The sequence below is a fragment of the Hyperolius riggenbachi genome, chromosome 3 (assembly GCF_040937935.1).
Source record: "Hyperolius riggenbachi isolate aHypRig1 chromosome 3, aHypRig1.pri, whole genome shotgun sequence".
In the NCBI taxonomy this organism is placed as follows: domain Eukaryota; kingdom Metazoa; phylum Chordata; class Amphibia; order Anura; family Hyperoliidae; genus Hyperolius; species Hyperolius riggenbachi.
This window is the reverse complement of record NC_090648.1, coordinates 312,307,967-312,435,280: the sequence shown is the minus strand read 5'-3', so window position 1 is coordinate 312,435,280 and position 127,314 is coordinate 312,307,967. Positions and strand designations below refer to the sequence as shown.

Below are 127,314 nucleotides of genomic sequence, written 5' to 3'. Positions count from 1 at the left end.
AACATGACTTTTACACCAGGCATAATTCAATAAGTCAAATATTTTAAAAATTGGTACTCGTATCTGGGGAAAAATGAGGCCACCCCTCTGAATACAGGATCGAAAATAAACAAAACACAAATTGAGGGTTTCACGGCCTAGTAATCTTATGCATAAAACATAACTTTTAATAGTAATGCCAATAAATAGTCATACAAGTGATATAGCATAAAAAAGTCCTTAATACACGTTTGTAATAATGTCAATAGCCTAATGCACTTTTCGCGACCAAGGACCAGGTTGCCTCTTCTGAGGCAGAGGTTTTTTCCTGAGTTCATGGTTCATGAATACAGGATGGTTTATAAAAGCATAAGAAAAAAGCACATATATACAGCCACATCCAGGTACTGTATGTAACATGTTTTTATTGTCCTGTCAACCAAACACATGGCCAATTATAATTGCGTCAAATAGTCAATCTTTGCAAACCAGCATAACATAGAAGACTGAGGTCCAGTGATTGCACTGCTGGAATGTAATCCTTTTAGATGCAGCCAGGGAGGGCACAGCAGTACCTCTGTGAAGCACTAATGATTCAAAAAGGATTGGCAGGCAGGATTGGCTGTTTTGCAAAGATTGACTATTGGATGCAATTATAATTGGCCATGTGTTAGGCTGACAGGACGATAAAAACTGGCGATACATAGCTGGATGTGGCTGTAAATATGTTCTTTTTTCTTATGCTTTTACAAACCGTCCTGTATTCATGAACCATGAACTCAGAAAAAAACCTCTGCCTCTGAAGAAGCGCGTGGTCCTTGGTCAAGAAACATGCGTTAGGCTATTGGCATTATGACTAACGTGTATTAAGGACTTTTTTTATGCTATATCACTTGTATGACTATTTATTGGCATTACTATTAAAAGTTATGTTTTATGCATAAGATTACTAGGTCTTGAAACCCTCAATTTATAATTAAAATATGCCATAAAAATGATGCTACTATGACATGTCCGATGTGAACATGTATTTACGTGCTGTGGACAGTTATAATGTATACACTATCACCGTCCACGGCACTGCACTGAGTGGTGTGGACTGAGCCTACTGTACTGTCCAATTTGTACAATAAAAAACGCCAGTTATAGGCAGTGTTTACAAACAAAAAACATGGCCGCTAACCAAGAAGTGATGTTTGTGTATTTATATATCATGTTACAGTATACTACAAGTTTTTATTACACAGTGAACTCCAATCAGGGATTCTCACAGTTTCTCAGGTTTCTCAGCATGGGCAGCTCCCTTCCCCCTCAGATAAACTGAAATTGAGAGCAGAGAGCTGTCTGTGACTAATAAACAAAGAACACGCACAGAGCGTGGAGGGGGAGTGCATAACATCTCCCTATCACAGCAGAGGCAGTGCATTCCTCTCTGGCTCAACAAAGCTTGACAAAGAAAAGAAGATTAGATATATTACAGAGACAGTGCAACTAGAAAAGGCTGCAGTAAGTTAGACCACATTAGAACAGGTATAGGAACTTATAGGATAGAAGAAATAAGGCTGAAAATGTTGTTACAGAGTCTCTTTAAAGGGACACTTAAGGCAACCCAAACAAATGAGTTTTACTCACCTGGGGCTTCTACCACCCCCTGCAGCTGTCCGGTGCCCACGCAGTCTCGCTACGATGCTCCTGTCCCCGCCAGCAGCCATTTCCATTTTCGGTGACAGGCGCAGACAGGCCTGGGAACACGAGTGATTCTTCGCATTCCTGGCCGCAATAGCGCCCTCTATACTGCTATTGCGGCCAGGAACGCGAAGAATCACTCGCGCCCCAGGCCTGTCGACGCAAAAGGAAGTAGCTGCCAGTGAGGGACAGGAGCATTGGAGCGAGATTGCGTGGGCACCGGACAGCTGCAGGGGGCTAGTAGAAGCCCCAGGTGAGTAAAACCCATGTTTTTGGGTTGTCTTAAGTGTCCCTCTAAGGTGGCCATACACTAATAGATGGCCAACAGATCGACCAACAGATAGATCCTTTCAGCGTCCTGTGATTAGGAGAAGTTCATACAGTAGAGGGCGCTCTACTGTTTGAACTTCGGCTAGTCACAGGACGTGACAGGAAGTGAAGAGGAGAATGAGAATAAAGTTAGACAGCATGGACCCCGGGGACTTGTGCCGGCCGGACAGGTGATGTCATTGCTGAATCGAACGCCGCTAGCGAAGCGCACCTGACCCGCCAATGATCAAGCAAAATTTTCCGCCGGGACCGATCGATTGAATTGACTGATATTGGATGGCAATTGGTCGTTCGGTCAGCGTTTGTGTTAATGATTTCACAGCAGATTCAATCACAGTGATCGACGAACAATTGACCCTTAGTATCTCTTTCTTGCTCTCAGAAGCCATTTTCTGCTAGGAAAGTGTTTTATAGTTGGAATTTCTTATCAGTGAGGGTCACACTGTAGTCACTTCCTGTCTGAGTCAGGACTGAGTCAGCTACTTATCCTGGGCATACACGGCTCATTTATGTACTGGTATCGAGCCAGCGGCTCGATGCCGGCACGTCACCGCTCGTCCGCGTGTGCACGCAGATCGATTTCCGCTCGTCCCCGTGGGCGCTTCTTATCGGTGCTTCGTTTTTTTCTATTGTCCGCCCGCGGGGATTGAGCATGGTATCGATCCGCCGCGGTGATCGGAGAGGTTGGATCTTATCAATCGAGCCATTAGCGGCTCGATTGATAAGAACTATCTAACCGTGTATGCCCAGTATTACATACCTGATCTTTAACTCTTTCAGGCATAGAAAGAAAAAAAGGAACACAGCATAGTTATTTGTGTGCTAGGCACTGTACGTCTATCTCATCATGTCACATGTCACTTCGGGTATCCTTTAAAGACCCTGATCAATTACAAGAGGATGCATACATTTTCACATGCGTTATCGAGAAACAGCGTATTATGCTAATGGAATCCTTTGTGACGCAGAGATGTAAACTTTTCTATTGAGATATACAGACAGTGTGTTTGCATGCACCAACATTTTGCACTATTGTACCACATACATAACTTGACTAAGGCCTTAGGCCTCGTTCACATCTGGGACGTTTCTGTGCACTTTTCACAGCGCATTGCCCTGTGCGTTCTGCCAGGTATTGGTTTTCCCATGTAATTAAATGTGCCTGATTCACATCTATGCGTTGTGCTGAGCAGTGTTACAAAAATGTAGGGTTGCATGCATTTCTGTGCATTGAGCTGTAAAGGGCACATCAATGCAAGTGAATGGATGCGCTTTTTTAGAGCACAGAAGCGCATACAAGCGCGTAGAAAGGCATGCGTTTTTTACCCCTAATTGGAAAAAGAGTACATTTACATATGAAAACAAAGCTTTATTGACAACTGCTACAATAGGCAAAACGTGCTTAACCACTCAACGACCGCCTAACGCCGATAGGCAGCGGCTGGTTGTTAGTGGTTTTACATGGAGGGTGTCTCCGTGAACAGTCTGTGAGCCACCGATCGCAGCTCGCAGGCTAAATGTAAACACGCGGGGAAGAAATCCCCGCTGTTTACATCATACGGCGCTGCAGCAGCACCGTAAAGGAGATCGGTGATCCCCGGCCTCTGATTGGCCAGGGATCGCCGGCATCTGAAAGGCTGAAGCCTATCCTAGACGGCGCAGGATGGATATCCGTCCTGCGCAGCCCATAGCCTGCGGGAGAAGCAGGTAAGGGCAAAGAGGGCGGAAATCGCTGCGGAAGGGGGCTTTGAGGAGCCCCCCCCCCCACAAATCACAGGCAGCCGGCGGCGATCAGACCCCCCCAGAAGGACATCCCCCTAGTGGGGAAAAAAGGGGGGGGGGGGGGAAGTCTGATCGCCATGCTGCAAACCTGATCTGTGCTGTGGGCTGGAGAGCTCCCGCTGCCCCCCCCCCCCCCCCCCTCGGTCAGTGAATGGGAATATAATTCCCATTCACCGATCTAAGTCCCCGGCAGAAATACCGACGCTTTCTCATCAGAGAGCGCAGTATTTCTGCCCCCAGGAAACATCACCTTCTTCTTTTAGTTCCTGGATGCGAGATCGTTCGCATCCAGGAATTTTTTGAATGTGGCCAAATAGTAAACTGCACCCACATACCTTTATTAAATAAACAAATACATTATATTACATCTAAAATTAGCTATTTACCTAACAAACTAAAATTACCCAAATACATTTTTGTATAAAAAATAAAATAAAAAAAATTACAATTTAAAAAAAAAAAAACTACATAAATAGTTACCTAAGGGTCTAAACTTTTTAAATATACATGTCAAGAGAGTATCTTATTACATTTTTTAAAATATAAGCTTGTAAATAGTGATGGACGCAAATTGAAAAAATGCACCTTTGTTTCTAAATAAAATATCGGTGCCATAAATTCTGATAGGGACGTAATTTAAATGGTGTAATAAGAGGGACAAATGGGCACATAAAATACATGGGTTTTAAATTACTGTAGCATGTATTAATTTTAAACTATAATGGCCAAAAACTGAGAAATAATGATTTTTTTCCATTTCTATCTTAATTTTCCTGTTAAGATGGATTAAAAAAAAAATAATTCTTAGCAAAATGTACTACCCAAAGAAAGCCTAATTAGTGGCGGAAAAAACAAGATATAGATCAATTAATTTTGATAAGTAGCGATAAAGTTATTAGTGAATGAATGGGAGGTGAACATTGCTCGGATGCATGAGATTTTCAAAGCTGTGGGCTGAAGTGGTTAAGTGGTTATAGGATACCCGAACTGACATGTGACATGATGAGATAGACATGTGTATGTACAGTGCCTAGCACACAAATAACTATGCTGTGCTCCTTTTTTTCTTTCTCTGCCTGAAACAGTTAAATATCAGGTATGTAAGTGGCTGACTCAGTCCTGACTCAGACAGGAAGTGACTACAGTGTGACCCTTACTGATAAAAAAAATTCCCCTTTTTACCTCTTTCTTGCTCTCAGAAGCCATTGTCGGCTATGAACGTGTTTTATAGTTGGAATTTCTTATTAGTAAGGGTCACACTGTAGTCACTTCCTGTCTGAGTCAGCCACTTACATACCTGATATTTAACTCTTTCAGGCAGAGAAAGAAAAAAAGCATAGTTATTTGTGTGCTAGGCACTGTACATACACATGTCTATCTCATCATGTCACATGTCAGTTCGGGTATCCTTTAAATTATGTGTGAGTTGCAACTGAAGATTTATATATTGCGATATACACGTGCCATAATACAATGTGCATAGTTTGAACAGGGCCAGGTTTCTGTAAAGGCCACATAGGCCTGGGCCTAGGATGGCTGCAGCACAAGGGGGCGGATAGACATGGAAGAGTAATTCCTGCAAGTGGGGGGCAACACATGGAAGAGGGTTGCAGCTGCCTAAAAGACGTGGTGCATGAAGGAGAGGCAACTGCTGTACATGGATGTCAGCAACCAAAAAGGGGGCTGCAAGTGGAATGGAAATGCGGCTGGTGCACATGGAAAGGAGGCCATAAGAAAGTTGACCTAAGGGCAGAAAAAGTATATATTTGGCATGGTTCACACTGGCTCTAAAAAGCGGTCCGGTCGCAAATCGAAACAGAAAGGATCATAACAGATGCAAACGGATCCAATGTTAACCTATGGATCCGCTCAAACAGATCTGTTCCGCACGCTCCACTGAACGGACCGCAAGTTTGGTGCTGCATCGATTTTTCCGGACTGTGAAGCCCAGCAGAACAGAAATGGACACTGAAGCACTGCATTGGGGCAATGAGAAATGGATCCTAAAAACTCACCAGCTAGAAAATAGACCATTCCAGTCAGCAAAAATCTACTTTGGTGATGGGGTCTAGGGGGATATGGGGAAACGGAACTGAACCAGCTGAAAGTAAACGGAGCATAAACAGATCCGTTCGAACGGAAATCTGATCCGTTTTCATGGATCCGTTTCTCTGAAAGTGCCTAAATAAAGCCAATGTTCAGGTACCTGCAGCCAACCACTGTACACATGGAGAGAGTGGTTTGTTTGTTTTTTTATTACTTCATGCTTCTCCTGTATAGTGCTCCATTTACAGACACACTGGTGCAGATTTCTCAAAATTACTGCAAGAAAACCTCGAACAAACGTGCAGCAGTTGCACAGAGCAAACAAATGCTTGACCTAAAATTTGTTCCGCCTTTGCTCCAATTTTCCCCACACTGGTTTTGATACATATTACCACATGGGTTTCATTTACATAAGCAAAAAAGTGAAAATGTTATGACCTGATTTATGTTTAACAAGCAAGTGACCCTTTTAATCTATAGTGATGAATGTTATCAATTGCCTCTCATACCTAGAAAGGAAAGCTCTTGGTCTTGGGGGAAGCAATTTGTCCATGCACCTGCTGTTTCCTGTGTCACATCTTACTCAGGAAGTGAGGAATGAAATGGAAGCAGAGTCTGCAGGGCATATATCCTAACTTTTCGGAAGGTATGGACATTTACTTCATTTTAAAAGTAAATAATCTTTTGATTTAGTGGAGAAAAGTAATGTTAATACACTGGTGTTGGTACAGAACACATTTTAGGCACAGTTGGAGTAGTTGGGTAATGATGGGAAGGCAGTTGTGCTTGAGGATGGAGTGCCATGATCCAGGCAGGCAGCCTAGCCTCTGAGCTGAGAGAACATGAAGCATCAGTACAGGAGAACTAGCTCTACATGACATCTTTCATAGACACCGAGCTCAGCTTCCTCCCCTCCGGCCTGCTGGGATCATGTGAGGGAAGCCGCCAAAACAGCAGCAGCAGCAGCAGCAGCTGCAGCTTCCTCCCCCTCTGCTCCCCCCGCCGCGCGCACACAGAGGGGAGGGAGAAGCCCGGCCTGAGCACCGGAGAGGAGGAGGAGGCGCCTTACCCGCACTAGCAGGCCGCTTCCTGGTTACCAGCTGCCGTCGTCAGGGAGGAAGGCGAAGCAGAGAGCGGGTCACGGCGGAGGGTGAAAGGGGAAAGGTCAGCCACCCAGCATCCTCCGGGTTGGAAACACAGCCATCTTGCTTCTGCGAGACAAGAAAATTCATGCGGTGAGTGTTTTTATTAGCTTGAGCCATGGCTCAGAATGCTCTCCCCGGCTCCCTGGCTGGCTTCCCTGCCAGGAAAGGCCGCAGAGAGGGAAACTGGGAGGCCCGGGGGGGAGGCAGGGCCGCACGGCTGCGGCGGCTTTTGTCTGGCCCTGGCCGGGGAGGGTTAATCTGCTATAGGTTAGAGGGGAGGAGGGATGTGCTATGTGTGGCCGGTGATACGGGGCGGCTCGGTGCAGGCCTCCGGTGACGGACCGCATCCCTGCTAAGCCCCGGCTCTGGCCTATAGGCCTCTCCTGTACACATCCCTGGCAGCAGGGGGCTTTATGTGTTATTACTGATTATCCCTGCAGCTGTCACTTCCTGCGATATGCCCTGTGCAGGCCTTCTCCATCCCCCATCCATTCCCTGCCACCCCGTATTGTTCCAGTCCATCTCCCCAGGCACACATCATCTTCCACACTGCTCTGGGCCTGTGGCCTGGAGAATGGTTTGAAGCCAAATGAACTGGAGGAACAGTGCAGTATTGTCATAAAGCTGATTATCATTTTAAGTTGTGAATGGTGATACTGGAGCTAATTTTTCAAGAACACTGCTAATAAAACTAGAGCAAAAGTAGATAAGCTGCCCAGAGCAATAGTCATTGATTAAATTCCCTATTCTAACAGCAAACTAGTTGCAATGGGCAAATTGCCCCATTTCTGTTACAGTTATCAGTTTACTTTGTATTGGTAAATCAGGGAGCGATTTCTAATCGCTAGTGATTTGAAAAAGCTCTTGCTAATGCAATGCTATGGGGGATTTTTATAAAATCGCATCGCTCAAGTGGGATCACACCCATAGCATTACATTAGCAAGAGTTTTTCAAATCGCAAAACGCTCAGAAAATCGCTCCTAGTGGGTTCCTGGCCTAAATGCTGAAACACTGGGGCTGGGTTCACACTTCACTGGATTAGCAATGTGCATGGTTACAGCGGGTGCAATGTACTTTTAAATCAGATTTGCAGTGCCTGTGCATGCATGTTTTTGGGAGTACATTTGAAATCGGCGCCGGTAGACTTGGGCGCAGGATACAGCGGTATATGGCTGATCCTGCTTCTTGCACAAGTCCGGGCCGTGTTAATTACTATTCCCCCTCAAGGCCGCCATGGATAGTGGGGGAATGAAATAATGTATTGTGTTTTTTAAGCAATTTCGGCTCCGTCTTCTGACGGAGCCGACGTTACTCACTGAGCGCCGCTATAGACTGATTGCCATTATAGTCAATGGCGGCGCTGGCTGCGCCCAAATCTAGCAGCGCTGAAAAGCACTGCTCTGTGTTTTTGGTATCTGCTGTAGCAAGCATTTGTGTTTTTTAAAAGCATGGTAGACTAAGGGGGGGGGGGAGGGATATTTTTTTTCCCTTTCCTTGTGGCAAAGTATGTATATGCTTTGCTTATGATGTAGTGTGATCAGGACTTTGTATTCCAATACCTCAGTAGAGACAATGGATGCATTGGAACATGGGACTGAATGGGTCCTGTAGACATATCCATTTATGCATTGGTCTATGTTGGTGAAACGGTCCAATTTTATGTCTAGTGTGAACCTATGTCTCTGGTAGAGAGAGAGAGAGAGAGAGAGATGGTCAATGAGACGCAAAGAATTCCAGCTTGAATGCAGATTTCATACAAAATTGCGTTTCATTGACCATCTCTGCCTATCAATTTTCTACCAGATGTTTTTGACTACCTTCACATTGGCATTTGTCCATTGCAATGCCAAACAATATAATCACATTGTGAACGTGATGCCATTATATTGTAATGGGACGTCCACATCAGCGTGTCAGCTGTGAAATGCGCCAGAATAACGTAAGGTTTGGTACTGTATGCATCATATCTCATGCATTGCTTTGCATTGCATCACTTGTAAAAACAGGATGGCAACAATTGTGATCCTGTTTTTACCAGGGCTGTGGAGTCGGTACAAAAATCTTCCGACTCCTCAGTTTCTGAAACCACGACTCCGACTCCGGGTACTCAAAATTGCTCAGACTTCGACTCCTCGACTCCGACTCCTTAGTCTAATATTTAACAAGGCTGTGGATTTTGTACAAAAATCATGCGACTCCGACTCCTCAGTTTCTGAAACCACGACTCCGGGTGCCCAAAATTGCTCCGACTCCTCGCCTCCGACTCCAACTCTGACTCCACAGCCCTGTTTTTTACAGGTGATTCAATGCAAGGCCCCAGTTTGAAACTAACCTGATTCTCATCTAAATATCTACTAGTGTGTTGCAAAAATGGTCTATTAGACCTTCTTCAAAAATTGCCTTACAGTTACAGAGCTTATTAAGTATTTGTTCATGCTTATATATACATCAGCATCACTAAGTGGCACTTTTAGTGCCTTATAAATGGTGAATGCTCTTATTAGGCTTAAATTCTTAATGCACTTATAATGATAAATACCATATTATTTTGAACTACACAAAACAATATTGAAGTGAATTTAATAACAGGTTTGATACTAACCTCGGTAGTGGGAATCCTCTGTATAGTCCTATCGATCTAGCACTGGGTTTTGGGTAATACCTTTTTGACCCGATTGGTTGAAAAGATTTTTACTGGCTGGGAGTGGGGCTGAGTACATGCACAACTGCAGTGAGCTTGTGTGCGTATGATCTGCAAATGCCCAGTAGAGGGTGTTGCCAGCTGGTACCCTCTACTTCCTCCCTTACATTCCTATCCATGTACAAGTGGGGCCACACTACACAGGTGCAAGGATGACCTGCGCATGCAGAGTAGCACTGAGCCATTTATGCATGGAGGAAAAAGCCGTGCACAGGTGGCTCTGTGCTACTGCACAGTCGAGGGCCATATTTGCACTTGCGCAGTGTGCCTGTGCTCGTTCACAGACAGGAGTGCAGCTGCAAGAACCTATTTGTCAAGCCCTTGTCGAATATGTTCAGAGGGTTTAGCCCTGGATCAGTGGGTTCCAAGAGGATTATCCAGGGGCTTTCCACTACCGAGGTAAATAGTCTATTTTTTTTTTTTTTTGCTTCAGGTACACTCTAAGCCAATTTAACACTTTTTTTGTGTATGTGTGTGTTGCGATGCTCCTGCCGCATCCTACCACAACGCAGGAAGTACACCACTGGGAATCCCATCGGTCCGCATATGTGTGCCGCAACGCACCACGTTCTGTCGTTTACCTATGGGATGTGTTGCACGACTCGCTACTGCACTTCTTCCTTCCGGCTTGAAGGCGGTAGTGTGGTAGCGAATCATGGAACGCGCCCCATACCTCGTGTACGAGTGGATAGCGTTCTGCGCCTGTGCGGTACTACTTTACAGGACGCTCCCAGCCACAGAGGCGTGAAGCGCAGTTGCACTGTGTCTGCATTGACTGGCCCCGACTGGAGGACTTTTTTCGGGGCCAGCTTCAGGAGATCCAGGAGGAGGACGGCGAGGCAGCAATAAGCCTTGAGGGGCCTGCAGAAAGCCCTAGGTATGTATAAATCCCCCCCCCCCCCCCCCCCACACACACACATCTCAGGTACACATTAATCTTATTTTAATTACACTAGTTTAAGGCTTAAATGATAACTAAAATGTAGGCACTTTAGAAGACGTTGATGTGCTCAAGTATTGGGTTCATATTGCACAAAAACATTGCACTAAAACACGTGTAAACCGTCAAAAACTGACCTGTAGGGCCATCTCACACAGGTACTCTTCCAGGGTTAAATGACAGCCTTTACTTACTTTATTGTCATTTGCGCAAACCCCACATTTCGATCCAGATTTTTCCCGTTGCTTGCCTGGCGCTTAGACGATCCTTCTAGGATCTCTAAGCTAATGCTTCCGTGTCCCCCTGCGGGGATCAAAAATAACGAATGCTGGGAAGCACCATTTAAAGGTGCCAAATGCTTTTCTGCTCACTAGCAGAAAGGATTTGAGTGGGACGCCTGACTGAACTGGGCTTTAGGCCTCGTACGCACACTAGAGGAAACAGCCTCTACCGAAAATCTAGCATATGGACCATGGACCGCTGATCTCACCTGACTCAGCCGAGCACTGGCCAAGACCAGTGTTCTCTCCACTCACCCAGCCTTCCACGTGACGTGTCTTGCATGCTGTTTCATTGCTTCGCCTCCCCCCTGCATAGCATCGAAACCTGCATACTAGCAACATCTGTGTACAACCCTGTAATGTCACCTAAGGAGTCCCATTTGCTGACAGGTAACATGCCTGTTACATGTGTACAAGCTATTATGCTCCGTTCGCACTGGAGTGTTGTGGTGCGTTGCATCAGGTGATATAATCGCATTGCTATAGTGTAATGGTATGATCACAGTGGCGTGTTGCAGTGCAACTGGTGGCCTAATTCCGATGTTTTAAAAATAACTTCAGCTTTGTTGGTGTCGAAGTTGCACTCTGCATCCTGGTATAGCCGTAATTCCTATTGGGGTCTATGGTGGCAACAGCTGTGCCCAAATCTCCTGCGCTGTAATCCACGTGTTCGATTTTGGGGCTGTTTTTAAATCAGCTAGTGATTTCAATGAGAAACCGCATTGCATTGTGCAGAAAAGTAGTGCAGGTATTTTTTTTTTTTTTTTAGTGCATTACCTCCTGAAAACACAGCAGCTCCATAGACAATAATTGCATGTGTTTTCCCAATGCAGCAAAACGCTGCAGTTTTTTTCTACAAGTGTGACCCTTGCCTAGTGTTCTTGTGAGTCACTCTGGAGATAGGTTTGGAGAAGGTACTGTATTTGCGGTAATTCAGCTGTAAGTGAGCAACTGTGATTTCCCATGATGCATCACTCTTGAATGTGCAAATCATCTCTTTCTGCCTCTAAAAGCAAGGCTGCATATCCAGAACTACTGGTGTATAGTGAGCCTGTGACTAATATATTTTACAGAGCCATATCAATCCAACTTTTAGGCTGTTTCACAGTGGGACGTTAAAGGGAACCAGAGAGGAATGATTAGTAAAAATAGAAAAAGCTTTTATACATACCTGGGGCTTCTTCCAGCCCCCATAAGCCTGGATCGCTCCCACGCCGCCATCCTCCGCTTCCTCTATCGTCGATAACGGGTCCCGTCACTTCCGGCGGACGTGACCAATTGTCCGCATCACAGGGGCTCCCTCCATACCATTACGCAATGTGGCTGCGCAGTAGGCAGCCGCACGCGAAAGTATATGGAGGGAGCCCCTGTGATGCGGACAATTGGCCGCGGCCGACTGGCGGAAATGACGGGACCCGGTGGCGGCGGATCCAGGCAGCGGAGGATGGCGGCGTGGGATCGATCCGTGTGTATGGGGCTGGAGGAAGCCCCAGGTATGAATAAAAGCTTTAGTTTAGATCATCTATGGTTCTCTTTAAAGTCCCACGTTACAGCCAGGGCTGTGGAGTCGGGCAATTTTGGTGCCTGGAGTCGGAGTCGGGAAAAATGCACCGACTCCTAATGAATTTGTAACTGTAATTAAAATAGAAAATATGATAAAATGTTCTATTTCTCAGATAATAGTCATTAAAAATGTGTATATATACAGTATATATACAGTAATAGCTGTGCTTAGTCCACAAAAATGAAATAAACCAATCAAAATTAGTTACTTGTGCTGCTTCAATAAAGCAGTCCCCGTATTTTTAAGGTCAGATATACATATCTAATTGTGACTGTATATATGATGTGTACACAGGAATCTTATATATACTAAATAACATCTATGCTGTAAGAATAATTCCTGATGTGTAGCTGTGTCACTAAGGCCCAGGTTAACATTGGCGGTCGCCATCCGGAATCGCCGAGCCGGACCGCATGCGGAACGGACGCACGGCACAGCAATGAAAGTCTATGCGTCCGTTCACATGCATCCGTTCCGTCCGGACCGGATCCGGACTCCGGCGTAAGATCCAACATGCGCTATTTTTTGGTCCGGCTCCTCCGGCAGTCGTATCCGGAGCGGAGCCGGACTGTTGCATCCGGCCAATACAAACCAATGAGAACCGGAGAGCGCACAACACACTGGCCGTAAAAAACGGACGCTCCACCCCACCTCCCATGCTTCCTGCATGCTACAGCGGCCATCCTGGACGGGGACACATGGGCCCAGCGCCCACAGAGTGGAGCAGCAGCGACCTCACGCTGTAGCTCCCCGGCAGCAACATGTCCGATACGTCTGATAACGAGGAGGTGAGGCCCTACAACGACCCCAGAGCTTCTGCCGACCTCCCAGACCCCAGGTATTATTATACAGCTTATTATCTCAAACGGATCCGGACCGCAACCGTGTTCATACCGCACGGAAAATGGATGCAAACGGACGGATCCGGATAGGAACCGTACGGATCAGGTCCAGTCCGGATCCGGTGCGGTCCGGACATCCGTTCCGGTTTTTAAAAAACCGCAAGTGTGAACGGGGCCTAATACAGATGGTCAATGAGATGGAAATAATTCTGCATTGATGCTGATTTATGCAAATGTATGCACTCCCTTTGCTGATGAAATGAAATAATTTGATATGTTGTTAAAATTTGGTTTAGTGACTGCAAATTAAAGGGTAACTGAGACGGATGAAAAGTAAAGTTTTATACATACCTGGGGCTTCCTCCAGCCCCCTTCAGGCTAATCAGTCCCTCGCTGTCCTCCACCACCTGGATCTTCTGCTATGAGTCCTGGTAATTCAGCCAGTCAGCGCTGTCCGGCCGCATGCCGCTCCCACAGCCAGGAACATTCTGCACCTGCGCAATAGTGCTGCACAGGTGTAGTATGCTCCTGGCGGTGGAGTGTGCATGCGCACTACGCCCGACTGGCTCAAGTACCTGGACTCATAGCAGAAGATCCAGGTGGTGGAGGAGGACAACGAGGGACGGATTATCCTGAAGGCGGCTGGAGGAAGCCCCAGGTATGTATAAAACTTTAATTTCATCAGTCTCAGGTTTACTTTGTTACACAGTAGTACTATACTCTACATATGCACTCCCCACAGAGCTGCAGGGAATCCACTGAGAATGCTGTGCACATTGAACACAGAGGTGTTGTCTGTTTACAATCTCCTTATTCCCCTGCAGAGTACCTGCACATCATTCTTACATGTTCCCACACTTATATTTACTAGGGCCTGATAGATGTTCTTTGTTCCGGTTTGTACCTTTTACAAGTACTCTTACCAAGGACTAGTTTTAGTCTAAAGGGAATAAATATAGTAGTCTACATATCCTTCTCACTTCAGTTGTCTTGTAAAATTCCTAAGCGTTGGCAGTTAAGAGACGAATTTCACGTTACATACTTTTAATCAACAAAATTGTAATATGCAAATTAGAGGAGTCGGTGGAATCCTAAACTGAGTCGGAGTCGGTGGATTTTTGGACCGACTCCACAGCCCTGGTTACAGCAGCCAGTAACACAGCCTAACTCACAGCACTGTAAAATCAATGTGCTCTTCACAGTGCACATGTTGCGTTACATAGTAACGCAGCACGTTTAAACAAAGTGCTGCATGCTGTACGTTATACTGGGCTAAGGCATGTTAGACTGTTTGCACATGCTCAGTAATGTTGGAGGAGGAGGTCTCCCCTCCTCCTCCGAGGCCAGTCACATGGCTAATTAATATTCACTGCACTGTGGTGACTCATGGTGGGACTGTAGTGTTGTCCAGATCATGAACCGGATCTTTTTTGTGAGTCGAATCATCCGGATCATCACAATGAAAGTTTCGGTTCACAGTGGATGTCTGTCTGGAAGAAACGGGAACATACAGAATGTACAGTGCAGGGAAAGTCCTGTCCTGCTAATCATTTCACCCAGTCTGCTTCCCTAGTAAAATGATTCAAATGATTCGGTTCAAAGATCCGGATCTTTTCAATGATCCGATTCAAATGATCCGAATCCTTAAAAAGATCCGGACTTCCTATCACTAACCTGGAGCGGCTGCTTTGAGAGCTGCATAACGCAGCTCAATCTGACGTCCAACTTCAACACCACCATGCGTTGGTTTAGGGACACGTTATGCGACCATAACGTCCCCTAAAACGCAACGTCTTGGTGGGAAAGTAGCCTTAAGAAGGCAAAATTACATTTAAAAAGGACAGGTCCGAGGAGAGAAAAAAAAAATCTACTTGGGGCTTCCTCCAGCCCCTGGCAGCCTATCTGCCTCTCGCCGCAGTTCCGGTGTCTCCCCCCTCCCCCCCCCCCCCCCCCCCCTGGGGACCCCAGACTACTGGAGCTGTGGCGAGGGCGAGGGACAGATAGGCTGCCAGGGGCTGGAGGAAGTCCCAGGTAAGTACAGTAGATCTTGTTTTTTTTTTTCTGTTTTTCTCCTCGGATGCGCTCTTTAACTTTGCTTTTTTTTTGATAGAGCGCTTTTTGGTCTCTTTTAGCCCTTTATACCTTCCAAGTGGTTCTGGCTCACCATGAGCTGTCCATTGTCCATTGTTTAATTTGAAATCCGAATGCTGTCAGAGCACAGTTTGGGACCTGGTGTAATGATGTTTTACTACATATATTTGCATCCCTAGTTAAAATGCAACTCAATGAACAGATATGACTTGAATACGCCCTTAGGCTAGGTCCACACTAGCCACGGTTGCAGATCGCAGTCCGCGGTCCGTGCTCCGTGTAAACAAAAAACGGAACGCAAACGGATCCGTTTGTAGAAAAAATGCAATCAGTTTCCGTTCCGTTTTTCAACCCAAAAACGTGGACAACTCTGACCTGCACCATTGCAATTGTTTTTGACCAATAGGATAGCAGTGGGAGGGTCTGTGCTGATACTATTTACCCGTCTCACACCTCATGACCTCTAGGAAGCCAGTGGGAGGGGCTATCTTTAGAAAAAACAGTGTTTTGGCCATTTAAAAGCATATTAAATGTCCTGGGGAGGTGTTTGTGAGTGCCTGTACCAATGGCAAGTGATTGGGAGTGGTTTTGCTGTACAGGGAGTGGTTAGGTTACTGTTTGTACCATGTTTTTGAAGCACTCTTGAGAATACAGCAGGCGACGGCCATTATTAGGTCCTCCACGTTTATAAACCTCCGGGTGGCCATGATGGCTGCTCTCGTCTCTTTCAGCTTGTTGACAGGAAGCTGTCAGAGATGACGTTGAGAAGAGGAGAGGGAAGTTCTGGCCATTCGTGTTGGCATACGTTTTGTGTGAAATTTTCTTTGTGAAGAGGGAGGTCCGTTTTGTCATAGGCTTTCATTATCCTCCATGTATCCGGGTCAGGGAAAAATGCAGCAAGCCCGGACTCTGCGTTCAGTTTCTGAGTACGGCTGCCACGGATCGCCCGCGGATCCGTTTTTTTGGGGAGTGTGGACAGACGCTATTTTTAACATTGGTATCCGTGGCTCCGTTTTTCATACGGGAGAAAAAACGTAGCTACGTATACGTTTTTAAAGCAAGTGTGAACTAGCCCTTACTGTGTTCTTTTGATTCTTGTATTGTGTGGCTTTAGTGACTGCTGAATGGCAGTAGCTGTAACAGTTGTGCCCTCTTTTCAATCTGGGGGAAGGAAGTGAGTGGCACATACTCTAAGACCCTTCCCTGTGTAACAGCCGGAGGCTGGGCCGCTGTGATGACACTATCTGGTAGCCTCTGCATGACATTGTCATTAGAAGTTTGGAGATGATTGTTTAATGGAAGTGGTGTCCAATTTAGACCTCGTTTCCATGTATGCGCTGTGGGCGACTGGTGGCACTGCATTGCTTTGTGATTTTCCTTGATGCAGTTGTGATACCTTTCATTTGTAATGGATGGAATCGCACCAGGAATGCACAGTAATGCATACAGCCATGCGTTGTGATATCACAGTCTATGCACTTTCTGATATCCCTGCAAAACACATCACCAGACATTGACAAAAAAGGCAGCCGTAATTGTGTAAGTGGAAATCTGAGGTCCCTGTGTTGGGGCTTAAAGAGAACCCGAGGTGTGTTTAAAGAATGTTATCTGCATACAGAGGCTGGATCTGCCTATACAGCCCAGCCTCTGTTGCTATCCCAAACCCCACTAAGGTCCCCCTACACTCTGCAATCCCTCATAAATCACAGCCATGCTGTGAGGCTGTGTTTACATCTGTAGTGTCAGTCTCAGCTGCTCCCCCGCCTCCTGCATAGCTCCGGTCCCTGCCCCCATCCCTTCCCTCCAATCAGCAGAGAGGGAAGGGATGCAGGCGGGGACTGGAGTTCTGTAGGAGGCGGGGAGAGCAGCAGACTGACACTATAGAGATAAACACAGCCAGTTCTGACAAGCTGTTTGTCAGCAGCGTGGCTGTGATTTATGAGGGATTGCAGAGTGCAGGGGGACCTTAGAGGGGTTTGGGATAGCAACAGAGGCTGGGCTGTATAGGCAGATCCAGCCTCTGTATGCAGATAATATTCTTCAAACCCACCTCGGGTTCTCTTTAAGTCAGGGGTCAACTTGCTTAAACCACGTCCATTTTTCTGTACCATACAAACACGCGTTTTCCCGCTGTGAGAACAAAATACGGACGCTGCTTGTCTCCCTCAACATGCGCCATTCCCTATTGAGAGCAGCTTTGTCCGAGATTCATCCGAGGAAAAAGGCATCTGTTTTTTTCACGGACTCGAGTGTGACCGCAGTCTTGAAAGTGAAATTCCGCTTTTACTGATAGAAAAGCAACGTCTTTGGTTCATGTCTTTATAGTATATGCTTTTTGGCCAACGTTGCTTCATTGCCTTGCTTTGGTTTATGAGCTGAAATTAAAGTTTGTACCAAACATGTACAATTGTGCCGTCCTACCATCCCTGCATCCACCTCTTTATACCTGACACTCCATGTTTATGCTGATGTGTATCTAAATGGCTGTATCCTTGAGCAATAAACCAGCAGTGAGACAGTACCCAGTCTGTGTCTCTGTGTACTAAAAGTTTGTACTGCCAGCACAGTGGCAAGTGGATGTGTAAAGTGTGTATTCCTGCAGGTGATAACTCCTTCAGAGCTGCAGCGCATGGTCTCCTGTGCTGCTAATTACCCATTCAGGCATAGAAGTTACTGGGGTATTAGGCTTGGTTCCCATGTCCGTCTTTGATTACTGATAATCTCGTGTCCCCCAGTTCCGCCGTGGTGACTCCTCTGTAGCTCACAGACCAGGGGTTGTCAGGAGCAGGGTTCTCCCCATTTTATTATATTAGACCAAATCTCCCTAGCAACAGGGAGGATTTTGATTGGTCTACCATGATGCAATAAGAAATTGCAATCCAGTGGAGATGCCCATGCTTATGCCCGGCACCAATCTGTTTTACCTTCAGGACCGAGCAGCGGAACCGGGGGACACAAGAGCATCGGCAGTTGACACAGCAGACAGAGCGGAACGCGGCAACCAGTGTAGTGAGAACAGACACTGTCCATTTTCATTGCGACTGTGCCCCTGGCGTGTGGCAGTTTGGGACTCTGCATTCCATTTGCCACATTGCGTTTTTGTTATTTTTTTTTTGCGTTTTTTTTTTTAGTGGAAGCGGATCCTATTTTAACAATAGGATCCGCTTCCTGCGTTTAGCGGAGGTGCAGAAGACGTACTATATAAGTGTTTTCTGCACAAGTGGTCCACCAAGCCTTACTGGGAGCTTATGTAGCCGTTTAAAAAAATTAATTCGTTATTTTTTAACGTTTATATTGCAGAATGATTTTTTGGCAGACCAGCTAATGATGAAATTTATAGTTTGTAAAGTTTTTTAAGCACACATCTTGTCTAGTGTAAATTGTAAGTATTGCTTTAGCTACTGCTTTTTCAAGTTTAGGCATTTGTTGTGTTTTATAGCTGTGCTTACCTGCAACTTAAAGTGTAACTGTTTGGGCATAAAATCAATTTATTTTTATCGGGTAAACCAGTAATAAGGATGCTAACCAGGTGATCCAAAAGTTAAAATCACTATTACTTTTCTTGTTTATAAATGATCGTTTACCTGATTTGGTACACACAAAATTTGGTACACAAAGAGGAAGTTACAGGGCATGCTGGGTTGTCCTTTTTTGCTTCTTTATTTCCCCTCAGACTTAACTAATGCAGCCTGATTGGCTGGGGCCTCTTTCACTCCTGTTTTACCCTCCCACACCTCTGTTCCTCTCTGATTGGCCAAAATTTCTTATGCTCTATCAGGCAGAGTAAGGGAGGAAATTACATCAGGATTGGCTTCAAAATAGCCACACTTAAAGTGAACCAGAGACGAAGCACCATCATGTATTTTACCATATATATTAGTGGGAACATTAGAGAAAACACCTACCCTGCTTTCTGTTTCATTCTGCACTGCACAGATTGCTTCTTATCAACCCCGATAAAATCCCCAACTGAGCATTCAGTCTGGCTTTGCTCAGTAATATTTATAGCTCAGTCTGTCTTCTCTCATGTCTTTTCAAGCCCAAGCCTGTCACCTTCTTGCTCTGCTATAATGACTCTATGATTCCAGAGCAAAGCCAGACTGAATGCTCAGTCTGGGATTTTATCAGGGTTGATCAGAAGCAAGCTGTGCAGTGCAGAATTAAACAGAAAGAAGGGTAGGCGTTTTCTCTAATGTTACCACTGATATATATGGTAAAATACGTGAGGGTGCTTTGTATCTGGTTCACTTTAAAATGGTAAATACTAAGGATTTTTTTTTTTTTACTGTAGAAAAATCGCTAAGTTCAAACCATGGACAGTGCAATACATATGTTATGTAAGTAGAACAAGTATTTATCTACTTGTATATGTTTTGTTTTTTTTCTGAGATGGTATGGCTGACATCTCCTCCTTAAAGGGAATAAAAAATCCAGTTTTACTTGCCTGGGGCTTCAATAGCGTTGATGCACGTGAAATCCCACGGGGGGGGGGGTGGGGGGGGGGGGGGCTGGCAATCAATGTGCGGCAATACACAGTCATTCAGTGAAAAATGAAACACAATAACACTCCTGGATACCAGTCATATACAGCGGGAAAGCCTGTTTCGTCTGCTGAATCCCCACCGCTCAGCTGGCTCCGACTCCTACTCCTTAGTCTAATACTTACCAGGGTTGTGTATTTCGTACAAAAATCATCCAACTCCTATTCCTCAGTTTATGAAACCTCCGACTCCAGGTACCCAAAATTGCTCCGACGGGATTGTGACAAGGTAGCGTGCTTGGCTGGGCTACGCATGCGCATCTTGGTCAGGCTTTCACGAGGTACTGAGTGCCCTCTAGAGGGCTTAACCCCTTCCCGGCCGCTTAAACGTCGATAGGCGTCGGGAAGGTGGCAGCCTCAGTCCTGAGACTGGGTTTTGCAGGGGGAATCGGGCGCACAATGCGCGCGCATCGCCACTGAGTGACGGAGCTGAGCTCCGTGATCTTGTAGGCTGTTAAATGTGAAAAAGAAAGAAAAAAGGTGTACATTTCTACAGCGCTGCAATCTAGCACAACGCTGTACAGGGGACAATTAGCTGTCCCTTCGAGTGTCCCCCTGAGCCGGGAAAAACTTCCGCTCACCGCCTGGGGTCAAATTAGGGAAGGGTGGAGATAGGGTTTTTTTTTTTTTTTTTTTTAGGCTCTTTTTTCACGTGTGTGTGTATATATATATATATATATATATATATATATATATATATATATATATATATATATATATATATATATATATATATATATATATATATATATATATATATATATATATATATATATATATATATACATATACATATACATATACATATACATATACATATACATATACACACATTCGCAGCAGTGATCAGAGCCAACCTACAGAAAGCTCTGTTGTGTGGCTCTGCAGCGAGCCATTAGGGTAGGAACACACTAGGTAGGATCGCATATGCGGTTTCCACTATGTGCTATGGAAAACACACATGCGATTCTGCCTAGTGTGTTCCTGCCTTTAAAGCTGCAAAGCTCTAATTTGTGAAAAATCGTCTGGTCACTAGGGGGGTGTAAGCCTTTGGTCCTTCAGTGGTTATGGAAGCCCTAGGTAAGTATGGTACCTTGGATGTCTTTCATCTTAGGTACACTTTAAAGCAAACCTGTGAGGGGATGGGGGGGGGGCGGGGGCTAAAATGTAGATACGGTATATACCTCAGTAGTGGAAATGGTCCAGAGGCTTCCATATCCTCTTTGAACCCACCGTTCTTGCATAGGACCCTCTTCTTCTGGCTGTGCTCCTGGCTGTGGATTAGTGCATCCAGACTGGGCATGTGCCTAGGAAAAAACCCATGCATGAGCGGCTTTATTGTACTGGACATGCATGGATCTTACTTGTGCATGCGCACTTTAGATGTGCTCATACACTTTTGGAGAGCAGCCATTAGATACATAAATCAAGGATTGAACTTCATCCCTATCAGTAGCTGACTCCCCCTTTCCCATGAAAAATCTTTACCTTTTCTCAAATAAATCTTGGGGGGGGGGGGGGGGGGGGGGCTGTACGGCTGATATTGTGGTGAACTCCCCTCCCACAGAGTGATGTAGTTCCCTGTCTGAGTCTTGTTGCGTTGTGGAAAATAACGTCTTCTTCAAACTGCCAAATAACCAGTATCTCCCTCTGTGCATACGTATATCTATTACCGTAAAAAAAACCAAAAAAAACCTTTTAGCCTTTCTCAATGTACGGTTGGTGTTGTGGTTTTTTTTTTTTTTTTTTCCCCATTTCATCAAGCAGTAAAGATGATTACGTGCAGGCAGGATTCTGGATCATAAAATTGAACAAATGACATGGCAACTTTCAATCATTTCTTGATCTCTCTTCTATTTTCTAACTTTGTAATTTTATTGATTAATTTTTCCCCCTTTTCGCTACAGTTCCTCTTTAAATAAACCTCTGAATACATTCCTGTTTTGCATACTTGCATCACTTGTACCTCGTATTGTAGCTCTGTTCTTTATCAAGTGACTGGAGCCATGGATGTTAAATTAGTATTTTCTTCCCTTACATATTAATATTTTAGGATAACACAACTGAGCATAGATGGATATCCCCTTAGTAAAAGATCAAACTTAATCACCCATGCTAGGTATTTGTGCCTTGAGTTAGTGCAGACTAAGTAGATAGATTTCGGTATGTAGATCACTCTGAATGCTTTTTTCATATTAGGAGATGTTTTACAACATTCCTGTAGTGTTTGGAACTCTGTCCACTCCACATATTGAGACTAAACAGTGTCCCTTACAGTGTTGTGGGAAATTCCTTTATTTACAGCATGGAAGGATCCCATATAGTGGTTTCTTTAAAGGCATAACGAAATACTGGTTTCATCTGTATAATGTTGCTTTGATATGTTTCCACCAGTAAAGCAGACGTTGGCGTTTCTTCCAGTGGCAGAAATTTGATCACTGCAGCTTGTCTTTTCATGTTTGGAAAAGTCTGGGAGCTTAATGTCTGTTTCATGGGATTTATGCAACACTGAACCAATGTTTTTCACTTAAAGGGACACTTAAGTCAAAAATAAATAAATGAGTTTTACTCACCTGGGGCTTCCAATAGCCCCCTGCAGCTGTCCGGTGCCCTCGCCGTCTCCCTCCGCTCCTCCTGGCCCCGCCGGCAGCCACTTCCTGTTTCGGTGACAGGAGCTGACAGGCTGGGGACGCGAGTGATTCTTCGCGTTCCTGGCCACAATAGCGCCATCTATGCTGCTATAGCATATATCATATACCATATAGCAGCATAGAGGGTGCTAATGTGTCTGAGAACGCGAAGAATCACTCGCGTCCCCAGCCTGTCAGCTCCTGTCACCGAAACAGGAAGTGGCTGCCGGCGGGGCCAGGAGGATTGGAGGAGATGGCGAGGGCACCGGACAGCTGCAGGGGGCTATTAGAAGCCCTAGGTGAGTAAAACTCATTTTTTTTGTTTGACTTAAGTGTCCCTTTAAAATGAAGACCTATGCTTATACTTATGCACACCAATGTAAGGGCATCCTATGCAATAATGATGATGCTGTATACTAGCTATTTTAGCTGCCTGTGGATCTAATTTTTAATGTACAGTTATATCTCTTAATTCACAGTTTTAAAATGATCATAGGCAGACTCGGTGTTGATTATTTCAGTGGATGCAGGAGCCACAAAGTAAGTGATTATGTAGTTATAAGTGCATAAGGATATCCAATACAAGCTGAAATTTTCTAGGATTTATCTGGCTTATGGGATTTGTCTAGACTTGCATAATAGGGAAATTTAACAGATGAACTACTTATAAAATATACTCGCATCACCCTCAGATTGCCTTGGAACCTTTTCCCACCTGTCTGCATCTGCAGATATTCCTCTAGGAGCTGGTCTGCTTTTCATTTACAAACCCCTGGCTGCTTTATTTTCAGTGCAGTACTGAAAAGAATGGAGAGGCCATTTACTGCATAACTAGCGGTGCCTAGTCCTGGTTCTTACAGGTGGGAGTAGGTGTAGGCGTGTACCAGGCATTATGTTCAATCCCTCTTCTGCTTTCACCAAATTAATCAAAGGTCTGTGTGTACTTCATACATCCTAAAGGTCTGCTTATTTCATTGTCCTCAGCCAGTGCTCAGATGTGGTGTTCTCATTTGTCTCACCTGCAAATTCCTCGAGTTCTAAAAATGGGTACCAATCAGGTACCAAACGGATTCTGCATTTTGAATTGCTGCTCTTTTCCCTCCTCAGTTTTGGCTCATTTGATCATGTGACTCCGTCAACAGTCAGTAGGTTTCTCTTACAAAAGTTTATATAAGGATTTTAATTTAACTCCATTCAGCTTCAGTGGATGGAGCATTGTATAAAATAAAGCATTTGTATTTTTTTTCCATCACTTTTTTTTTTTAGACTAAGTTCACACTAGGGGACATATGCAATTCACTTTTTCACCTGAGTTTTATCCTATGTCATGTTTACACATGTAAATAAAATGCCTTTTACACCCCCAGCAAGCAAGAAAATACTAAAAATAATTGTATTAGTACTTTTCACTTACTTTTTGGTACTTTTTCCATTGCAAAATGCTAAAAAAGTTGATTTATATTGGAATTGTAGAATTATCTCCTAGGAGAAAACTTAGGAGAAAAAGTGAATTGCATATGGGCCTATGTACGTTGTGTAACACCCACTCTACAATGTGGACAAAGCACAAAGCTCATGTTTGCACAGTTGTATTTCATAACTTTTCTAACTAGCACTTTTGTAATGGGCATTTGCTGCCTTTTATGCAACTTTAAGTTGGCCATACATCTAGCGATTTTGCGGCTTGATCGACCATCTGATTCTGTAATTTTATTGAATTTGATGAAAATCGAAGCCACATCATGTCGGCTTGATCGATGATTCGATTGATATTGGGCCGAAATCAGTTGTAATTGAACATGCAGGAAAATCTTGATGGGAAACTGCTTGATCGGGTGCACAATGGTCGATATCGTGATGACCAACGGACCCAGATTTAGCACCTTTACTTAAAGAGGCACTATTAGCAATAACATGCCCACTAAAGAAAACACATATGTAAGTAGATAAACACTTCCTCTACTTACATAACAGATGTATTGCACTGTCCTCGGTTTCCTTCCATATCATTTTATATTATAAATATGTGGTCATTCTCTTCATGGCAGGGGCCATCTTGCTTCCTCCGGGTATATTCTTACTCCCCCCCCCCCCCCCCCCCCGCACTCCCCTCCTCCCTGCACTTATCCTCAGCACAGCGGGGAGGAAAAGCTGCAGCTGGCAAAGACTCACGTAAAATAGATCCAAGCGCTGCAGTTCCCCCCTATACTCTCTGCACTACCACCGGCGGCAATGCAGAGAGTATGGGGGGAGCTGCAGCGCCTGGGAACATTATTCCTGGAGTCTGTGCGCTGCCTTTATCCTTCCCCAAAGATCTGTGCGGGGAAGAAGGAGAATGCGGCGGGCGGCAGAAGGGCAGAAGGGGGGGGGGGGCGCGGACATCACACTGGAGGAGGGGGGCAGAGGACAGTGACAGGCGATAGCCTCTGGCCCCCCTCCGTGCGCTCTTACAGCGGCTACAACCACCGCAGACAAGGGGAGAGCAGGCCGGCCAATCGCAGAGCAGAGAGATGATTGACAGAGGCTTTAGCCAATCAGCCTGCCTGTCATTTCTGTTCTGCGGCCTTGCGTCCTGCAGGCATGGGGAGAGAAAAACCTCCTAGGGAAAAAAGTAAGAAGGATTTTAACTATTTGCATTGCCTTATTAGCAACCTTTTTGTGTATGTAATAGGCTAAAATCGAAAATGTATTTCACATATAATGCCTAACAGTTACTCTTTAATATTGCTGCATTTTTATCTTTATCATTTTCGGGGGAGGGGAGGGGGGGTGTCTATTTTTACTTTTTATCTCTTCAGCTTATTTACCATTTATCAATGCAGATTAATATTATTGCTTCAGGTTTATACTCTTTAGTCCTGTGCAAGGGCTGTGGAGTCGGTACAAAAATCATCCAACTCCTCAGTTTATGAAACCACCGACTCCAGCTTCGACTCCGGGTGCCCAGAATTGCTCCGACTTCTTAGTCCAATATTTACCAGGGTGGTGAATTTTGTACAAAAATCATCCGACCCCCAACTCCTCAGTTTAGGAAACCACTGACTCTAGGTACCCAAAATTGCTCTGATTTCTCGGCTCCACAGCCCTGTCCTGCACAGACAGTGGATATTTTGTTCAGCGTAACAATCGTGATGATCGTTGGCAGACATTGTATAAACCGGCAATAAAAGCACATGCATGTTTGGCTTGGCCAAGCTTCATGCATTTACCTATGGAGCGTGGTGAGGGACGAGAGGTAGAAGACTTCCTGCAGTGCAGCAGGGACAAACCACACAATGGAAGAATTCCTTGGTAGCCAGTGGCTCGTTGCCCATGTTTTATCAGGTGCATCAAAATGATTGGTAAAATTACCATTTAGCAATCAAAATTTCATGTGTGTAGATCTCTGTACTCAGCACACCTGACGTGAGAGGGATATGGAGGCTGGCATATTTATTTACTTGGTAACAATGCAAATTGCCTGGCTGTCCTGCTGATCCTCAGCCTCTAGTGCCTGGTACACACCATGCAATTTCCCGTCAGATCAACTGTTCAAATTTATTTCTGACAAATCCGATCTAATTTTTCTGATTGATTTTCCAACCGCTTCTGTGCAAGATAGATTGGAAAAATGATAGGAAATCCGCTCGGACCTGTCAGAAATAATGGATTCGACCCATCTAGCTGTCAGGAAATTGCATGGTGTGTACCAGGCATTAGGCCGCACTTCCACTAGGATATTAAATTTCACTTGCGTTTTCTGTAGGTGAATTTTTGGCACAAAAGCGCTCACAAGAACTGCAGCAAGCAGTTATTTCTGGACATGGCCCACCACCATTGCCTGAAATGTGATAACAAAGGCAGTAGTGTGCTCCTATGCTCGGTCTACACGCCGCGATGTGTCTTATCAATCGAGCCGCTGATGCGGCTCGATTGATAAGTTCCGACAGGTCCGATCTCGCTGCCGCCGATTCCCTGCTCGTTCCCCACGAGTGGACAATGGCAGGAAATCGAGCAGAAGATAAGCGGCGGGGGCGAGGGGGGATCGAATCTAACGAGCAGGTACGCGCGGGGATGCGGCAGAGGCGATCCGGCGGCTAATTGAGCCGCCAGATCGCTCCGTCTAGAGCCAGCTTTATAGTTCAATGAGAATGATAGTAACTTCAGCTATACTTGTTTACACCATCGCCTCTGCTCATTATATTACTATGCTAAAATAAAGTTAGCTTATGTTATTCCAGGGCTGAAATACAGTGAAAACTAGTTTGGGATGAAGATGACCTTTTTTATGCTAATAAAGCACTTTGCAATGAATGGGTATCTGATCGCTCTAAGTTGCTGATTGTGTTGCAAAAATATTTGGCTATGACTGTTCCTGACCAGCTGGCTCTTTTAGCTCATTGTTGTGAGAAGAGTGGGAGTTCCTTCACTAGCACATAACCAATCGCCTCACCCTGCTCACACACCACACCTCATACAACCTGGTATTATTCTTTGTAATATAGATATGCAGTAAGGCTTGGTTCTCACTTGCTGCTGGGTCACGAGCAGACAGTGTAGTAGTGTCTGCCGTGGTCCAGCTGTACTGCAGGACAGATGCGTTACCTGCAAAGGCTGTATGGGGGAACGCATCCACCTGCCCAGGATTATTACTCACTGCACAGAAGTGCGGCCTGCTTACTGCAACATCCACACATCCATTGCAGAGTGACAAGTGCGAACGACTCCTATGTATGTGAGTTGTCGGGGGAAAATGAGTTTAACTCACCCGGGGCTTCTAATGGTCCCCCGCAGGCATCCTGTGCCCGCGCCACCGCTCACTGATGCTCCGGCCCCGCCTCAGGTTCACTTCTGGAATTTCAGACTTTAAAGTTTGAAAACCACTGCGCCTGTGTTGCCGTGTCCTCGCTTCCGCTGATGTCACCAGGAGCGTACTGCGCAGGCACAGACCATACTGGACATGCGCAGTACGCTCCTGGTTACATCAGCAGAAGCGAGGACACGGCAATGCAAGGCGCAGTGGTTTTCAAACTTTAAAGTCTGAAATTCCAGAAGTGAACCTGAGACGGGGCCGGAGCATCGGTGAGTGGCTGCGCGGGCACAGGATGTCTGAGGGGGACCATTAGAAGCACCAGGTAAGTTCAACTCATTCTCCCTGACCCCCCCCCCCCCCCCCCCCCTTACAGTATTCCTTTAAGAGCGCTTTGCAAGACCAGCAAAAATGTTGCTTGAAGAGGGTCCCTGCAGTGGAACAGTGGGCTCTATTACAATTCGTTATACAAAAGAAAAGTACCCAAAAATGCAGCACCAAACCACTCCTGATAATTGCCAAAAAATTACAAACTTTATTGGAAATAGGTTAACAATATTAAAATATTTAAAAATCACCATAGGTGATGGCAGCGGTGTACAAAATACTCAATATAGCAAGATAATAAAATAATCACAAATCCTAACAACCACCTCTAATAAGTATAAATAATGCAAAAATTGAATAGGTCAAAAAAGCGCATGATTCTCTAATAAAACCAGTGTAGTGCAGAATATTATAGTAAAATGTGAAAAGGCTGCACAATATGAGAAAGATCAAAGGGGATAAATGAAAGAAGGTGCAAGCAATGATCCCTGAGGTTTCCAATGACAATAAAGTGTAATGTCCAGTGAGACCAAATAATAAAAAAACAAAGGCGTGCAGCGGTGATACGTGTTCCTCCCTCTCCCACCTCGTAAGTCTTGCGCCGTTTCTTCTTTCCTGTGCACGGGCTCCTCTTTTTTATTATTTGGTCTCACTGGACATTACACTTTATTGTCATTGGAAACCTCAGGGATCATTGCTTGCACCTTCTTTCATTTATCCCCTTTGATCTTTCTCATATTGTGCAGCCTTTTCACATTTTACTATAATATTCTGCACTACACTGGTTTTATTAGAGAATCATGCGCTTTTTTGACCTATTCAATTTTTGCATTATTTATACTTATTAGAGGTGGTTGTTAGGATTTGTGATTATTTTATTATCTTGCTATATTGAGTATTTTGTACACCGCTGCCATGACCTTTGGTGATTTTTAAATATTTTAATATTGTTAACCTATTTCCAATAAAGTTTGTAATTTTTTGGCAATTATCAGGAATGGTTTGGTGCTGCATATTTGGGTACTTTTCTTTTGTTTATGTTATCCTCTAATTGCCCAATTAGCACATTCCCTAAGCCTACTTATTTAAAATGATATTGGATGGTGCTTGTCCATAACTGTTGTTTGTATCTATTAGAATTGGAACCATCTAGAGGCTTCCAACTGCCGAGGTAAGTATCTGTCCTTCCCCTCTCCCCACATGTTGACTTTGAATAATTTTAAGTGGGAAAGCATACACCTGGTTGGTGTGGGCAGTAGCCATGTATTAGCTACACATTTTATAAATCAGTACTGTGTTCCAGTGCAGTACTAGGCGCACTATAGTCAGCCTCTCAATTTCCATTAAAGAGGAGCTGTCAGCTATACTAGCTCAGAAAAAAAAACTAATATATACAGTGGTTTGCAAAAGTATTCAGCCCCCTTGAAGTTTTCCACATTTTGTCACATTACTGCCACAAACATGAATCAATTTTATTGGAATTCCACGTGAAAGACCAATACAACGTGGTGTACACGTGAGAAGTGGAACGAAAATCATACATGATTCCAAACCTTTTTTTTTTTTTTTACAAATAAATAACTGCAAAGTGGGGTGTGCATAATTATTCAGCCCTCTTTGGTTTGAGTGCAGTCAGTTGCCCATAAACATTGCCTGATGGGTGCTAATGACTAGAGTGCACCTGTGTGTAATCTGTCAGTACAAATACAGCTGCTCTGTGACAGCCTCAGAGGTTGTCTAAGAGAATAATGGGAGCAACAACACCGTGAAGTCCAAAAAACACCAGACAGGTCAGGGATAAAGTTATTGAGAAATTTAAAGCAGGCTTAGGCTGGGGGGGGGGGGGGGGGGGCGTGGCTTGCCATGGTGGAGAGAGGACGCAGCTGAGAGAGCTCCTCCGTGAAACACGCTACCGCAAAACTTCAGAAGCAAAATAAGGGAGATTAAGAACCTGCCACAAAGGGTCATGACATCCAAGAAGGGAAGAGGAGGCAAGAGAGGTGATAAAGCGGCCCCAGACACTCACCACATCCGCCGATACTTCCAGGACGGCAGGCCAGAACGCGCCATGCTGTCCAAGATGGCGCAGGGCAGAGACGCTCAGCATTCAGGACGGGAAGAAGACTCCCCGGAGATAGAAGGACCCCGGCTATCTCAAGTACGCACAAGAGGCCAGAGCAGTAAAAAGCAACTTTACCAAACGGACTCGGAAGGAGAAGGCTCAGATCTCCATTCAGAGGTGAGTGAACGTGCATATGGCAGCAAGCAAGCAATACGCCAGTCAGCTTCTCCGCACCACACTAAAGGCCCCTATATGGATGTAGAGCTAAGGGAATACATCCTAGGCCTCCCCACTCTGAAAGACCTTGATTCTTTCGCAGCACGGCTCGAGAAATCTTTCCGCCGTGAGTTTGATGACCTGCATAAGGACATGGTCGGCATAGGTCAGAGAGTAGCCGCCATGGAGGAAAGGGAAGACACCTCCCTAACAGCAATGGCGGCGATACGCGATCGTACTAAGGCACAAGACCTAGACCTAGAAACACTGAAAACACAACTAGACGATTATGAAAACAGAGCTCGCAGGAAAAATATAAGAATCAGGGGCCTGCCAGAAGCATCAGGACAAGAAGAACTACGACCGACAGTGACAGACATATTTAACATCATCCTAGAACAACCTGCACAGACTCCTATAGAAATAGAAAGAGTACACAGAGCACTTCTCCCTAAGAACATAGACCCTCAGAAGCCGAGAGACATCATATGCAAGCTCCTGCGCTTCATGGATGTTGAAAACATATTCAAGAAAATGAGGGACACAGATGAGCTGGACTTTGACGGGGCAAAGATTACTCTCTTCCCCGACCTCTCGAAACGTACACTGCTCCAAAGAAAAGCTGTTAAACCACTACTGGAAGAGATCAAGAAGGCTGGAGGCTCGTATAAGTGGGGTCACCCCTTTGCTTTAATAGCGCGAGTTGGAGAGAAATCGGCAACTTTACGCACTAAACAAGATTTAGACGAATTTATTCAAAAACTGGGTCTGCCAGAAACAGACTTTGAGGACTGGCGTGATATCACAAAGCTCCCTCCGCTACCCCAAAGAGAGAAATGGCAGACACCATCTTCCCAGAAGAGAAAAGGCACCCCAGCACAGACTCCGCGCTAAGGTGCACACCCATCTCTGAAAACACCCGGGGTAACTGACAGAGACGTGACCTGTCTTACCTATAATCAGGCACCTCTATTAGACCCAGGGACTACAGTTTAGTGATACAGAAAAGAAACACAGTCTCACTCCTCATAAGGAGGGTAACTCTGATCGTTTTTATTAATGTCAATGACTAACTGTGATTCTCCCTAGGACACTACAATTGCGTGTGTTAAAATGCTCCCAAGGTTGTGAGCTGGCTGTCTGCCATGCGGCACAAAACCCCCAATAGGGTTTCCCTAGTCAAGAGGGAAATTTTGAGCTATAAGCTCACCGGTTGCCACAGGGTTGTTATTTGTTCCAATGTTTTATTAGTTATGTACATTAGTCGATATCAGATACTTGACATCTTTTCATCTGTTCTAAATGTTAAAAGGTAAACTAAAAATACTGTCCTATAACGTCAGAGGTTTAGGGTCACCTTCAAAGAGAAGTAAATTATGGCTAGAACTAAAACGTATACGCCCCCAAGTAGTCATGCTACAGGAAACTTATTTTAAAAAAGACTACACCCCACGACTCCCACTGACTCAATTTGATAGATGGTTTCTAGGGCACTCCCCAATCAGGAGAGCGAAAAGAGTTGCCATTGCACTAAGCAAAGACTGTCCCATTAAAATCATAGATACCCTTATTGATGACATGGGGAGATACGTGATGCTCAAAGGGGAACATGCTGGGAAGAAATACACCTTTGTTAATATTTACGCCCCCAATGTCAGGCAAGCAGCCTTCCTTTCAAAAGTGATTAACAAACTGTCCGCTTTCAGGGAGGGCTGCTTGGTTATAGGGGGAGACCACAACTTAGTGAGCAACCCAGCAATAGACACTTCCTCAGGAAAAACGACAACACAAAGGTCACTGATCACTAGATATATACAACTACTCCGGTGTGCTCATCTTATAGATAGTTGGAGATATCTCCACCCACTGGAAAGAAATTATTCATATTATTCACAAGTTCACAAACTTTATACCAGAATAGACAGGATATATATTGATCAATATTATCTAAGCTCCCTTAAGTCAGCAAAAATTGAGCCTATAACCATATCCGACCACTCTGCAGTGTGGATATCAGTAGATCTAGGAAATGTCCCGAGCTCTCAGTGGCACTGGAGACTAAATGAAGCTTTACTTGAGGACAAAGAAGTTTCCCAAAAAATAACTAATACATTAAAACATTTCTTTAAGGAAAACTGTACAGAGGGAATGCAAGACGGCATCATATGGGAAAGCCATAAATCAGTCATCAGAGGGGAGCTGATAGCAATAGGATCTCGGAAAAAGAGGGAAGAAATGGCGTGGATTCAACGCCTACTGGATAATTTAGAAACAGTGGAGCTAGAACACAAAAAACAGAGCTCAGAAGAGAAAGCCAAATTAATAACAGAGGCCAAAATAAAACTCTTAAAAGCAATGGAAAATAAGGTCAAAAGACAACAGTGACTTTGGATCGCTAAGGCATTTGAATATGGGAATAAAAGTGGGAAACAACTGGCGAGGGCAATAGCAAAAAAAAAGGGAGAGAACTTTTGTGCATCAAGTAAGAGATGTAAATGGACAATTAGAAATGCAATCCCAAAAGATAGCAGAAATCTTCCGAATGTACTATGCCAAGTTATATAATATTAAAGATCAACCATCTCAGTCTGACACAGATTCTCTTCAAGCTAAAATAAAACAATACTTGAATAGAGTACACATGCCCCACTTATCAGAAGAAATCTGTACTATGTTAGACCAATCTATCACTACAGAAGAAGTTGGCGAGGTCCTAAACGCATTACCAAATGGCAAAAGCCCTGGCCCAGATGGGCTAACGAAAAAATACTACAAAATGTTCTCACATCTCTTGCTTGGTCCCCTTACAAAGTTCCTAAACAACTTAGCGGAAGATGAAACTTTTCCTACTCAAAGCTTAGAGGCACATATTTCAGTCCTACCGAAGGAAGGAAAAGACCCTGCCTGGTGCCAAAGTTACCGCCCTATATCTCTCATAAACCTTGACGTAAAAATCTTCTCTAAAGTTATTGCTAACAGATTAAGAGATCATATCCCAAATCTAGTAGATGTTGACCAAGCAGGCTTTGTGAGGGGTAGAGAGGCAAGAGACAACACGAGTAAGGCCCTAAATCTCATACACTGGGCCCATAAGACCAGTTCACCCTTGATGCTACTATCCACAGATGCTGAAAAAGCATTTGATAGGGTGAACTGGTCTCTACTCAAAGGGGTCATACACCACATTGGTCTCCAAAACAATATGGTAAAATGGATCATGTCTCTCTACTCCTCCCCCAGGGCCAGGGTCAGGGTGAATGGTATTCTTTCCAACTCCTTAACAATTGGAAATGGCACCAGGCAGGGTTGCCCACTTTCACCCCTCTTGTTTATTTTGACACTTGAACCACTGCTACGGAGTATACGAAGCAACCAAGACATAAAAGGGGCATGGGTTGGTGAAAGGGAATACAAATTATCGGCATTTGCAGATGACGTTCTTCTGTATATCTCAGAACCCCATATTTCCCTACCAAATCTACTTAGAGAATTTCAGATCTATGGCTCCCTATCGAACTTTAAAATAAACCCTTCCAAATCCGAGTTCATATCAATCAATATTCCAAAGGAAAAAATCCTACAAATACAACATAATTTCCCTTTCCCATACAGAGAACAAGCATTAAAATACTTGGGAATTATGTTACCTAAAGATTTGAAAGTCCTGTATAGCCTCAACTTCCAACCTATGCTGGAAACTAGGGAAAGATTTACAAAGATGGGATAGAGATCAATTCACATGGTTTGGGCGCGTAAGCATTTTAAAAATGAATGTGATGCCAAGGATTCTCTTTCTTCTGAACACTATTCCTATACCGTTACCAAAATATTTTTTTAATAAATTATTAAAGACTCTGTTTATACAGTATGTCTGGAGGAAACGCCCACCTAGACTGGCATACTCAATCCTAATTAGGAACAAAAGCTCAGGAGGCCTTGGTCTCCCAGACCCAAAGACCTATTACAAAGCGATAGCTTTTAACAGGTTGTTAGACTGGACTTACGAACTCAAAACAAAAAGATGGATACTCCTAGAGAAAACTTTAGCAGATAGAGACTTAGCTAAAGCCCAATGGGTACCAAGTAATAAAAGAGGCTTATCCGATCTTTGCCCTATATGGGTTACACATTCATTGAAAATGATAGATATAACAAATAAGAAAACAAAATGGTTTACACCAATATCCCTCATGTCCCCGCTAGAAGGTTACCCCTTGTTCCCACCGGGCTTAGAAAAGGGCTTCTTTGGGCTACGGAAAAGGGAAGGTTTAGTGGTACTAGGTCAACTATGGCAAGGGAGCAAGCTTTTAACAATACAGGAGCTTAGGACAATACATGGTAGCTACCCCATGGACTTCTGGAGGCTGAGGCAAATTAACACCTGGTGTCAATCAAATAATCTCAAATGTAATGATAACCTACAAGCAGGGAAATGGGTGGCGCTCTTTATTAAAAAATCTAAAATAGAACATGCAGTATCTGCCCTGTATAAACTGATAAGGGAGGAAGAGGACTCAGCACCCTTATTATATCTAAGAGCGTGGGAGAGAGAAATAGGGGAGTTATTGGAGGACCACCAAAAAACCACTATAGTTAGCAACGCACACGTATCATCCATAAGCACCAGAATCCAGGAAAATAACTTCAAAATTCTGTCTAGGTGGTATAAAACCCCAGATAGATTAGCCCTTATATATAAATCTACAGACGATAAATGCTGGAGAGGATGTGGAGAGAGGGGAACGCTATTACACTTACTTTGGTCATGTCCCAAGATAAGAAGCTATTGGAGGACAATCTTAGACATAAGTAGGAGGGTGTCTACCCAGAAGGTAGAGGAGAATCCTTGGCATGCTCTTATGCACCTAAACTCGAATAGAGGCTACAAAAGATCATTACTACCCCGTCTCCTTAACGCAGCTAAATCTCTCATCCCATTAAAATGGAAATCAGAAACGAGCCCTTCTGTCAAGGAATGGGTCAAAAAGGTGAACGAGGCCCAAGAAATTGAGGAAACAGTAATGACAAGTAGAGACCAATATGACAAACATTATGCGACTTGGGCGCTTTGGTTGGACTTTAAAGAGTCACAAGAATATGGCGACATAATGACGGATAGGACCTGACTCTACCATTTCCTTTTAAACAACTTCTAGATATAAGCTAAATGACAGATGATGTCGACTTAGGTATAGTAACTATGTTGTTCGGGTTTTGTTATCTTATTTTATTGAAGAAGAAATATTACAAGTATCTCTTACCTTGATGATTTCCATAAGGAGCTAACCATAAGTTATTAGAACTGTTGTTAGTTACGCTGCCTATGGGTAAGCCGTTGTAGTTTTCAGAGATCTTCTTGGTCAAAACAAAACATGTTTTCTACCATATATTAAGATATACCTTTACTGTATGATAACGGAAAAGATCCTACAAATAGTATAAATTGTGTTTAAGTGATAACATGTCATTTTGGTGAGATAATTCTGTATCAAGCTTTTGATGTTCTATAAGCAAACCCTTAATATTTGACATGTAATGTAAACGCTCTACTCTTTATCATCTTCAATAAAATTTGATTATGTTAAAAAAAAAAAGCAGGCTTAGGCTACAAAAAGATTTCCAAAGCCTTGAACATCCCATGGAGCACTGTTCAAGTGATCATTCAGAAATGGAAGGAGTATGGCACAATTGTAAACCTACCAAGACAAGGCCGTCCACCTAAACTCACAGGCTGAACAAGGAGAGCGCTGATCAGAAATACAGTGAAGAGGCCCATGGTGACTCTGGACGAGCTGCAGAGATCTACAGCTCAGGTGGGGGAATCTGTCCATAGGACAACTATTATGCTGGGAATACACGGTTCGATCCAGCGGCCGATTAGCCGCCGGATCGACCCCAGCTGCGTCCCAGCTCTTCCGCGCGGATCAATTACCGCTTGTCCCCGCTGGCGCTCCTTATCAGCCGCTCGATTCCCTGCCATTGTCCGCTGGCGGGCATCGAGCGAGCGGGGGTCGAGCAGCGTGATCGGACCAGCTGAATATTATCAGCTGGCCGGATCAGCTGCTCGATACACGGTACAGAAACGTACCGTGTATCCCCAGCATTAGTCGTGCACTGCACAAAGTTGGCCTTTATGGAAGGGTAGCAAGAAGAAAGCCATTGTTAACAGAAAAGCATAAGAAGTCCCGTTTGCAGTTTGCCACAAGCCATGTGGGGGACACAGCAACCATGTGGAAGAAGGTGCTCTGGTCAGATGAGACCAAAATGGAACTTTTTGGCCAAAATGCAAAACGCTATGTGTGGTGGAAAACTAACAGTGCACATCACTCTGAACACACCATCCCCACTGTCAAATATGGTGGTTGCAGCATCAAGCTCTGGGGGTGCTTCTCTTCAGCAGGGACAGGGAAGCTGGTCAGAGTTGATGGTAAGATGTATGGAGCCAACTACAGGGTAATCTTGGAAGAAAACCTCTTGGAGTCTGCAAAAGACTTGAGACTGGGGTGGAGGTTCACCTTCCAGCAGGACAATGACCCGAAACATAAAGCCAGGGCAACAATGGAATGGTTTAAAACAAAAACATATCCATGTGTTAGAATGGCCCAGTCAAAGTCCAGATCTAAATCCAATCGAGAATCTGTGGCAAGATCTGAAAAATGCTGTTCACAAACGCTGTCCATCTAATCTGACTGAGCTGCAGCTGTTTTGCAAAGAAGAATGGGCAAGGATTTCAGTCTCTAGATGTGCAAAGCTGGTAGAGACATACCCTAAAAGACTGGCAGCTGTAATTGCAGCAAAAGTGGTTCTACAAAGTATTGACTCCGGGCTGAATAATTATGCACACCTCATTTTACAGTTATTTTTTTTTCTTCTCACGTGTACACCACTTTGTATTGGTTTTTCATGTGGAATTCCAATAAAATTGATTCATGTTTGTGGCAGTAATATGACAAAATGTGGAAAACTTCAAGGGGGCCGAATACTTTGCAAACCACTGTAAGTAGATAAATAAATTCTCTACTTACATAACCTGTATTGCACTGTTCATTTTTTGATTTTAGTGGTTTTTCTACAGTAAAAAAAGCGAAAATCCTTCTTCGCATTTCCCATTTTAACCGTGGCTATTTTTAAGCCAATCCTGATGTAATTTCTTCCCTTATGCTGCGAATACACGGGTCGATCCGACGGCCGATTAGCCGCCGGATCGACCCCAGCCGCATCCCCGCAGATCGATTGCCGTTCGTCCCTGCTGGCGCTTCCTTATCAGCGCTCAATTCCCTGCCATTGTCCGCCGGCGGGGATCGAGCGGCATGATCGGGCCAGCTGAATATTATCAGCTGACCGGATCAGCTGGTCGATACACGGTACAGAAACGTACCGTGTATCCCCAGCATTACTCTCCTCTGTGTGAGTGTGTATGCATTGCCCGCCCTTCACTATAGAAAGTGCATTGTCTCAGCATGAGAAACATTGGCCAATCAGAGAGGAACAGAGGTGTGAGAGGGGAAAACAGGAGGGAAAGACGCTTCAGCCAATCAGGCTGCATTAGTTAAGTCTGAGGGGAAGTAGAGAAGCAAAAAAGGACAACCCAGCATGCCCTGCAACTTCCTTTTTGTGTATCAAATTTTGTGTGTACCAAATAAGTCGGGTAAACTGGGGAATGATAATTTATACACAAGAAAAGTAATAGTAATTTTAATGTTTGGATTGCCTGGTTAGCATCCTTTTTACATGTTTACCAGATAAAAATAATTGATTTTTGATTTTATGCCCGACAGTTACACTTTAAAGGGATCTGAGCATTAATTTATTTATTAATTGTGCAGCCTTTATTAGTGGAGCAGGCATTTACTTTCCTAGGGGAGCTGCTCTGAAGCCCCTGTGTCCATATAGAAGCCTCCATCTTCTTTTTCCCTTTCTGCAGAATCTGTAGGTTCCCACTGGTTATTCATATGTCTCCAGCAACGATGCATGCTGAGAAATGTAGTTCCCATTCATGCGGTTACATCATAAAACCACATCAATGGGAACTACATTTCCCGGCATGCATTGCATGGCTTGGGACTTATGAAAACACTGCAGGAATCTGTGGCGAAGGATAGAGAAGATGGAGGCTTCCGTATGGACATGGGGTGGCTACGGAGCAGACCCCTGAGGTAAGTAAATGCTTACTCCACCACTAAGGGTCCGTTCTCATTTGAGCAGGAATCGCGCGATTACCGCTCAAGGGAAACCGCTAGCGGTTTTTAAAAACCGCTAGCACATGTAACACTATGACAGTGTTCTCACTGCTGCGTTTGTGGTTAGCATTAACCGCAAACGTGTTACATGCAGTGGTTTGCCGTCGATTCGCATGCATAGCAATGCTAATCGTGATCGCTCCCAAACCATTACAGTGTCCAGTGATTTTTTTTTTTCTGCTTTAATCGCAGAAAAATCACTCCTGAAAATGCTAGCGGTAATCGCCGGCATTTTGCTTTTTTTTTAGATGTGAACGGAGCCTAAAGGTTGCACAATTAACAAACCTCCCAAAGTAGGATATTCATTTTTAAAAAAATTCTAAATTTGATGCTCGATCCGTTCAAGTTATAAAGGAACTATCGCGAAAATCTTAAAATTTAAAACACATACAAATAAGAAGTGCTTTTTTTTTGAGTAAAATTAGCCATAAATTACTTCTCTCCTATGTTGCTGGCATTTACAGTAAGTAGTAGAAATCTGACATTACCAACAGGTTTTGGGTTAGTCCATCTCTCCATAGGGGATTCTCAGCATGGCCTTTATTCTTTATAAAGACACTCCCTGAAAAAGATTTATACAATGATGCTAACCAGCCTAACTGCTCACCGTGCACTTTTTTGGCAGTTGGATGAAGCAACTGCCATTCACTAAGTCCTTTTGCAAATAAAGAAATCCCTGTGAAACCCCCCATGAGGAGATGGGCTAGTCCAAAACCTGTCGGTTCTGGCAGATTTCTACTACCTACTATAAGTGACAGCAACATAGGAAAAAAGTAATTTCTGGCTCATTTTACTCTGGAAGAAACTTACTTCTTAATTGTATAATTGTATATGTTTACATATATTTAAAATTTTACGATTTTTGCAACAAAGGTCCTTTAAGGATTGTGCATTCACTACTCGCGTACAATAGGCTCTCTAGAATTTAAATGTCATAGAAATTGTATGTATGGGCGTAGATTTAAAAGAAATGGCTTTTATTTGAGTGAGAAACTACAGCAAAATGGCAATTGAGTGTCTGGAACAAGACAATGGCCTCGATTCATAAAAGTTCTGTCGGTAAATTAAATCTGTGCTGGAAAACACCGCTGTCAGTATTTCAGCCTTCTGGGTGGTCATTCATAAAAATGTTGCCTGTTGCGATAGGAGTGCGGAGATTTTCCGCTCCAGGCTGTCGGTAGGCATGCGGAAACGGGAGAAGCTGACCGAGTCCCTCCGTGCGGTGTTCTCTCTGCTGCTGCTTGGGAGGTCTGTCCCATTGACTTATATGTACTCCGCACGCTTATCGCTACATCCGAGCAAGCGGTATTTCCCGTCTGCATACCGCTTGCTCTCATTTTTATGAATGGACATTTTGTTACATTTCCGCCTAGAATCGCTGCATAAGGCGGTGATTTATCGCTCTGCTCCGGAATGTCAGCTCCGCATGCGGAAACAGCCGTTATGAATACACATTTTGTTCAGTGTTCGGTAAAGTCGGCTGTTTTCAGCATTTCCGCATGCGGGAATGCTTTATGAATCGAGGCCTTAGTTGTTCAACCAGTAATGTGTTTGATGATCAGCTTTCTGCTTGTTAAATATCCACACAGCTCTTTCCCCCTGTGTTTCTGTGCTTTGCCATTATGTGCTTTGATGCAATGTATGAACTGTAGACCTTTTTCCGGTGAACATTTTCTGCACAAAGATCCTGGTATGTGCTAGTAGTTTTTGCTTAGAGTGTCTGTTAGAAATGGCCATTTTGTTTCGCACATTTAGTTTACAATTTTATGCTTGTTTTAAACTTACAAATGCTTCTGCTGTAAATGAGTGAAAAACAAGGCACAGATGTGTTGTACACAGGACATTGCCATTGCTCGTCTGTAGGAATGGGTACATTCCAGTTGTTTATATAGTGATAGCAGAGGGGGATGGCAACTGGTTTGCACGAATACCATAATAATGGAAACTCTTGCTTCGGTAGCACCCCACATGTGTGCATGCTTTTATTGGTTACTACTTTGATTATGGTTGTAACCGTATCGGTCAATGTGCAACATATTGTTCACACTTAGCAGTAAGCTGGAAAGTTCTGGTTGGGCTAAAAGTACCTATACATGCATCAATTTACCCTCAATGCGGCAAACTGATTGATAAATTACTTTTTGATCAGATTGTGATTGATTCCTACCGCACATCAATTCTCAATAGATTTCCTGTTAAAATAATTTTAGTGTTCACAGTTTGATGCAGTGCGAACCTATGGCCCATTATTGACCACAGCTCCTACCCTACTCCATTATCGGAAAAAAATAAGTTTCATACTTGCCTAAGAAGAGGGAAGCCTCTGGAGGCTCCCCCACCACTGTGGCCCGGTTTTTCAGCTTCGTGCATGAGTGCGTCCATACTGCGCCTGCGTGACAACGCCCATTGCTGTGCAGTAGCAGAGAGCTTCTCATGAATACGCAGCTACGGCTTACTGCAAAGCCATCCTTTTTTTTTTTTTTTTTTTTTTTTTTTTTCCCCTGCCTTTGGTTCCTTTTAAGGCTGAAATGAATCAAATTTCGATCGGACATGTTAATGCAATAGATTTCTGGTAGATTCAGATTGACCAAATCTACCAGGAATCAAATGACAAAATTGATACGTGTATGGTCTTCTGCATAAAAGTACCTGCCAGAAACATAGATGCCACACCCAGTTCCTCCTCTCCTCCCACAGGCTCCTATTACAGCTCACAGTGCTTCTAATATTTATGCTAGTACACCTGAGAATGTTTTAGAGATTGCATTTCCTATTTGGGTAAACTTGCCAGGAACACAGCAGGCCCACCCAGTTTCTCCTAGTTATCCTCCCACAGGCATCCCCTCTGTAAGCAAGCTAAAATATGACTGAAGTTCTAGAGCAGGGGTGTCAAACTCAAATACAAAGTGGGCCGAAATGGTACAATGGGACCAAGTCGCGGGCCAACCTCAATGTCTACTGACCACCTTCCTCCCTTATAAAGTTCCCTCCAACCCCTATACAGTTCCTTGGTGTCTAGTTGACCTACCTTCCCTATACAGTTTTCTGGTGTCTCGCGACCCTCTCTCCCCTATACAGTTCCCTGGTGTCTAGTGGCCCCAATCCCTCCCTTATACAGTTCCCTGGTGTCTAGTGGCACTCTCCCACCCCTATACAGTTCCCTAATGTTTAGTGCTTTCCCCTTACCTCCCCCATATGGCTTCCCTGGTGGTCTAGGGCTTCACATCCAATGCTGTATTGGATGTGAAGCCCTAGACCACCAGGGAAGCCATATCTCTGGTGGTTTAGAGTGGGCCAAGCATAATGCAAAGTGGGGAAACCACTGGAGGGCCAAATTTTAAGGCTCTGGGGGCCAGATATGGCCCAGCGGGCCGGAATTTGACATATATGGTTTAGAGGGAGTGAGAGAAGGCGTTGACTTGAACAGGAGGAGATTCTGATTCACTGGCAGATGTTGTAGGTGGTAGTAACCTTTTGGCATCATCCCAACTATGCTACAAAGGAAAAGGAGAGTTCCAGCACAAAACTGTTATAAAGGGACTTTTTCTTGAGCATTTTAATGGACTTGCACAATTCAAGGTGGATAGGAATTTTATATAATGGATGGCACTGTGCAGGGCTCCTTCAGCTCTTCTGTACACTGTTCTCAGACTAGAACGCTCATATTGTGCGGACTACCTATCTGTAATCTGCAGGTACATTATTTACTGGCCCTTCAGGTACTGTGATATTTGGTCTTTGTGGACTGCATTAATGTCGTCTTTTCTTACTCCGACTGCATTGTATAAAAGCTGCCTATCTCCAGTAGATATTTGTAGTAACGTTTTGAGTTTGTTCACATGGGACCACCCACGAGAACTAGCTCTGGTGTCACCATAGATTTCTATAGAAAACTTTTTTTCCATATGTTTATTTGGATGTTTGAAGCCTAGTTCACTGTATTTGTGGTAAACCGTTTTCTGTTTGGGCTGTTTTTTGCAGATGCGTATGTTGAAACACATAAAGCCATGATGCAAAACATGGGGGTTTCTAAAGAGTTAAATGAGAACGATGCCTAAACCAGCCAGAAGAGAAAGCTAGGGAAATTACCATGTGAATTGTCTCTAGAAGCAGCTGAGAACAGAGATGCATTGCTGATCTTATGTGAGGGCTCGTTTCCACTATTGCGGTGCGGAATTGCCTGGATTCCACCGCTGATGAAATCGCATGCAGGTGTGTTTTTTACGCGTTATTTTACGCGATTTCGCATAGGTTAGGCTATATGCGTTTTTAACCATGTCCCTGCCTGTGTTAATTTACTTTGGTTCCTATGCGGAATCGCACGCGTAATCGCGTAAAAAAAAACACGTAAGAAAAACGCATGCAATTTCCCTATTAAATACATTGCATGCGATTCGCATACATTCCACTCGCAGGCGAATTCTGTGGCTCTTTTGTGCGTTTTTTCACCGCTGAAAAAAATGCACCTCAACAACGCTACAGTGGAAACAGGCCCATCCACTTGCATTACATATGCGGATACGCGATAGTGGAAATGAGCCCTCAAGCATGCTGAGCAGTCAGCTGATCTGGTCTGGCTCTACTGGGGACAGTCCATACTGGAAAAGGTAGAGCATGAAGTAGGGGGGGTGTTATACGCCTCCCCTTTTGCCCAGAGCTGCTTTGCCATATTATTATTTGCACCTTATTTTAGTAGCTTTGGCACAGTCACACCTCAAATGTCCGTTCCTGTGCGGTTCTTCTGCAACCGCCCTGCAACAGTCCCAAAAGGTCGCACTGCATGTAACTATCCATTGAGGTATACTCTTCAATGAAAGTATGCCTCACTTCCAGGTGAAACATGGACAATGCACTGCAGCTCTTGGTGACCTGCTGCTCTGCGATCACCCCATAGGGCTATAACTGCTTCTGCAATAGGATGCAGCAGTTTTAAGTAACATGACAGACTGCGGTAACTAGTGTGAAAGGGCCTTAAGTGTTAATAAATGATATGTCTTTCTTGCAGTGGTGTCGCAATAGGGGATGCAGAGGTTGCGACCGCACTGGGGCCCTGCACCAGAGGGGTCCTCCTTCCTAACTTATCAGCTTTCATCGGTGCTATGCTGGTAATGAACACCTCTATATAAGCACTGAATAGTAGTAATTAACTTTTTCGTTTTAGGGCTGTTGGGCCCTATATAAAAATGGGGCTTCAAGCTCCTCAAATACGCCACTGCTTTCTTGTATGATTTTAGTAGTTGAATTTACAAAATGGTTATAAACTGTGGGTTGGGGCCTGGTAGTAATGGCGGGATCAGTGAGAACAGAAATTTTGTTAGAATAAGGGATGGGTGTTAAAAGATTAAAAAAAAAAACTCTGCAGGAGTATGTAGAGATGACTGGGAAGATGCACTTAGATGTATGTACACTGGACTGAATTGCAGCCCGGGTGGTGTGAAAGCCCTCTGAACAGAAGAGGGAATCTATGCACTCCAAGGAAGAGGTAGTGCAAAGCGTTGAACCTCAATTATTATTAGTATTTTGGATTTGTATAACGCCAGCATTTCCTGTGCTGCTTAACCTCACATTACACCACTTTTTGTGGGAATGGACCCTGCAGAATGGAATTCAAGTTCTCAGCCTTTTATGCTTGGCCAAGCACTGTTTTATTATTACTTTTCCATTGGAAAGTATAGTTGTTAGGTCTTGTTGTCATCTAGAAAGATGTTTAGCCGTGATTTGGACATGAATTTAATGCTATGTCTGGTTTTGTAGCGTTTGGCGTGAGCAGTGTACCATAGAAATGAAATAAGCAGAGCGCTGTGTTACTTGACTCTCTTCTCTAAACAAAAAGTATCTTTGAAATTTTACCTTCCTTTTCCTCATGTTCGACCATATACATTTGTTTTCCTGTAATGTGTTCCATGGTACGTTCATTATGACCAGCGGTGGTTTTAGGTTGCAGTTTTATGAATAGACGCGTGATATATTTGCAGTAGCCTCACAGAAATATAGGCTTCTGAGTGCCCAGTGTTTGCTGTTTAATACTTTTTTCCGTTTTATGTTGCTAGAATGTTTGCTTATCAAACATCGTAACTGAACCTGAGAGGTTTTATTGTTCAGGTCATGGTGAGTTTTTGCTTTAAGCATGTCAAAAATCTTATATCTGCCTCTTCATAGTTATTTTAATTGGTTTTCTGCTCAAGAATAGTGGGAAATCGCTATCTACTTAAGAGGCTGAAACTTGACATTGAAAACTCTTCTACCTGTTGCTAGTTACGGCCTGGGACCCACTAGCACCACTTTCTAAGCGCTTGTGATTCATAAAGCTCTTTCCATTGTAATCTTATTGGTGTTTTTTTTTTTTTTCCTTAATCCCATCCCTCAAGTGGGATCACACACACACACACATCATTACATTAGTAAGAGCTTTTCAAATCACAAGTACTTAGAAAAGTGCTGCTGGTGAATGCCAGGACTATACTAGTATTAGTTTAATATAGTTTCTCACCAGATGCCTTGATTGGTAGGGCAGCTATCTAAGTAGCTAGTTACCAGTTTGGTGGCTGGAACGGGAGGGATTACTGGAATTCTTGGTTTTGGTCTTGGTCTTGGTTTATGATGATATAAAAGACTGGTGCACTTTGTATATTCATCATTTTCTTGTTGCAGCATCTTTGGCTTGCATATTAGAGGGGCTTGTTATGGGTTGATATATAAAAAGCAGTTCTTCTTGGACTGCTGTTTCCTTTTATGTGCAGCCAATTTGTCTAGGAGTAAGAAAGTGAGAACACAGAAATGTGCAAAGCTGAGATTAGAAGCTTGCACAGGAATGATGGGTAGTGTACTCAAGAGACCAGAGACTGAATGTTGAATGTGTAAGCCTACAGTGGCATAGCACCTGCCTTCCTGGTTTGCTGAATGCACCATTTTGTTTGTGATGGAGCAGAGTGGTCTGTACTCACAGATAGGCATCCAGTATAGCAGGTTAGAACCAATTTACTGAAGAAAAATGTGCAGAGATAAAACACACACCACTATCAGGTAATACAGCTTACTTAGAACAGAGAGGAACACAGAATGACTACAGGAAGTCACAATACTGTAGAGATCTTCACATCATTCTACAGCCAGTGACATCTTGTGGTTACTTTACTATACTGCAGTGTAAAGTAATTTTGTTGATATTGCCAACAGTTTGTGGCAGCTCCTTAGTTTATTTTTAACTTGATGGGTAAGATCTCAGGAATGAAGATATTGAAGTGATATTTGAGGGTTTTTTGTGTTTACTTGTGGCTTGCTATACTCTAGTGGTACATGAGTAGTTTTGCGTATCTTTGTACTTCATTGAGCAGTACATAGTTAGTATCTGTGTGATTCATATTAAAATTTCTGATTAAATCTTCTCTAATATGTACTGGTGCAAAGTGGTAGACCAGGTAACCGATCTGTATCTGGTAGACTTTGATCACTTACCTGACTTGCCACAGATTGTATAGTGTTCGCTTGGCATAAAAATGACTAGCAGACAAATCAGCAGGGAATGATCGCGCATGCGTGCTTGCGGTCCCTGCTAAACTGCAGCTCCAGGACTACTTGACGCCAATCTGTGTTAGGCAGTCCTGGGACTGCCGCTGCGTTCACGACCATTGGCGTGACGCAGTCGTTAGATAAGATAAATGGTATCATCCTGATTCAAAACTTCTTAATTTACATTACCAATATTGTACTGTACACTACTCAACACATATTCTCACTTGAACCCTCCCCTCTGCTTGCCTAAGCACTTAATGTCTAAACCGAATACCTCCCTCCCTAGTGCCTAAAATGAACCTCCCCACTTAATCCTCTCCTTTCCCATGAGTGCATTAACCAAACCTCCTAAACCCCTCTCCTAAACGATCGCTAGTTGTAGTAGATGGTAGTCTATGGTCATCAATTCCTATGTAGTAGCTACTAACCACATCTGATGGCTGACTCACCGCTTGGGACCCTGATTACCTGCCAGACCCTCGCACAATTGACCTGATCCGCTTCTAGGACCCTAAAGTTTTGACTTAAGATATGGAAGTCCAGCCATTGCCCCACTGCATCATTCGCAAACTGTTGACAAATGTAAAAGCTGGTGTATGACCAAGGTTTGAACTCCTTTGAATAGTAGCAGTATAGTTTTGGACCCAATGAGCCTCACTGGAGCCTTTTTTTTTTTTTTATTTATAAAAAAAAAAAAAAAGTATTACAGTTCTGTGTCTATAAACTATGGCGTTGGGCCTAAATCCACGAATGAGATTAACCACTCAAGATCAAGAGCTTAAACTCCTTGATAACATCTGCTTTATTTGCATTCCAAGTTAAAATTAGGCATTTGTCTACAGGGAATTTGGTCTTTTTTTATTAGAGTAGTTGTTTTAGAGTGAACCTGTTTTTACAAAACAGTGGTGCTGCATTACAAAAGACATACTTTTTATGATTTCTCTCTATGCCTGCACTATTATACTGCTGTCCCTGAAAGCTATAATGTAAATTGTAACCCTTGTTTTGGTTACTGTATTTCCATAATCAAGAGGCACTGGTGCGCTCTAATGCTTAATTATTTTTCTGTTTTTGCGTAAGGGTGTGTGTTGGGTGACTAGTGTGCTAGCTAGACCATTGTTTCTCCAAATTTTATTGGTATGTACCCCTTTTAAAACCCTTTGCTCACCAAGTACCCCCTGGCATAGTAAACATTATCACAAGTACCCCTTGACAAATACAGTATACATTTAATCGTAGTACATGATAATTGGTTCTAAAGCATTTCCAAGCGTTTTCTATTGCTTTTACTTAGCTAAAACACTAATTGGGTGTTTAAATAAGTATTATTTTCTAAAACTAAATTTGCTCTAATTTGTTAAGGATATCAAGCCCACGTACCCCCTGGGGTATGCGTACCACATGTTGAGAACCTAGGTGCTAGACTACTAGGAAGTCCATGTTTCTAAGGTTACTGGTACTTTATGGTGTGAAGGGTTGTAAACCAGCGCTACAATTGTTACCTGTACAAATTAGGACTCGATCCCCAGGGCAACAGTTCTGGTCACAAGCTCATTCACACTCCTCCCACAGATAAAGCGTTACTGCTGCTATGGAGAGGGGAGGTAGAGGACATTCCTGTACAGGAAGAAGCAGTTTCAGGCGGTTTGCCCAATCTAACCGGCAGATCAACTCGCATGTCTGTTGGGCTGATGTTGTGCAGTTGGCCACGTGTACAAATCGTTTGTACTTGTTTTGAATGCGGCCATATCATGCAATGCATCGTTCCGCTTGCGGAGTTGATCGTTTAGTTGCCTTGGCTGTGGGAAAATACAGTTCCTGTCAACGGGTTGTTGTGCGGTTGGTCATGTCGTCAGGTTGGTCGTGCACTTTGGGCATGCACACAAGCTTTTACACGATAAATGAGGTCACGTTTCCCCATTACCCAGAGAGCATTTCAAGAAACCAAAGTGATTGTAATCTCTACACACTGCATCCACAGGCCTTTCATGCCCAGCTTTGCAAAAGTGCGTTTGCACTCTATTTGTTTTATTTTTTATTATACTTGTCACAAACTTGCTCAATCCAAAGAAGGCTTTTACTGAAAAACAAGTAATCAGATGTTACCTGCAGTGAAAACTATGCACGTTAGTTCACAGTATTCAGTTGCCTTGCAGAATAATTCTGTATGTCAACTCACTGCCCATACAATTCTGTGGGTCTGTTCACAGTACTGCGTTGTAAGGGATCATGTTACTCTAATGCTAGGTACACACCATACAATTTTGTGTTAGATAGATGGTTCGATAGATAAATTCCAACGTCCGATTTTATTCCCGATCGTTTTTCTGATCGATTTCTAATAGGAGTGAATGGAAATAGATAAAAGATAAAAGAATTTTATCGGAAACCGATCGGAAAATCGAATCTGAAATCGATTGGACAGAAAATCGAAAAAACGCATTGTGTATCCAGCATTTAGGGTATGCACATACCATACAAATGAATTAAGACAGAAGATTGCAGTGTGCAGTTTTGAGAGACAATTTGCACCAGCAACAATTGTGCATATGTGACAACAGAAGCAGTCTGCCACGGACTTGTAAAGCAATCATCATCATCTGCTTCCAAGCTGTCACAAGCTGTCCGTCTTTAAAGCGGATCCGAGATGAAAAACCCAACTATAACAAGTAATTTGTCTATATATCTTATATAAAGTTTAGATAGTTTACACAGCATATCTAGCTGCAAACCGCTTCAAAAGTTAATGATTATTTATTCCTGTGATACGAGGGCAGCCATTTTCTGTTTGTCACAGGCTGGAGATGCTATCAGCTTGCCTGTGTGTTAATTCAGTTCACAGCCGAATCTCTCTCACCGTGCCATGCACAGCTATAGGGGTTTGGATGCGCTGTGTGAGAAAATATCACTACCGTATAATTATAATTTTATAGTGGGTTTATTAATCGACACTATAGTGAAGCTCTGCAGCTACACTCGCTCTACTTTCATTTAAATCAAGATTTTAGCACCTCAGAAAATGGAGAGGGTTTTGACATGGAATGAGGTAACCTCTAGTTGTCTTCTCCTTATGTAACCACCTTCTATTCTTGAGGTTTGTAACGGGACTGCTTATTGTAGCTCACTGAAAAATAGATGGAAGCCAGCCAGGCTGTGTGGATGGGTGTCTGAGCTTGCAGTAAAAAGCTGTACTTTATTTGCATTTATGTTTATTTTAAATGCAGTATGCCCTTTTGAATGGTTTTTACCTCCTCCTGTTAAATGAATTACCATGTTATAGTACTAACAACTGTCGGAGTAGCTTTGTTACTACCAATGTCTTTTGGAGCATGTTGTATAATGCTGGGAATGCACGGTTCGTTTTTGAGCCATTTAGATGGCTTGATAGATAATTTCCGACACGTCCGATCTCCTGCCAAATTGTTTCGCCGCTCAATTCCGCATTCGAATGAGTGGGAGAATCGAGCGGCAGAATTTGTTTGCCCAGCATTAGATGTGTAATTCATGTCTAATAAAACTTAATTCCAACTCCGATTCCCTAAATTATTCCTGTACATTGTAAGTTTTTATGAAAATGCACAGATCACTTGTATATTAACATTTATAGATTCAGCTTTTGACTATAGGAAGGGATTTTGCAGGTGACCTTACTTGCTTGTACCTTTGTACCAACATTGGTGAGATCCACGTACAATGTAACAGCAGCACAACACACTATAGTGTCTATGCAAAGTGTTGTAGTGCGCTCTCTAATATGCAGGAGTGATCACTGATAAATTTCCCTTTTTTCTGTAAAGTGGAAGTGCAGATGTTCGAGTATCTGTTTATGGCCAATTTTTGTTGCAGTTGTGTACTTGGCCTTGACCATGCCACAGCTTAAAGTGGAATTAAGCTCAATATTACATTTTTGTTCTAAAACCTTAAACACAGTAAAAAAAAGAATGAGACACTATATTAATGACCTAATGTCATTTGAATGCACATTTACATCTCACTGAAGTTAATATTTTGCAGTCTTCTGGACAAATTATCAGACAGACTTGTAATTAGAGAGCAAATAAGGAGAGAAAGTTCTCTAGTTCCCCCCCTGAATACTACAGACATGTTTGTGCCTTGTTTACAGGGCTTAGAGACCCCGAGCCGAAGCTCTGGTTCAAAAACTGATACCATGAAGAGAGGGAAGCCTCGGGATCCTATTGAGGCTTCCCTCAGCTGTCTGGTGTCCCCATTGGCGAGCGTGGACCCCCTCCACATCATGGCCTCGTGGCTCCTTTTCCACATTCCTTGCTGCTCAGTAGAAGCTTGAGTCTGCCTGCCCTACAGCTCAGTCGCCTACTGCGCAGCCATGAATGCGGAACTGCGCAACACGGGTTTTGTGAAATCCCCTATAGATTATTAGGCTCCGGTGGGGTGTGGTAAATTTACAGCGTCGCCTCAGTGTGAAAGGGCCCTTCGAGTTAGTGGCATAGATTAAATTTTTAATGTTTCATCCCACTGTAAAATGTACCTGAAGGGGGGAAAAATGTGCCCCTAGGGGGTATTTATCTAGGGAGGGTAAAGCCTCTGGATCCTAAAGAGGCTTACCTCGTCCTCCTCAGCAGAGGCAATACAGTGGGCAGCACGGTGGCATAGTGGTTAGCGCTGGCGCCTTGCAGCGATAGGTCCCCGGTTCGAATCCCAGCCAGGTCAAATTTAAGGAGTTCTCCGGTAGGCCTGAAAGATAAGATAAGATAAGAAATTGCGAGTAAGAGAGGCCTTTTGGATTTTACAGATGGGAACCAGGGAACCGCAAGGCTTAAATGCCAGGTGGGATATTAACTTTATATATTGATATCGTTTTAATTAATTTTGCTATGTTGTACAATTCTGTATTTTTGTACTTTTGCATTTTAGCTGCTGTATTTCTTACTAATTTATGTATAGAAATTTTGTGATGGTGGACATATATACGTTTTTGCAGACTGTGTTCCTGCACCTTTAAATCTTAACTAAGGTTGATCTTGTATGATCCTAAGAGTGCACGCCCTTTTGGGCGGTTTTTGTAGTATATATGGCCCACCAAGATGTCAGTATGTTTAGGCTATGAGTAAGGATATGATCCGAAACATGTCAGCCATTTATTGTTTTGTGAGTTGGATTTGAATTAATAAAAACCCTTGGACCTTACCTGCGGGTGTGCGGATTTCATCTTCTTTGCATCTTGATCTGCCGCCTGGTTTCCAGCAACCTGCATACGGTAATAGAGGTAGAGCGGTCTTTCTACTAAAAAAGAATTTAAACCAAAATCGCGATCACCAAGATCACAATTTTAGAATCGTCAAAGTGGCGATTATCGCGATCGCATCATTTCCACATGGGGAAATTCAAAGAAGCGGCTTCAAACTTCCACAAAGTACCGGTGCTTGCGCCCCGGCATTGGACATACCTTCCGCACGAGTCCAACGATGTCCTCGCCATCTGCCGGCTCTTGTGCTTGACAAAACTCCGTCACTTGACATACAGGAAGTATTCCGTGCATTCGAGCCTGCAGGAGGCGAAGTGGATAAACGGGCATCGCTAGACTTGTGCTTGAAGCTATGTCCAGAACTGATGCAGCTTGGGGGACAGAGTGGGCACAGAGACACACAGGAGACACAGAGAGTGACAGAGAGAGAAATAGAGCGGGAACAGAGACACAAAGGGGGCAAGAGAGAGACCCAGAGGAGGTATAAAGAGGCAAAGGGGGCACAAAGATAGACAGGGGGACAGAGGAAGAACAAACAGGCACAGAGGGGGAACAAAGCTTGATTTGAAGGAAATCGTGAATCAAATCGAAATCGCAATTTCGGACAGAAATCGCTCAATAAAATGTTTTCCTAAAATCGTTCAGGCCTATTCTCCGGTTTCCTCCCACATCCCAAAAACATACAGATAAGTTAATTGGCTTGCCCTTAAATTGGCCCTAGACTAGGAAACCTGCACCACACGATAGATACATAGACATATTACTAGGGTAGGAACAGTTAGTGACAAGATAATATATATGCTGTACAGCACTGTATAATATGTCGGCGCTATATAAATACTTAAAGTGCTGGGACCCCCGAAAGTCTGTTGTCTGCAGGTGTGCAGGGAGCCTAATACAGATTCATGCATATTTTACAATCTGTAGCATGCCTGTTGTATTTTTTTTTTTTTCTGCAACCCTGCAGTTTTGTTGTGCTGTGATAAGTTATGGTGATTCCAAGTAACGTTGGCTTGCCACTGATTGGCTAAAGCCTTCCAACATGCTAAAATAATTCATTTGCTTATGTTCCATGACTCTTGCGCCATTCAAACAGCAAAACTGATTGACCTTTTATACTTGTATTTAGCTGTTCATTGTGTAAGTATAATCTGTCTGTTATGAAAGTCTAATATCTGCAATGTGTCATTTTTAGGTGACATACAGCATGTTTGGTGCTTCAAGAAAGAAGTTTGTAGAAGGAGTCGAAAGTGACTACCATGACGAGAATATGTATTATAGCCAGTCCTCGATGTTTCCGCATCGGTCGGAAAAAGATGTATGTTATTGATTTTATCCCTTTCCTGTTCTTCCAATGTCTTTTTGCCCCCCCCCCCCAATTTCTTAGTAGATAGTTGTATGCTTACCAGAATATCATAAACTGTCTTAATTCTTTATATTTTAGAAGGAATTAAAGGTAATTGATTTTATATGATCTTTCTTTGTAGATGCTGGCATCTCCATCACCATCCGCATCGGGTCAGCTGTCCCAATTTGGGGCTAGTTTATACGGGCAACAAAGTAAGACCTTTGTGTGTTATTTTTCTTATTTGCTTCATGGTATTTGATATATGCATGTTGGATATCACTTATTTTGAGTGATGTATTTATTCTGGTACATTCACAGAGGGTGTTGTGAGCCACACACTGATGCAATGCCATAAGGAGACACACATTTCCCACTCTAATGATCTGTTTGTTCAGTCCTCATTACTACTGATTAGTGGTTCCAGTACTTTGGAATATCTAAGTAAATCTGCATTAATGTTCATAACCCAGATGTTAATGACAGTGCTGTAGCATGTGATTTTCTGCCCATTGTGATCTCTTCAGTAAAACTCATCTATAACCTTAAAATCTATGACAGTTGTAATGACTGTTTAACTTTTTAGGGCCAAATTTTTTCTGCCACTGGGAAAGTGTGCCTTCCCCAGACTCGCAGGCTATGCAGAGTGGCGCAGGGAGCGTTTTTATATTTACCTGGCTGGATTGGCTTCTTCTCTTCCTTTACCCATGGCAGTACAATCCCGGCATCCTCTTCTGAGTTCCAATCACAGGGTATTACAGTGGACCGGATTGGAATTTCAGCATTGCCGCGCCACCTGGTGGTGGAAGAGGGGTGATGGAAAAGTCTCTTCCATCACCCCTCTTCCACCACCGGGTGGGGCTGCACCGCTGACGCTTTATAGCCCCAATCGCATGTAAAGACGTGTTTGGAAGTCAGATATTGGGAGTGTATCGCCTCGGATAGAGGAGAGAAGAAGCTGATCCAGCCATCTGGCCAGGTAGTTATAATAACGCTTCCTGCATCGCTCTGCATAGCTGCACTAGGCAGCAAAACTATTTATGTCGGCTCCAGATGCCTTGCCACGTGTTGTCTAAAATCAGACAACTCGACAAGGCTGCTGAAAAGTTAAGATTGATTGTGTCACTACATTGGTAGGGGTGGGACATATGCATTTAATAATTATTGGCTTTACTTATTTTATAATATACACAAAACAAAACATGAGGAGAATATACTTTTCAGTATATAAAGCCACATAGTGAGAAAATAGTAGCCATTCTCCATTCCCCCATCCTTTTATTTAGAGACATTTGCAAATTACAGTTTACCTTTTACAACGTCTATGTTTTGTAAAGCCTTCTCTGTGGAGCATTATATTTGTAGTCTTGAGAGGGCAGGTCCACTAGATACATTTCTTACACATAATTGTTAAAAATTAGACAAGCGGTAATTCGTCCCTTTGCCAGCGTTGGCACCCCAAATAAAAGCAAATTTGGCTTTATTAGAATCTTCCAAGGTTCCATCCTAATGTAAAAGTCTGGCTGATTGATGCAAAATGGAGGGCAGAGCATCTCTAGAAACTTACCTGAGGAAGTTTACTTGTAAGCTCCCCATGACTGCCGTGAAATAAACAACTGGTCGGCCGCGAATAATTTCTTTAAAAAAACTGTCCTAATGACTGTAAAAGACAGCAGTTATTGGCTTATCCACCCTAGCAGATCGGTTCATATGATAATGTGCATTTAAGATGCAGGTAATTCAATAGGTTGAAAGGACCTCTTGAGCTCAGAGAAGTACACCTTTCCTTTAAGGGTACCTGAGCTGACCTGTAACTAGACTAGCTAAATATGCTGTTTTTTGTCATTAACCTATTCGCTAAACTTTTAGTCTTGCTTCTTTTTCCCCCAAGCCCGCCCCCACTTTTCCTGACATCATTGTGGGAATGTTTGTAGATAAATGGGGCAGTCTGGCAGAGAAATGCACAAGAATAAGACAAGACAAATAACATTTATATCATGCTTTTCTCCTGGCGGACTCAAAGCGCCAGAGCTGCAGCCTCTAGGACGCGCTCTATAGGCAGTAGCAGTGTTAGGGAGTGTTAAGGTCTCCTACTGAATAGGTGCTGGCTTACTGAACAGGCAGAGCCGAGATTCGAACCCTGGTCTCCTGCGTCAGAGGCAGAGCCCTTAACTATTACACCATCCAGCCACTACGGAGTGGATGGACCTTTGGCTCAATAAAGGACAGCAGTTTGGCAGTGGATGGGGGAGTGTACCCAGACTGTATAACTGTTACTATTTAATGTACTTTACAAAAAAAAGCCCTTTCTGAGACTGATTAGGTAGACTGTAGTAACTATTTAATGTACTTTACAAAAAAAAGCCCTTTCTGAGACTGATTAGGTAGACTGTAGTAGTGGAAAATCGCATTTCGAAAGCTGTAAAATTTGCTCAGGACTTTAGCTAAAGGTGTTAGAAAGGCACTGGAGCCGAAGAGGTTAATGCATTAGGACTTCTCGTTTCCCTGCACCTGCTGTCATGTAGTCTGAGAATGGTGTGAAGCTTCAGGAAGGGGGCTGGCTTTGCTTCACAGCAGATGCATGCAGTATTATCTGTTGTCATGGAGGAACATGTGCTACCACTAACATGGCTGAAATCATGTGTAATAACCTCTTTTTATCCATATGTACTGTAGGGTTTCTTTTTAAGCCTGACACTTTTTAATACATATTAGATGTTACCTACATTTGTAGTGAAGAGTGACATACGTAGTTTGAACATGCATTGTATAAATGTTATGTATGAATAGTATATACTCCTATACAATCTTTTTGTAGGTCATCTCCTCAGGTGATTATGTTAAAGTACCCTTAGTTTTCAGATTGTTGTATGGTTTTGGTTTGCTTGATGAGGTCTGGAAAGTTGCTCTGTACAAAGCTAGAAATCAAATGTATTATTGCTGTAGCAGCTCTCCAGCTTGTGTGTTTTACAGCAGTAACACATTCATTCCACATGGAGGAGGGATGCTAACTGCATACTGTCTGTTGGGGTTAATCACTCCCATTTCAGTAGCAATGCAGACAGACATGCAAGGTAGCTATCACAATAAAACGTGCAGAGCTTGAGAGTAGTGGTCTGCACACACACCAGAGTAATTGCAGGTATGTCTGTTTAATACATCTTGTACCTGAAGTGAGATAAACATAGGTACATATAGTACTTGTCCTAGTAAGAAGTTGTCTGAAGTCCCTTTCTGTTTTCTCGTACAGCAAGTGTTTAAAAAAAAAAGAAATTACTAGACAAATGAGCTCCTCAACAGCTTTTGAAATCGGGTTGCTGGCCTGAAAAGTGAAAAGGCAACACCACCTTATCTGAAAAGATGTGTGATAAAGTTTCAGTGCTGGACAGTTGATGACAGGTTTACTTTAAAATGTTTAAAATATACAGATTGTTGCGAACACCTATTTCTCAGTGTGTGTTGAAAAGCCGTTAATAGGTGAACTGTTGATACATTAAGAAAGCCAAAGCCTGCAGCTGCTGTGTGCTTTTGTACAGCTTCCCTTTCACTGAGCTGTGTATGTTTATTATTTTACAGGTGCACTAGGCCTTCCAATGAGGGGAATGAGCAACAATACGCCTCAGCTAAATCGCAGCTTATCACAAGGCACTCAGTTACCAAATCACGTAACACCAACCACAGGGGTACCAACAATGTCACTTCATACACCACCATCTCCGAGCAGGTACTGGGTGATTTCAGGACTCCTGTCTATATCTATGCATTTACTATTATACTATGGTGCTTTCATAGGCTTGTGCAGTGGGGCTGTTCTGCCTAGACTATCCAAGTTGGAGGACAGTGTAAGAACATAAGTGATCCAGAAAACTTAGCATGGGTTTAAATAATGTACTGCTATGAGATGTGAAAAATTTGCTACCCTTGTATTGGGTCCTAGAGGTAAGTGAAGCAGCAGTTGCACTATACTGCAGTTTTATAAAACCGTTCTCACTAACTCCACAAGCAGCGTTATGGTTTGCAGTGACCGAGATAAGGGTTGCAGACTTATGCCACTTACTAGCAGACATTTTAATAAACCAAACCTCAGGTTGCTGGATCCCTTAGGTTCTTCAGCATTGAAGAATCTTAGTAAATGGAGTGTGTACATGAACAATTTCCTGACACTATTGTACTCCTAGCTGAATAAGGTATATTCTCATGTAAATGCCTCTGAGTTATATTATTAGGGTTGGTGAATTCTATATATGCATTGAGAGTGAAAAAGACAAGTTCTCCGAAACCAAGCTGCACCTGTCTTGCATGTGGCTGCAGGAAAGGGCAATTGTGCCAAAGAAAGGTCACACACTGTGCAATTACATCTGCAGCACACATGCACAGGAGTGGAAAACTAAATATCAGTTCCACATATTGCAATACATGTTAGCCTGCAGACGCCTCCCTGCTATCTCGTATCCCCACCCTAACCTCTTTCAGGAGTGCTGCCCAGCATTGGGAACAGGTATGTAGTAATGCTTTGGTTTCAGTGTCTCCTCCCTCCCCCCCCCCCTTTTTTTTTCCAGGTAAGTAGTTTTTCGTTGCATTTTTTTGTGCCTCACTGGCTAAAAAGCCTTAGGCACTGCAATGTCTTTCTACTGCCCCTCTTTATTTTTGGTTATTGCCTCTCTTTATTCCTGGTAAGCTAGCTCCCAGGCCCTCATGCACACCGTGTTTTCAATTGGCTGAAGAAGCCTTATGTAAAAGGCAGGTGCAGCCTTGTTTCAGAGCTCTTCCATTCTAATCTACATGCAATCATTTGGTGAATTCTATAGGCCCATATACACGTTGGATTTCCGTGAACGACGGGTCGTTTTAACGTCCCGTCGTTCGCCTAAATCGGGCGTGTGTACAGACTGTCGTTCGCTTGATAAGAGTAAGTTTGAGCGATCCGCCGGGCGGATCGCTCAAACTCGCTCTTATCAAGTGAACGACAGTCTGTACACACGCCCGATTTAGCGGGCAAACGACAGGACGTTCAAACGACCCATCGTTCACTGAAATCCGTTGTGTGTATGGGCCTTATGTCACTGGTAGATTGAGCGTTTTTTAATTTTGACTCCAGCACTGCATTATATACTTTCAAGCCTCCCCTCCACTAGATCCGCGATACCACCTTGCGGGCAATTTGCTTCTTGTGCAGTACACTGAATTAAATAAGGCAGTTGTAAAGAATGTGCGAACTTTCTCTTGATTTTAAGCCATTAAAATTGCTTGTGTAGTCCAGTCCTTCAACACTGCCCATTGTAATCTGTGAACTGTTGTTTTCCAGGGGCATTTTGCCGATGAATCCCAGGAATATGATGAACCACTCCCAGGTTGGACAGGGAATTGGAATGCCAAGCAGGACAAACAATATGAGCAGTTCAGGGTTAGGTAGTCCAAATAGAAGCTCACCCAGCATAATATGTATGCCAAAGCAACCGCCATCCAGACAACCGTTTACTGTGAACAGGTAAGCATTTTTGAACAGTTTGTATTGGCAGAGAATGCAAACTTTCTTAATTTTGCAAGTGGAGGAAGCTTACACATGCTTTTGGCAAACTATACTGCAAAGTTTTTGGTGCGTTCTATTTAGGGCTCGTTTCCACTGTTGCGGTGCGGAATCACCTGGATTCCACCGCAGAAGAAATCACATGCAGCTGCGTTTCTGCATGCGGATTTAGCTGCGATTTCGCATGCGATTTCACATGGCAAGGAGCCAGGCGAATTTAACCATGTCATTGCCTGAGTAAAGCTCCATAGCAAACCATGCGAAATCGCACGCAAAATTGCGGGGAAATCCGCATGACAAAGCCGCATGCGATTTCCCTATTAAATGCATTAGCTGCGATTCGCCCGCATTCCTCCCGCACGCGAAATCTGCCGTCTCTGCCGTGCAGATTTCTGCCGCACTGAAAAATGCTCCCGCCGCCGCACGAGTGGAAACAGCCCCATCCACTTACATTGACTATGCGAATCCGCATGCAGTGCCCGCATGCGGATTCGCTATAGTGGAAACGAGCCCTAAAAGGCCAATAAATTAATTTAACTAGTATATACTTTGGAATTTGTATAGTTGTTAAATAACCAAAGAGAGAATTACTTTTCCTGTGCATTTCCACTGCAGTTAGGCTAAGTGATAAAGTACCCCTGAACTGGGTGGTGGATTTACATGCTTTTAATGTTTTATGTCACAGCACCATCCTCAGTCCAGCACAGTCCATTTTTCACCAAAAGCCAGCCTTATTTGGGCACATTCAATTTTGATTGGACAATTGTATCACTCCCATGGAAATGTGGAACTCCGCTCAATACCTCCGTCTATCGACAGTGCAGAAAACAGGCTGCCAAGACCTCAGATCCAAGGATGTAGAAAGTGAAGTCCGCACGATGTCGATGAAATCACTATGGCTTTATTCAATAGTTACACATACAAGCTAAGAACCAGCACCACATGCTGACATGTTTCGGGCGTTACACGCCCTTAATCATAGCATGATAACGCCCGAAACATGTCAGCATGTGGTGCTGGTTCTTAGCTTGTATGTGTAACTATTGAATAAGGCCATAGTGATTTCATCGACATCGTGCGGACTTCACTTTCTACATCCTTGTATCACTCCCATGTAGTATAAGGACCAACAGATTTTGAATGCTATGAACATATTGTGTAGGCAAGCACTCATACTACATGGAGGTGATAGTTATCCAGTCATTGGCCAATCAAAATTGGATGTGTGTATGCACCCTTAAACTGTTGAACCAAGATTTGCGTATTAGATTTGTTTTGCCAATAACTAATTCCTCACTAGCAATGAGCAGAAATTTTGCTAACATGCACATTTTCACTGAGGTTTGCATATATTAATACACTTTTTTTACTTGTCCTCCAACAATATGTGTAAGTAGTGTGTACCAATGCATGTGCTGACCTCAGGTTTGCACACAGCTGGACATGCTGAGTTGGATTCTTGCAAACAATGATTTCACATCCCAGTGACTTTGCAGCTACATATGATCTCCAGCCTGCCACTGACATTTAATTAGCAAAGTGTATCAGGCTACAACATGACAGACTTCAGTGGTTCATGCATGCAGCATGATGGTAGCTGGTAATTTTTGCAAGCAGATTCAACATTTTAATTCTGGTCTGCATACAGACAGATGTGTTGGAGATCAACTTGATGTATATCTGTATATACAAGTGAAGTTGTCAAGGTCTACCTGCAATGGTACACTGTGTCTTATACTTACGTGGGGCTTCCTTCAGCCCCATGAGGACCGTGGGCTCCCTCGCCGTCCTCCCCACTCGTTGTCCCGTGGTCACCTTTGGTATCTTCTTCAGTTGGGGCATGTAGTGGAGTTCTGTGCATGTGCAGCGGCTGAGAGCATTCTGCGCCTGCGCAGTAGTACTGAGAGTGTGTCGCTCAGGAGCATGACTGGGAGTGCGCATACTGAGAGCACCATGACTGAAGGAGATACCGTAGATTACCCTAGGACAATAGAGCGGCCGGGGAGGACAGTGATCGAGCCCATGGTCCTCATGGGGGAGGAAGCCCCAGGTAAGTATAAATTAGGCACAATTAAACTTCTCAGGTTCTCTTTAATAATTTTTATTTGGTAAATGTGTTTTTTGTTTAGTAAGTGTGTGTGTGTTTTAATTTAAATATTTACTTTACTGTCTTTGCATTATCATTTTATGACTGACCTATGTTTGTTTTACTACACAGTATGTCTGGGTTTGGTATGAACAGAAATCAGGCATTTGGTTTAAACAATTCCTTATCGAGTAACATTTTTAATGGAACAGGTAAGATTTGTTTTTTCATGCTGTTTATTAAAACCATATATCTTTTAAACCATAAATATTCTAGTGTACATTAAGCTAGCAATAGCTTCTGATGAGATTAAATGTATCCTTCCTCTTGGGTAGCAACTGATTTAATTATAGTCATAATTTGTCTAGGGTTGTTAAGAAGCTAAATAAAAATCAATCAATCTCTAGTGAATTGCTTGGTAAGTGCCTCATCGGTTATTAAAAGGCTTAACAGTTTATATGCCCAGACTAACGTGCTATTGAAATATTTCCAGGATTTATTATTCATATTGTTGCAAGAAAGCATTAATATTGTCATCCAACATAGCAGCAAATAAATTGTGGGTAAGAGGGAAATATTTATACCAGTGGTGGTGTTTTCCTTTTGTCTTTTTCATAAATGTGTAAGTTGAATGCATAATGTGGCACAGTGTAATTAGATTAATTGGGTTTCTGCTTGCCCCCTCTATACTACTTGTTCACTCTTTTTTTTTTTTTTTTTTGATCTTTTAAGTGTTTACAATGGAACCTCTTTTTCCTGCATTAGAGTATTTCTGCTGCTTCCTTTCTCCACATTTCTGGCCTAGCTTAGCAGCCAAAGGCTTCTATTCACAAAGCATTAATGCACAAAATGTCTGATTTTACCGAACATTTATGCAAAATGTCAATTCATAAAGGCTGTCACCACATGGCAAGCAAAAATTGCCAACCAGTGAGGTAAATGTCTGACTTGTGCAGGAAATAACTCGACACGTCAGTAAATGTCAATTTATGAAGATTAGGACATGGTGTAAAGCCAAGTAACGTGCAGTGATTAACTTCCATTTCTGATGTGTTGGAAAGCATGTGGTAGCCTATGACTCACAGAAGCAGAGAGGGATAACCCATGGCTGACAGAAGCGGAGAGCCAATAGGAATAGCCTCCCTCTCCTGCAAGTCCCTCTGATTTGCTCCGATACCTCCTAGGGAGGGTCAAGCTTCTCTACTCCCCAGGCAGCAGAGGAGAGAGTCGGCACAAAAGAGATTTCACCTGCAGCCCTTCAGACATTTAACCCTTTACGGATACTGGGATGCCTTTTACTATTAACCTACCTGGCTTTAGGCTTATTTCCAGATTTTAGGGTCTTAAAGTGGTACAATTGTTTTATAAGCTTTTATGCTGGGCATACACTGGGCGATCCGATCGACTCCCGCCTCGCCTGCGCGTGCGCCCGGATCGATTCCCGCTCGTCCCCGCCGGCGCTTCTTATCTTCCGCTCGATTCGCTGCTATTGTCCGCCCCCGGGTATTGAGCGCGGAATCGATCCCCGCGGTCATCGGACACGACGGATATTATCAATTGAGCCATCAGCGGCTCGATTGATAAGCCTGCGTTGAGCCGTGTATGCCCAGAATTAGACCCTAAAAATCATACGACTAGATAGATCTTTGGTAGCACTGTTTCACCACTTAACGACCGCCTAACGCCGATAGGCGTCGGGCATGGAAACTGCCGCTCGATTGAGCGGCCTTTCCATGCCAGTTCACGGAGGCTGTCTCCGTGAACAGGCGGAGAGCCGCCGATCGCGGCTTGCCAGCGAACTGTAAACAGGCGGGGAAGAAATTCCCGCTGTTTACATTACATTGTGGATGTGCATAAAATAAACTAAACTTTATGACTAGAATCACTCAGGTCCAAAACCTACAAAAATGCCCCAAGCATTACCAAATATATCAACATGGCATCATGCCATCGTCCTCATCATTTGAAACAAGACTTCAATGGTTAAATGCAAGGTTTCACTCTGTTGCTTGGTTAATAGGCAATACCAAAAGTTCTGATTGATTTTTACACTTGTTGTCAACATTTCATGGGACATATGTTAGTGCCTTACTTTGCTTATCCAGTTGGCCTGAAGGCTAGGCTAGGGAACCATTGGGCTGTCTCTTGGCAACATTGCATTTTCCCTTAGGAAATAACAAACATTGCAGTTGAACATGTCGGTAACAGTGTTTGGCCCTGGTATACTCAGTTTTTACCCTGTGAGGAACTTCCTGCCTCTCCTAACCTTTTTTTATAGGAAGGTACTTATTAATTGTTAGATCTGAATAAGCATACACAGTCACTGTCTGCAGGGTGGACTATCAGCTGAAACCATCACCAAGCATAGTTTCTGCTGTGAAGTATGTTTATACAGAACTTAGTCAGAATATATCACTAGCAGAGTTTTGTCTGTGTGTTTGTTTTAATTTTGTTTTCTAATCCTACGTTTACCATTTTGTGTAATAGATGGAAGTGAAAATGTGACAGGATTGGACCTTTCAGATTTCCCAGCACTAGCAGATAGAAATAGAAGGGAAGGAAGTGGTAACCCTACTCCTTTAATAAATCCGTTGGCTGGAAGAGCTCCGTATGGTAAGCTGGTTATATTACACAGTTATTTGTGTGTTGTGGACTATAGTGGGTAGAATTGGGAGGTTCTTGAAATTATGAATTTATTATGATGGTCACTCCAGGTAACTTTCTATTTGTATGAATAACCATATCCTGGTTTCTTCTGATGTCCTGACAATGATAATTGAGCAGCATCTGTAATAAGTCACTGAAAGTAGCCTAGTATACAACTTTAGTGGTCGTGTATTTGTACAAGTTTAGTGATGGCGTATTTGTACTTAAGTATAACTTAAAATTAGGCGCTCAGTACTTGTATTACTGATTTTGCTTTTCTTCTTAAAGGAAATTGTAAGTGAAATTTAAAGTGGCCAGTAACTTACCTTGGGCTTCTTTCAGGCCCCTGAAGTCCTGCTGGTCCCTTGCTGTCATTCTGCGATTCCGTGTTCTTATGTCCCCCCTTTGAACGCTGCATGCGCAGAGCCGTGCGACTCCATAGCGCTCCCCTGACCAGGAGTGTTCTGTGTTCGCGCAGCAAGTAAAAACTGCTACAGTACTGCGCAAATGCGAAGTGGCTGGCGACTTGCCAAGTCGTCCAGCTTATGGATTGAGACACTCGGGGAACGGATCAACCTGGAATGATGGCAAGGGACCAGGAGGACTTCAGGGAGCTGGAAGAAGCCCCAGGTAAGTAACTAGCTACTTTACTTTTCAATTTTCATTCCCTTTAAAGAGGAACTCTATTGAAAATAAAATAATGAAAAACGTGTGCTTAATTTGTACAGAAATTAAGTATAAATGATTTAGCCAGTGTTTGCCCATTGTAAAATCTTTCCCCTCCCTGATTTACATTCTGACATTTATCACATAGCGACATTTTAACTGCTGGCAAGTGATGTCTGTGGAAGGAGATACTGCTTGCTTTTTTGGCAGTTGGAAACGGCTGTTATTTCCCACAATGCAACAAGGCTCCCACAGTGTGATGTCAGTACTTCAGTGTTGTGAGGCGCTGGCATCACACTGTGGGAGGGGTTTCACCACAAAATCAGCCATACAGAGCCCCCTGATGATCCATTTGAGAAAAGGGATAGATTTACAGTTAGTTTCTCTTTAACCACTTAAGTACCGCTGTTAAACACCTCGAGTGACCTGGCCTTTTTTCACTAAATAGGCCACTGCAGCTTTAAGGCCTCCCTGCAGGGCCGCACAACTCAGCACACAAGTGATCTCCCCTCCCCCCGCTTTCTCCCCACCAACAGAGTTTTCTGTTGGTGGGGTCAGATCGCACCCAGGTGTGTTTGTTTATTTTTTGTAAAAAAAAAATATATATATATATATAATTTTTTTTTTTTTTTTTTTTTTTTTAATTAAAGTTTGCTATTTTTCTTTATTAATTTAATTCCCCTCCCTCCCCCTGTCTGCCTATCACAGCGATTAGCTGGGGGGCAGCCGTGTCTTGCGGCTGTACCCAGTACAGTGCTGCCTTAGGTCGCATCGCTGTACATAGGTATTAGACGGCAAAACCGTTGTTTCGCTGTCTAACAGTCTCCGAGTGGCGATCGCCACCGATGGGAGACTGGAGGCGGAGCTCCGTCATCAGAGCGGAGATGAGTGCGCACGCTCTCCTGAAAAGCCCATTCCCAGCAGTTCACGCCAATCGGCGTGGAGCGGTCCTGGGGCTGCCGCACTGCTCACGCCAATTGGCATTGAGCAGTCAGCAAGAGGTTAAATGTAACCTTCCAGTATTTTTCTGAATTAGTTATACTAAATACAAGTATGTGTACACTAACACTAAAAGCTTTTAAATCAGCACAGCACTGACTCTATAAAGTGATTGTTTCACTTTAATTGTATTTGAAATGCATTGTAAGATTCAGAAATGCTTCATGCCTCTTTCACAAACACTGCCCACAGGCTTTGGATCCTTTGTCTGTCAGCTGCTCACGTGAACTCGCTGGGTGCTAGCAAGTCCTCGACATAGGCAGTGGCATGGCAAACGCACCTAAATGTGTGATGAGGTGATTTTCTAATGCCATGTAACCACACAGTGTGAGCTTCTGACACGCTTGGCTACAAACTCTGCCATTTGGCAGTATTAAATTGCAGACTGAAGGCACTTGTTGGCCAGCAGATTGGAAGCTGAACTGCATAAAGGACACAATTATGATGTGTCCTTAAAGAGAATTTGAAGTTGTGCTTTTTTTTTTTTTTTTTTTTTTTTTTTTTTTTTTTTTTTTACACTACCTACCTAATGAGAGGGAAGGCTCTGGGTCCTAATGAGCCTCCCCTTTCCTCTCATGGTCCCCATATTCCAGCGCTGGCTCCTCCTCTTCCTTCAAATCTCCCACTGCGGGAGGCTTCTGAATTCTTTGAGAGCCCGAGTGCTCCTGAAGATGGACATCTCTGTACTGTGCATGCGCGAGTGCACAAGAGAGCATGCTTGCGTGTATGCAGTACTGAGTGGCCCTGAAGGCAGCGGCAGAGAGCCAGAGGTGGAATACGGGGACCAGGATAGGAAAAGGAAGGCTCTATAGGACCCAGAGCCTTCCCTCCTCTTAGTAAAGTAAAAAATAAATTCACTCTCTCTTTTTAACCTCCCTTATGATTATTTCTAGATTTATGGTCTATTTATGGACTATTTTTTTCACAAGCTTTTAGACTCTAAAAATAAGGATAAAGCAGACAAAAGAAAACATACCAGAGAGATCTGCAGCAGCTCCTGCATATAATGCTCTCAGGCTCAGGATTACCGCTCTGAGCTGCAGATTTCCATGCCGAGCCTGACTGGGGGTTACCTGCTTAGGACAGTGATCTGCAAACTTGGCTCTCCAGCTGTTAAGAAACTACAAGTTCCACAATGCATTTGCCTTTATAAATCATGACTGTGGCAGTCAGACTCTTGCAATGCATTGTGGGACTCGTAGTTCCTTAACAGCTGGAGAGCCAAGTTTGCAGATCAGTGGCCTGGGAGGTTAAAGAGGACCTTCAACCCAGGATTAAACTTCATCCCAATCAGTAGCCAATGCCTCCTTTCCCACAAGAAATTCTTTCATGTCTGCCAGCAATAAAGATGATGATCTTTCATGTGCATATTATGTTACGAGATGGGAACTATGAGATAAAAACCACCCAAAGTATTTTTAATGTTGTTTCTATGTACATTAGCCCTATGTTGGAAGGAGGTAGAGTAAAGCCTAATGCTTTCAGCATGCCAAGTGTACTGATAGTGGAACAAGTGCCCCAAATGAGTATTTGCTTAGGTAGTGGGAAGCCTCTGGATATTCCCCCTCCTCCTCTTCACTGCTTCAGTGCTGGGACCCCCTGAAGCCCAGCAACAAAGGCTTGTCAGCTTAGCTTGGCTGCACTATGCAGACAACACATGGGTGCGCACTAGCATGGAACCAAATGGGCTTGTTTTTGGGGTTTTTTTGCGCTGAGCAGCTGAAATGTGCTACTGTGCAGGTACACTTTAATTCTGCATCTCTGCAGTCAATCATTTTCACCAGTACTGTAAGTGTCCTTTAAATAAAGTCCTTATTCTGTTACCTAAACTTGTGGCATACATTTTTGGCACTGTGTATTATTTGGGATCTGTGTAGCGCCAGCATCTTTTAAAGGGAACCAGAGAGGTTGGGGGGAAGGTTTAATACATACCTGGGGCTTCCTCCAGCCCCATAGGCACGGATCGCTCCCACGCCGCCGTCCTCTGCTGCCTGGATCCGCCGGTACCGGGTCCCGTCATTGCCGCTAGTCGGCCAGTCGGCCGGCGGACGCGGCCGATTCGTCGCATCACACGGAGCTCCTTCTATACAAGTACGCATGAGGCTGCCTGCTGTGCAGCCGCATGCGTACATGTATGGAGGGAGCCCCTGTGATGCGGACAATTGGCCGCGTCCGCCGGAAGTGACGGGCCCGGTAACGGCGGTTCCAGGAAGCGGAGGATGGCGGCGTGGGAGCGATCCAGGCTTATGGGGCTGGAAGAAGCCCCAGGTATGTATAAAGGCTTGTTCTTTTTTTTCAGCCCGTTCCTCTCTGGTTCCCTTTAAGTTACTGTGCAGCAGAGAATACAAAATATAGACAGTAACAAAACAGCAGGGTTGTGTTTTGTTTTGGTTTTTTTAAACCTGAAAACTTTGTTTAGACAACGGAGTCTAATGTAAAGCTTGCCCTTGGTTATACCTATGCAACTGTTTTATTATGTGGAAATTGAACTTAAAAACAAGACAGCTGGAAGAGCCTCCTGTAACCAGCTGTGACTTGCTTTGGGCAAAGTCCTGCCTTCCATAGAAGCCATCCTTCCCAACTGAATGAGGGTGAAGGATGTGTTTAAAGCGGAATATAACCCTGCATTTCAACTTTGCTCTAATACATTATTTACAGTATATTATATGCAACCAGCATTTTTTTTTTTACTAGACCAGCATTGGAAGGGTTACACAGGGCTTTAAAGTCCCTAGAGATTTCTGCAGACGAATCCGAACTTGAGTTAGATACTTTTTGTTTACAAATATGTGTTTATTATGACTCATCTCTCTCACTGAGAAGGAGCTTGGAGGACAGCCAAAGAGATGTATCTATTGATAAACAGTTACACACTAACTAAATAGAATGTAACCATCTGAATGTCTGCACGGAACTTAAAACCTCTGTGTTTAACCCTTCCAATGCTGGTCTAGTAAAAAAAAAATGCCTTTTGCATATAATATGCTGTAAATAATGTTTTAGAGCAAAGTTGAAATGCAGGGTTATATTCCGCTTGCCTCTGGCTCATTTTTCAGCAGAAAGATATGGTAACATCTAAATAATTAGTTGTACTTTGGATGTGCAAAGTATTGTACCCAAGTAAGTATTTGTTAATTTGTCTAGTCATATGGGGATGTTGCATATAATTAAGCTACTTGTGTTTAAAATTTATTTTGAAGATTTTACTTGCATGTATCTGGGTTGAGTTTTGCCCTATTAAAGATAAAAGCTTTGGTTTACAGTACATATAGGCTGATTTGTATGAGTTAATAAAACTTAACTTTTCTCCTTTTTCTAGTCGGTATGGTGACAAAACCAGCAAGTGAGCAGTCCCAGGACTTCTCAATACACAACGAAGATTTCCCTGCATTACCAGGCTCCAGCTATAAAGATCCCACATCAAGCAATGATGACAGCAAATCTGTGAGTAGTTTTACTTTCACAATCTTCTGTAGATGTATGTACTGTAGTAGGCAAATATTCCTGTTAGGAATGTTATTTTAGAATAGCCGCACAGCATCTCTGTAATGAAGCATCATTTAATGTAGACATTAAATAGAAGTTGCAAATGTTATTCAAACATTTGTGTTATTCAAGATTCAGATCAGCTGCAAAACTGTCGACATTAGTCTAACTCAAGCCGCGTCCACAGGTCTCCCCAGTCTAAAATGTTGGCAGCTGAGCTTAAGCTAAAAACACTGCACGACTGGGGGGTACACATTTTAGATAGAGGAGACTGGTTGGCAGTATGTTTGTCTGGAAATCGAATGCCGCTACCACTGCACACCCAATTGCCCCTTTCAGGAGAGATCTTTGCAGGAGCATAAAGGCATATGTTTAAAAGCTTTTAAAGCAGATAAGTAAGTCAAAATACATTCAAAAAGAATTGCAATGATTTCAAGGGATAGTTTTATTCCACACATTCAGGAGTTCTCATTTAATGTTATGACTTTTTACTTGAGTTTAGTGAATTAACGATACCCAAGTGTAGAACTGTATATACATAATACTACATCTGTTGAGATTGTCGTCAGGTGTTTTTATTGACTTCTAAATCTGGAGTCCAAAGAAATTCTACAATACGTTCTACTGCAAGTAGTATTTCCAATATAAAACTTGGTACAGAGATTAGGTGGTTGTGAACTATGTAAAAATGATACTTGTATGCTTAGAGGAACTTGGTGCTCCCATTAAATCCCCCCCACACATTCCTGACCCTGCTCTGATTAGTAGGTTCATGTAAAAACTTATAAATAAATAAGATTGCAGATACAGCAGCATAGTTTATTAAAAAAAAGTGAAATCATGCACAGCCTACTGGGAAGGGATTCATTCTTCTTCCTTCGTGAACTGCATGTTAGACACATCCCATGCTCCCCATTGGTTACTGGTTCTGTAAAACACTGGTAATTGTAAGTAAGTGTGATGCACACCTTCAGTTGCCAAAGGGATGTGCCAAGGCTCAGTCCAGCAGTACTCCAGACAATTCAAACTGTGAAAGTAGAGAAGCCGGCACCATCCAACGTAATTTTCATGCTCTTTTATTTTTCAATTCATCACAGCAAATATATAGCGACGTTTCGAGGATAACCTCTTTCTCAAGCTCTTGCTGCAAATGATGTACATACAAACAAACATATGACTTCCCTATATACTCTCCATGGAGTGCACCCAACCAATAGACTGCAAGTTTCATTACTACCAATCATAATGGTCCTTATATATAGCGGACCTGATGGGGAACTATCTTATCCTTAGCTCATAGGTGCATTTGAATGTGGGTCCCTCCCACTCCCACACACCCCCACCTTGGATTGACACAATCCAAGGTGGGGGTGTGTGGGAGTGGGAGGGACCCACATTTATCATTTGCAGCAAGAGCTTGAGAAAGAGGTTATCCTCGAAACGTCGCTATATATTTGCTGTGATGAATTGAAAAATAAAAGAGCATGAAAATTACGTTGGATGGTGCCGGCATCTCTACTTTCATGGTTCTGTAAAACAGAAATTTGCCGTCTTAAAATTGAAGGTATTTGCAATTATTTAAGTTTGAGTGTGCTACTGAGATATCCCACAGTGCATCACTGCTGAATATGCAAATTAGTCCTTTTTGTCCCTTGAAAGCTAAACACGCCTCCTGAAATGCTGAAATGCAATGATGTGTCAGCTTGTTAATTGTACAGAGCCACACTAGTCCAGCAGGCATACATAATGTTTTGGACTGGTTGACCATCAGTGCATGGCATGGATGAATGTACAGTAACTCTCTGAGGTTGGACGTAATCGCCCTGTCAGACTCTTTTCACACTACAACTTGTGAAAGTCTGACAACCAGAGCAGACAATACATCAGATGCAGGATGCTTCTCTGATGGCATACACACACCGTATGGAGATCGAGGCGTTCCATAAGCTATAGTCTGTAAAAGACACATCCGCACCAGAAGATTATCATGCAGGTAGAGATTTTGTGTTGCAGTCCCTTCTGGACTATTTGAATGGCATTAACGTATCTGCTACTGAAGGACATATGTGAATAAAACCTGTTTAGTTTAACATGGGATCCCTTACCATCTCTGTTTCTGCATTGGCTCCAGTCCGGGAAACCAAAACGTGTCCATTTTGTGTTTTAATGTGAACAGAGCCTCGATTAGCTTGTGTCAGTTTTGTAGTTCTGCAACCATTCCTGTGACGCAGAAAAGTTAACTGACATAATTACTGTGGTCATACTTAAAGCGGATCCGAGATGGAAAGCTAACTAGTAACTTGTCTATATATATCATCTAAAGTTTAGATAGTTTGCACAGCAAATCTAGCTGTAAACAGCTTCAACAGTATATGATTATTTCTTCCTGTGATACAATGACAGCAGCCATGTTTTGTTTGTCACATTACACACAGGCAAGCTGATAGCATCTCCAGCCCTCAGCCTGTGTCAAATTCAGTCCCCTCTCCTCCTCCCCTCTGCCTCTGAAATCTCTTGCTAGTAACCTTCTCCTTTTCCTGCCCAGACTGAGCTCCCATAAGCCCTTGCTACAGTGCCAAGGCACTCTGAAAAAGCTGTGGGCGAGGTTTGTTTAGTTTATAGGGAATTTGAGTATTAAAACAAAACAAAAAAAAGTATTTGGCTTGAGGAATGCCCTATAAAATATATGTAAGGAACACAATTATGCAATAAGTAAAAGTTTATCTCACCATATTTATTTTTACTGCAACTTCTGCAGGAGTTTACAATGACCAACGGTACAGCAAAATCTCTCTACCCCCCCCCCCCCCCCAATATGGTTACACAATTTTTTACAAAAGGATTAATATGTAAACATATAATTTATATAAAAAACGTTTATAAAGCACTAAAATAAAATGTAATAATCATCTGTCGCAACAACGTTGTAATTGATCATTGAGGCATGTTTAAACTCGGCAGTATAAGGGCTGGTTCATTCAATCGGTGGTCGATCAGTCACATCGCGCTTAGCTGATATATAATGATTCTCTGTACATGAGCAGAGAAGTGTTTTGGCATCGGTTCCTGTTGTTCAGTAAATGCGTCCTGTTTTAACCCCCACTGATCATCAAGGACGAAATGAGACAACTCTGGTACCGACATTTAAAAAGCAAATGAATAGGCAGCCATTGAGTGCCGTTATTAACATTGCTTCAACGTCTGTGTGAACCGGGCTGAAATGTAGATGTCCTCAACCTCTGGGAAATAAGAGTATATTATAACAGGTGTTCATTACTTCTCAGCGTCGTGGGAAAACACTTACTTTGATACTGGCCCTCATTCTGTTAGCTTTCCTCCTATTTTTTCTCACAGTAGATGTTTTCACACCTTATTAACCACTTCCCCTCCCCCAGCATGAGTATCTGTGTCCCTGCTTTACCTTGCAGGGACGTAGATACTCCTCCCTTGCTGCCGTTCGCTCACCCCATCCCCCACACTCATTTATGCCGCCGATCAGTGGGAATGCAGTTCCCATTCATTAATCCAAGTCCCCGTGTGAATGAGCGCTGACGATCAATTAGATGCAGCGTCATTCACAAAAGCCGATATCTACACGTCTATGCATTGCTTCCTGTTTAGCGTAATTTATAGTATGTAACAGAAAGGAATGCACAAGGACATCTTGTGGCCAAATATTAAAACTACACCTACATAAAAATGACTTTTAATAAAAAGTCATACAGTTACATTTAAAATTGGCTATTTCCCTCCCACACTCTCCCATAGTACGCAGGTTTTTTTTCTTGTTTAAAAAAAACATGAGCCATAAATATAAATGGTTCAGTACCTTAGGGACTGAACTTTTTTTTATTATGTATTTCAAGAAGTTCTATTACTATTATTTTTTAAATCATGGGCTTGTAAATAGTGATGGATGCAAAACTGAAAAAAAATGCACCTTTTATCTCCAAATAAAATATTGGCGCCATACAATGTATTAGGGAAATGCTTTAAACGTTGCAATAAATGGGACAAATGGGCGAATAAAAGTATGTGTGTGTGTGTGTGTATATATATATATATATATATATATATATATATATATATATATATATATATATATATATATATATATATATATATATATATATATATATATATATATATATATATATATTATTTTCTAGAATATGCGTTCTTTTATATATTAAGTTGTAGGCGAATGAAAGGAAGGAGTGTTATTGTTCTGGTGTTTAAAGGAGTTCTCTGGCATGTTTAAAAAAGATAACACTGACCCTTACCTGGGGCTTCTATCGGCCCCCTACAGCTATAATGTCCCATGCCGTCCTCCTCTAATGCTCCGTTCTCCACCACCAGTAACCTGCTAATTATTCGTCTAACATTAGGCGAATAGAACTGCGGCCGTACAAGATAACTTCATACTGCGCCTGTGCAGTAAGTTCCCGATGACGCGCGCAAGAGCGAGCACACAGTTCTATTCGTCTAGTTAGACAAATGGCAGGTTACTGGTGGCGGGGAACGGAGCATTGGAGGACGATGGCGCAGGACATTACAGATGTAGGGGGCCGATAGAAGCCCCAGGTAAGTGTCAGTTTTAGTTTTTTTTAAACATACCAGAAAACCCCTTTTAAGGGGAAAAAAAAACCTTGGGGGTGAAGTAGTTAAAAAAAATATCTTTGAAGCCCCAAACAAGCAAATAAGTTTGATATTGCTTTTTTTTTCACCTACCTTTTCAGCTGTTAAGCGCTAAAAAGATATTTTGTAAATGAGGAAACAAAACTTTACCTCCTGGTAAGAAATATCAGTGATAACAGACATATGTAACTCACAAATTGGATTTATGCTGCAAATTTCCAAATTTCTTGTAAAATGCGTGTCAGAATTCTCAGAATAAAATGAGGAATTTTCAAATCTGTTTTCATGCAGAATTTAAATACACCAGGAAAGACTGCCTCAAGTACAGACGGACCCAAATTTCCAGGAGACAAAAGCTCCACAACGCAAAATAATAACCAGCAGAAAAAAGGGATTCAGGTTTTACCTGATGGTAAATTTTAATTTGTCTTTTTTTCTTTTCTGTGGTATTAGATTAGATTGTTTTGGTTGCGCATTGTATATTTTAAATAGTGTAGCTATGCAGCTTCATGTTTTACATACATGAATAGCATGTTTTCATGTATTAAAGATCTTCACATCCAGATCGGGTTTTTTTTCCTTCCTGATTTCGTGTGAAAGAATTTGTGCAATAGTGCTGACTAAATAGGCGCGCAAGCATAATTATTTGTATGGATGTTCATCAGCACAAATATTAGCATTTACGCACCTATTTAATCAGTGTTGCTACACAAATTGTTTTGCATCGAGAAATAGACTAGGGCAAACTCTTGCTTTGTTTAGCTTATCACAGCAACTTGTTTCATTTTGCAATATGCAGGGAGACAGCATGGCCAGAACTTTATATTGGGCACACTGTGTTGCATGGCAGGGTGTTCTGACAAAACACTGCTGCTTGCATTTCGGTGCGCAACACAATGCTGTCCTTTTCATTGTAATTGAATGGGATCAGCAAGGCAGCGCAAAGCAATACAGGTACCATACATAGTTAGTTGGGTTGAAAAAAAGACATCTGTCCATCTATCGAGTTCAACCAGAAAAAAGGTACAGACCCTTTATACTGCACAGCCACCTACGTTGCAAAGCAACATAAGTGTGCCTGGGCCCTTAAAGTGAACCTCCAGACTAAAAATCTATTTAGCAGAACTGAAAAGGCTTGGTGTTTCTTTAACCGTTTCACAGCATCAGAACTTTGTTTTTCTTACCAAAGCATAATTTTTAGCTATGCTCCACCCATCAAAGAAAAAAAGCCCGGGCTTTTTTTCCCTGATGCTGTGCAGAGCATGATGGGATTTCCTATGTTGTTGTTCATGTTGCTTAGCAACTGGGAGAGGTGCTCAGGACACAGGATAGTTGGAACTGTGTCTCATGCTCCCTGTCACCTCCTTTCAACCAAAAAGATGGCTGCCGTCAGGAAATCACAAACATTTGCCTGTTCTTTTAAAACAGGGTGGGTAAGAGATTATATTACCTATCTATTTTAATTCACATAACTAATGTAACTTAATAACAGTATGTTTGTTTAGGCTGGAGTTCCTCTTTAAGGTGCCCATTAACAGTGCAATTTTAGAGAACGGTCGACCTTCTGATCTGGTAATTGCAGTCGAGTTGGAGAGTGTTGATGTTGCCTATTGACAACAAACCATAGTTTTAATGATCAGATTATGGATCCGAAATTGCATTGGCTATTTTTTTTTTATCCCGTTTTTGGGCCCAATCGGTTCCTTAGAGGCCTGCATCAGATCTGGTACCTGCAGGTTACTCGAAATGCGGGTCTCGTTTGGGTACCCATTTGTATTTTTATCGGGTTGCTGGTACCAGATTCACCAGAAAGCTGAAATATTAGACCCGCAAAGGCATCGGGTCGGGTACCCACGTGCTACTTGAAATACGGGACTGGTTCAAGTACCTGTTTTGATCGGGCTGTGGGTCGGGTACGGATACCAGATTCACCAGAATGTGGGTTGCGGGTAGAGGGGCTGTGGGTGCCTTTCTGAAAAATTAGACCCCCGCGGGACTCTACGTCCAATTGCAATTATCTTATTGGAATGCCGATTGCTCAATGAAATTGCTCCTTAGAGAGGAGTCAGCACTTAATATCATCAGTACAGGAGAAACCTGCCATTACCTAAACTCTAACCAAAAGCTAACACCATTTTTAGAGACCGATTTCTATACACTGAGGTCACTATTATTTAACCTGAAAAGTTGGGATTGTACCTTGTTATATCAATTGGACTTGTATCTCTTTTATGTGCATATTGTGCTATGAGATAATATAAGAATCACACAAAGTATGTTTTTAATCATTAAATTTAGTCGTTTTGTATTTGCCATATCTATTAATTTATATATTTGTCTGGTGAGCACCAGACAAATATATAAATTAATAGATATGGCAAATACAAAACGACTAAATTTAATGATTAAAAACATACTTTGTGTGATTCTTAGGGCAGTTGAATTTATTATTGGTTATACAGAGTATAGAGAGAGTTAAATTTTGCAGGGCCCTTTTTAACATGCCTCAGCAGTTGCACAACATGTTTGAGGGTGACCCCCTTCATTAGGTGTACCTGATGAAGGGGGTCACCGCAAAACATGTTGTGTAACTGTTGAGATTTGATAAATGCAGGTTTAAAAGCCTGTTGAGTGCCTCCTTCTTATCTGTATACTTTGAAAGTTGTGTGGAGTGGTGACCCACAGGAGGAACGTGCATCGGCTACAGGCATACGGTTTTCACATTCATGCCTGTTTGGCCAATTAACATGACTGCTGTCTGGCCATGCAGTGCACCCGGAAGGGGACATGGAACAGTCTCCAGGTAATCCAATCCTTTGCTTTTCTGCTGCAGGACATGTCCAATTGTGGTTCATTGCTGTGTGAAATTGGACAGCAAGGAGCTTTAGAGACAGGTGTTTCTATTGATTTTGTGGGAATGAGCTGGGTGGTTTTGTGCTGTGATTGGCCTAGTTCCTTGCTGCCTGTGCACCACCCATGCAGAGTATAAACTGAGATGCAGTTATTTTTCCTCAATCATATATACTTGTGGTGTATAGTAGTGAATCATGCCATGCAACTTAGTCTGCTAATGTTTCTTCCTCTGTTGGTAGGAAAATTAATTATTGCACACAAGTACGCCATGCAACCATCAAAGCCCAGTCCCTGCTAGATGTATTTATTGTTAGGGGTGGGAGAAGAGGGATGGATAGGGTGAAGTAAAGGGTAGAACCTGTGGATGGTCAATGCTTTCTTTTCCCCATATTTGCCCCAAGGCTCCATTTTCAGTCCAGTGTGATCCCTGGGGGGGGTGTAATTAAAGTCACCTTTAATTACATAATCGGTAAACCTACTCGCCACACTTCCTGTCTCGGAACTCCGTTTTCTCTCAATAGAGTCAGTGAGAGCAGAGAAAAAAAATTGGACATTTTAACCCTCTCGACAGTTCCTCTTTAAGTAATTATATACAATGCCAAGCAGTGGTAACTAAAGTAAATACAATTATAGGATATATAAAATGGTGAATAAAATCTCAAGATGCTAGTATACTACTCCCTCTGTATAAGTCACTTGTGAGGCCACATCTGGAGTATGTGATACAGTTTTTGGGCACCACTCTATAGAAAAGTCATTGACCTTCTAGAACGGGTACAAAGATGGGCACTAAATTAATGATGAAAGATCTCACTTACCAAGAAAGGTTGGAAAAACTGGGATTATTTCGTTTGGAAAAAGGCAACTGAGAGGTGACCTGATTTAACGTGTATAAATACATTAGAGGGCAATACAAAAGGTTGGCAGATGAGCTTTTTGTCCCTAGGGTTGTATGGACAAGTGACATGATCTGCGTATGGAGGTAAAAAATTACTGCCTTCTATTTCTAAAGGGGTCCTTAAAGAGAATCTGAAGCCAGATTAAAAATGGCTTTTTACCTTATATACATGTGAGGCATGTTTGCCCCAGCTAAAACGCCGCCATCCCGCGGCATAACGAAGGGTCTTTACCCCCCAAACCCCCCTGCAAAATCCACGACTTTCTTGGTCTTGGAAGTCGTAGATTTTGCAGGGGCACTGTGCGCTTCCGTCTGAGGCCGGGCTAATGGCCGCAGCCCTGCCTTACACGCGTCTGACAGCGCGTATCTCCGAGTCTCCCCCGCCCCTCTCAGTGAAGGAAGACCAAGAGGGGTGGGGGAGAGGCTAAGATACGCGCTGACAGACACGTGTGAGGCAGGGCTGCAGCTCCTAGCCCGGCCTCACACGGAAGTGCTCCCCTGGCACCACGGAGGAGATTTGGGGGGGAAAAGACGCCTCGTTATGCCACGGGATAGCTGCATTTTAGCTGGGGCAAACATGCCTCACATGTATATAAGGTAAAAAGACATTTTTAATCTGGCTTCAGATTCTCTTTAAGGGTGGTTAAAATTTGCAAGATCTTACCTCAGGAAGCAGTTATGGCAAACTCTATATCTGCATTTAAAGAGGGCTTGGATGCTTTCTTTGCATTGAAGGGCATCCATGGCTATAATTATTAGGTAACTCCTGGTAGAGCTGATCCAGAGATTTATCTGACTGCCATCTGGAGTTTGGAAGGAATTTTTCTAATTGGCCCAGGCCCTGTTAGGTCTTTTTGCCTTTCCCTGAATCAACTGGGATATGTTCAGGGCAATGATTTTTTTATTTATTATTATTTTTTATCCCCTTTCTTTCTGGTTGTACTTGATGGGCGGATGTCTTTTTTTTTTTTTTTCAACCAAAATAACTATTTCTATGTTACCTTCATCTCCACCATGTATAGTACTAGAAAGGGGAGGAAGGAAGGAGAGGAGCAGAATGTCTCCTGTTGTAGTGGTACTCTAGTCTATAGTATTTGTAGGAAAAACCCAGCATGGTTTATTATGACCTACCTGAGCAGTGTCTGCTACAGGGGACCAGGGTATGTCTGAACACAAAGCAGACAGCTACCTAAAGTAATCACAAGCAAGGTGACACAATTACGTTTTAGAGAAAACTATACCCTGCCAATTTATACCATAGAATTTATTATTGCTATTCTATAGAGATCTGAAACTGGTTAGTCACATTTGGCTGTTTTCGATCAGCCTCTTTTCTAATCTTAGATTTATGAGCTGTTCCTACCTCAAGCTCTTGTCAAAAACATTTTATTAGCTATTTTTAATCAAGATTTTTCTTCTATTTAGGCCGAGTTACCAACATTCCTCAAGGCATGGTGACAGATCAGTTTGGCATGATTGGTTTGTTAACATTCATCAGGGCAGCTGAAACAGACCCAGGGATGGTACATCTTGCATTAGGAAGTGACTTGACAACGCTAGGCCTCAACCTCAACTCTCCAGAGTAAGTGCATTCAGTTTGTATATGTTTGCTAATACATTCTTTCTCCATAACTGTATTGTTTTTATGCAAATCAAGATGGATTTCTCAGCCTAAACCAGCGCTGGGAATTAAAGCTTTTACTAAACAATTACAGTGCTTGCAGACGTTCTCTCCCACATTCAGGAATCAAAAAGCCATTTGCAGTTAGTCTTATTACATGTTTTATGTATATGTTCTTTCGCAGAAACTTTTAACTAGATTGATTTTAATATGATTTATCAGACATTTATATTGAGCTCATCAACACCTGTGATACTGTAGAGCAGGCTTTCTCAACCAGGGTTCCCTGGAACCCCAGGGTTCCTTGGCATTTTCCCCATCGTGGGGGAAGTATAATAGAGCACATTATAATAGGTGGTACTGTAACAAGAAGCACTAAATTGGGGGGTCAGGAGACAGTATAATGAGTGCCAGTGTAATAGGGAGTAGTGAAATAAACAGCTACACATACTTTTAAAGACCATGCCTCCTGCAAAACAAGTGCAGGGGTTCCTCAAGACCAAAAGTTATTTGCAGGGTTCCTCCAGGGTAAAAAGGTTGAGAAAGGCCGCTGTAGAGGGTTTTCCTTTATGAAGAACAAAAAACGTGCATCATTAGTATGTATTGTTTAGAGCTTTCATTTGGAAAATACTTGTTTGCATATTAGAATTCCTACTAGATCTCGTGCTGTGCATGCGCAGGACGCTCCCGGTAACGGGAGCGTGATCGAGGATGCGCACGGCCTGGGCCGCACAGAGGCACTGGCCATTGACTGGCTGAGTCGCCTAAAATGAAACTGAATAGCTGCGGGGGAGCAGAGGATCTGTTTGTCCCGGCGCGGGCACAGTGTGGCTGCAGGAGGCCGGTAAAGGGCCCATGTAAGTTAAACTGGCTTTTTGTTAATCGCTTTAGGTTTCCTTTAAAGGTCAACTGTAGGGAGAGGGCTGTGAAGGCTGCTATATTAATTTCCTTAAGCAATACTAGTTGCCTGGCTGCCCTGCTATCCTCTGTCTCCAATGCGAGGATATTTTCTGGCAGATTATTTCCAACATGTCCGATCTGATTTCCAAAAGATTTTTCCTTAGAAGTGACTGGACAATAGATCAGAAATCAGATCGGACATGTTGAAAATAATCGATCTGCCAGAAAATATCGTGTGTACCAGGCATAATACTTTTAGCCATAGACCTTGAACAAGCATATACAGATCAGGTGTTTCTGACATTGGCCTAAATTCACTAAGCTTATCTCCTGTCTTTAATAACTCTTCTAGAGTTGTTACCATGGTGATAAGGCATGCAGCATTCAGGAAACATTTTACCTCAGGCAAGCCTAAAGTTAACTCTTCTGTCTTTAATTTAACTCTCCGATCCTTAAAATAACTCCAGAGTTAAAGACAGGCTGTTAATTAGCTGCATGTGAAAATAACTACAGAGGAGGTAAATTAACTACAGAGGAGGTAAATTAACTACAGGAGAGGTGGTAAGATAACTCTCTCACGTGTGGAGGTAAGTTTTCTCTTGCTTTATTATCTCTAGCATGATCTTAGTGAATTGAGGCCATTGTCCGATCTGACAAGATTAGCTGCATGCTTGTTTCTGGTGTTAGCCAAATAGATCAGCAGGGCTGACAGGCAACGGGTGTTATTTAAAAGGAAATAACTATGGCAGCTTTCATATTCTTCAGTTCACTTCATTCTCACTTCAGTTGTCCTTTAAAGAGAGTCTGAAGCCTTGTTTTAATCTTTTTATTGCGCAGTTAGCTTCAGCATTAAGATCCAAGCTGATTCCCCGCATCACTGCGGCAGAACAAGGTATTTATCTCCCTGAAATCCTGGGGCAAAATTCTGCGATCAATTTTGCTTCCTGGTAGAGATAGAGCTGTGCGCAGTAGCTCTGCCTCTTCTCCAGTTAATCTCTGCTGATCTCCGCCTCTCCCCTCTGTCTTCTTTCACTGAAAGGGGTGGGAAGAGGCAGAGATTTACTGAATAAGAGACAGAGATACTGCACACAGCTCTGTCTCTACCAGGAAGCAAAATCTGCAACTTCAAAAGTTGTGGAATTTTGCCCTAGGATTTCAGGGGATAAACACCTCGTTCTGATGAGGGGATGCAGCGAATAAGCTTAGATCTTAATGCTGAAGCTAACTGCGCAATAAAAAGAGATATATAAAAAAAAAAAAAAAAAAAAAAAAAAAGGTTTCAGACGCTCTTTAAAGAAATCATCAGGCTAAAAATAAAAAATCAGCTTTACTCACCTGGGGCTTTCTCCAGCCCCTTGCAGCAGACCACTCCGCACTCCGCCACTATCCCGGGCTCCCTGCACAGTGCAGAGGACGACCTCGAGGTCGTCCTCACTGCGCCTGCGTGAAGCGCCACTGTCAAACATGGCCACATTGTCCGTGGTGCATTGCGCGGCCATGATTGACAGCGGGACTACATGCAGGCGCAGTAAGGACGACCTCGAGGTCGTCCTCTGCACAGTGTGGGGAGCGCGGGACAGCGGTGGAGAGCGGAGTGGTCAGCGTGGGTCAATCTGCTGCAAGGGGCTGGAGAAAGCCCCAGGTGAGTAAAGCTGATTTTTTTTATTTTAAGCCTGATGATTCCTTTAAAGTCCTGCTGAACCTCTTATTTTTAAATGTATATGATCATTAATCAGCAATGCATAAACTTTAGTGTATTGCAAGTCTGTACTCTTTGTACATATAGCTAAAATACCTGTCTGCTAGCTCCTCACTCTTCTAGCTCTTTTTACTGTTGTGATGACCGTGCAGTCTTATTGGAGAGATGATGTACTCTATGCTGGGGAAGGAACCTCTCTTTTTTTTGGCAAAGTGGAGCAAGAGAACCAGAGTGATAATCGGCAGCCAGGATTTTAGATTGCAAAAAGTAAAGCCTTGAAAAGCACAAAACTTTTTACTTATCATTGAGAGGCTGGGTTAGGACTTGAAAGCATACCTGCTGTTATAAAGGTGGCCGGCCATACATCAGGTGACTTAGCGGCCAATCGGTCATTTAATTCTATTATAATCGGATGAAAATCTGCCGCCAAGAGCATGCCTGATCAGCAATGCGACATATGCAAGATGTAGGTCCGAAATGATCAGGTGCGCGGTGGTAACGGTATGTGATATCGAGACCAACGCAACCTCCGGCGCTATCCCCCAGTGTAAAATGTGGCCCTGCATGCCCCGTGCAGTATGCTTTACCTGTCGATTTCTGCCGGGGGGGGGGGGGGTACATTTTACATTAGGGGGTCAGCATCAGGACCAGCAAGACGGCAGATGCAGTGTCACAATGCCAATTCACAAGAGGTTACTTGCTAATATCAATCGAGAATCTGCTTATGGTGTATGGGCAGACAACAGATCTTTATTCGACCAAGAGAAAAATTTCCCTTGGACTGATCTGCCCATACATCTTTTGATGTATGGGCACCTTAAAGAGAAACCGTAACCAAGAATTGAACTTCATCCCAATCAGTAGCTTATACCCCCTTTGCCATGAGAAATCTTTTCCTTTTCACAAACTGATCATCAGGGGGCTCTGTATGGCTGATATTGTTTTGAAACTCCTCCCACAGTGTGATGTCAGCGCCTCACGGCTCTGAGGTTCTCACATCGCACTGTGGGAGGCTTGTTGCATTGTGGGAAATAACAGCTGTTTCCAACTGCCAAAAAAGCAAGCAGCAACTCCTTCCACAGACATCACTTGCCAGCAGTAAAAATGTCACCATGTGATAAATGCCTGAATGTAAATCAGGGAAAGATTTTACAATGAACAAACACAGACTAAATAATTTGTACTTAATGATTGTAAAAATTTAGCACTTTTTTTTTAATCATGTTATTTTCAATGGAGTTCCTCTTTAATTTAATTTTTCCTGTGATGGCTGATGCAGTTTGCATTAGTAATGTCACAGAGCAACGGCATTATTTACAAATCACTTGCTAAGGTTTCCTGTTGCTCTCCTATTAAAAGAGCTTCTTTAACTACTGGTCAGGACCACTTTGTATATACAGAATGGTGAACATTAAATAGGGCTACTGAAGGACAGTAATCAGGCAGGCTGGGTGAGTGCATTAAACAGTAATTCAGACTATTTGTACTACTACTAAGGAGATTATAGGCACCCAAAAAGGAAAAGCAGATTAAAAAACGTTTAATAAGGAGTGTAAGTGTTGGCTGTCCTCCAGTGATGACCTAGGATGATTAGACTGTAAACCTTTGTTGCATAGCAAAGGCAAACAGATCATGGATTTTCGCATTCCCAGGTTATTGTGTGCTTGTAAACATTCTAGAGTGCCTCACGTCAGTATTTGTAATATTTGTCAGAATAGGCACTTTTAACCTCCCTGGCGTTCTATTAAGATCGCCAGGGGGCAGCGCAGTGCTATTTTAAAAAAAAAAAAAAAAATTTCAATCATGTAGCTAGCCTAGCGCTAGCTACATGATGCCCCCCCCCCCCCCCCTTCCGCATCCCTCCCACCCCTCCGATCGCCGCCGGCGCTGTTAGCCATAAGGAAATCCCGTTCTGAACGGGATTTCCTTTAGGGCTTCCCCCGTCGCCATGGCGACGGATCGTGATGACGTCATCCGGAGTCCCGATCCACCCCTCAGCGCTGCCTGGCACTGATTGGCCAGGCTGCGCAGGGGTCCCGGGAGGGGGGGGGGCTTACGCGGCGGGTAGCGGCACATCGGCGGCGATCGTCTACAACACGCAGCAAGCAAAGTGCTTGCTGCGTGTTTTAAAAAAAAAAATATGAACATTGGCCCAGCGGGACCTGAGCAGCGCCCTCCGGCGGTAATGGACGTAACAACTCATCCATACCGCTAAGGAGGTAAAGCAATTTTTGGGGATTTGCATGAATATTGAAACTTAGTATAATAGAAAAACATTTTAGGGATAAAACCTCTATAGCCACATTTCTCCCAGCAGTGTGAGGTTAGGCAGTTCCCCAGATGTCTCCTTACAGTGTTGCTCACATCCTTTGACAGCTGCCAGCATCAGAAAATAGATACCTTTTATTGGGCACAGCCTCACACCTTAGTTTCCTTTCGCATTATAAAACGTGGCTGTCTTTCCATACATGTATATATGTTTGAACATGGAGCAGCCCATAGTGTAAAAGAGTCCATGGGACTGAGAGTCTGTACCACCACCATCTGACACATTCACTTTGTAGATGAGTAAATGGCTTGATGAGTGGGGACAGCAAATGCAACAGGGACATGTATAGGGTCACTAATGTTGATCAGTGACTGCGTATGGGTTTGCAGATGTATCTAAGCCACAAATCATTTGCTACTTCTGTTCATCAAGTATTTGGGTTTCCTCCTCCCTGTGCCACAGCCCGCTTACTTCCCCACCTTTGCTTGGTGTAGTGGGTCGGGGGTCCATGCCAGGCCACTGTTCTTACATTCAATGATGCCATCACACAAGAGCTGAGGGACATGAAGGGAACAAGAAGCCATCCTCACAAGTAATGGGCCTGGGATTTGGTTATTTAATTACAGTAAGGCTGCACAGATACAGCATCACTGTCCCTGTAAATTCGTTTCTGGGGCTTGCCAGGGCTGTTAAAGTCACAGGTCTGTTAAAGACCTAAAACAAGTATGCAGCTCAAGTGGCCTAAAAGCCTGTAAACACACCTTACTTAAAGGAGAACTTCAGCCTAAACAAACATACTGTCATTAAGTTACATTAGTTATGTTAAAATAGTTAAGTTCTCTTACCCACAGGCAAATGTTTGCAATTTTCATGGGAGTAGCTGTCTTTTTTTCATGGGGGTAGCAATCGCTTTGGTTGAAAGGAGGTGACGGGGAGCTAACTGTTTTGTGTCCTGATCACCCCTCCCAGCTGCGCACTATGCTTCAAATCTCAAATTCAGAATTTAAAAAAACAAATTTGCGCCAAAAACAGCAGGAGGAGAACATAATCATCAGAAATCCCACCATGGTTTGCACAGCATCAGAGAAAAAATGCCCGGGCAGTTTTCTTCTGTGCAGCTAAAAATGAGGCTTGGGTAAGATAAACAAAGTTCTGATGCTGTGAAACTGTTAAAGAAACACCAAGCCTTTTCAGTGCTGCTGAGTAGATTTTTAGTTTGGAGGTTCACTTTAAGTTGGTTGAGGTGGCTGATAACGACCACCTCAGCCTTTAATCAGGCGTGCATATGGCAGCCGACGACCCCCAACTCGTGAGTGATCCACCAAATGGATCTACTCACCCCCAGCGATGCTCATCCCCCTCTGATCCCATTGTTCAAGCCACTTGTTATCCCTCCGCCACACTTCCACATTGCAACACATGTCATCTGCTTCATAGCTGAAATCCATGTGTGCAGTAGGGCAACGCGATATCGCCCAAGAAGATCAGGTGCTGATCCCAGATGGGCAACATCCTTCAAAGGTGTGTATGCACCTTAACGCCACTGGATGCTCAGTTATTCCAGTTGTGTGAACTGGTTACTGTGGAAACCAAAAGTTAAGTGTTACAGCCAAGCAACTGGCATTATTTAAAAGTAGATGAAGATGGCAGGTCCCATATTCCTCTGTTTCTGTATCAAACATGATTTTATTTCCCCTAGCTTTTCAACTGTATGTTTCTAGCACACATCGCAAGATGAAAGGAGTAAGCATTATAAAGTTTTTGAGCTATAGCTCTCTAAACAACTCCTATTGTGTTCCCTATGAGGGGGTGAAATTTAAAGGCTTTGCAACATATCCAAGATTTGTTTGTAGTAATGCCAAACGTAAAGGATTAGAACAGCCAATAGCTTTTTCAAGACATTGCATAGCAAACTTTCAGATTAGCTCTAATTTGGGTTTCTGCAGTGGAATGAGATGACATAAAATTGTGTTGACAGCAGTGGGTCCAGCTGTAAGCGAGCAGGAAGCAGCTACTCACTAGACGTTACATGCGGCAGTTTCCCACACGGCACCGTAATCTCACAATTTCAATCGCTGACGCGTAAGGCTTCAAACGCCACGGTTCAGTTGTGTTACGAGGCACCCAAATGGCATTTGTTCCCCAACCGACCAGCTATTTAATAATATGATTTAGCCATCTTTGTGAATAGGGTCTCCCGTATATACTCTAGTATAAGCCAGGTTTGTAGTCAAAAAAGTTCTGTACAGCGCTCACTCCCTTCACAATGTCTCAAAATACATCTTCTATAGGTAGTCTTTCAATCAGAAATGTCTCTAGTTTCTGGTATAAATAAACACTCTCACCAATGTTGAAAGGCTGACTTATCATAGGTCAGCTGCATGCACATAGGGATGACCAGTTCTTGTATTTCTCTTCCTGATGTTCACCTCCTAGATTCCACTTGTACCTCAAAAAAAACAAACAACTTGACATAGCGTAAACCTGTCTATAAATATACTTTTGTGCCACACATGTAGACGTTAGTGCACCCTAACGTGCTCCCCTCAGTGCTCGTAATGCACCTTCCCAGACAGAATGAGCAAAATTCCTGCTCACCAGATATGTTGGCTGACCAATCAGACCAGCATTAAATCGCATGGATAGTATAACTCAAAATTCACCAAAAATACACCTAATCTGGCAGAGGTTCCTCCAAAATACAGATATGGCAGTGGTTCCCCCTAAATAGACAATCTGGCAGCAGCAGTTCCCCCAACATACACATAATCTGGAAGCAGTTCCCCAAAATACGTGATACCTGGCAGTGGAACACCCAAAATACACGTAACACCCAAAATGCACCTAATCTGGCAGTGGTCCCCCAACATACACAATCTGGCAGCAGTTCCCCAAAATGCATGTAATCTGGCATCAGCGGTTCCCCAAAAATACAGATCTGACAGCAGTTCTCCCAAAATAGGTACTCCCAGTATAGCTAGCCAGGTCTATAGGTGTCCCCAGTATAAGTAGCCATGTGTATAGTTGTCCCCAGAATAGGTGGCCAGGTGTATAGATGTCCTTAGAATGGGTGGTCAGGTGTATAGATATTCCCAGAATAGGTGGCCAAGTGTATAGATGTAGCCAGGTCTAACGCACAGCATCCACTCGCCGGAACACTGGAGGAGGTAAGTCCCGCCCACGGATGCCGTCGCCACCGCCGCAAACTTTATGGAGGGGAGAGCCAGGGAGAGGAGCCCCAAGGTGGGGGAAGGGGTGGAAACATCCGCCCTTCCCCGCTGCTCTGCCCAATGCTCCTCTCTGCTGCGCTACTCCCCTCCAAGGTGCTAGGGGGGACGGCGTCCACTCTGCAATAGTAGTAAGTGGACGACGTCCCCCCGCATTCACGCAGGACTCGACCCCTGAGTAAAATAAGGTACATTGTTTAGGATACCCACTTTTACAGTAATTTTCCTGGTTATAGCATCAGAAACCCTTCCGATGATATTGCTATATATTGAATGTAGCCATGGACTTGTACAGTTTTCCTGTATTTAACAGCAGCATCACAAAGTCTAGATTCTCTGAGGGCCGTTTTCCATTAGCCAAAGTGATGTGATGCAGCTTCGTATCACTTTGGCAGGCGTCCACGTCACTTCCGCATTTACTGATGCGGAAGTGTATGGAAGGGACAGCGTGCGGATGCAGCTGTGCGAGATGCTGCAGATTCTCTGATCGCACCGATCCGCACACAGTGGAAACTGTTCCATTGCCGAGCATTGAGCTCAGGACACCCGTGGTGCGATGCGCTACATAGCCACAGCAAATGGAAACATGCCCTTATTTTTCAGCTGAAAAGCTGTTGCTCTTGCACAAACTTAAAAATAGCTGTTTGTGCAGTCTTAGATTAAGAATAGACAATCGATGAAATGCTTTTCTGCCTTGCATGCAAATACAATACAAATTGCATTCAGCAGCACTTGGGCCAGTTGAATACACTTAGGCCTAGTGCACACCAGAGCGTTTCCGCTGCAGTTTGCGATCCGCCTGCGGGTGCGGATCCGCTAGGGTAATGTATTTCAATGGGCTGGTGCACACCAGAGCAGGAGGCGTTTTGCAGAAACGCATACTCCCGGGCTGCAGCAGATTTTGGATTGCGGGTGCGTTTCTGCCTCAATGTTAACCACTTTACCCCCGCGCGTACGTATTTCTCCGCCCCTTTTTCCATCCTTTAAAAACCAGGGACGGAGAAACACGTACTTTCCGCGTTCCCGACGCTGTCCGCGCTCCCGCTCGTAAACACGCCGCCCGCCGCTAGTAAAACCGCCGCCGCCCGCTCGCCCGGAGATCAATGAACGGGAAAATCCATTCCCGTTCGTTGATCTAAGCCCCACAATGACCCGCTGCTCTCCTATGGGCAGCGCGATCATTGTGAGAAGAAACTCACGTGTCCAGCCTCCTTATTCTTCCTCCAAGCTTCCGGAAGGAGGCTTGGAGGTCGCAATAAAGCAAAAAGTTACTGTGGCCATCTTGTGGCCAAATAGTAAACTACACCCTACACATTTTTCACATACAAATAAATGACTTTTACACAAAAAATTAACTCATTACCTCCCACACTCCCCATTTTTTTTTTTTTTTGTAATTAAAAAAAAATTCAAAAATTTACAATTAAAAAAAATACATAATTAGTTACCTTAGGGACTGAACTTTTTAAATATTTAAGTCAAGAGGGTATAACACTGTTACTTTATAAACTATGGGCTTGTAATTAGGGATGGACGCAAAACTGAAAAAAATGCACCTTTATTTCCAAATGAAATATTGGCGCCAAACATTGTGATAGGGACATAATTTAAACGGTTTTATAACCGGGACAAAAGGGCACATAAATTTCATGGGTTTTAATTACAGTAGCATGCATTATTTAAAAACTATAATGGCCGAAAACTGAAAAATAATTTTTTTTTTCCCCACATTTTTCCTATTTTCCCATTAAAACACATTTAGAAAAAAATAATTCTTGGCATAATGTCCCACCTAAAGAAAGCCTAATTGGTGGCGGAAAAAACAAGATATAGTTCATTTCATTGCGATAAGTAATGATAAAGTTATAGACGAATGAATGGAAGGAGCGCTGAAAGGTGAAAATTGCTCTGGTGGTCAGGGGGTAAAACCCCTCAGTGGTGAAGTGGTTAAGTATAGGAAAAACGCAAACCGCTCTGAAAAACGCCTGTTCAGAGCGGTTTTGCTGGCGTTTTTGTTACAGAAGCTGTTCAGTAACAGCTTTACTGTAACAATATATGAAATCTACTATACTGAAATCCGCTGCAGCAATCCGCAAAACGCTAGCAAAACGCCATAGAAAAATAACAAAAAGCGTTTCAAAATCTGCTAGCATTTTGCGGATCTGCTAGCGGTTTTTGGTGTGCACCAGGCCTTAATTTTGATTGGCGAAGTTCCAAGCAGCATACATTATGCATAAAATTTTCATGCTATGTGCTTTTTTGGTATCTCGGTGACCATCCTAATTAGCAATACAAGAGTGTGAATAATCACATTTTGACATGTTTAAATTCCACATAATGCAAATGCCTAAATATTTTTTTTTGTTTTGTTTTGTTTTTTTTTAAATTGATACAGACCAGTTTTTAATTAAAGCACTTGTTTTGTTTTTTCACCCAGAAATCTTTATCCGAAGTTTGCATCGCCGTGGGCATCTTCGCCTTGTCGACCTCAAGATATCGGTATGGCCTCAGTCTTCTTACATTCACTGCAAATGACAAGACAAACCTATTGTCAAAGTGCTACTGGTTTACTTTGATTTTCACATTTACTGTTCTTCCCCTAGATTTCCATGTTCCATCAGAATACTTAACGAACATTCACATTAGGGATAAGGTGAGTATGTTATCAACATTAATGCAAGTTAAGTTTTCAGAAGAAGTTTTCCACACAGAGTTTGTCTTTTAAGTGGCTCATACACTGGTCGATACCAGAGATCGAGTGATCGATTGCAAATCGATTCTATAGAATCGGCCGATCGTTTTGCGGCCGATTTTGATCGATTTCGATAGATTTGATCTATCTGACAGGATGGAATATCTAGGTCGGTCTGCTGCTGACAGCAGATCGATGGCCCATAGAGTTGCATTGGATCTAATGGTCAAATAATGCATTTAGATAGATTTCCAATAGATTTCATTCTGAAATCTATTGGAAATCTGTTCCTAGTGTGTGGCACACATCAGATAGATTCCTGTCAGATTCGACCTGACAGGCATCTGACAGAAATCTATCCGATGGTCGAATCTGCTGCAAATCTATAAGTGTATGACCACCTTTAGAGTCTTTCCTATTGAATTGTTTGTTTATTTTGTACAAATGTAATGTGATAAATTTGTGCAGAAATGGTTGTGCTTCACCACTGTTGTCTTCTGTGAAGATTTACCCTCACTTACTGGTCCACTGCAAGTATATAATGTTAGAGGAAATGTCTCCAAAGCAAGGAAAAATTCCAACATTTTGCCAGTTAACCCGTTAAGTACCAGTGTGGTAGTGGTCCTCTTCAGATTCATCCCCTGCTCTGGTGACGGCTTTCAAATTTTGTAAATATTGATTTTCCATCTTAGCGCCAACTGTTGTAGGTACAGCAAATGAGTGAAAGCCTGTTAACCTCCTTGGCGGTAACCCCGTGTGTGACACGGGGTAAACCGCCAGAGGGTGCCACTCAGGCCCTGCTGGGCCGATGTACATAATTTTTGTTTGCTACACGCAGCCAGCACTTTGCTAGCTGCGTGTTTGGTCTGATCGCCGCCGCTGATGCGCCGCTACCCGCCGCGGATACAGGCCCCCCCCCCCCCCCCCCCGCATACTCCTTGCGCAGCCTGGCCAATCGCTGCCAGGCTGCGCTATGGGGTGGATCGGGACTCCCTATGACGTCACTCCGTTCGTCGCCATGGCGACGGGGGAAGCCCTCAAGAAAATCCCGTTAGGCACTAGGCTAGCTACATGCTTAAAAAAAAGAAAAAAAGGTAAAAAAAAAAAACCCTACCGCGGCTGCGCAGCCGCGGGAATTATACCGCCAGTGGGTTAAGCAAGGGGACAGACAACTGTAAAAACTTGAGATTCTACAGGGACCCATTAACTGTACAATTTTTTTCACCAAATGTGATCTTCCGATGCAATTGTTACGATCGAATTGTATAGAAAATGTGCCATTTATGAAGGCAATCAATGAACTTTTTTTTTGGTTGAATGCTAAATAGGATAAAATCGATATAAAATTTGGATTTTATGATCGATTTTGAAGAAAGAATCATTCAGTAAACGTGAACAACCCAAAATTGCCTTCATTACTTAAGATCATTCAAATTGCATTGAAAGGGTGCATTGAGTTAAAAACAAATTGTACTGTTAATGGGCACCTTAACCCTTTTCTATACTTTCCTAAAGGCGAAAACAGCAAGGCTGCTATTTTTCATAGTTCACTGGGTGTGTCATCCCAAAGCAGTTACATTTGGCACCACTGCACACCACAATGAAAATTTGTGACTATGGGGTACTGGGTCAGGGGTACAAAATCTGGTGTTACATATGAAAAAAAATAAAAACAAAGGTCCTGCTGTTTTTTTTTTTTGTTTGTTTTTTTTCTCTTAGTAGTTAGTTGAGCTTTAATGACACTTTAATGTATATATGTGGTAAACTGTGCAGTTCTGTCTTCTTCCTCTGGTGTGTGTAATATCTGAATTCTCTCAGAGATTCTGCCCTCCAGAGGTATGACAGACCTGCAGTTTGCCATCTACAAGTGCCTGATCTCTTAGCAAAAGCTGTAACTTAGGGGTGTAATGTTTCTTGTGACCAGAACCTCATCCAGCCTGCTTCAAGTTAGTTGTCTTGCCTCATAATTCATATGATTTGTTGCTAAATGGGATACTCCTGTAGATGCACGGCTTGCAAACGCTGTGAAGTGTGTGAGTTGAGATAAAAATTAACAAGGACCCATTTACACTTGCGATTCCAATCACAGTTTTACAGCAGTAGTACATTGATTGCGCTTTGCGATTCTTATTTGGTGACATGAGAATTGCATTGTGATTGCTGAAAAAATGCTACATACAGTGCGCTTGGGATTTACGCAAATTGCAAAAGCTACAGTGTGAATGATCCCATTAGCAAGCATTGAACACAGTGCTTAGCTGATCGCCGATGATCCGCAAAGTGATGGAAAACGCCAGCAAAGCACACCAGTATGAATGGACCCTAATGGCGTCTTTGGGCAGAGAGAGTAGGAAGTCCAATAAGTTAGGAGAGACCATGTAGTGCAGGTGAACAACCCCTCACTAACAGCTGACATTTTGATGAAGATTAGATGTTTGCAGATAAAAATGGTGTTTGGAGGTATTTTTATAACATGCTGTATGTAGAAAATTATGCTGTCACTATAAAGCAACTGATAAGGACATTATAACAGCATCATTTTCGCCATACTGCTCCTTTAAGGAATTATTATCATTGATTTATATAGCGCCAACATCTTCTGTGGTACCGCACAGAGTAAAAACAAATGTAGAAACATATTGGCAAATGCATTATGCAGACGTGGTAGACAAAATATGTTAACCTTCCTGGCGGTAAGCCCGAGCTGAGCTCGGGCTATGCCGCCGGAAGGCACCGCTCAGGCCCCGCTGGGCCGATTTGCATAATATTTTTTTTTTTTACTTGCTGCACGCAGCTAGCACTTTGCTAGCTGCGTGCAGCGCCCGATCGCCCCCCCCCCCCCCGACCCCGTGCGCTGCCTGGCCAATCAGTGCCAGGCAGCTCTATGGGGTGGATCGGAATCCCCTTTGACGTCATGACGTCGGTGACGTCATCCCGCCCCATCGCCATGGCGACGGGGGAAGCCCTCCAGGAGATCCCGTTCTTTGAACGGGATCTCCTGATCGCCGGAGGCGATCGGAGGGGCTGGGGGGATGCCGCTGAGCAGCGGCTATCATGTAGCGAGACTTTGTCTCGCTACATGAAAAAAAAAAAAAAAAAAAAATTTGCTGCCCCCTGGCGATTTTTTTTTTTAGCAAACCGCCAGGAGGGTTTTTAAAGTGACAAGTGCATAGTGGTTAACATAATCTACAGCAAATTACAAGGCACCAAGGGGAAGAACCCTGCGCTTATGAGCCTACAATCTAAAGGAAGCAATTCAAAGCATGGAAATAATCATGAATTAATAGTTGAATGCAAGCGTGGCTCATATATTGGGAGCCCCTCTGAGGGACAGTTAGTGACATGACCAGATATACTCTATAAATGTGCTGCAGAAGATGTCCACGCTATATACCGTAAATACTGAATGATAAATAATCCATTTACTTGCAGTATTGATGTTACTTTGTTTTCCTTTTGTAGTTGGCTGCAATAAAACTTGGCCGATATGGAGAAGATCTTCTCTTCTATCTTTATTACATGAATGGAGGGGATGTTTTACAACTTTTAGCTGCAGTAGAGCTGTATGTATAAGCCTTCATTACTACTTTTGCTATTAATACAATTCTTGTTGAGGAAGTATAGCCTATGGTGTGTAATGCAATTCAGTCCAGTGAGACTGCTGGGTATGTAAGAGGTTTTCCAGCAGTACGGTTCTAGGAGAACTTCAACTCCCTCATATGGAGCAGAAGGAGCCCCTAGATCTAGAGGAGTTTGTTGTGAGGTCCTAGGTCAGCAGTATAGGTGCATGCTTTACTTCTCTCTTTACATTTACAATTTTTCCACAAAGTTATATTGCCTAGAGAAAGATTTTCCCAACCTTGTCCTAAAGTACCACCAACAGTGCACTTTGTAGAAATCCACAGAGATGGTTAATAAGTTCTACTGGGACACGAATTATATCAACTGTGAATGTTTGTGGTTTTCTGCAAAATACGCACTGTTGAGGACAGTGTTGGGAAGCCCTGTCCTATAAATCCCTTTCATTCCTGACAAATGCAATAAAGGTCTTGCAAATTACAGGACTGTTTTGTTTTTCCTCTTGTCTTACACTGATATTGTTTCTGCAGAATTAGTGGAAAATCTATAGAATGACTAGTAGGAGCCTATATATAAAGCAGCCAAGTACTACTATTTTTAAATGCCTTCATGCATATTGTAGTGGTATACAATATACATTCTGGCCTGTTTTTAAAAGGATGTGTTTAGATTGCGATAAGAACACCATTGCTGATATTTGGTAGTGTTCCGTATCATCTGGCTGCTGATCACATGGAAATTGAAAACATTGGCTGACCAAAAGAGAGCGCAAGATTATAATCCTGCACTTTCATTTGAAGGACAACTAAAGTGGAAAGAATATGGAGGCTGCCATATTTATTTTGCTGAGTAGTCCCGCTGGTCTGTTTGGCTGCAATAATGTCTGAATCGCACACCTGAAACAAGCATGCAGCTAATCTTGTCAGATCGGACAATGTCCGGAACACACATGATTTGCTGCATAATTGTTCAGGGTCTATGGCTAAAGCTGGCCATACACTGGCCCGATTTGCCGCCGTTTCGACAGCAGATTCGATCACTGGGATCGAATCTGCTGCCAATCGTTCACGCTACACGCTGAATTTCGATCCATTTCGTCCGATCCCGTTGATCGCTCCGTGCGGAAAATTACCGTCGATCGCCCGCGGGTAGGGAGCGCGTCGCTAGCGGCGTTCGAGTGCCCGACGACCGACGCAATAGAGCGGCAATACATTACCTGCTCCGCCGGCGTGACTACCCCCGGTCACCGCTGCTCCGTGTCCGCGCTGGTCTCCGGCATGCTTCAGTTCCTCCTGCCCGGCAGGAAGTTTAAACAGTAGAGGGCGCTCTACTGTTTAAACTTCCCGCCGGGCAGGAAGAAGTAAAGCATGCCGGACCTGGAGACCAGAGCGGAGACCTGGGGACTGGACTTGCGCCGGCGGAGCAGGTAATGTATGCGGGGTGGGGAGCGGCGGCAGCACCACCACCACAGATTGTGAACGGTTTCAGGCTGAAATCGGTTCACAATCTGTTTGCAGTAAAGGTAGCCATACGATCCCTCTCTGATCAGATTCGATCAGAGAGGGATCTATCTGTTGGTCGAATCTGATGGCAAATCGACCAGTGTATGGCTACCTTAAAAGTATTACTGGAAGAGGATCATTAGGATAGCCAGGCAACTGGTATTGTTTAAAAAGAAATAAATATGGCAGCCCCCATATCACTCTAGTTACAGTTGTCCAGTGGTGTAGCAATAGGGTGTGCAAAGGTAGCAACTGCATCAGGGGCCCTTGGGCTAGAGGGGCCCCGAGGGGCCCACCCCTCAAACACAGTATTAGTGCTCTTTATTGATCCTATGCTAATAATATTTACTTCTATAGTTGATTTGAATAGTAGTGATCAGTAACAGTTTCCCATCCCCTTCTTGCACCTCTGACACTGTGGTTGTTCTTGATGGTTTTGGTGTGTTCTATCAATTATCTATAGCATGCATGGGGGCCCCAATGCTAAACTTGCACTGGGGCCCACAGTTTCTTAGCTATGACACTGCAGTTGTCCTTTAAACAAATGCTGCAATTGGCTATCCAGGGTTGACTGAAAATCAGCCCATAGAGGGTAAAGCCTCATCTGCACGGGTAGATGAGGCTGCGATCCGGCAGCTCGATTAGCCACCTGATCGCCTCTTCCGCGTGCCCGCCGCGTCCCCGCTCGCCGCGCGTCGCATTCGATTCCCCGCCCGTCCCCGCTTATCTTCTGCTCGATTCCCTGCCATTGTCCCCTCGCGGGGAGCGAGCAGGGAATCGGCGGTGTGGAGATCCGTTCTGTCGGATCTTATCAATCGAGCCGCATCAGCGGCTCGATTGATAAGGAGCATCGCGGCCACATCTACTCGTGTAGATGCGGCTTAAAACTTTATTATTATTCTCTTTTGAAAAGCTAGCTGACTGGATGCTTTCATCTAGTCGTCTCTAATACTGAGTCACTGACCAAGAAAAAAGCATGCACATCAGCTCTTCTGACTGCACTGACTGCATGTTCGTTCCAGATGTGACTACTGAAGACAAATTCAGTATGGCATCCAAGCATCTAGCACCTAAAAAAAATAGCAGCCTTCATAATCTTCCCACTGCTGAAATAGAGTACTTCTAGTGGTGACACAAATAGTAATGTTTATAATTATACGAGGGTCTGAAAGTAACAGCCCTTTATCTGCTAAGCAAGGTATTCTTTCAGTGTAATTGAACTTCCCTCTGTCAGGTGACCTCTTCTCTCCCTGCACCACTTGTCACATGACTGCAGAACTCCAGGAACTGTTTGTTGTAGTAGCATATTGCTTAAAGAGAACCCGAGGTGTGTTTAAAGAATGTTATCTGTATACAGAAGCTGGATCTGCCTATACAGCCCAGCCTCTGTTGCTATCCCAAATCCCACTAAGGTCCCCCTGCACTCTGCAATCCCTCATAAATCACAGCCATGCTGTGAGGCTGTGTTTACATCTGTAGTGTCAGTCTCAGCTGTTCCCCCGCCTCCTGCATAGCTCCGGTCCCTGCCTCCGTCCCTTCCCTCCAATCAGCAGGGAGGGAAGGGATGCAGGCGGTGACTGGAGTTCTGCAGGAGGCGGGGAAAGCAGCAGACTGACACTATAGAGATAAACACAGCCAGCTCTGACAAGCTGTTTGTCAGCAGCGTGGCTGTGATTTATGAGGGATTGCAGAGTGCAGGGGGACCTTAGCGGGGTTTGGGATAGCAACAGAGGCTAGGCTGTATAGGCAGATCCAGCCTCTGTATGCAGATAATATTCTTCAAACCCACCTTGGGTTCTCTTTAATGTTAATGCTGCTTAACAAAGGGGTTGAAAACCTTTAACATGATAAATGCTTAAATAAAGCAAGTGATTATGTGGAGAAATAATCACTGTATGTCTAAAATATGTTTCCTTAAAGAGACTCTGAAGCGAGAATAAATCTCGCTTCAGAGCTCATAAATAGCAGGGGCACGTGTGCCCCTGCTAAAATGCCGCTATCCCGCGGCTAAACGGGGGTCCCTTCACCCCCAACCCACCCCCCGCAAAAGTGTGTCGTAAAAAGGTCGCAGAATTTCCCTTCCTGGAGGCAGGGCTAACGGCTGCAGCCCTGCCTCCAGTCGCGTCTGTCAGCGGCGCATCGCCGCCTCTCCCCCGCCCCTCTCAGTGAAGGAAGACTGAGAGGGGTGGGGGAGAGGCGGAGATACGCGCTGACAGACGCGCATGGGGCAGGGCTGCGGCGGTTAGCCCTGCCCCAACCAGGAAGCGCTCCCCGGGTGTATCGAGGGGGATTTGGGGGTGAAGGGACCCCCGTTAAGCCGCGCTATAGCGGCGTTTTAGCAGGGGCACACGTGCCCCTGCTATTTATGAGGTCTGAAGCGAGATTTATTCTCGCTTCAGACTCTCTTTAAGTGACCAATTTAAAACAGCTGTTACTTTCCAGACAACCCTTGTATAATGTAATTAGGAGGAATAAAAAGAAAACTGAAATGGTTTTGTCGTCTAATTAGTTTCAACAGAGACTGGAGATACCATAAAGAAGAGCGGGTATGGATAACTAGGGCGCCTGGAATGGAACCAACCATGAAAACGAACACATACGAGAGGGGGACATATTACTTCTTCGACTGTCTTAACTGGAGGAAAGTCGCGAAGGTACGATATATATAGTACCCACACTATCCATGTTTTTGTCTGGCTTGTTCACTTCCTGTCTTTCTTTATATAAAAATAGCAAGCAGGCATTTTGCAGATCATCGGGCTGATATTTTTGTTTCACAAAAGATACAGTCTACTAATGCAACATCATGTTACCAAAAAACAGCAAAAGCACACACATAAGAGTATCAAATAAAATTTTCACTATCTTGGCACCTATACATCCAGTACAGTACCACTTCTGCTCTAACAAGTAGCCCTTTAATTTATCCATACTGTCCATTTTTATTCCAAGCAATCATTGAGATAGTAGTTATTACAGTTGGCTGACGATATTTTAACAGGGTTCATGTTTCAGTTTAGGTGTGAATAGCGTGAGCTTCTAGTGCCCCTTTTCTATCAGGAAAATTTCCCTCCGTTTTTGGAGCGTTAGGGTGTGGCTGATTTTCTCCCCAATCCCCCGCCCTTTTTTTTTTTTTTTTTTTGTAATTGCATGAGGAACACTTGCTTCCCCTCATTGCCAGAGCTTCCTGACGTGATCGCAATAATTGCTGCTTTGACTATTCCGAAATTGTGATCTTGGTGATCACTATTTCGGTTTAAATTCGATTCATCTTTCAGGCCTAGGGCCGAATACTTTTGCAAACCACTGTATAGCCAAATAGCGTGTCTGTATAGCACAAGTTACCTGAAATCGATCAGTTAGCCATCATTAAGCACAACATAAATTGAGCGTGTGTGTACGTGGCTTTAGGTTTGAGAAGTACTGGTTTGGATAAGTTAAGTTTCAGCCAGTTTTCTAGTACATTAGTTGTTTTGTTTTTAGTGGTGGCAGATTGACATTAATGTGTAAATCTCTTTAGAGTTAAACTGTACGTTTTGAGGAATTGCTATGTCACAAATGTCTAAATGCTTTAACTAGCAGATGCAATAATCTGAATTACCTTGTATAGCTTCCTCAGTTTGTTCTGCAAATTGAATAAGCCCAATTATGGAGGAGCCTGAATCAGGGTAATCAAATCGAAATAGAAAATATACCATTTATCATGGAAAACATTTAGTGCAGTTTCACCATGAAGAACAGTCTACAGAACAAGAAATTCAATGAAATGAAAGCTTCCTAAAGTCAGTTGAACTCTTTAAAGGAAGACTTGTATTTTCCTGTGTATTCACAGTATTAAGTACTTACAGTATTCACAAATCTGTTAACCCAGGGTGCTGTTATAAGATTCAGTTTGCAGAGCCTAATGAGTTCTGGATTAAAGCGGACATCCAGAAGAATGAAAAAAATCCTGCAGCCTCCAAGTAAAAAAAAAAAAAAAAAAAAATTAGTTACCTGAGCAGCCTTGTCCTACAAAGCCTTCCCGAAGACCCCACATTACTCCGGTGCCTGGCCCCGCCTCCCCTCTCTCCCTGTAGAAAACCACCAAGCTATTTACTGCAGTAAAAAAAGAGGCAGGGCCAAGTTGAGTGATGTGGTGTCTTGGACCAGACAAGGCAGCTCAGGTAACAAACTTTTTTTATACTAGGAGGCTGCAGGATTTTAATTTCTCTGGAAGTCCGCTTTAACAAAGCACAGTGGAAGCTTCTTGTCCAGAAACCAATCTTTGCAGTAGGCACAATTTTAAGAATTCTGTTCATTGAATCTAATTAGGCAGTCAACCTAACCGCACAGCAGTGCATAAATGGTGTGTGTCATCTTTGCTCTGGAGTTCCACCCTCTGACTCTCAACAATTTTTTCTTCAGCTAAAAGTGTCTACATCATTTTAAAAGGGGAAATCTTTGCTTGCACACAGATACCAGATTTATTTTTCACAATGAAGGTCTGAAAATGAAGGCTGAGAATTGAGTGGCTGTTCTTAGCAAATTAAAAAACAGATCTTTATCTCAACATCTATCTAGGAATTGTTTTATCTCGTTATCTTCTTTAAAACCTCTCCCAATAACTGTCACTTTAAAGGGATACTGTAGGGGGGTCGGGGAAAAATGAGCTGAACTTACCCGGGGCTTCTAATGGTCCCCGCAGACATCCTGTGTTGGCGCAGCCACTCACCGATGCTCCGGCCCCGCCTCCAGTTCACTTCTGGAATTTCTGACTTTAAAGTCAGAAAACCACTGCGCCTGCACGCCCGTGTCCTCGCTCCCGCTGATGTCACCAGGAGTGTACTGCGCAGACACAGACCATACTGGGCCTGCGCTGTGCGCTCTTGATGACATCAGCGGGATCGAGGACACGGCAACACAGGCGCAGTGGTTTTCAGACTTTAACCACTTCAGCCTTCAGTTGTTTTCACTTTATGCATCCGAGCAATGTTCACCTCCCATTCATTAGCCTATAACTTTATCACTACTTGTCACAATGAACTAATCTATATCTTGGTTTTTTCCGCCACCAATTAGGCTTTCTTTGGGCGGTACATTTTGCTAAGAGCCACTTTACTGTAAATGCATTTTAACAGGAAGAATAAGAGAAAAACGGAAAAAAATCATTTCTCAGTTTTCAGCCATTATAGTTTTAAAATAATACATGCCTCCATAATAAAAACTCACGTATTGTATTTGCCCATATGTCCGGGTTATTACACCGTTAAAATTATGTCCCTATAACCATGTATGGCGACAATATTTTATTTGGAAATATAAAGGTGCATTTTTTCCGTTTTGCATCGATCACTATTTACAAGTTTAAAATAAAAAAGTATAGAAATATTTCATCTTTACATTGATATTTAAAAAGTTTAGACCCTTAGGTAAATATTTACATGTTTTTTTTATTATTGTAATGTTTTTTTCTTTTTTTTTTATATTAAACATTTTATTTGGGTATTTTTTGGGAGGGTGGGAGGTAAACAGACCTTTTATAATGTAAATGTGTGTTAAGATTTTTTTGTTTTACTTGTAGTTGTAGTTTTACTTTTTGGCCACAAGATGGCGGCCATGAGTTTTACATGACATCACTCTAAGCGTAACATACACTTAGAGGGACGTATGGGGGACGCAACAGCCAGAAAAAGCGGAGCTTCTAAGAGAAGCTGTCGCTTTTTCTGCGGGGGAGAGGAATCAGTGATCGGGTACCATAGCCCGATTCACTGATTCATGGGCTAACGATCCGCGGCCGGGAGCGCGCGGACGCGCACATGGCCTCCTGGGCGTAGCTACTACGTCCAGGAGGCCAAAGTAGTTAAAGTCTGAAATTCCAGAAGTGAACCGGAGGCGGGGCCGGAGCATCGATGAGTGGCTGCGCCAACACAGGATGTCTGCGGGGGTCCGTTAGAAGCCCCGGGTAAGTACAACTCATTTTCCCCTGACCCCCCTACAGTATCCCTTTAAGGATCAGGTCCTAGTTCTTTGGTGCAGCAGTTTTGTGCACAAGGGCATACAGACCTGTCTGTTGGCTACAGATGAGCAATGTGTACTATTGCTACTGGGAAGGGATGCAAGATTACAGTTTCCTGTGGGCAGGGTAAGGAAGGGAACAGTACGCTTGGCGATTTCTGAGAGACTACCCCGAATGACTGCCCTGGCCAAGTTTCATCTCGCTCATGTATGAGGCTTAACCATATTCTTGCTTCTGTAGTCTGACAGGAATACTGCTGCTGGATTTCTGTGTCCTTCTTGCTATTCCTCATCTGGTACTGCTCTCTGCAAATCTCTACAGTCACTTCCATCTCACCTCAGAAATTCAGGCTACTATGATTCGCCTTACGATAACTCTACAGCTTCTGCCCCTGTTATAGATTCAACATTGTACGTAAATAAACTCCTAACCACCCTCTCTGCTCCTCTGTTGAACTACTAATGACCTTCCCAGTTATAACCCCTTCCTGTGCGTGGATCCAAGACTTTTTTAGGGCTGTCACCACCCTCCGGAATTGCCTCTCTCTCTGCCTCGTTAGACTTTCTCCTACTTTTAACACGTTTAAACATTTCGACAAACTTGCATACTGATCTTTCTTAACCCCAGTCATCCACAGTTCTATCCGTCTTACGTATTGGCTTCAATTCTCAAAGCATTACCGCATGTGGTGAAGCACAAAACAACTAATTTTACAGAAAATTTTGCGAAATATCAATTCATTAAGGCTTTTACTGCATGGGAAACTAAAATTACTGACTAGTGCAGTAAATGGCTCATACATGTCAATTCACAAAGAATAGAGCATGCGTTAAAATAAGTGAGATGTTCGGTATTTTACATCCAACCTGGAGCTGGCGGTAACTAAAAAACAGCCATTCGGAGGGTAATAGAAGGGAGGTGATTTCTTCAAACGGGGTCGTCAGACCTGCCCGCGGGGCGGCCGTTCTGACGACAGTTTGTCCGTGTGTACAGTCTGTCGACAGCCTGATGAGGCTGGTTTTGACCGATCCAACGAGCGGATAAAGCAGACCTGAACTCAGAACTTCCTCTCTGATCTAAAACGTGAGCATCAGCATAATAAACTTTTAAAAAGTGTTTGTTACAGCTGATACAAATTTCATGCATAGGGCTAATATCTTGTGTTTACAAATTAGCTGTACTGCCGTGGCAGCCAGCTGTTTTCCTCTTGCCCTGTGCAAGAGTTCAGGTCCACTTTAATGAACATACACTTTACTTATCAGTACAGGTAGTCCTCGGTTAACGAACAAGATAGGGACTGTAGGTTCGTTCTTAACCTGAATCGGTTCTTAAGTCGGAACATTGTGCTATCTCTGTCCCCTGTACCTCCTCTGTGCCTCCAGTGTCCTCCTGTGTCACCTCTGCCCTTTGTACCTGTTTATACAAGTTTAAAAGCCAATTTTTCTTTGTTTTTGTTTTTAAATCGGTTTTCTCAAAAACTACAAGTCCAATTTGAAAATTTGTGTGGGCTTGTTCCCATGGAAACAGAGAATCCATGTTGTTCGTATCGGCGGGTCGTTTGTAAGTCTGGCGTTCGTAAGTCAGGGACTATCTGTATAAGAAAAGAAAAATGTTATTTGTATCACATCTTTCATCCATTTTCCCTGCACCTCAATAATCAATCCAATACCATGAGGTAAAAATCTTAGTGCACTGTCATGCAGTAAATTACAGACCTGAACTTTTCACCGTATGTGTGAATATCTTCGTGAAAAAGGGGGGATCCCTTAATGCGTATTTTACTTTTTTTTTTTTTTAACACTCTCGGTGAATTCAACCATGATGTGAATACTGTGCAACCAGCAATTATTAGATTGTAGGTTTGGTTGGGCAGGGTTCTCTTGTCCTGTGTCATAGTTTGTGCTTCTTGTGTGCAGGATTTTTCTACTTTTTATTACTTATACAGTTATCTTATTTGCTTTTGTGCATAAGTAATATTGCCGGTTTACAAATTACAAGTTTGCAAAGTTTAGTTTATCTTGCCTTGAAACCGGCCATTGAATGTTATTAAAACTGCTTTTTATTATATATTAACATCTTCTAATTAGCTGTTCTGAGTTGTTTGTGTGCTTGAAGCACAGAGAGCTTCACTGAGAGCTCCTTTTCACTTGTTACACTGTGTTTACACACATGTATCAACATTGGAATGCAAACAAAGATTCTGTTATCTACAGTTTGAATGCGGATTTAAAGCTGAATAGCAGGACAAAGTGCTTTGCATTTCAGTGATGTTCTGCTATAAAAATTCTGGGATAGTAGCTTTCGAGCTGTGAGGAAAGTTTTAGGGCAAAGTAGAAATGCTGACTTTCAGACCACTTTAATTAATCCCTATAGACAGCACTACATTATTTCAAATCTGCATGTAAAGCAATGTTTATCCTGTATGAAATAACCAGTGAATCATGCCTGCCAAAACCCAATCCTCCTCTTATTGTTCCCCTCTCCCTCACACAGGAGTTCCACTTGGAGTACGACAAGCTAGAAGAAAGGCCTCATCTGCCATCCACCTTCAATTACAATCCTGCTCAGCAAGCCTTCTAAAGACTTCCCTGTTCATGGGGTATGGCTGTCTCAGCACAATACTCAACCGCAGAACTGATGTGGCTCAGGCATCCTGGTTTTAATTCCTTGAGGATCTGGCAATTGTCTCATGCAAAGGGATCATCACTTGAGGTCCTGCCTTACTAATTATGTGCTGCCCAACAACTAGAATTGTCATTTGTTTCTTTAGTTTGAGCAGGGTCTGGATTTTTCTTTTCCTTTTATTTTATGCCAGCAGACAGACTTAGGTCTGTTCACCAACACAAATCCACCAGTACAGTACACTGACAAAACTTACCACTTCTTTTGCAAGATGTACAGAGGAAAAGCGTGAGAGAGAGAGCGAGCGAGAAAGGAAAAAAACACGACTAGACAGCAAAGCTTGCATTGTTCATTGTAGCACTATTGGTAATAAAAGAAACACGTTTGTGCATTTTTATGTGAAGATCCTTCTCGTATTTCATTTGGAAAGATGAGCAAGGTTTGCTTCCTTCATTTTACTCCCATTGTTTTGAAAGGCAGTTTTAGGCCTTTGTTCAGCCCCTTCTTGGCCAGTGGGGTTTGAGGCTCATTGCGGTGCAAGGGTCGGCAGACCCCCATGGCTGGGAATGGGCAGACAGAAAGAACCAGAATTCACTATTTCGAAGAAAAAGAGATTGCTGCAACCCTTGGACAATTTCCAGAGTTGTGTATTACTGAGCTTCATCTTTCCAGAATGAGCAAAACACTGTCCAGTCTTTGTTACGATTTTGTAATAAATGTGTACATTTTTTTTAAATTTTTGGACATCACATGAATAAAGGTATGTATGTACGAATGTGTATATATTATATATATGACACCTATTTTGGAAATGTTTGCCCTGCTGTACCTCATTTTTAGGAGGTGTGCATGGATGCAATATATGAAAATGGGACATTCTGGAACTGCTGGTCAGGGGACTCCATTGTCGCCTGTGCACTTAAAGGGCCAGATTTTCAGCAGCCAAGGACATCCATACCCAAGTGAACGTGATGGGACTTAAAGAAGTGAACTGAGACAATTCACTCTGGCTGTTTGAACAGCAGCGTTTCATAGGAAGAAATAAAAAGATCAATCTTGTATTTTCTGACCACATAAAGGCTTCTTCTCTTTGTAATAAAGTAGAAAAGCTCTCCTCACTGCAGTGTTGGGTTTGATTTAAGGTTGTGAAATATTTTGTGTGATCATGGCAAGAGGACTACAGCCTGTGCAAGTGACTGTGGTAAGTTATGACCGGACATTAAGATTTAGCCTAAAATTGTCTCTTTACATGTTGACTCTCCAGTTACCCTACAATTTGGTCTTCCAGTTTGTACGCAACATTTTTGGCCTGATTCAACTACAAATCTTGCATGCAATACATTTGCACATTTTTGTATAATTTGACAATAACCAAGTAGCATGCAAAAGTAATCTAACCTGTCTAAGAGAAAATATAACTAGCGAGATTTTTTTTTTTTTTAATCTGTTTGGTATTTTCTTTTAGTTGTTGGATTCAGATGTTGAAATATTTATTTTGTGTCAAAAAATGAAGGTACCGTACATAAGGAGTATTTTTAAGGTGGCATTTGAAGCCCCCTTTAATAAGGAGGGCCTCAGATACCTGCTCCCTCTCAAGGGAAATTGTACCAGAGTATGCTAGTAGTACTTACCCATTCCTGCAAATAGTTAAAAGTAATAAAACATAACTTAATTACCAAAAATGTGATATACCAGAATTAAAAGTCTCCCCGAACCGCCTGCGGTATTTGCAAATTAAAGATTGTAAAGCTCCCCCAACACCATTAGTTGGGACAGAAATACTCTGTAGGTTTCTTTAGATTTCCTGCCTATGTTTCCAATTGGCCCATAATTCTGGACCAGTGGAATGGCTCCGCAGAAAATTCAAAGGTGCTTATGCCTGAGATCCTTTTCCAACCAGCGTTGTGAAAGCAGTATGGGGGCATCAGGGGGCTCTTTTTACAATATATGATCGGTACAGCAATTTTATTCCTAAGCATAGGAGGCAATCTTCCAATTTGAACTCTCAGTATTGCTTTGGGGAACAACATGCACTGTGTCTCCCCCTCCCCATAAACTACTCGCCAGATGTTGTGGCCACTCTGATCCATACTCACATGTGGGGTATGGCCTCTACCCACTGCCTCTCTCGCAATCACTGGGGCTCCTCCTCTGTATGGTTGCCACTGATAGTTTACACCTCCAATATAATAAATAGAAGCACTCTCCTAGTGTAACCATAAAAATGTTGAAAGCGGCAGATAGTCCCAGGCTATGGGTTTATGCGACTCCGAGATTGCAGATGGCCGACTCAACCAGCTATTACTAAGTGCTCCTGTCAGCATCCAAAGCCAGCTTGCTTGCTAGTGTGCTAAAAACAGTGTGCTTCCAGCTCTGCCATGTCCAGCTCATGTGTGATGAATGTTGTTCCTCCCAACGCCTTATGTTGTCATAGCAATTTTGCAAAGACCCTACAAATTTGCAATGATTAGGGCATTCATATTAAAGGAAACCTGAAGGATATTAAAACAAAAGTTTAACTTAGGGCCTTCTGCTAGCCCCCTGCAGCCACCCTGTGCCCGCAATGTTTCCAAACGATCCTCCGTTCCCCCGCTCACTTTCGGTTCTGGCAGTTACCGGCTACTGCACCTACCGGCCCTGGCCATGTGCGTCCTCGTTCGCACTCCCTTCGACTGGAGTGTACTGCGCAGTAGAGATTTTTCGTACTGTGCCTGCACAGGAGGCTTCTGGCCACGAGAGCGCGGCCAGGGCCGCGCAGGTGCAGTAAACGTCGATTTGTAAGTCTGCGTGAATGAATGTGAGCTGCGGCGGGGGAATGGAGGATCGTTTGGTAACGTTGCAGGCACAGAGGGCTGGCAGGAGCCCCAGGTAAGTGAACCTTTTTTTTTTTTTTTGTTTCTTCAGGTCCGCTTTAACATTGATTACAGTGGTGAACATTGCTAATATCAATATCTGGTATATTGCATTTTATGTATGTGTTTGTGTGGTGTGATTATTACACACATCTCCTGAGCACTGAAGGGTGGGAAGAGCTACTTGTTGAATGAGTGCTTTTCAAGGGAGTCGATATATTTAGGATCTAACTAATTTTTTTTTATACTGTTTTGGGAGTAAGGAATTTTCAATATCTGGTTTTGCTGTTCCCCCAGACCACTTATCATCCTGTCACTGCCACTGATCATTAGCCCTAACCTAATGATCTCTACTTTGCAGTGCCAACCCCCTTTGTCCTTGCTGCTTCTCCTCTTCAGCAATCACAATAGCCCTAACCTTTAAATATTTTATTAGAAAATATCAAAGCTAGTACTGGGTAGCTCAGTAGTGTCCACGATCTCTCTACCACTTTTCCATTGGTAGAGGTTTTCTTTCCTCCACTCTCTTGGGCGGTGGTGGATATCTGCAGGAAAACTTGGGAGGAAAAAATGAATTAAATAAGGGCCTAGTTATCAGGGGATGAAGATTTATTTCAATATCCGATTTTAGGGTTCCTTCAAGACACCAGACCATTCCTATACAGTTCGGTCTATGAATACATTTTTCTAATTTTGGTTCTGTACATTAACACAAGTCATTTTAAATGAAATAACTCAGATGCAGTTGAAGTGCAGACTTTCAGCTTTAATTCAGTGAGGTGAACAAAACAATTGTAAGAATATGAGGCAACAAAAGCATTTTTTAACACAATCATTTCAGGGGCTCAAAAGTAATTGGACAATTGACTCAAAAGGTATTTAATGGGTAGGTGTGGGCAAGTCTGTCATTATCGATTATGCAGATAAAAGGTCTGGAATTTGATTTGAGGTGTGCTTGCATGTGGAAGTTTTTGCTGTGAACAGAAAACATGCGATCAAAGAAGCTTTCCATGCAGGTGAAAGAGGCCATCCTTAAAGTGAATGTTTACCGGATTAAAAAAGAAAAAGTCAGATACTCACCTAAGGAGAGGGAAGGCTCGGTCCTAATGAGCCTTCCCTCTCCTCTCCCGGTGCCCGGTCCCGCGCAGGATCCCCCGTGGCAGTATTCGACCAGTTCGGTCAAATACTGCCACTTCCGCATGCCTTCGGGAGCTTTCGGGAGCACTCGAGCTCCCAATGACGCGGCCGCTCCATACTACGCATGCGTGAGCGCCCTCTGACGCACTCGCGCGTACGTAGTATGGAGCGGCCCATCTTCGGAAGCCCGAGTGCTCCCGAAAACCTCCGAAGTCCCTGCGGCGGCGGACGCGAACGGGGGAACCATCGCAGCACCGAGGGCACCGGGAGAGGAGAGGGAAGGCTCATTAGGACCGAGCCTTCCCTCTCCTTAGGTGAGTATCTGACTTTTTCTTTTTTTAAACGGTACCCATTGGCTTTAAGCTGCGAAAATTGAAAAACTCATGTGAGAAATTACTACACTATTACAGGTTGCAAAATCTACAGGTTAGTACATCCTGAGAAAGAGAGCAAGCACTAATGAACTTGGCCACGCAAAAAGATCTGGACCTCCACAGAAGACAACAGTGATGAATGATTGCAGAATAATTTCCACAGTGAAGAGAAACCCCTTCACAACAGTCAACCAAGTGAACAACACTCTCCAGGGGGTAGGCGTATTTACATCCAAGTCTACCATAAAGGGACGACTGCATGAAAGTAAATACAGAGTGTGCACTGCAAGGTGCAAACCACTGATAAGCCTCAAAAATAGAAAGCCTAGATTGGACTTTGCTAAAGAACATCTAAAAAAAAATCTAGCACCGTTCTGAAAAAATGTTCTTTGGACAGATCAACCTCTACCAGAATGATGGCAAGGATAGAGTGGAACAGTTCATTATCCAAAGCATACCGCATAATCTGCAAAACACAATGGAGGTAGTGTGATAACTTGGGCATGCATGGCTGCCAGTGGCACTGGGACACAAGTGTTTATTGATGATGTGACACAGGACAGAAGCAGCCAAAGGAATTCTGAGGTGTTCGGAACACTTTAATGTTTTATTTCCAGTTGAGCCCTTGAAATGAAGGGATTGTTGTTAATGCTTTAGCTGCCTTACATTTCTATGCAGTTGTTGCACATCACTGAATTAAAGCTGAATGTCTGCACTTCAACTGCATCTGAGCTGTTTCATTTAAAGTGACACCCATGCTAACCTAGAAATAAAAAACACATACATAAGTAGATAAATACTAGTTCTACTTACATAACACATGTATTGCACTGTCCACGTTATGATTCCTGTGAATTATATAAAGGAAAAAGCAGAGCATGCTATTCTAGACAGTTTCCATCTTGGTTACCTTTGACCTCCTGACATAATTTCCTCCCTCGCTCTTTTTTTTTTTTTTTCTCCTCTTGCTAATTGTGTATTTGTTACCTGCCCTCCTCCGAGTCTTCAGACACTCCCACTGAGGTCTATACTAGGAACTGCACTGTCTTCTGTCATTAGAAGGAGGGGGAAATAAAGGAAAGAGGAGGAATACATTATAGATAAAGACCCCCTCAGCATACAACTGTTTGGCAATGGCAATTAAAGGGCCAGTGCTCCTAAGGTATGTGATAACTCCAAACCATAACAGCAGAAAAAGTTTTGAATGCAGGATTAGCATCTTTATCACTTAAAGGGAAGGTTCAGGGAGGGTGGAGGAAAAATAAAAATCAATTTCCACTTACCTGGGGCTTCCTCCAGCCCGTGGCAGGCAGGAGGTGCCCTCGCCGCCGCTCCGCAGGCTTCCGGTGGCCGACCTGGCCGGCTGCCAGGTCGGGTTCTTCTGCGCTCCAAGTCCTGGTACTTCTGCGTCCCACGCCGGCGCTCTGACGTCATCGGACGTCCGCCGGGCTGTACTGCGCATGCGCAGTAGTTATGCGCAGTACAGCCGGGCGGACGTCCGATGACGCCAGAGCGCCGGCGTGGGACGCAGATGTACCAGGACTTGGAGCGCAGAAGAACCCGACCTGGCAGCCGGCCTGGCCAGGTCGAGTCGGCCACCGGAGACCACCGGGAGCCTGCGGAGCGGCGGCGAGGGCACCTCCTGCCTGCCACGGGCTGGAGGAAGCCCCAGGTAAGTGGAAATTGATTTTTATTTTTCCTCCACCCTCCCTGAACCTTTCCTTTAATACACTCAGACTAGTTGCTGTTGAAATTTGATTTATTTTTTTTATGGTGACAATCCTGCTTTAAAATCCATTGTGGTAATGTACAGAACCAAAATTAGAAAAAATGTGTCTGTCCAAATATTTATGGACCTAACTGTACTTGTTTACTGTAATTTATTCCCTCCAAATGCTCATCCATATTCTGACCCACTTTGCCAGCTCCCTTTTTCTTGCTGCTGCTACCCTTTCAAATAAAGGAATGTTTTGCCCTTATACGTTTCCAATGGAAGGAAAATAGTGTGGAGATACTAGGTGAGCTAATAAAACAAACTGGAGCCAGGAGCAAAACGGTTCTTTGACAGATGAATTATAACAAAGATTTGGCTTAGCATCTGGAAACAGGGCTCGTTTCCACTATTGCGGTGCGGAATCTCCTGGATTTCACCGCTGATGAAATTGCATGCGGATGCGATTCCCCATGCGGTTTTTGCTACAAATTTGCACAGGTTAGGGTATATGCGATTTTAACCATGTCACTGCCTGTGTGAATTTACATTGGTACCTATGCGAATTTGTGGCAAAAAAACGCATGGGGAAACCGCATGCGATTTCCCTATTAAATACATTGCATGCGATTCGCATGCATTCCACTCGCAGGCGAATTCTGCGGCTCTTTTGTGCGTTTTTTCACCGCTGAAAAAAACGCACCTCAACAACGCTACAGTGGAAACGGGCCCATCCACTTGCATTACATGTTGCGAATCCGCATGCGTTGGATGCATGCGGATTCGCGATAGTGGAAACGAGCCCTAAGAGATTTTATGCCTGTAGGAATAAGTGTATTTTAAGGGGACACTTGATAGGGTTTAAAGCTGTGAGCATGGCTGGCATGGTGCAAAAAAGCTTTCTAATGGGGGTTGTTCAACTTGTGAAAAGTCTTATGTGGAAAGGTTACAAGAAAGAAGATGAGTGCTTCAACTGCAGAGTGGGGATTGTGGTTGGAATGGTTTCTGGAAATAGGTAAGGAAATGTATAGGAGAAAGAGAAAAAATATTCTAATTGGATTCACTTAGGAGGGAAACATTTGGGCTATCAAACCACTGAGTAATCCACAAGTTTACTGGTTAACTGAGTCGCCAGAAGCTTTTTTGGGTTAATCCCAAGTTCCTGGATGGGGTTTTTTAGGAAAGAATTTTGCTTATCACTATTGATTTACGTTCTCTGGGTAACTGCCAGCTGATGGTTTGGCAGGAAGGTAGTGCTGTTTCAAACAAAGGAGTATAGAGGTGGATGAGACAAGCAGTGTCTCAGTCAGGTGCCAGTCTGTTTTTGATAGGCAAGAGAGGAAAATGACAGCTTTGTGTAAGGAGGTAATGGTTGTAGTTTACACTTTTAGTTGGAGGTGAAGGGCTGTAATAGACCTTAACCCTGTCCTCATCCAATACTTTTGTCATCCAATGACAAATGTAGCCTAACCAACCTCTACAATATTTAATATTTTCAACAGAATAAGATGCTCATGTTGATAAAAAAATAAATAAATCTACTAATCAATTAAAATGAAGGCCCTCTTGATCAATGTGCGATTGTTTTAGCAATTTAGCATTGATTGGGAAAGGCTGTGTGGCCAGTGCATGGTTTAGGTTGGGGGGGGGGGATTGTGTAGTTGCATGTGATGAGTAATGGCATACCATTGTACTGTACTGAGCAGTGGAAAGCAAGGGGTGGCAGCATTCCAATAGATGTGCCTATCTTCATCTTTATGAAAAATCCAGTATTTGGTGCATTGAGAATCCAGTGTGAAGTGACATGTCTCATTTCCAGTTGTTTACTGCAAAATTTTGAACTGTATGTAACGCTCTTTGTACAAAGGAAGAATAACTTCAACCATTAGTCCATCTAAGAAATGTGAAATGACAACACGTCGTGTTTCATTAGAAATGTTTCCGTTGTTTAGTCTTTTTTAGTATTTGCAGAGCAATCCCTGATCATCTGTTCCACAAACATAGTATCTGAAAAATGTAGTTTGCTGGCAGTAGAGCTCTCTGAAGTACCTCTGTTGATCTGCGACACTCTCCCTATTCCCAACTCAATCTTAAAATCTGCAACCATATATAATCCACATTTAAAGGTAAATTCCACTTTTGATAAAGAAGGAATTGGTATGGCATATATTACTGCCACACACGTATTTTTGTAATTTCCGGTTTTTACATTTTTCCATATTTTCCGCTATTAATGTCTAAAATGACTAAAAACTTTCACTACCATTTTTTTGGGGGTGTATCCTTTATGGGCTGCCTAGCCATAAGCAACGAATTCCCATCTTCCAAAATAAGTAATCTGCATGAAACGGGTTGCTGTACAAAGTATATTGTCTTGCCACTAACTAAGAGGGGCTCACAATCTAATCCCTACCATAGTCACATGTCTATATATCTATCTGTAGTCTAAAGCCTGGAACCCACTAGGAGCGCTTTGTGATTTGAAAAGCTCTTGCTAATGTAATGCTATGGGTGTGATCTCACTTGAGCAATGTGATTTTATAAAAATCCCCCATAGCACTACATTAGCAAAAGCTTTTTCAAATCACTAGCGCTTAGAAATGGCTGCTGGTGGGTTAGAGCCCTAAGGCCAAATTAGGGGGAAGCCAATTCACTTATCTGTATGTTTTGGGGATATGGGAGGAAACTGTAGTTCCTGGAGGAAACCCATGCAGATACGGGGAGAACATACAAACTCCTTGCGGGGATTGGAACCAGGGACCCAGCGCTGCATGGCAAGAGTGCTAACCACTAGGCCATCATTCTGCCCAATATTAAATGTGAAAGTACAATAAATGAATGTATATTAACTATAAGTGAGTAGAGATGGCCCGATTGGTTTGACCGTGAACTTCGGTGGTTCACGAATGCGAACTTTATGGCGGTTCAACCCGCCTCCTATACTACATCATTTGGGTCAACTTTGACCCTGTACATCACAATCAGCAGGCACATTGTAGCCAATCGGGCTACACTCCCTCCTGTACGTCCCCCCCCCCCCACCCTAATAAAATGCAGGCAGTGTCAGGCATTTTACTCACTCATGTGCCTGCAGTATTTGGAGAAGAGAGAGCTGCTGCAGACTCTCATAGGGAAAGCTTAGTTAGGCTCTAGTAGGCTTGTTAGCTTGCTCCTTGCTGATTCTTATTGCTAAAAAAAAATCACCCCTCAACAGCTCTTTTGAGAGCTAATCTTGTTCTTTTTTTGTGTGGCCCACTTGCATTATATACAGCCCTGTCAGTCAGTCGCAGCTGGCCTTTGGCCCTTGGGGGTAATTCCTACTGTGCCACTTCCAGGCCCAGCACATTCAGTGACTACCTGTTTGTGTGACAGACAATTTGTAATCCCATTCCAATCACTGCACCTGTTCACTGTTCAGTGCACCTACCTACCTACCTACCTACGTGAGCGCACGCATTATTACCACCTGTCACTGTACCTGTTCATGGTACGTGTGTGAGACAGGTGCACATTTGTAATACCCATCACTGCATATACCTACCTGTTGTTCAGTGCACCCACCTACCTACGTGAGCGCACGCAGTGTGCTATACCACTCCGTGCATACCTGTTAACTGCGCCTGTGTGACTGCACATTGTATTAGTCAAGTCAGTTGCATACCTTTCACTTCATCCCCCCCGATATGGACAAAACAGGTAGAGGCAGACCCAGAGGAAGGCCACCCGGCAGGTCTGTTCAAGGTCGTGCTGATGTGATTTCGTGCGGCCCTGGACCGAAGTACAGTGCTCAGAAGAAGGGCACGTCCCATCAACTCCCAAGATTGTCAGGACATGGTTGCCTTTTTAACACAGAACACCATCTTCCGCAGCCACCAGCGCTACTTCTAGCACCACATCCGTTCCATTTGACACTTCGCAAGAGTTATTTGGTGGGAAAATAACTGATTCACAGCCACTACTGTTACAACAAGATGAAGGCGCTAAGCAAGTTACACCACCTTATATGTCTGAGTTAGGTGACACTATGGGCGTAACGTGTGAGGAGGAGGATGGGGAAGTACCTGCTGTTGGTGCAGTTTGAGGTGTCTGAGGCAAGCGAAGCTGGGTAGGATGATTATGACGACGATGATACGGATGTCACGTGGGATCCTAAGAGACAAGATGACCAAGGGGATGGTTCAGAGGGGGAGTCAGAGAGGAGGAGCTACGTTCCTGAAAGAAGTGGGGGGAGCTCGTCGTCAGAAACAGCTGGTGGCAGTGTCCGGCGACATGTATCGCCACCTATGTACAGCCAGACAACATGCCCTTCAACATCAGCTGCTGATGCCACCATAGTGCCATCACCCCAGAGGGGCTCAGCGGTTTGGAAATTTTTTAGTGTGTCTGCCTTAGATCAGAGCAATGCCATCTGTTCTCTCTGCCTCCAAAAATTGAGCCGTGGAAAGGCCAACAGCCGCGTAGGGACAACTGCCTTACGAAGGCACATGGAGAAAAGGCACAAACAGCAATGGGAAGAGCACCAGAGGAAAAGCAGCACACAAAAGAAAAGCCACCCTCCTTCTCCTCTTCCTCCTTCAGGTGCATCATCTTCAGCCTCTTTCTCCCTTGCACCTTCACAATCACAGCCACCCTCCACTCCGCCTCTCACCTTGAGCGGTTCCTGCTCCTCTGCCCACAGCAGCAGTCAGGTGTCCGTGAGGGAAATCTTTGAGCGGAAGAAGCCAATTTCTGCCAGTCACCCCCTTGCCCGGTGTCTGACAGCTGGCTTGGTGGAACTGTTAGCTTGCCAGCTGTTACCATACCAGCTGATGGACTCTGAGGCCTTCTGTAAATTTGTGGCCATTGGGACACCGCAGTGGAAGATGCCAGGCCGCAATTATTTCTCTAAAAAGGCGATACCCAAACTGTACCGTGAAGTGGAGAGGCAAGTGGTGTCATCTCTGGCACACAGCGTTGGGTCAAGGGTCCATCTGACCACGGATGTCCTGCCAAGCACGGTCAGTGCAGGTACATCACTTACACAGCCCATTGGGTCAACCTGGTGACCGATGGCAAGCAGGGAGTACGTGGCTGTTCAGTGGACCAACTTGTGACACCTCCACGGCTTGCAGGCAGGGCTGCTGCCACCTCTCCTACTCCTCCTGCTACATCCTCTTCACTGTCGTCCTCCTCCTTGGCTGAGTGGCAGTTCAACTCTACTGGTGCTGCGTTCTCCTCTCCAGCTACACAGCCTCAGCTCCCCAGGGCCTATGCTGCATGCCAGGTACGACGGTGTCACGCCATCTTAGACATGTCTTGCCTCAAAGCGGAGAGTCACACTGGAGCAGCTCTCCTGGCTGCTCTTAACAGGTGGATCAGTGGCTGACCCCGCACAAACTGGAGATCGGCAACGTGGTGTGTGACAACTTTAGCAATCTCATTTCCGCTTTGAATTTGGGAAAGCTGACACATGTACCCTGCATAGCACATGTGCTGAATCTCATAATTCAGAGATTCGTGTTAAAGTACCCAGGCTTACAGAACGTCCTGAAGCAGGCCAGGAAGTTGTGTGGGCATTTCAGGCGGTCTTACACGGCCATGGCACACTTTGCCGATATTCAGCGGAGAAACAACTTGCCGGTGAGACGCCTGGAATTCGACCCTCCTTATGTTCTCTCGCCTGCTACAACTACAGAATGTTCTGGCCCAAGAACTGGACACTCATGCGAAATGCCTGCAGGCTCATGTGGCCGTTTGAGGAACAGGAGAAAGAGTTGTGGGATCAATTCTCATCAGAACAAGATGTTTCCTCAACACCTGCGGCAGCACAGAGGGGAGAGGAGGAGGAAGAGTCGTGTGGGGAAGAGGAGTCAGACTCGGATGATGAGGAAGGTGGGTTTTTTTTTTTTTTTTTTCTTTTTTGGAGGAGGAAGCGGCGGCAGAAGAACAACTGCAGCAGGCATCGCAGGGGGCTTGTGCTGCTCAACGCTCCTGTGGTATTGTTCGTGGCTGGGGGAGGAGGAGAACTCACTGAGGAAGAGCAAGAGAAGATGGATAGTACGTCTGGATCCAAATTTGTGCAGATGGCGTCTTTCATGCTGCCCAGCCTGTTGAGGGACCCCGTATAAAAGAAAAACTCAAGGGCAATGAGCTGTACTGGGTGGCCACGCTACTAGACCCTCGGTATAGGCACAAAGTGGCAGAGATGTTTCCAAATCACCAGAAGGCAGAAAGGATGCAGCACTTGCAGAACAAGCTGGCAACTAACTATGCTTTACAATGCGTTTAAGGGTGATGTCACAGCACAACGCAATAAATGTACCACTGCTAGTAATCCTTCTCTCAAGTCCACGCAGGCAAGGACAGGACACTCCAGCGATCTCAAGGTGATGTCGGACATGCGGACATTCTTTAGCCCTAGCCTTAGCCCTTCCGGATCCACCCTCCACCAACGCCTGGACCGGCAGGCAGCCGACTACCTGGCCTTAAGTGTGGATGTAGACACTGTGAGCAGCGATGAACCCTTGGACTACTGGGTGCGCAGGCTTGACCTGTGGCCAGAGCTGTCACAATTTGCCGTCCAACTTTTGTCTTGCCCTGCCTCAAGCGTCACTGAGAAGAGAAGTCACCTAAGTCACAAAAGTGTGAAGTACCTCACCTTTATCAAAATTAATGAGGCATGGATCCCGGAGGCCTACTGCCCGCCCCAAGACTAAGTCAGTCCCCACACACAGCATCTCTGCCTGCACGCCGTGTGACTGCCTGCCCCAAGACTGTCGCTCCCCACACAGCATCTCTGCCTACAGGCCGCTTGACTGCCTTCTCCGCCACCACCAGGACTCCCGGTGGATTCCTGAATTTTTAAGGCTGCTGTTAGCAGCGACCGCTATAATAATTTTTCTGGTGCGTGTACATGCCTGCCTAATTTTCCAGCTGCAACAACAAAACAAAAGGCATGTACATGTGCCAATTCCCCTCGAGTGTCTCGGAGGGGAGGGGGCACACCCAAGATAATAAGGTCGTTGCTTCATTGTGGACAGACCAAATTCGATCAGCTGGACAGTCACTGTTGTTCTGTCATTGAGCTACCTCAGCCCGGTGACCATATGGCGGTGACCATATGGGTTTGAAAATCGCCACGGCCTGCACTCTCGCCATGGTGCGCACCAGTCCAGCATGGCCATCCCTACACAAACAGCAGTTTGCGGTGCGTTACACAGTGAGTTTGGTGTGTCAGTGTGAAGCAGTACTCTAATTACACTCCCTGATTGATGTATACACATGCAAGATGTTTTAAAGCACTTTAGGCCTCCAATTTAGCATGCAATGTGATTTCTGCCCTTAAAACACTGCTTTGCGTCAAATCCAGATTGTTTACCCCCCGGACTTTTGGCGTGTATCCCACTCATCCATGCCCCCCTCCAGGTGTTAGACCCCTTGAAACATCTTTTTCATTCCTTTTTTTGGCCAGCATAAATGTTTCCAGTTTTCAAAGTTCGCATCCCCATTGAAGTCTATTGCGGTTTGCGGAAGTTTGCGCGAACCACACTTTTGCGGAAGTTCGCGTTTGAGGTTCGTGAACCAGAAATCGGAGGTTCGAGCCATCTCTATAAGGGAGACATGGAACCCAGTGGGTTAGCACAGCAGAACCCACAAACAGCCTGAAAAGTTGGCCTTCACCACGGAGTACTGCTGGTGATTTGTGCTGGTTGGTTGAGTTTTGGCTAACCCAGACTGTACTGTATTCTTTTTGTTTTTCAGTATAGCAGGTTTGAAGGTTAAGCTGGAGTTACTACATGTCTATACACAGGTTCACTTGACTGCTGCTAGGGCCAGTTCTTTATAATGACACCTGTCTGTGTGTTATCTTGTCCAGTCGCATCAGTTCCAAACAATCCTGCACTTCCATAATGCCAGTCTTGCTGTTGGGTAGTACGAGCGCTCTTTACTGGTAATTATTCACAATCTGTGGTGGCATAGTAAAACAGCTGGCTTGGCGGAACTGTTAGCTGCACCCCCCCCACCCCCCCTTCTTTACAAGAAAACTCTGCAAGAAATAATTGAACCATAGTTGGCAATAGATTCACTTTCAGGTTACAGTCTGTAGGAGTTAAAACAATTAAAATACATGTGTATGCATAAAATGTACTTTTCTGTCAGAGTGAAATGCACTGTAAATTACTTTTTTCCTATGCTGTTGTACAGTAGGTAGTAAAATGCTGTTATATTTGACATGTCTTGAACTATGCCATCACCTCATAGGGGATTCGCTGCGTGTTTTCAAAAGCACTTACAGAATGGCAATTGCTCAGTCCAACTGCCCAAACAGTACGCAAGTGCGTTGGGATCTTATAGATATTTTCCAGGTAGTGCTTTTGTAAAGAATGAAGCAAATACTGAGAAATCCCCCATGAGAAGTTTGACAGATCTGATGGAGTTTGGACTAGTCCAAATTTTATTGCCTATTGTAAGCAACAGCAACATAGGATTTATAGCACTGCATTTTACTCTTGGGAAAATGTCCTACTTATATGTATGTGTACATATGTACTATAAAGTACCATTTTTTTTTGTGATAGTGGTCCTTTTAAGTACTGCAAGTTGCAGCAACTGCTATCTAATCGCTATGTGTTCCATGACAGGTTTCTGCACTGGAATACATTATGCTGGTAGTGGTAGCAGTGTTTTAGCCACTTCGCAACCACCTTGCTACCCTGGCATTCTGGGTGTTTGCACAATCTTCATTGCAAATCTAGCCTAATTCATCAGCTTTATTCATATTACAGACAACGTACTGACAGATGACATTTCATAGCTGATGTCCAGTAATTGGGAAGTAATGAAACAGTTTGAAAATGATTTATCAGGTGTCAGAAGATCATTGCTTGGTAAATCTTTATTACAGCAGATCTATGGTAATCAGTGAAGTCTAAAATGATGGCTGAACCACAATTCACATAATTTCTGTATCAATATGCATATGACTTCAGTTTGAAAGATGAACAGATTAGTGTGAAAAAAGGGACAAGCTATGTACATGTTGGTTTTGTAATAGCTATAGGAGCTTCCATGTTACCTCCTCCTCTTCTAGCTGTCCTTATTTATCCAGAGGGAAGGTGTGAAGATAGTCATCTGTGACTTCTGCAGACTCTCTGAAGCAGTTGTCATATTTACCCACCCCTCTCTGTTGATGAAAGGTATTGTTTACGTTCTGCTAATTGGTGCAATAAAGCAATTACATTAGACCTTAACTGCCTGAAATTTATGCAGTCTGGCAGGCCATGGAAGTAAAGGTAGCCATACACTGGTCGATTTGCCATCAGATTCGACCAACAGACAGATCTCTATCTGATCGAATCTGATCAGAGAGGGATCGTATGGCTACCTTTACTGCAAACAGATTGTGAACCGATTTCAGCCTGAAACCGATCACAATCTGTTGTGGTGGTGCTGCCGCCGCTCCCCCCGCCCGCATACATTACCTGCTCCGCTGGTGCGACTGCCCCCGGTCACCGCTCTTCTTCTTCTTCTTCTCTGTCTCCGCTCTGGTCTGGTCTCTGGCATGCTTCCCTTCTTCCTGTCTGGGGGAAGTTTAAACAGTAGAGCGCCCTCTACTGTTTAAACTTCCTGCCGGGACAGGAAGAAGGGAAGCATGCCGGAGGAGACCAGAGCCGATACGGAGAAGAGCGGAGACCCGGGAGTCGCGCCGGCGGAGCAGGTAATGTATGCGGCTCTATTGCGTCGGTCGTCGGGCACTCGAACGCCGCTAGCGATGCGCTCTTTACCCGCGGGCGATCGACGGGATCGGACGGAATGGATCGAAATAGCGTGAACGATTGGCAGCAGATTCGATCCCAGTGATCGAATCTGCTGTCGAAATGGGCGCAAATCGGGCCAGTGTATGGCCACCTTAAGCTAATAAGAACTCTACTAAACTTTTAAAAGGTAAAATGGAAGTTTTAAAAATGGTGCTCGGTTCACTTTAAAGAGAACCAGAGATGAAGCACCCTCATGTATTTTATTACATTTATCAGTGGGAACATGACAGTAAACACCTACCCTGCTTTTAGTTTCATTGTTATCTGCTTAATTAGTCTATTAGCAGCTGTGATAAGAATCCACCGACTATTCAGTCGAGGTTTGACCTGGAATCATTATAGCTGAGTCACTCTTCTGTGAAGTGTTTTCAAGCCCAAGCCTTCCCCTCTCCTGGCTTAGATCTTCTGCTTTGCATACTGAGAGCTGTGATGACTGGGAGGGGCTGCTCTGCTGAGAGAGAAGCTCTGTGGCTGCAATATGATCCCTGTGTGCTCTGTGTGCACTAGATACTGATAATAACGGCAGTTTCATTCCTATGAGAGACACTTCCTACAGGCAGTACATCATACCAAAATGAAAGCACACAGCAGCCTTTCTCATATAGCCTAGATAGCAGCCTAGTCTCATATAGCCTAGACAGCACATCCAGAACTCATATAACCCGGAAGGTTATATGACAGCCATATTTGATTTTTCATGGAGCAATAATGGATAAAAAACACTAAAAAAGGCACACCAAAGCGGCAAAATTATCAGGTAGAGCATTTATTCTTTACAAGCTATCAACTGATATGTTTATTTTGTGTGAAACGTTCATCTCTGGTTCCCTTTAAATTGAACTGTTAAGAGCTGCATTTTCCAAAAGTCTAGCATGTATACAGGAGTCCTCTGACGTCACCTAAACATTTGGCATACGGAATCTTTAGCGATGTCTGGTACCAAACACAATGGTTTCCTCCTGACTCAGCCTCTTTGTCGTGCACTGCTCATTGTCCCATCTTCCATAGCAACAGATGCTTCACTAGTCCCTAGGCCAGCGACGTGTCTGTACCATGCTCAGCTCCAAACTATTGCTCAAGGGATCAAGTCCTGATCCCTGCAGGAGACAATACTCAAACGTGCATACAAGGCATTAGGGTAAGTTTACACTGAATCTGTTGTGATGTGCATGCAGCATACAATTTTTTTTCAAAAACTGGTTATTCTGGGAATGTGTGTTGCAATACACAATACCTTGTCCCCATTCATTTGTAACGTGAGTGTATAGTGCGCAGGTGTCCAGTAGCACACAGCTATCATGGCAAATCCTGAGGCACCACAAAGGCAACTCGCATATTGGAATGTGCTTATTGATGGACCATTGCAGCATGTTGCTGTGCAATTATAACTTGCCTTAAGACGCACCCTTAGAATGTCTGCCAGGTGCTTGGTACAATCTCTGTCCCTGTTAAGGTGGCCACTAATGATATAATTTGCCAAGCGATCGGTAATGATCGTTTGGGACCATTAACAGATGCAAATCTAACCAATCACATTAATGAAATCGATCTGTCAATCTGAGTGGGTTGGTTTGGATATTTTTGTCCGTTAGTGGTCCCAAACGTTCATTTCCAATCGTTCATATGAATAATAGTTTGTAAATTATCGTTTGGCGAATTGTATAGTTAGTGGCCACCTTTAGGGAGATTTGCCCATGATTTCTTGTCTACTGACACCATAGACATTTACTGCATACAAACTGTTTTTGTCCCTGGTGTCCTTTCTCATACCGGTATTACTTTGGAGATTCCCATAAACACTGGTTTCACTTTAAGAATAATTTGGTCTATTTGTAATTTTGTATGTGAGATGTACTGAAATGTATGTGTACCTTCCTTTTGCTTTATAAAGCAAATTCACTGCCTTTCGCTGATACATTCACACCTTCAGCTTGTGAACATCTGTTCTCTTGTTATGTACTGGTTCCTGACATATTCCATATTCTGTGTGTGTATAACGTGATGCTCCCTGCAAAGGTTTGTGAGCTAGTGAATTCTGGGATTTCCTATGGAGCTATGGAGACTTGTACTGTCTTTTTTTGTACTACGTTTACATATTCATTGCATGATTATTGTTACACATTCACATAGTACTGTAGTAGGCTTGGTTCATACTACATCCTCACCCTGCATTTTTCAGCATCAGACCCCAGAGGACAAAAGGATGACTTGAAAACAGGGCCTGTGCTACCATAGGGGAAGCCTGGCCAATTGCCCCTGGGCCCCCAGAGCTGCCACTCCCCTCAACTATAAAGCATTACAAGGGTGTCCAGGTGGGCATGCGTATCCATTGTGTTGTGCACTCCCATCTTCATACCCACTGGCTGCATCTGCTCAGTGACCCGGCTGGCGACTGTTATTACGTAATAACATGCGCTGGATCACTGAGAAGATGACGCAGTGCAGCCGAGAACTGAGCAGCACTTCGTCATCTATACTATATAGTTGACTGCTTATGAGGGGCCCCAAATTAATTTTGCCCCAGCGCCCCCATTGTCATGTGAACTGTCCCTGACTGAAGACTTGCCTGATTTTCTTTGAGCCAGTTCACATATCTGATTATTGATATGCCTGGTTTGTCTGGAAAAATTGTACTGGTTGAACTTTTTCTTAGCAGATCACTACAGACAGCGGATTTAATTGTCATATATGCAGCTTGAAAATAGACCAATCAATTTAAACCGGGGGGGGGGGGGCAGGGGGGGTGTCCATTTTCAAGCTGCATACATTTGCAGAAAAATTGCCATAACTTTGCATGAACTTGGAAATATGTACATCTCATTGATTGGAATGATCAGTGAGATGCATATATTTCCAAGTTTATGCAGAATTATGGCAATGTTTTCTGCAAATATATGCAGCTTGAAAATAGTTATAATATGCATGTAACGCAACCAAAAACATTTGCAGTGGCATGCAATGTTACACATGCAAATAAGCAACTGACCAATGTGTGACTTCCTTACAATGTATGCAATGCACTGCATTGTAATAACAGAATCCTTTGCATAAAATTGCAGATGAGGTGTGAACTGTTCTTCATCTTAGGGTCCTTTCACACTGAATCCTTTGCAATGGACAATATCCTTACATCACAAAGCGATTCTTATGGAGCAATTACAAGTGCAGTGTGGTGGCATGCTGTGTTTACTGAACAAAATGTGTGTTTACAGTGGCAGTGAGGCTTGCCTTCATTGCACTTTCACTGTTAAGTCTCACCATGCTTAAACTTTTCAGCACTGTTGCCTGTACGGTGTAGAAGGACCCTTAAAAGTGTCTGTTACAACACAACATGTCCCTATAAGAGGACCCTGTGGCAGAACTGTAATTGGACATGAAAAGACTTGTTTGGTATCTGAAAAAAAATAATCTCCTAATGTTCTGGTTTAAGGTTATATAAAGCTCCGTATTGTAAATGTTACCTTTGCATTGAAGAGCCTGATATTGGTCTCTCAGTGTAGATGCAGGTGCCATATATCTTTAGGCTCTTGCTCCTCCTGAGGAAGTATGCAGGCTTCCCTAATCCTCTGTACATTATTGTATACTACTGAATGCCAATGAAGTGACAAATTACATTAAGCCGGTATATTGCTTTCCCTGCCTGGCATATGAAGTCACTGGGAATGCTTACATGAGTATTCAGGCATGGACAGAAGTGCTGCCAGCAAAATTATGGTAAAATGATGGTAAAAACTGTTATTCAAGGTAACTAAAGCTACATTTCACCTAAGCATAGTATTATGCATCAGTGCATATATAATCAAAAGTCCACTTCAAATAAATGTAATGCCCTAGTATATATCCGTTATTTTAATTTATTTTTAAATGTATTCTATTTGTTGCTACTCCATCTGTGTCAACAAGTATTCTAGGCACAACCAGACCATTCCCAATCCCAGGACACTAAAAGGATAATTAACTAAAGTGACTCAGGGGATACAATGCAATGTATGGAGTGACATATACAGTACTTCAGAAGAATACTTCTGTCTATTACCGCACAACACGCATTGAGTTATTGCAACGGGTTCTGCTGCATTGCACTGCTAATGCGCCCCGATGTGGACATACCATTAGCAGGGGTCTAACTAGAGGAGAGCAGCAACTACTAAGGGTGGTCCCAACTACTAACCATCCCTTCCTCCGATACAGGGGACTATACTTCAGATCAGGTATTTTGTGGTAGGCCTCTTTTCCACGGACAGTTGATAGGCAGTGAAATGCCTCTAAAACTCTCACAATTGCCTGCTGCTGCTGCCTGGCAACTGCCCACTGCTGCCTGGCAACTGTTTGCTGAGCACACAGTTCAACTGTCCATGGAAAAGAGTAGACGCCTTATGGGTGTGAAGATCATGATGGCCATACTTGGTTTATGACACTTGTGAGATGGGCCCCAAGGACCCGAAGGGCCCCAAGGGGAGGCAAGGGAAGGATTGTGGACATTGGGGGGGGGGGCATACAGGGCCGGTTCTAGTAACAGTGGGGCCCAAGAGCAGAATTAACCCTGGGGCCCCCCAACAGACACCCCTTGACCAAAAAGCGGCATTAGGGATCCTTTGCAGTCAAATTTCCCATCCTGGGCCCCTGAGCCAGCTGCTGACCCAACGTAACTGTGCTCCCCGGGGGCCCCTGCAGAGTCTTTGGAAGTGTAGTGTCTCATCTGCCCGCCAGCACAGGTGAGATGCTACTCTGCCATAGACTCTGCAGAGGCCCCGGGGAGCAACAGGTAAAATGGGGGAGACACCTGAGGGGCCTCTACAGGCTCTGGGGCCCTGGGGCGATTGCCCCCTTTGCCTCTATGGTAGCGCCGGCCCTGGGGGCATAAAAGTTTTGCGGGGGGGCCATGAAATATTACGGCCCTGACCATTACTATAAAATTGCATTTGTAATGTAATTGTATTGCATGACACAAGGCAAATGTCAGTAAAGTTAGTTGTCTTATGCCAGTTGCAGTTCATAATATAAAGGTGAAGTTTCATTTCATGTAATAAGCTGCAAGAAAATGCAGAGAAGACAGAAAGCGGGTTGGAAATGAAAAGGAACTATTAAGTGTATCTATTATTATATACCTTTATTTTGTTTTATTGAAACGCTAAAGATGTCAGAACGGATCAGGTGACATTTTTAATATATTATGTGCTGGTGAAGCTTTTTCATGACCTCCTAAGGCGTGGTGGTAGAACACAAAGACTCTCATGCCACTGGCTGTGACTTCTCCTGGTCACTTCGTGTGAGTGCTTGCTTGTCACAGTGCATTTTACAGCCTCAGTCACAATAGACACACTTAGCTTTTGACAGATGCAGTGCTTTATTACTACAAACAAACAATTAGTAAAACTGAAACCTTTTGTGGGACAGGCTATAAATTTGAATAAGCCTCAGCAGGCAGCATCAGCTGTGGTAGGTGTAATGGGATTAGTCTTTTTTTCACGAGGCAGCAGGAGTGGATCAGCAGCCAGCAAATAATGGTGCCTTTCAATGTCAATCTAGCATCTCTAAAGAGAACTACACAGACGCACTGCTGATGGTGACAATATATCTTCAGTTATGTCACACTAGGCGCTATACTGTATATCTCTTTCCATGGCCCATATGTAATTTACTTTTTCTTGTGAGTTTTCTCCTAGGAGATAATTTTTCATCTTCTGTTTTAATGAGAAGCTGTAAGCTATACTATCTCAAAAAAAAAAAACACACATAAGTAGATAAATACTTGCTCTACGTACATAACATACTCACCTAAAGGATTATTAGGAACACCATACTAATACGGTGTTTGACCCCCTTTCGCCTTCAGAACTGCCTTAATTCTACGTGGCATTGATTCAAAAGGTGCTGAAAGCATTCTTTAGAAATGTTGGCCCATATTGATAGGATAGCATCTTGCAGTTGATGGAGATTTGTGGGATGCACATCCAGGACACGAAGCCTCAGGTCCATCACATCCCAAAGATGCTCTATTGGGTTGAGATCTGGTGACTGTGGGGGCCATTTTAGTACGGTGAACTCATTTTCATGTTCAAGAAACCAATTTGAAATTATTCGAGCTTTGTGACATGGTGCATTATCCTGCTGGAAGTAGCCATCAGAGGATAGGTTCATGGTGGTCGTGAAGGGGTAGACATGGTCAGAAACAATGCTCAGGTAGCCTGTGGTATTTAAACGGTGTCCAATTGGCACTAAGGAGCCTAAAGTGTGCCAAGTAAACATCCACCACAACATTACACCACCACCACCAGACTGCACAGTGGTAACAAGGCATGATGGATCCATGTTCTCATTCTGTTTACGCCAAATTCTGACTCTATCGAGACTCATCTGAACAGGCCACATTTTTCCAGTCTTCAACTGTCCAATTTTGGTGAGCTTGTGCAAATTGTAGCCTCTTTTTTCTATTTGTAGTGGAGATGAGTGGTACCTGGTGGGGTCTTCTGCTGTTGTAGCCCATCCGCCTCAAGGTTGTGCATGTTGTGGCTTCACAAATGCTTTGTTGCATACCTCGGTTGTAACAAGTGATTATTTCAGTCGACGTTGCTCTTCTATCAGCTTGAATCAGTCGACCCATTCTCCTCTGACCTCTAGCATCAACAAGGCATTTTTGCCCACAGGACTGCTGCACACTGGATGTTTTTCCCTTTTCACACCATTTTTTGTAAACACCTAGAAATAGGTGTGCGTGAAAATCCCAGTAACTGAGCAGATTGTGAAATATTTAGACCGGCTGATCTGGCACCAACAACGATGCCACGCTCAAAATTGCTTAAAGGGGCACTATGGCGAAAAATTTGTAAATTTAAAATATGTGCAAACATAAATAAGAAGTACGTTTTTTTCCAGAGTAAAATGAGCCATAAATTACTTTTCTTTCCCATTCTGACATTCGTTTTGGAGTTCAGGAGATTGTCTTGACCAGGACCACACTCCTAAAGGCATTGAAGCAATTGCCATGTGATTGGTTGATTAGATAATTGCATTAATGAAAAATTGAACAGGTGCTCCTAATAATCCTTTAGGTGAGTGTATGTATTGCACTGTCCACATTTTGATTTCAGTGAGTTTTATATAGTAAATAAAGAGAAAACTGTTTTATGCATTTGCAATTTTGGAATCCCTGTGTCTGAAGCTAATCCTGATCTCATTTCCTCCCTTACTCTGGGAGGAGGGCAGCCAATGCAAACACAGACAGTCTTCAGACACTCCCACCCAGCTCTGCAACAGAAAGTGCATTGTGACTGTGTAGCTTGAGAAGCATGAGGAATATTGGCCAATCAGAGAGGAACAGAGGTGTGGGAGGGGAAAACAGGAGGGAAAGAGGCTTCAGCCAATCAGGCTGCATTAGTTAAATCTGAGGGGATAGTAAAGAAGCAAAAAATGACAACCCAGCATGCCCTGCAACTTCCTTTGTGCGGCAATGTACCAAATAAGAGCCAGGTAAACTGGGGAATGATCTTTTATCAACAACAAATGGAAGATTGAGTTTTAACTTTTGGATTGCGTGGTTAGCATCCTTGTTACTTATTTACCAGATAAAAATAAAGAATTGATATTTGATGTTATGCCTAACAGTTACGCTTTAAATAACTTTTTAGGGCTTTGTTATTAAAAATTACCGAAAAAAAAGTAGGTGAAAGGGTACCATCAAAATTATTTGTAGTACTTTCTTGCTTGCTGGGGGTTTAAAAGGCATTTTACAAGTTTTTTTTAGTCCACAAGAAAAAAGCAAAAATGCGTGCGCCTTCCGTCTTGTGCAAATTTATTAGCATGCGAAGACAATGTGCTTCACACCAGGCATAAGCAGCGCTTCAATTACAATCCACATAAATGCAGAGGTGATGCCAGGCATCTCTTACGTGTCCGGCGAGTGCAGGATGACTGGTGCAGGAGGTGGGTGTCAGGCTGTGAGCGGTGGAGCGATGGCCGTTTCGCGTCTAAATGACGCTTGGTTATGCATACCACTGTGGTACGCGTGAGCAAACGTCATTTAGATGCGAAACCGCCGTCGCTTACAGCCTGACACACACCTCCTGCACCAGTCACCCTGCACTTGCCAGACACGTAAGAGGAGCAGAAGTTAATTGCACATTGGCCTCCGGTGTATAGAAGGCAGCATCCTTGTGAGTAGTAGATCCACTCTTTGTACCCTGCAGGGCCAGTAACCACAGTAGATAGTTGTTGGCAGCTTTTTTGCTCAGCTGTATAGTGTCTTTTGTTCAGTAAGACTTTACATGCTCATCCAGGGGTTGCAGCGGTAGCGACCGCATCGGGGCCCTTGGGCCAGAGGGGCCCCAAAGGGCCCTCCCTCAAATGCAGTATTAGCTCTCTATTGGTCCTGTGCTGGTAATAATCACTTCTATAGACACTTTGAATAGTGGTAATCATTAACAAGCTGTTCCCCATCCCCTTCTTGCACCTCTGACACTGTAGTTGTCCTTGGCAGGTTTTGGTGCGCCGTATAAATTGTTATGTATAGAGTGCTTGGGGGGGCCCATGTAAAACTTGCATCGGGGCCCACAGCTCCAAAGCTACGCCACTGCTCATCTCTTGTAGACTGCCTTCCTGCAGGAATTTGGATAGATCATAAAAACAGCCAAAATTTATCTGATGGCAGCACAATAATGCTGAGAGCAGAGCTCAACACTATTACCAACACTGTCAGTCTTACATGGAAAGAGATTTACACACAACACAATATCCCTCTACACTGAATCTGGTTAAAAATTAACTTTTAATGATCGATTAAAAAAGGGTCTGGCTGACACTATACATACTCTAAAGTATTGTCGGGCCTACTGTGTCAGTATTAAAAAGGGTCACTTTGTAACCCAGGCCCAATAGCAATACTACAAAATTATTAAAATCACACAACCCCCACCAAACAACCCGACATGTTTCACTCCTAAACTGAGCTTTTTCAAGGGTAAAGTGACATAAAAGTGCAATTAGTGATAAGGTGCAAATTTACATAATTATACAGATATAGAGTATGGCCTATAGGCTCATAACATCATAGCAGCCAAACACAAATGGCAGTTTACTTCCCTTATATACCCTATGCGGGGGTGTGGTAAACATAACCCCTCCCCTAAAGGTCGTCCCCGGTACTACCCTTTGTAGGGCCAGCACTCCATTGGTTAAGAGTGCAGTTAATCATATCATCCACCAATGACAAAGTGGATATATGTATGGCATGCGTTGGAAATAACCCCCTAGAAATGATATTGTGCTA

At 43.5% G+C, this 127,314-nt stretch overlaps 1 protein-coding gene across 3 annotated transcripts; it reads left to right on the top strand.

Moving 5' to 3' along the window:
- Nucleotides 1-6,397: 6,397 nt before the first annotated feature.
- On the top strand, nucleotides 6,398-103,296 carry CNOT2 (CCR4-NOT transcription complex subunit 2). Of its 3 annotated transcripts, XM_068276683.1 has the most exons (16): nucleotides 6,836-7,058; nucleotides 23,038-23,098; nucleotides 52,124-52,246; nucleotides 52,416-52,488; nucleotides 55,850-55,997; nucleotides 57,579-57,761; nucleotides 60,019-60,098; nucleotides 62,374-62,499; nucleotides 67,517-67,641; nucleotides 72,613-72,733; nucleotides 77,498-77,654; nucleotides 88,226-88,287; nucleotides 88,392-88,441; nucleotides 91,943-92,043; nucleotides 96,071-96,215; nucleotides 102,050-103,296. In XM_068276683.1, the coding sequence occupies exons 1-16, from the start codon at nucleotides 7,054-7,056 to the stop codon at nucleotides 102,134-102,136; spliced, it is 1,647 nt and encodes a 548-aa protein (XP_068132784.1). In that variant the 5' UTR covers nucleotides 6,836-7,053; the 3' UTR covers nucleotides 102,137-103,296. The 3 variants fall into 3 exon arrangements, with proteins under 3 accessions (XP_068132786.1, XP_068132784.1, XP_068132785.1); XM_068276685.1 differs by lacking the exons at nucleotides 6,836-7,058; nucleotides 23,038-23,098 and adding an exon at nucleotides 6,398-6,469; XM_068276684.1 differs by lacking the exon at nucleotides 23,038-23,098 and having other exon boundaries at nucleotides 6,837-7,058.
- The last annotated feature ends 24,018 nt before the right edge of the window (nucleotides 103,297-127,314 follow it).

Excerpts from the sequence above, each read along its gene's own strand:
- CNOT2 (XM_068276683.1), top strand. Across the intron at positions 60,099-62,373 it reads TAACATTTTTAATGGAACAG|ATGGAAGTGAAAATGTGACA; the intron begins GTAAGATTTGTT and ends TTTGTGTAATAG. Across the intron at positions 88,288-88,391 it reads TTGTCGACCTCAAGATATCG|ATTTCCATGTTCCATCAGAA; the intron begins GTATGGCCTCAG and ends TTCTTCCCCTAG.